The sequence below is a fragment of the Paramormyrops kingsleyae genome, chromosome 4 (assembly GCF_048594095.1).
Source record: "Paramormyrops kingsleyae isolate MSU_618 chromosome 4, PKINGS_0.4, whole genome shotgun sequence".
Lineage (NCBI taxonomy): Eukaryota > Metazoa > Chordata > Actinopteri > Osteoglossiformes > Mormyridae > Paramormyrops > Paramormyrops kingsleyae.
This window is the reverse complement of record NC_132800.1, coordinates 41589473-41733651: the sequence shown is the minus strand read 5'-3', so window position 1 is coordinate 41733651 and position 144179 is coordinate 41589473. Positions and strand designations below refer to the sequence as shown.

The window sequence follows — 144179 nt, the reverse complement described above, 5'->3', positions numbered from 1 at the left end:
GATCTCCTCCTTTGTATGGGCCTCTGGACACACCCATTTTTCATACAGCTCTCGCAGTCTGGTGAAGAGTTCTTTAGGTGACTCACCGGGTAATATCTGGGTAGATCGGAAGCGTTGCCTATATGTCTCTGGATGAATCTCAAACTTCTCCAGAATCACCGCTTTAATTTTGTCATACTCCATTGACTCAATAAAATCCATTGCAATATAAGCCGCTCTCGCCTTACCAGTAAGTAAAGGTACCAGGTTAAGCGCCCACTCTGCCTTTGGACAACGACTTGCTGTGGCAATGCGCTCGAATGTCGTAAGAAAATGTTCAATATCCTCATCATCTGTGTATTTTTGCATTTTTGGCCCTTTCCAACCTGTAAATCGTAAAGGAGCACCTTCTAAAGACTCTGCTGCCGCTGCTTGGACCCCCGCTATCGCCGCTTGGGTTGCCCCTGCTGAGCCTGGCGCTGCCACTGCACCTGGGCCTGCCGCCCCTCCTGCTGTACCAGGGACCACCGATACACCCACTGCTGGAATCGCTGCTGCTGCAGAGCCTTGGGCCAACGTTGCTGCACCTGTCACTGCTCCTGCCAGACCTTGGGCTCCTAGTGCCCACCACTGAGGGTCCGCCTGGGCTTCCCTCAATGTGCCATGTGATGGACTCACCGCTGTCGACACAGGAGCTGACAGCGACAGTCCCCTTGGCTCCTCCCTCAGCCTGGCTCTTCCCCGGCCCCTGCCACGCTCCCATGTCTCCTGCCGGACTTCATCTTGCAGCAGGCTAAATTGATGTACCATGCCTTTCCATCGCTGGTCCTGGCGCGCTTGCTCTTGCGCAGCACGCTCCTCCTGCTTCCGCTGGGCAGTCATAAGTGCCTGGAACACTTGCTGAAGCTCCCGCACAGAATTCTCCATGGCCGTCTGAGGGTTATCATCATCATCCTCTGCCTCTTCAGCTTGCGGCTTCCTTCTGCTTGCCCTCATTTGCCACCATTCAGTCTGACCGGAGCACACTGGTAGTTTCCACTGCCACCAAATGTAACAGAGTGTGCCCGAGCGGAGAAGGGAGGGTCAGTACTGAATGATGGACAGATGCATAGGGATCTTCAAACAAGACATTTCCTTTATTAATTTCCTTTTTACGTTACCAACAGGACACAACGCAGCATACCCATACCTCCTCTCCCTGCAGAGGCAAAAAAAATAAATAAAACAATCTCTTGACTGAGCCGCGCAGGACACATTTAAAATAATCACGGGTGCACGGGCAGGTGTGGTGCTGTACTGTGCGGGTGTGGGTCTCCAAAAGTGGACCCGTGCAGGACTAGATTCTGATCTTTTGTTTGATGTACATGCTTCTAACATTAGCCGTACTGCCTACTTTCACCTGCGTAATATTGCCAAGTTAAGAAACACGCTTTCCTTTCAAGATGCAGAGAAATTGGTTCATGCGTTTATTACCTCCAGGCTCGATTACTGTAATGTGTTATTCTCCGGCTGTCCAAATAGGTCATTAAATAAACTCCAGCTAGTCCAGAATGCAGCAGCCAGAGTCCTCACCAAAACTAAAAAATATGATCATATGACCCCAATTTTATCTTCGCTACACTGGCTGCCAGTTAGATTTCGTGTTGACTACAAAATACTACTCATAACTTATAAAGCTGTAAATGGTCTTGCACCGCAGCATGTGAGTGACCTCATTTGCAACTACATTCCAAATCATATGCTTAGATCGCAAGATGCAGGTGTTCTATCCATACCCAGAATTAAGAACGTTACTTTTGGGGGAAGAGCATTTGCTCATAAAGTACTACAGTTATGGAATAAACTTCCTATTAGTGTTTGGAATTCAGACACAGCCTCTGCTTTAAATCAAGGCTTAAGACATACCTCTTTAGCCAGTCTTTTGGATAGTAAAATCCCCTTTTCTAAGGTGAATGGGAAATCTGGAGGTTCATAGTCATTTGAGGTTAAAGGCGAAAGGGGGGATTGGTGCTGTCGTCCTGCCACTCTCGCCGATCACTTAAGCTGTTGAAGGTAGTTTGGCTTGACGTCAAAAGCTCTGGAAACCCTTATGTCTATGCTTCCTTCCAGGTCTCTCTTTTAGCCAGGCTGCCATAGTTACTTTAGTACTGCCAGAGGTTAGGTTAGGTGTAGGGCAATAACTCTTCTTCATCTTCTCTTTTCCGAACTGTTCCCGAGCCGACACTACACCGCTTGAACCCTCACCTGGACTCCTTGGAGATAACTACATGAAACCAACTGAGACTTTTAAAACTATACGGACTCAAATTAATGTCATTGTAAATGCAGTTTCATGCTCCCCGGTTGCCCAGAGGAGGATGGGGTCCCCTTCTGAGTCTAGGTTCCTCTCAAGGTTTCTTCCTGCTGGAGGGAGTTTTTCCTTGCCACTGTTGCCACAGGCTTGCTTGGTGGGGAGAGAGAGATAGAATACCGGTTATGTCAAAATGACAGGTTGGGTCAAAGGTCACAAAGGTCAAATAAATCAAAAAGTGACAGGTGGGGGCTGCAAGCCGGGTGACGTCATGAGGTAGTGGAAGGGGGGGCTATTTTTTTTTGGCTGTGAGCCAGTTGAGCGAGTTGAGCGTTGGGATAGGGGTTTATTTGTATATAGTTTATTTATTTATTATAATTATTATAATGTAATTATTTATTATTATTTAATTATTTATTATAATGTAATTATTATTATTTTAATTTGAGGAGAGTGCTTATGAGTGTGTTGTTTTGTCTGCATCCACCAGGTGCCGAGCAGGGGACTGAGCAGGGGGTTGTTGCGTTAAGGTCCCAAACACTGGGTCTGAGTGGGGTGGGTTACCTGATGGAGTGTGAGCGTACGCTGTACCACCGTGGTAAGGTCCGTGGCTTTGGAGAATCTGTAGAAAAGGGCTCGGAGAGAGCGATGCTGTGTGTGGTGCGGTACCGTGGTAAGGTCCCGTGGCTTTGGATAATCCGCAAAGGACTCGGAGAGAGCGATGCCGGAGAGCTGAGAGTTGTGCTGCGCGAGACTGAAAGAAATCCTGTGAGAATGAACAAGTTGGAGCTAAGAATGAGAGGAGGAGGAGTAGGGTCTGGGTCTGACGTCCAGTAAAAAACGCTTAGCAGTAGTTTGACCATCTGTGTGTGTCTGTGTGTGTGTGTGCGTGAAAGCCGACACCCCCCTGCAGCAGTAGCAGTTTGGCCTTGTGTTTTTCCTCATGCAACCTATGTACATCCCGATAGGTCAAATCCCGGTCAAACTGTAATTTGGGCCACAGATCAAGTTTGACATTTTGTATTTCAGTAAATTTTGTTAAAAGTTTTGTCTTTTCCCCCCGACTCCCCGCCACACATCAAGTTTGACATTTTGTATTTCAGTAAATTTTGTCTTTTCCCCCCGACTCCCCCCATACCGTCTGCGCAGTTAAAACGTACATCGAAATAGACAACAGATAAAACTTGACAGGCCGTATATTTCTCCTTAAAGAATCCTAAAAAGTACCCAACCGCAGATATTTTTATTACCTTGAGAAGGGTTTCCCTCCTTTGGTAAAGAGACACAAGTACCCCACACCCAGTATCATCAAGGCCTTGCCCTACTGGAAAGAGAAAACTACACGGGACCTGCATAGAGTGAGTATATTATTTCTTTTATGCGTGTTTTATGATAAACACCATACAATAAAATAACTTAAAATAATTATTTTATTTTTAGAGATTCAGCTATTTTGGGTTTGTTTTTTTTTTCTCTACGGGAGACGCTGCGGATAGAAAACTCCATATAGTGAGTATATTATTTCTTTTATACATATTATAAACGCTATACATTAAACACTATACATTATAACTTATTCTAATAATAGGTATTCCCTGTTTTCTATGTACAAGAGAGACGGCGCGGACCGGTCAAGAGAAAATCTACGCAAGACCTGAATCAGCAGGTATGGACGGAGCAACACCCCCCTCCTATACCTGAAGCGCTATTAAATGAAATAGACAACATCAACAACGCTAATAATGATGAAAATGATGCGGTTTACTTTGCTCAACACGACTCGCCACCCGCAGCGTCTGGTGAAGCGACGGCCCAAGAGCCCTGTTTGCTACCATCCTTAGAGACATTATTAATAACCTTCCTGTGCTGTTAGGGTCGGCACCGACCCATTTTTAAGTTTAACATGCATAAAAGCACCACATATATTTGTGCATACTCTTAAAACGAAAGGCTCCATATTGAACCTTTTAGATTGGTACATATATGACACTCCTTGGACATTCTCAATTAAAAGAAATGGCACCTTTTTGAAGGCAATGGTTATATTTCCTCTGGTTAGAACACCTATAGTTCTATATAGCACACCCAAGAACCTTTTTTTCGAAATATATACTGCATCAAAGCTTTTTGACTTTGTCAGGAATCTCTATTTAAACTAAATAAAAATTAAAACAAAATCAAGGTAAGGCATCCCCACACATGTAAGGTAAGATGAGACCAGTTCAGTTTATTTATATAATTCTCTAGAGGTTTATTTTATCATTATTTTTTATTGAAAACGAGAGGAATGCTGTCAAAAGAAAGGTCCACAAAGCCACACCAAAAATATTAAAACCAGTCTTTTCATGGATAAGGAAGCCTAACAAGGTAACCAAGAAGTAAGAAACAAATTGGATGATAAATAATTGTTTTGAGGGTATCTTATGGCTGATGTAAGACACGTGCTGCTTGACACCGACCCGTCTAACATAAGAGACAGGAACAGAAAGCTAACATAGGCCGAAGGTTAAGCGTGTTAAATGAAAGGCAGCGGGATAATTCCCCATAATGCCGCACTATAACAAAATCAAACGCGACGTGAAAATGTTTAATAGACCTCAATAAAAATGTCAGGGACGTCTACGACAAACGCAGATTGTTGACTAGTGCGGAAACTGCCTTTTGGATACCGAACTGTAAAAACTAGCAGCATCGCAAAAAGGGTGTTGTAAGTCTTTAAAAATATTTCATCGAATGAATTTGTTAGTGTAACATGAAAGTGTTTCAAAGATGTACAGATGTTTTAAAATGTAATATGAAAGTTTTTCAAAGTAAGATGTACAGATGTTTTAAAATGTAACATGAAAGTTTTTCAAAGTAAGATGTACAGATGTTTTAAAAAATGTAACATGAAAGTTTTTCAAAGTAAGATGTACAGATGCTTTAAAAATGTTCGGGTGTTTTATTTTCTAGACGCGTTGTACAAAAACGTTTTGTTATGTGTACGCAGCGCAAGCATGTTTGTACAAAGTTTTATGCATTCATTTTGCGAATCAGTTTTGAAATCTAATATGAACGTGGCTTTTATTTTACAAAAACAAAGTTGCAAAAAATTTGTAGGCTCTATCAAAGCAGATTTTGTTAATATAACAGTTAAACAAGTTTTTTTTTTTATTTTCTGCGGTGAGGTGCACGAGCTGCTAGCTGATGTAACGCTGCGAACAGTGGGGCTCTGACATTCTTAAGGTGCGGCTAACTATCCCCGAGACACTTTAGCCAGGATCGTGTATATTTGCGCTTAATGCTGCTGTCAATGTCAGGGTTTTGTTGACTCTTATAGGGAGCTGGCGAGCAATAACATTTTTTAGCTGGTCCTTTTCATTCAGTACATACACGCTTTAGAAGAAAACCTAATCACCATTAAAATAAATAAATAAATAAATAAATGTACAAAACTATTGAAATCTCCCAGAAGCATGTGCATATTTTTCTGGTTTGCGTGTGTGTGTGTGTGTGTGTGGGTGGGTGTGTGTGCGTGGTTGCCTAAGCCCAGTCGGCCTAGTGTTTGATAGGTGATGGAGAAGCGTACGGTCGTGGGGACAATAAACTACATGCGCCTATGCCAACATGTGTTTAAGTACTGTATAGCGACAAACATGGACGCTTTCTTTAACGTAAAACAGTTAAAGGCTCATTCGGTTTTGTTAACATTCTTAATTTTTTTAATTTCAAGTAGCCTCTAATCACCTTACATTAGTTCTGATTTACCGTAGTCACCAATTAGAGTATTTTAAAACAATGTCACCACATGTTAAAGCTATCAAGGAAACATGATTATATCAGCGGAACAAACCAGTCGCCGGTATGTATAGACAGATCATGTGTTGCTCATCAATCGACAGCATTTTGAAATCTATTTGTATTTAGACAAATATATAGGGAATAAAGCGTTGTGTTTTAAAAGCAGACATTGAGGCCGAATTTAAATTGGTCACAATTGTATTTTTTTCCGCAGCTAGAAGTGTCGGCTGAGCCTGATTTTAATTGGCATGTCGGTTTAGGATTCTTGCAGTAGAAGTTATGCAGTGAATTGCGGTACTCTGAAATTAAGTGATATGTGTATTAGAATCGTGAAGCGTCATCTTCCTTTGTTTTAGGTTCACCCCAGGCATTTTATGAATTGTAATGTAATATCAGACAGTGTGTGATGAATTTCTGAAGGAATGTTATATATGACCATTTCGTGGAAGCGTCTCATGGAAAAATGTAGTTGCAGTTTGTCAGGACTAAAGACTGGCTAATATGACATGGTGAACAAGTCCTGTGGTTAAAGAATGCTTGCCTGCTGCTTAAAACATTGTGTTGTATGCCGAATATTTCTTGCCCATAGACTACATGTTGCTATACTGTTCCTTTGTAATATTCAAGTATTATTTTTTAAATCATTTAATGAAATAGGTAAATATCTCATCATTGATGACTATGGTCCACCTGAGTGACAAGTAACCTGTCCTGGACAGAGGTTTCTTTAAGGCCTGTTGTGGGAACCCCATGGTGTAGCATTAAGAGAAAGAATACAGGGAGTGGTACAAATGAGCAGTTGTCCTGCCCCCTTTTACTCATTTTGGATGCTTAAATTACTAAATTGTGATTTTAATGCTAATCTGTATGATTCTATGGTCTGAGTGAGTCTCCAGTACTACATGAATGGTAAACTTAAAAACTCTACTTCTCTTAGCTTAATGATATTTTCTTTTACTGTGTACGATTGGTAGAAATGAAAATCGTGATTTGCCTCTCAGCTTGTGTGTGTGTTTGTGTGTGTGTGTGCATGCGGTGTATCAACAATGACAATTAATCACTAAATTCTAAACAAACCCACATATAAAACCCCCTCCCCACCCTCCCCAGACACCTATAAAGCACAGCATTCTTGCTCTCACCCCCCTCTCATTTTGTGAAAAGCATGTCTGTTGCCAAGACTACAGCTCGTGTCTTGAGTCGTACATACTATGACCCCAGCCACCCGGGGTCATACGGAGGGGCCTCCAGACTGCAGAGAGCCGTGCAGGAAGATACGGGGAAAAAAAGTAGGTACTGATGACATCAGAGAGTGGCTGTCTATGCAAGACAGTTATACTTTACATAAGCCGGCTAAAAAGAATTTCCCCAGGAACAGAGTGTTTAATACCGAGAGCCATGTATCAGCGGCAGGCCGGTTTATGCGACATGTAAGGGCTGGTGACGTACAACGACAGGTTAAAGTATCTCCTTACGGTGATTGATTTTTTTTCCTAAAAGGCCTACTTGCGTGTGTTAAGAAACAAGACAGGGGTGGTTGTAACGGAGGCCTTTGATTTTATTTTAACCGAGGAGGCGTGTCCCTCAAGTTACACACGGATGCGGGTAATGAGTTTGAAGAAAGAACTTTTCAGAAACTTTTAAAAAGTCATAAAATCACCCATTTCACCATTTAACCAAACGTTAAAAGAGAGGATGTCTAAGTCAAATTGTATTTTCTTACAGCTTGAAAAGTGCGGGTGTGCTACCATCAGATTGGAAGCATGCTAATATAACACCCTTATTCAAAAAAGGGAATAGAAGTAAAATATCTGTACTTTATATTTCTGCTCCCTGCATGGATTACCTTACATAATTTCATCTGCCAAGTATCAGCCCATTCGCTAATTAAATTCAGATCCCGTTGAAGCCTCTCTGCTGCTAGATTAGTATCTGCTACACCGCCCACCTTGGTGTCGTCTGCAAATTTAACCAGTTTACTGTATGTATTTGTGTCAATATCATTAATGTAAATTAGGAACAATAGTGGTCCTAAAATTGAACCCTGCGGTACCCCACTATGAACAGAGACCCACTGTGACATTGTGCTTCTAATAACTACTCGCTGCTTCCTGTCAGTTAGCCAGTTTTACATCCAAGTTGCCACAGTTCCTAAAATCCCTGCAACTTTAAGCTTTAGCATGAGCCGTTTGTGGGGGACAACATCAAAGACCTTCTGGAAATCTAAGTAAATCACATCATAGGCCTTTTTGTGATCAATTTCACTTGTAGCTTCCTCAAAGAACTGAAGTAGATTCGTTAAGCAGGATCTACCTCTCCTAAATCCATGTTGGCTATCCTTTATAATGTTATTTGCATCTAGGTAATCTACCATTTTCACTTGAATTATAGCTTCCATTATTTTTCCAGTAATGCTAGTTAAACTGATTGGCCTATAGTTTGCTGGATTACTTCTATCCCCTTTTTTGAATAAGGGTGTTATATTAGCATGCTTCCAATCTGATGGTAGCACACCCGCACTTTTCAAGCTGTAAGAAAATACAATTTGACTTAGACATCCTCTCTTTTAACGTTTGGTTAAATGGTGAAATGGGTGATTTTATGACTTTTTAAAAGTTTCTGAAAAGTTCTTTCTTCAAACTCATTACCCGCATCCGTGTGTAACTTGAGGGACACGCCTCCTCGGTTAAAATAAAATCAAAGGCCTCCGTTACAACCACCCCTGTCTTGTTTCTTAACACACGCAAGTAGGCCTTTTAGGAAAAAAAATCAATCACCGTAAGGAGATACTTTAACCTGTCGTTGTACGTCACCAGCCCTTACATGTCGCATAAACCGGCCTGCCGCTGATACATGGCTCTCGGTATTAAACACTCTGTTCCTGGGGAAATTCTTTTTAGCCGGCTTATGTAAAGTATAACTGTCTTGCATAGACAGCCACTCTCTGATGTCATCAGTACCTACTTTTTTTCCCCGTATCTTCCTGCACGGCTCTCTGCAGTCTGGAGGCCCCTCCGTATGACCCCGGGTGGCTGGGGTCATAGTATGTACGACTCAAGACACGAGCTGTAGTCTTGGCAACAGACATGCTTTTCACAAAATGAGAGGGGGGTGAGAGCAAGAATGCTGTGCTTTATAGGTGTCTGGGGAGGGTGGGGAGGGGGTTTTATATGTGGGTTTGTTTAGAATTTAGTGATTAATTGTCATTGTTGATACACCGCATGCACACACACACACAAACACACACACAAGCTGAGAGGCAAATCACGATTTTCATTTCTACCAATCGTACACAGTAAAAGAAAATATCATTAAGCTAAGAGAAGTAGAGTTTTTAAGTTTACCATTCATGTAGTACTGGAGACTCACTCAGACCATAGAATCATACAGATTAGCATTAAAATCACAATTTAGTAATTTAAGCATCCAAAATGAGTAAAAGGGGGCAGGACAACTGCTCATTTGTACCACTCCCTGTATTCTTTCTCTTAATGCTACACCATGGGGTTCCCACAACAGGCCTTAAAGAAACCTCTGTCCAGGACAGGTTACTTGTCACTCAGGTGGACCATAGTCATCAATGATGAGATATTTACCTATTTCATTAAATGATTTAAAAAATAATACTTGAATATTACAAAGGAACAGTATAGCAACATGTAGTCTATGGGCAAGAAATATTCGGCATACAACACAATGTTTTAAGCAGCAGGCAAGCATTCTTTAACCACAGGACTTGTTCACCATGTCATATTAGCCAGTCTTTAGTCCTGACAAACTGCAACTACATTTTTCCATGAGACGCTTCCACGAAATGGTCATATATAACATGCCTTCAGAAATTCATCACACACTGTCTGATATTACATTACAATTCATAAAATGCCTGGGGTGAACCTAAAACAAAGGAAGATGACGCTTCACGATTCTAATACACATATCACTTAATTTCAGAGTACCGCAATTCACTGCATAACTTCTACTGCAAGAATCCTAAACCGACATGCCAATTAAAATCAGGCTCAGCCGACACTTCTAGCTGCGGAAAAAAATACAATTGTGACCAATTTAAATTCGGCCTCAATGTCTGCTTTTAAAACACAACGCTTTATTCCCTATATATTTGTCTAAATACAAATAGATTTCAAAATGCTGTCGATTGATGAGCAACACATGATCTGTCTATACATACCGGCGACTGGTTTGTTCCGCTGATATAATCATGTTTCCTTGATAGCTTTAACATGTGGTGACATTGTTTTAAAATACTCTAATTGGTGACTACGGTAAATCAGAACTAATGTAAGGTGATTAGAGGCTACTTGAAATTAAAAAAATTAAGAATGTTAACAAAACCGAATGAGCCTTTAACTGTTTTACGTTAAAGAAAGCGTCCATGTTTGTCGCTATACAGTACTTAAACACATGTTGGCATAGGCGCATGTAGTTTATTGTCCCCACGACCGTACGCTTCTCCATCACCTATCAAACACTAGGCCGACTGGGCTTAGGCAACCACGCACACACACCCACCCACACACACACACACACACACGCAAACCAGAAAAATATGCACATGCTTCTGGGAGATTTCAATAGTTTTGTACATTTATTTATTTATTTATTTATTTTAATGGTGATTAGGTTTTCTTCTAAAGCGTGTATGTACTGAATGAAAAGGACCAGCTAAAAAATGTTATTGCTCGCCAGCTCCCTATAAGAGTCAACAAAACCCTGACATTGACAGCAGCATTAAGCGCAAATATACACGATCCTGGCTAAAGTGTCTCGGGGATAGTTAGCCGCACCTTAAGAATGTCAGAGCCCCACTGTTCGCAGCGTTACATCAGCTAGCAGCTCGTGCACCTCACCGCAGACTCCCTCGTACTCAGAGCCATTGTGTCCGACATATTATATGAATGAATGGATGCCTTTTTATTGTCACTATACACATGTACAATGAGAATAAAAGCAGATCCTCCAGTGAAAACATGTATGTAGAACACACAACAAACAATAAACAAATAGTGCAAAAAACTCAGTCACTACTGTTAACTTAACATACCGTCCTCAGTAAACATCTCAAATCAGGCGCCCGGATGTCTTAAGTATAGGCCACGGGATCACCTTGTAGGAAAACCATTTACTAGAAAGCCGTCTTTATTAAAAATAACTAAGGCTTTATTCTTTAAAGTTTTTAATGTGTTTTAATGCGACCGCTAAATGCAGTTTACAAGCTCCTACTGTTATAAATAAAATGCTATTAAACCAGGTGCACTCGAAGTTCCAGCTTTTTATGCTTCAGCTAAAAAACAGTTTTGGAAAACTCAGCATATAATGAATGGAAAGAATGGTTACAGATTCGTTGATACACAAAATGCTGGTGGATCGTTCTCTCACGGCGGAGACATTCTCTTGCGATGGACCTGACCCTATACACTGGGTACATGGGAACCATTGCTGAAGTAAGGATCTAATGTGTAGGTGTCGAGTCTCACGGTTAAAAGCCCCAGTTCCCTTGTGGCTCAGGGTTCAAAAGCTGCGAAAGATTGATAGATTCCACGAGAGGTGCCCACCACCCCGCAAAAATTAGTACATTTTAAAAACATGACCGTGCTGCATACATATAACAAAATGTATGTACAACTTTTATTTTGAATAATAAAATACCTGTACATGTTACATTTTAAAACTCATTTGATAAATGTACACACACATTTTTGTACAAGTTTGAAAAATAAAACACACGTGTACATGTTACATTTTAAAACCCTTGTGCAACTTTGAAAATAAAAAAAAAAACTTGTTTAACTGTTATATTAACAAAATCTGCTTTGATAGAGCCTACAAATTTTTTGCAACTTTGTTTTTGTAAAATAAAAGCCACGTTCATATTAGATTTCAAAACTGATTCGCAAAATGAATGCATAAAACTTTGTACAAACATGCTTGCGCTGCGTACACATAACAAAACGTTTTTGTACAACGCGTCTAGAAAATAAAACACCCGAACATTTTTAAAGCATCTGTACATCTTACTTTGAAAAACTTTCATGTTACATTTTTTAAAACATCTGTACATCTTACTTTGAAAAACTTTCATGTTACATTTTTTAAAACATCTGTACATCTTACTTTGAAAAACTTTCATATTACATTTTAAAACATCTGTACATCTTTGAAACACTTTCATGTTACACTAACAAATTCATTCGATGAAATATTTTTAAAGACTTACAACACCCTTTTTGCGATGCTGCTAGTTTTTACAGTTCGGTATCCAAAAGGCAGTTTCCGCACTAGTCAACAATCTGCGTTTGTCGTAGACGTCCCTGACATTTTTATTGAGGTCTATTAAACATTTTCACGTCGCGTTTGATTTTGTTATAGTGCGGCATTATGGGGAATTATCCCGCTGCCTTTCATTTAACACGCTTAACCTTCGGCCTATGTTAGCTTTCTGTTCCTGTCTCTTATGTTAGACGGGTCGGTGTCAAGCAGCACGTGTCTTACATCAGCCATAAGATACCCTCAAAACAATTATTTATCATCCAATTTGTTTCTTACTTCTTGGTTACCTTGTTAGGCTTCCTTATCCATGAAAAGACTGGTTTTAATATTTTTGGTGTGGCTTTGTGGACCTTTCTTTTGACAGCATTCCTCTCGTTTTCAATAAAAAATAATGATAAAATAAACCTCTAGAGAATTATATAAATAAACTGAACTGGTCTTATCTTACCTTACATGTGTGGGGATGCCTTACCTTGATTTTGTTTTAATTTTTATTTAGTTTAAATAGAGATTCCTGACAAAGTCAAAAAGCTTTGATGCAGTATATATTTCGAAAAAAAGGTTCTTGGGTGTGCTATATAGAACTATAGGTGTTCTAACCAGAGGAAATATAACCATTGCCTTCAAAAAGGTGCCATTTCTTTTAATTGAGAATGTCCAAGGAGTGTCATATATGTACCAATCTAAAAGGTTCAATATGGAGCCTTTTGTTTTAAGAGTATGCACAAATATATGTGGTGCTTTTATGCATGTTAAACTTAAAAATGGGTTGGTGCCGACCCTAACAGCACAGGAAGGTTATTAATAATGTCTCTAAGGATGGTAGCAAACAGGGCTCTTGGGCCGTCGCTTCACCAGACGCTGCGGGTGGCGAGTCGTGTTGAGCAAAGTAAACCGCATCATTTTCATCATTATTAGCGTTGTTGATGTTGTCTATTTCATTTAATAGCGCTTCAGGTATAGGAGGGGGGTGTTGCTCCGTCCATACCTGCTGATTCAGGTCTTGCGTAGATTTTCTCTTGACCGGTCCGCGCCGTCTCTCTTGTACATAGAAAACAGGGAATACCTATTATTAGAATAAGTTATAATGTATAGTGTTTAATGTATAGCGTTTATAATATGTATAAAAGAAATAATATACTCACTATATGGAGTTTTCTATCCGCAGCGTCTCCCGTAGAGAAAAAAAAAACAAACCCAAAATAGCTGAATCTCTAAAAATAAAATAATTATTTTAAGTTATTTTATTGTATGGTGTTTATCATAAAACACGCATAAAAGAAATAATATACTCACTCTATGCAGGTCCCGTGTAGTTTTCTCTTTCCAGTAGGGCAAGGCCTTGATGATACTGGGTGTGGGGTACTTGTGTCTCTTTACCAAAGGAGGGAAACCCTTCTCAAGGTAATAAAAATATCTGCGGTTGGGTACTTTTTAGGATTCTTTAAGGAGAAATATACGGCCTGTCAAGTTTTATCTGTTGTCTATTTCGATGTACGTTTTAACTGCGCAGACGGTATGGGGGGAGTCGGGGGGAAAAGACAAAATTTACTGAAATACAAAATGTCAAACTTGATGTGTGGCGGGGAGTCGGGGGGAAAAGACAAAACTTTTAACAAAATTTACTGAAATACAAAATGTCAAACTTGATCTGTGGCCCAAATTACAGTTTGACCGGGATTTGACCTATCGGGATGTACATAGGTTGCATGAGGAAAAACACAAGGCCAAACTGCTACTGCTGCAGGGGGGTGTCGGCTTTCACGCACACACACACACAGACACACACAGATGGTCAAACTACTGCTAAGCGTTTTTTACTGGACGTCAGACCCAGACCCTACTCCTCCTCCTCTCATTCTTAGCTCCAACTTGTTCATTCTCACAGGATTTCTTTCAGTCTCGCGCAGCACAACTCTCAGCTCTCCGGCATCGCTCTCTCCGAGTCCTTTGCGGATTATCCAAAGCCACGGGACCTTACCACGGTACCGCACCACACACAGCATCGCTCTCTCCGAGCCCTTTTCTACAGATTCTCCAAAGCCACGGACCTTACCACGGTGGTACAGCGTACGCTCACACTCCATCAGGTAACCCACCCCACTCAGACCCAGTGTTTGGGACCTTAACGCAACAACCCCCTGCTCAGTCCCCTGCTCGGCACCTGGTGGATGCAGACAAAACAACACACTCATAAGCACTCTCCTCAAATTAAAATAATAATAATTACATTATAATAAATAATTAAATAATAATAAATAATTAAATTATAATAATTATAATAAATAAATAAACTATATACAAATAAACCCCTATCCCAACGCTCAACTCGCTCAACTGGCTCACAGCCAAAAAAAAATAGCCCCCCCTCCCACTACCTCATGACGTCACCCGGCTTGCAGCCCCCACCTGTCACTTTTTGATTTATTTGACCTTTGTGACCTTTGACCCAACCTGTCATTTTGACATAACCGGTATTCTATCTCTCTCTGTGGGGTTCTGGCCAGTTAAATGTAAAGTGCTTTGTGACAATGACTGTTGTTAAAAGCGCTATATAAATAAAATTGAATTGAATTGAATGGGAGTAATGTATTAAAAAGTGTTTTCCTTTCAATATTACACAGACCCATAGACAGATTAGTTTGCATAGTATAGTAATTAGGAATTACTGTTTGTGTTTATGAAAAAGCAAGCATGTTTCTCTTGTATATGTGCAGGATTAATAGTGTATTGCTGGGTATTTCACTGTCAATATAACCTAGATGCATAGACAGATAAGTGTAGCCAATCAATACTTAATAATAATCAATAATAAAAGAAACAAAAAATTAAAACTCAGCATCACAAACTTCTATATTTAGATCAGTATAATAGTTTGGATTATGAGCAGTGTAAATCTATTTATATGAGTCATTATTTATGTGTTGATTCATAGCAATCGTGTTATAGAAGCAAATTCTTTAAACATTTCATCTGCTGCGAGACCAAGACGATATGAGCTCTTCATGACATAGCTGTTTATTAACATATGTTTTTTTTCATTTATTATAAATCTGGTATAATACACAAGGGCATATATAAATAGGAAAGAAATAGAATCGTGGTTACCTGATGTTTAAAACGTGTATTCTGAACGGAATATTTAAGATTGAAATTCCTCAAACACTGCCATCTAGCGTATTGATTTCAAATTAGATCGTGAACGTGCATTTTAAGGGGAAACATCGGGAAACTGAATTGCCCGGAACACCTGTTATCAATGGAAAGCAAAAGTACCATACCATTAGTACTGTGCTTCACGTGGTGGAAAAGTGCCCTGAGTGTGTATAATCACATAGGCCTATTGACATGCTCATGCAAGAACATGTCTCTGCAGTCCTTCTTGCATGTATCCTCACTGAATAAGCTAAAATGGCTCCTCCTTTTTTGGGCACAGGGCTGGTAATGGAGGACTTGACGCATGGGAACACCGCATGAATTCAGTGATTTATTAAAAATGCCTGTAAAGACAGGAGCCAGGCAACAGTAACTCGGAGTACTTGGTAGTAATAGGCCTATATCCCTTTCGTGCATGGTGTCCACATTTGTGGACAATTAGTTTAATTCCATTTTGGATTAATTTCTCATGAAATAGTTCTCCAAAACCATTGTGGGCAGTATCAGTATATCCATAGCAATATTGTAACAGTATAGTACAGTACAGTATAGTACTTGGCGCTTTGTATAACAAATTTTGCTGCAAGACAAATACTGGACAGGTCTAGCACGTGAAAGGCCCTTTTATCGTGTGTTTGCAACTCATGATACAAATTGAGCGCCCTCCACAATTATTGGCACCCCTCATAAAGATTTGTTAAAAGAAATCCACTTTTTGGTGAAGCAGCTTCATCTCTCACTGAAAAATTGAGAGAAATACAACCTTTCGTTAACATAAATTTATTGAAAGAAAAACAAATTCTTCATCAAAAAATAATTATCTTTAACAAAAATACATGTGCCACAATTATTGGCACCTCTGGAAATTATAGTGAACACACTGTAACTGAAACATGTTTCCCTGTAAATTGAGTCGAGTGGAGTGAACAGGAACCTTCAAGCTGTAATCCATGACTTTCTGGTTAACAGCGTTATGAACATGAGGTGACACACAGCCCAATTTCCCTTAGTCATCCATCAATATGGTAAATTTATGTTAATGGAAGGTTGGATTTCATGAAGCTGCTTCATCAAAAGGTGGATTTTTTTCAACCCTTTTTACAAATCTTTACAAGGGGTGCCAATAATTGTGGAAGTCGGGGCTTCCGGTTATGGCAAGGTACTAAACGGTCGCAATTTTTTAGCTCTGCTGCTAGTTTGCGATTAATCCTACAATACCAACCAGAACTGTATTTAAAGTCAAGCAACACGAATATAAAAAGATAGGGTAGTAAAATGTCACGCAAAAGTGTCAAGAAAGACAAGAAAAAGGCAAGAAATGAAGATGAATATTCCAAGGGTGAAGAAACTAGCGACACCATGTTAGCTGGAGGCGGCCCTGACGAAGATGATGATGATGATGAAGTAGTAATTTCGGGGGGAAATAACGAAGATATTATGAAAGCTATAATGTCTTTGAAAAGTGGCCTTTATAAGAAAATCGATGGAGTCCAAGCAACAATTATGAAGATAAGTAAGGAGATAAAGGAATACACAGGGCGTATAACACAAGCGGAGCAACGCATTTCGTATGCCGAGGATAACGTTAATGGGTTGTTATCCAGGGTGAATACGTTGGAAAATACTGTTAAAACGCTCTCAAACAGAGTGGAAGATTTGGAATGCAGAAGTCGACGGAACAACATAAGGCTGGTGGGCCTACCGGAGAAAGAAGAGAGCCAGGACACGGTGACATTTTTGGAGAAGTGCATACCGGAGGCTCTAGGATTGGAATCGCGGGAATCTCTGGTAATTGAGCGGGGCTCACAGAATCGGCATTCTGACAAACGTCGGCTCGCGAACGACACACCCGAGGACACTGATCATGAAGTTCCTGAACTTCAGAGACAAGGAGCGAGTGCTAAGACCAGCCAGAGTTAAAGTGAATGTTCTTTACAACAACAAACAAGTCCGCTTTCATCCAGACTTTTCCGCTGGTATACACAAGATGCAGCGTAAATATGATGACGTGCGAAAAAGGCTGCGAGACAAGGGAATTCATAAGCACAGAATTATCTTTCCAGCAAGGCTCCTGCTGACACACGGGGAAAGATCCTACACCTTCCAAACTCCGGCTGAAGTAGACAAATTTGTCCAGTCTCTTTGAAGGTCCAAGACGAACCTACCGATTCGATGTAAGAGACTACCACCAGGAAAATGTGACGACACTATTGGCTAATTCCTCTTATGAAACTTTCAAGCGAGAGAGCGCGACAATTCTTTTGCGTAATGTTTTCTGTTACACTTGGCTATTTATATATTTTTTTTTTTCATGACCGCATATGTTTACTCTCATGATGAAAAACAATTACAATGTACCTAGGATGGAAAAGGAAAACAGGGCCACAATACACATTCAAATATTGGACCGTCTGACATTCGCAAGGAATGTTTGACCCACGAAGAACTTTACATGGCCAATAGCAATATTGCTTGATTTATTTTTATCTATTTTTTGTTGATCCTTCAGCTCATCCCCCAGGTATGTCATTATTTGCTATGTTCCTGAATGTTCCAATATGTTAATCTTTTAATGGTGAAGTTTACAAATGTTGCGTAGTTTTGTACAGCTAAGTAAAGAAGTTGGTGGAGTAATACTTGATAATTGCAGAGTGAGCTAAAAAGAAGGAAATAATCAGAAGTGATAGACAGACGGCTCTTTGTACTGCATTGACCCGTATCGGTCATAAGTGGTTGGTATAGGGTGTGCTGTTTTCTCCCTTTTTTTTTTTTTCTTTCTTTTTTTTTTTTTCTTTCTTCTTGTTTTCATATTGTATGTGGGTGTGTTTCCATCAAATAAGTAATACATCTTTAAGGTTATATTAGACAACTAATGTCTAGTAGCTTGAATGTGAAGTTTACTTCATGGAACTGTAGGGGTTTAAACAATATTACAAAGGTTAAACAAGTGATGAACAGGTTAAAATTCTTGCAATCAAAAATAATTTTCTTGCAAGAAACTCATCTATTGATTGGGGATATTTCTAAATTAAGCAGAATATGGCAGGGTCAGGTACTGTCTGCCTCCTATACCACTCATGCTAGAGGTGTTGCAATACTAATTCATAAATCTGTTCCTTTACAAATTAAAAATATAATTAAGGATCCTGCAGATCCTGGGAGAAGACCAAAATGGTTTTATTCAAGGGAGACAGGGCTTCCATAATGTCAGACGAGCGCTCAATATTTTACATAGCCAAAGAGGAGCGAAAGACACAGCTCTACTCTCTCTTGATGCAGAAAAGGCCATAATGCCATCTATGGAATTCGAGAGAGCCACTTGGAACATAAATTAGCATTATTTGCAGACGATGTAATTTTGTTTTTAAAAAATTTAAGTAGTTCTATTCCAGCACTCCTGGATCTTATTGAAACTTTTGGAAAAATATCTGGATATAAAGTTAATCACTCCAAATCATCTATAATGTTACTTAACGAGTCGGAGAGAAAAAATAGCCTAGGTTATGCTTCTATCTTTAATTCAACGGATAATTTTACGTATCTGGGTATTAAAATTGTACGTGAGGTGAATAAGATAGCTCAGATAAATTATGACCCAATTCTGGAAGCTACTATCTCGTCAATAGAACGTTGGACATATTTACTCATCTCAATGATTGGCAGGATAAATATCCTAAAAATGAATATACTCCCTAAATTTCTTTATTTGTTCCAAAATATCCCCTTACCCCCTCCCTCGTCGTTGTTTACTAGAATTAAGAAATTTATTTGCAAAATAAACGTCCCAGACTACGTTTAACTTTGTTATACCTACCTTATGATCGAGGGGGACTTAAATGTCCGAACATTCAGTGGTATTACTGGGCAGCTCAGCTGCATACAATCATGTTTTATTTTTCTTCTGAAAGCTCTCCAGCTTGGATGGATTTGGAATCCTGTTCTGTTACACCACAAATACCACTGCACTTATACCTGTATTCGGCAGATCACAATTATCTAAGAAAAAATACAAACAACCCCATTGTATTGAACATGATCAATATTTGGTTTGATTCATGTAAATGTTTGAATATAAATTCCTCCTGGTCACGTTTCAGTCCTATTTGGGGTAATGTTAATTTTAAACCAGGAAAAAGCAATGCAGAATTTCAAATATAGGCTAAAAAATGGTTAAGGAAAATACAAGACATGTATGATGAGGGTGAAGTATTTATGTCCTTCGCAGCAATCTCAAACAAGTATGACATTCCAAAAACCCATTTTTTCAAATATCTTCAACGTAGAAGTTTTGTATACTCATCTCAAAATCATTCATTAGATATTCCTAACATTTCCCCATTAGAAGCAGCGGTCTTAGGACACTGTTATAATAAAGGTTCAATCTCTTCTTTGTATGAATTATTTGTATCTGGCTCTGGCGAATCCTCAGAACCAAAATTAAGATTATGGAAAAAAGATATAGACGATGAAATATCCCTAGAGGATTGGAATGAGGCATGTAAGAAAGCTCAGATACAAACAATCAACAGTAGCCTGAAACTTTTGCAGTACAAATGGCTGTTGCGAACATACTTAACTCCTGCTATATTGCACAAGTTTAACGATAATGTTCCTGATACTTGTATAAAGTGTAATGAGGTAAGAGGTACACTGTACCATTGTATATGGGAATGTGTGAAAGTGAAACCCTTTTGGCAAGGTATTACTGAAATGATTGACCAAATTTTATCACTGAAATTACCACTGGATCCTAAGATTTTTATTCTGGGTATATATCCTGTCAGCCCTCTCTTACAAAACAAAGAGGTCAGATTCATAGAAATGTGTATTTTACAAGCTAAACGTATTATTGCTCTTAATTGGAAAAATATGAATGAACCTAGAATTGGAAAGTGGATTAAAGAAATGGCGTCATATATGTCACTGGAAAAGATCACATATATTGTCCAAAAAAAAAAAAACGTGTTTGAAGATATCTGGAGACCTTTTAATAATTTCCTAAAGTACAAGCCAAATGTTGGTAGTCTGCTACAACAAGAACAAGCTCTGAGGGAGTAGGATAGTATCATGGTCTAAACATAGACTTGGGAAACACTCTTTAGCTGATTTAAGTATCCCTTTTTTTTTCTTCTTTCTTTCTTTTTTTTCTTTTCTCTTTCTTCTTTTTTTTTCTCCTTTCAGGGAATTGGTTGATGGGAGGGAGAACGGGGTGTAAAATGTTTGCTGTGACTACATGACTATTATTCTGTATCTGTGCAATTTGTTGTGATATGCAAACTAAAAAAGTAATAAATATATTGTTAAAAAACAAAAAAATTTTGGAAGGCGCTGTACATAAACTACTCAAGATACAACTGATGCGTTCTTTCATCTTTTATTTTCCCCAATTTGACGGGTTGTGCTTATCACTGAACTGCAGGAAAAGGGTTTTTTTTTCATGTGTTTGTTTTTAATCCGACATCGCAGTTTGATTCGATGTAAATAGAATTAGTTGTAACTGAAAACTCAGTTATAACTATATAGTGAAAACTCGATAAAGGAAAAATATTGTTTTTATCGATAATATCGGTTATCTGCCCTCGTACTTTTGATACCCGGTCAGGGCTGGCAGCCTTTCTCACCTGTTTTTTGAGGGGGGTTGGGGGCAGTGGGGGATTTGAGATAAGTCAACTTCTCTAACTTCTTGAGTTGCTGATGAGCCGTCATAAATGTTAGCGGGAGAACGGTTGGGAAAGAAAAAGCTGTGAATTGTCCATTGTCATCTGAAATCTGAAGTAGCCTACAAATCATTCAGTCCGTTGGAGCTAGCTGGCCATTGTTCAAGAGAAGGGAGGGTTCCCCACCTTCTGTACCTACACTTTTCCATACTGATGATGGGTCGTTATCAGGTTTTGGCTCTTTAGCTTTTCTGAAAAATGCTTTGCTACCTTAATCTCTTTCTATAGCTTGTACTTGGCGCTTATAAACAGGGTGTTATATCTGTGATTGAGCCAGCATCGTCCAGCATCGTTATGTGCATGTCTCTGCTAGACACGCACATAAATTATTTAGCTAGGCACGCACATAAATCTACCTGGTTTGCACCAGCCTCCGTAAACCAGAGGGCGAGTCTTTATTTGCATCAAAAAATTGAAGATTGAAAGTTATCTACAGAGCGAACTGTCCCGTTCTCTGCTTTCTGTTGTAAACAAATAATTTGTAATAATTGGTCATGTGTTATCGACCCCTTTTCGCCATTTCTCGCCCTGCGCATTCAACTGAGAATATTTCATCTTAAGGGAAAAAAAAAATCAATGAATTACTAATATTGTACATGACTAGAGGAAACTGTTCCAGAGTTACAGTAACATCCGTGGGGACATTCTAAAACGCTTAATGTGAAAAAGCTTAATGTGGTTTAATGTACCAAAATAGCGACCAATAATCACCAAATTTCGCACACACACATCTGGTCATAAAGACTTTCACCTGACAAAAAATCTAAACCTAAATGCTAAGAATATGGACTTTATACTATGTTAAGCGTTTTCCCCTCCTTTGATGCCCATTATAAGGAAAAGGCTTAATGTAACTTAAAGTACCAACACAGCCACCAAAAATCACCAAACTTCTCACACATATATCTGGTCATAAACACTTTCACCTGACAAAATATCAAAACCGAAATACAAGGAATATGGACTTTATCTTACGTTAAGCGTTTCCCCCTCCATTGACGCCCATTATAAAGAAAAGGCTTAATGTAATTTTAAGTACTAAAACAGCCACCAAAAATCACTATATTTCGCACACACAAATCTGGTCATAAACACTTTCATCTGACAAAATATCAAAACCGAAATACAAGGAATATGGACTTTATCTTACGTTAAGCGTTTTCCCCTCCATTGACGCCCATTATAAGGGATAAGATTTTCACATAATATATATATATTTAAATTTTTATTTGCAAAAACCCTCTTCTGAATACAGCAACCTCTATGTAGGAATTAAAACCCCTGGACTTGTGCCAAGCTCCAGTTGGTACCCCAATTGATGTCCATCCAATCGCCGTCCTCAACTAGTTATTGTTCAATTGCATAAGAGACGGCTAATGTAACCGACAGCCCCTGGAAACTAACACGTTGGATAAGCAGTTTTTTAGTCGGCAGAAGGGGCAAACGTTGTTGGACTACATAAGATTTATGATTAAAGAAGTGCGTTCTTAGGTAAGTAAGGTTCTAAAATTCTGTGACTGAAATTATTTGGGATATAGGCCTACCGTTTGTGATTTGTTTTTAATTGCACTTTATGTGGAATACTGTTTCCCAAGTAGTCAGTTAATGCGTCAATTCGTGCACTATGAAAAACAAAAAGTTAAGGCAACATAAAATTTAAGCCAACTTATTGCACTAGATTTTGAAAACCAACTATTGTTCTGCTAAGTAATTATTTTTCGTTCAGATAATTTATATTTCATCTCCATAGTTGTACATACTAAGATCGAATTGCTAACAAAAAAAAGTTGTTCAAACCTATTGACTTTTCTTAAGATTTATCTTTCATATGTGTAAAGACTTTAAAATTTCAGTTTAGCATGCTAAGGCTTCACCCATTGCAGTGCCCAGGGGTACAAAAACAGAACCCAAAGATGTGCTGGTTGGGCTTGAACAGTCAATCTTTGGGTCAGAGGCACAGAGGTTTAACCCACTGAGCTATACACTGCCACTTGTGGACTATGACACTGCCAAAACTCTGTGAACAACGTTTTTGTGTTAGGAACTTATTCAGCTTGTGTTCCATACACCTGAGCATGTGGCTGTGTGAGCTAATGGTGCGTTCGATTATCTCTCTCCAAGTCGGAACTCGGATGAAAACGTCACGAAAAACGTCACTTCCCGTCGGAAACACGCCCCTTTTATGATGTTGAAGTCGGACCAGATTTTGTTGCCCGAGTTGCCCCTGTGACGTAATTTCAACATGGCGACTTGGTTTGTTTGTAGTTTGTTTACCGATCGAAAAAAGAATATCGCTATGAATGTACTAAAATATTTTATAAAGCTTTTAATGTGGTTTGACTGGTTCGTGTTTCTTGTTTGTCTCTCTGAAAAATCTCAATTTCTCCATTTTCTCCATTTGGAAAACTCCAAATCTGCTAAAATATAAAGCAACAACACACAGCAACGTGTTCATGGAGGCAGCCATGTTTGTTCCGAGATGTGGATAGCTCGAACGGGAGATTGTCGGACGTGATGTCACTCAACTCGGAATTTCCGAGTTCCGAGAGAAAAACGAACGCACCATAAGCCTCTCTACTCATGGTTCAAAGGTCACCCGTTCAAGCCCAGTGTCAGCACATGTGGGGGCCCTTGAGCAAGGCCTGTGACCTCCAGCTCTCTAGGTGTCACAACTGGTAGCTACACTTCACAGTCAAGTTTGTTTTCATTCCCCACTGGGATCATCAAAATCTGTCTGCTATTATTTATTATTATCATGTTCTAAATAAACATGCTAATTGACTGTTTTGTTATCTTCATTTATAAATATTATATGGCACACATTTTTTTGAATTCTTAGCATGTTTAACTCAAATTTTTAAGTTTTCACCCATATGAAACATAAATCATCTGAACAAAAGAGAATAAGTTGGCACAACTTTTGTTGTTTGTAACTCCTAGTATGTAAAACTAATATTCATATTTTTTTATAGATGTGAAAGATTGCCAGTCAAAATGCCACATTCACTGGTTTAGCTAGAACACATTAAACATTTGTGGTAGTCGGTACAAGCAACGACTAAATGGTCAGTTGACTTTATACACTTAAGGTGAAACCACCACCTACAAATGACACACAAAATGTACTCATCCCTGTACTCTGGATCACCCTTACATTTTGATGAGTGGCGCAGGGTCCAGTTCTTAGTTTTTGTGTGGCTTAGCTTTCGCCTTTGCAAGGTGAAGTTGTACTCTGTTTCTCTTATAGGTACAGCCTTCATCTCTGCATCATATGACTGCACCTTTCTTCTGTGGCATAAAAGCTTCTTTTGTGAGAGGCCTGATCGTCTGGTTTTCACTGGCTTGCAGTCTTCAACTAGGGAGTGAATCCACAACCTAGCTTTATGGCTGTCAGCTGACCCTATTGGTGAGTTGGTGATGACTGAGCAGGCATACAAAATGGCAAAAACGCCGCAGTCATAATCATTGGCTTGTTGTGGGACATTTATGACATCTGTAACTGTCCAGTCAGATGTCCGAAAATTTTCTCCAGCTGCCGTATAAATGCACACCACAACTTTCAGGAGAGTTGAGCTTGCGGTTCTTGCCGTTTCAGAACTGTGGATTGAATTGAATATGCAAATTTCCCGTTCTGTGAAATCTGTTGCAGCAAGAACCCAGTGGGAACCAGGACCTTGCAGATCAGTATTGAAGGGCATCAGGATTGTATCGAAATTTAAGGCTCTCTGAGCGGCACAAAACTGTAAAACTGGGCCAAAGCTTGAAAGTGCAGCCATCTGATAAATAAAGGTGGGCATACACAGAACAGAGTCCAACACCTGAGCTTGATCTATGTAGCCTGTGATGGCCCACTCAATAGTTTCCCCATCGAGCCAGGTCTTTGGAGCCAGACACTGGCTTCTGGGAGCTACTGTTGACCAGTTCGGCTCATTCATTTTCATATGCAGCCAAGGAGAAAACATGTTTTTCTCTGTTTGTGTTTTTTTCAGATCTGGTTCTGCCTCTGGGATTCTCTCCATATCAGAGCACCCAGTATGAAAAATGCTGCCGTCTCCCTCAGAATTTGATTTGTGCATAGCCATATCACAATTATCAGTCTTGTCCTGTTTTATAGAGACATCAGGGAGAACTTGGGACATATCATGCAACAGGGAGCCATGCATTTTTGAAAGTAATGAATCTGGGGCCGGATTCACTGAGTAATCATAATCTTTTGTTCGTGGTTTTTTTCTTTCGGATTTGCTCTCGCTTCCTCTACCCTTTTTCCGCACCACTGAAAGGTTGTACGTCTGTTTTGTGGAGAAATGTAGCCTAGTACCCATTTCCACAGCCATAATGTGGAAATGTGACTGTATATGTATTCAGCCAGTGTAAACGTGCAGGATGCTATCACAGCGAATGCGAAGCTGAGACTGAAGCGTTACCCTTTGTTTCCACTGAGAGATGTGCCGCGTGACTCATTGCCCCACGCGTACAAGTTATCTTAGGTCGGCGTTCACGGTTTGACTTCTGAGATTCAGATCGAGTTCTAGCTAATTTTTTTCGAACTGGTTGGTTCGGCTTTTAAGAAATTCGAGTTCTAATGAGTTCGAGAACTGAGGTACCACTTTATTTATGGGGGCTCTCGATGAAACGGTGAAGATGCTGTGGTGAAGACTTTGTTTGGGTTAACAGAAGAAGCTCTTCTGTTTTGAAAGAAATAGTTGACTAATTGATGGTTGTTTTCAGTATGTAATGTTATCCACTGTATTAACAAGGAAACAAAAACCCATTACCGTTGCTTGTAAATCAGTTACTGAGAGGACAATTTGCATAGGCGTGGGAAGACGTTTGAGCTCAGGCTGGTAAAAATCTTTGGTGAATTTTACTTAAGTTTTTTTGTATCACTGGTAACTATCAATAGCCATTAACGGTAGTCTTTTTGTAGAAATAATCATAATGACGCCGTTGCAAGGTAGTTAGCATAACGCTTTGTTTTTCATTGACGAAGCAGATAAGAGGTGCTAAAGCACACTCGGTGTAGTGTAATTGGTTATTCAGTTGGAGACTACGGGGTCGGTGAGTGATGACGTCGGGGCAACAAGGTAGACGAGTGTAGCGGGGAATCAGCAGAGAGCGAATGAGAGACGCGGAGAAAATAATAAAGACACGCTACAATAACAGTCGGACTCACAAAGTGGTTTTTAATAACACGACACTCGGCACCCCTACTTCCAGTGTTTAATGGTCGTACGTTTATGGGACGAATAACTGCGAACCAAACCTGCGAATGAAAGTGTCAATTGTAAAGTGCCCAAGAAGACAGGTGCCATGCGCATATGTGTTGATCTCACCAAACTGAATGAGTCAGTGTGTCGAGAGAAGTTTATCCTGCCATCAGTGGAAGAAACACTGGGATTGCTGGCCAGAGCCAGAATTTTTAGTAAGCTGGACGCAAATATGGGGTTTTGGCAAATTCCCCTGACTGAAGCTTCAGCAAAATTAACAACCTTCATCACACCCTTCGGACGCTTTTTCTTCAAGTGGTTACCCTTCAGCATAGCATCAGCTCCTGAACACTTTCAAAACAGAATGGTGACAGAGGTCACAGAGGGGCTAGAAGGCATGGCTATATTGATGATGTGCTGGTATGGGGTCGCACACAAGAGGAGCATGACGCTCGCCTGCATGCTGTGCTGGAGAAGATCCAGAAGGCAGGCATCACCCTAAACACTGACAAGTGTGACCTGTCAAAGTCAGAGGTGAGCTTCCTGGGTCATCTAGTGCCAGTGGCTTCAGCCCAGATCCATGTAAGACAAATGATCTCATCTGTGAAGAGGATGCAGGAGCCGTCCTTTCTCGGAATGGTAAACCAGCTGGGCAGGTTTATCCCGCAGTTGACTGAGAGGGATAAACCCCTGTGTGATCTGTCGAAAAAGAACTGCTGGATGTGGGGCGTTGACCAGGTTAGAGCCTTTCAAGATCTGAAGGATGCACTGACGTCACCACCTGTGCTAGCCATGTATGATCCCAACAGAGAATGCAAAGTCTCAGCAGACGCGTCGTCATACGGGCTAGGAGGAGTGTTACTCCAAAAATGGGACGAGGAGTGGAGGCCAATAGCCTACATGTCGCAGTCTCTCACACTAACGGAGCAAAAGTGGAAAAGGAGGCATTGGGACTGACCTGAGCTTGCGAGAGGTTCCGTAACTTTCTGATTGGGAAACACTTCCAGCTGGAAACGGATCACAAGCCTCTCTTGAGTCTCCTGGGGTCTCAAGCGCTGGATGCTCTACCGCCTTGGATCCAACGCTTCAGAATGCGTCTGATGCGCTATTCATACTCTATATCTCATGTGGCAGGGAAGTGTCTGTGGACAGCAGATACGCTGTCACGAGCGCCAGTCAAGAGGGAGGAAACACCGGCTGACAAAGAGGACACTAATATCTACATAGACACAGTAATGGAGAACCTAGCTGCAAGCACTGCTTATCTGGAGGAGTTGAGAGACCAGCTGCAGAGGGACAGTGTGGGCATACGTGTGATGCAGTTGTGTACAGAAGGCTGGCCAACACATGGCATCCATGACCCTGCACTCAAGCCTTTTTCTCACAGTCCAGGATGGTCTCCTGTTGAAGGGGCAAAGACTGGTTATGCCATCAGTAATGAGAAATGATGTTCTTGCCAAGCTGCACGAAGGTCATCAGGGCATGGTCAAGTGTAGACAGCGGGCACAACAGTCGGTATGGTGGCCAGGGCTGAGCCAGCAGCTGAACGAACTGGTTCTCCACTGCCGAGCATGCTGCCAGGAGAGACAGAACCACAGGTAGCCGCTGCTGCAAACACCATACCCGGGGCAACCATGGCAGAAATGTGGAGCAGATTTGTTTATGTTAGGGAGCAAGACCTACCTGCTAGTGGTGGATTACGCATCAAGGTGTATGGAGGTCTCACTGCTTACTCCCACAAGGGCTAATGACGTGATTGATCACCTGAAGTCCATTTTTGCACGTCATGGGATCTGCAAGACCCTAGTCACAGATAATGGGCCACAGTTGGCCTTTGCCAAGTTTGCAGAGTCTTATGGGTTCCACCATGTGACTAGCAGCCCAAAATACCCCCAGGGAAATGCTGAAGCTGAACGTGCAGTACAGATGGTGAAGGGGCTCTTGAAGAAGTCAGAGGATCCCTACCTCGCTCTGCTTGCGTACAGGGCTACCCCACTACAAAATGGGTACAATCCAGCTCAGCTGCTCATGGGGAGGAGGCTTCGTACCACCGTGCCTATATTTCCTGCACTACTAGATCCTGCTCTTCCTGATGGAGCCGCGGTAATGCTGGAGGAAAGTGAGAGGAAGAAGAAGGATGCGCAACGCTACAATCTGCGACATCGTGCACAGAATCTCGGCAGACTCACTCCCGGGCAGGATATGTGGGTCACAGACCAAAGAGCGGCTGGAGCTGTCATTGGAAACTACACTACACCCCGCTCATACGTGGTGGAGGGTCCCCACGGGATCATCCGGTGAAACCGTCACCATCTCATTGCTATGCAGCCCTCACCAGAGCAGTGGTGGAGCAGCTGAGCATATCCTGGGAGGAGTTCCAGAACGACCTTCAACAGAACATCCTGCAGCAGCATTGCCGCAGCAGAACGTTTTAGAACCACCATCTACTCCTACTCTCAGAACCAGGTCGGGGAGCGCTATAGTAAGACCGACCCGGTTAGACTTATAATTTTGTTCACAGTTTCCAGGGCCTGAGAGGCATTTAAAAAAAACTAAAAAAAACAAACATGTGTTCAATATTGTGAATGAGCCATTTCATGTTTTGCACTGTTTGGATGTAAACATTCAAGCATTAGTCTCTAGGGTGAGGACAGACAGCACAGGGCTGGTATTGTATTTGTAATTTATTGTTTCAAGCTAAGGATAAAATGCTGTGTGTCTGTTGTGTGGGTCGGAGTGGTTCAGGATTCAGAGGAAGCAGACCTTCCAGCCACAGGGGCAGAATAACCCCCTAAGGTCTTGCTGAATCAATGGTAGTCTACCCATTGATTCTTAAAAGGGGAGATGTGGTGTAATTGGTTATTCAGTTGGAGACTACGGGGTCGGTGAGCGATAACATCAGGGCAACAAGGTAGACGAGAGTAGCGGGGAATCAGCAGAGAGTGAATGAGAGACGCGGAAAAAATAATAAAGACCCGCTACAATAACAGTCGGACTCACAAAGTGGTTTTTAATAACACGACACTTGGCACCCCTACTTCCAGTGTTTAATGGTCGTATGTCATAACGACTTTTATGGGACGAATAACTGCAAACCAAACCTGCGAATGAAAGTGTCAATTGTAAAGTGTACTCTTAAATCGAGCATTAAAGCCTGATTTTTAAAAAATACAAATAACCCTAGGGAAGTTACCACTTGTTAAGTTCGCAAATATTAGCCAATGAAAACGACTACTGGAATTGTCAAGTACACTGGGTACAACCCTGAATCAGTTTTGTTCCCGAAGGTACAAACAACGTTAATGTACCCCCAATGGTACAAAAAGTTCCTCAGAGTCCATTAATGTACCTACAGCTATTGACAAGTAATTGTGCCTTCAAAGGTACAAATTGATGATTTCTTTACTTTTCTGAATATACACACCCACTAGACATAAAACCTGGACTACATGTGCACCATTTGGCACCCACCACTTATGAGGTTTGTCACTCACCTTGTGCACAGACCATAAGCACACGTGGATATGTGGTTTATGAACTGGCATTTAGACTATGCTGTTTGTATTGTTTGGGTCGCCTACTCAGGCTTGTCTCACTCATTCAAATTCAAAAAACTTTATTTGTCCCCGAGGGGCAATTTAAAAGGCATAGAGGAGCAGCGCACACACATAACAGTTGTAACATTTGACACAACAGATGACACACAATAGACACACAATGAACTATGAACAATAATAAATAATAAATAAATGACTTTAAATACAGAGGCAATAAGGTGTATGATGTTGAAAGTGAAATAATGAGAAGTGAGAGAGACTCAGATCTGAGGAGGTCTGGATTGTAGGAGGAGGGGGAGGTGGGAGTGTGAGAGGTGATAATGGCGGATTTGGGGGGTGTCAGTAGTTCAAAAGAAGGACAGCTTTAGGAACAAAGGTGGCCCTCCTCCTCTGTGTCCTGCAACCGCGACATCGGAGCCGGCGTTTGGAGGGGAGCCACTCAAAGGCAGAGTTCAGCGGGTGTGAGGGGTCTTTAATGATTTTGAGTGCTAGCCTGTGTGTCTGCTGGTCACAGATGTGTGATAAGGATCTCAAGGGCAGACCAATAATCTTACAGCACATGCTGACAGTGCTCTGTCAGAGAGAATATTGTTTACCAGTACCCTCTGTGATCTGTTGGTCAGAAAGTCCAATATCCACAAGATTAACTGGTTGTCCAGATGAAAGTTGGAGGAGAGTTTAGTAGCCAGGATGTGTGGTTGCTGAGTGTTGAAAGCTGAGGAGAAGTCGGCTAACTGATGAGTTAGGCTGCTCCAGACGTTTATGCATGATGTCTATAATGAATGATTTTGCGTCGTCAACCCCTCTGTTTGTTCGATATGCAAATTGAAGCGGGTCCATATGGGGGTTAGTGGTTCTGATGATGTGGTGTTTTATGACCCTCTCCATGGCTTTCATCACTAGAGAGGTGAGAGCCACGGGCCGAAGATCATTCAGAACTTTGGTTATACTTTTTTTGGGATTGGGGATAACTGTAGAATGTGTCCAGAGGCAGGGTACTATGCCGCTGTCCAAAGAGCTCTGGAACAAGGTCTGGAATACGCCACCTAGTTGCTGAGCACAGTGCCGCAGGACTCGGCTGCAGATGTGGTCTGGGCCGGGTGCGCTTCTCTCTCTAGTCCTCATTGTCATTGTTGGCTCCTAAACCTCAGCCCCTAAGTTTATTGTCCTTTTTATTTCCATGCTGATAGATTCCTGTCAGCATATCAGGTCTGCAAGGAGAGAAACATGGGTGCTTAATAAATATTATGGCTTCAGTTTGAATATGAGTTTAGCAACTGAGAAATCACAGGATAGTCTGCTTATTGATGGTGTGGGGGAAGGAGGTAGTTGCTTTATGGGGGTGTACTGACTGATCGTGTAAATGCTCATAACCTTGAAATGATGATATCACCATATTTATTGTTGCTACTGGTTACGATCAGTACTGGTTATCAGGGTTGTGCACCATTCAGAAATTAATTGAGAATGGGCCTAAAATTCCAGAAAAGTTCTTGAATTTGAAAAAAAAGTAACATAGAAAAAATTTCACGTTGAATTTTAATTTAACGAAGTAAGATCAAAATGGAATTTGAATATAAATAATTCTGTATACTTAGTGTAGGTGCACCTTTTAATAATACAGCTTAATATTTCAATATTCATTTCACATACCATACACAGCATATACTGTATTATTATTATAAAAATGTAATTCAGAATTAAATAAAGCAAAATTTGAAGTGTCATGTATAGAATATATTATTTAACTGTACCATGGTGGAAAAACATTTCATTTAGAGTCAAACAATCTGAAAGCAAACTGACATACAAGATGAAAAATTCACACAGCAAACCTATGCTGTCAATCTTTACCCATTTTGGTGAACAATCTCCCAGAGCCATACCTGAGAATCACGGAGCTGTATGCAAGCACTGTAATACAGCAGTCTGTGGTGCCTTCAAGATAATATAGGATCTCAAGAGACATCACCAGGTAAGTTAACAGATTTACTGTTGTTCATTTTCATTACCTGATCAGTATTTAGTGTTGTCATGCTGCAGCTATCTGATATTGTAGGCATACCATAACTGCAAATGTTAAAAGGCATGATGATTCTGTATCGTTAGCTAAAAGCTGTTCAATTCTGAATTGTATGCCGCTATACCAGGATCAAAAAATTCTGAAATAGTTATTAATGCTGTGCTATACCGCGGATTGAATGATGGCGTTACAACACGTCAATATTCATAACATACCCAAGTGGGCTAATAACGTAATATGACGTGAAATATCCGCTATAATTTAATGTTCCCACTTCACATTAATATGATTAATTCAAATTGTAACGATTTAATGTGCTTTTCATGACGCATGCGTAAGCACATCACTTCCGGACCCAGCAGACAACATCCTTCATGTAGTTGGCTAGTTCGGAAACACAGTATAAATATGTCGGCGTGGTCTGAGGAGATGGAGGGTGCAAGTAATGTTATCGACGAATTGCATCCTCCACAAAGAAAAAGAATCCTTTCAGCCGTGTGGACACATTTTGGATTCAAAAAAGAAGACGGAGTTATTCTTAAGAGCGACTCGCCAATTTGTAGAGCATGCGGTAAAGCCGTACCTGCTAAATCAGGCAACACAACAAACCTTATGCACCATCTGAGAAAGCACCATCCATCGCGTTACGCCGCCATGCAAAACGTAAGTGAAATAACCCCGGGGGGCACTGGCCAGGAAGTTTTCAGTTTAAGAGGCAAACTTTTTTTTCTTTTTAAAAAGAAATATGGATAATTCGCTAAACAGCGCTAAACCTCGCCGACATTACCTCAGCTGTTTTTTATTCTCAAGGAAAACTGATCTATCGCCGGGCCGGATTTAATAATGATTAGAAAGAACATGTCGTAAGTCTGAATACGCAACTTAAATGCATAGATTGTTTTTGTATGCAATTTGTGTTGAAGCTGTTTTAGGGAATATAAAGAAAATGTTGTATTATATTATTAAAATATGTTATAGTATCACTGCAATGCTTGTACTTAGACAAAAAAAAAACACATCGCTGCCGGCTAGAACAGTCTCGTGTAATTCACAAATAAAATGCTATGTCTCGTTCTGAACCAATACACGACGCATATTGTCCGGTATCTTTTTTTTATCTGGACCGAAATACAGTGTTATCCGGATACCGCGATCGTCCGGGTCCTGGTTCGAAATTCATACACTCATTAAGATCAATCATTATCGGGAAATGTACTTAAAACGTGTGCTAAATCAGTGCATAAGACAATATTCACACGACCTATGTCACTGGCGGTTACCGTACAAGTTAAATAAGACGGTGTAGTTAATGCGACAAAACAAATTGGGATTGAGCCATGACACATTGCGAAATGTTCATACTATTGCAGCGCTACTGTCTGTATTGACTGTAATTTCTATTCACAGAGATTTTTGTGCTGTATACATTTGACTTTAAATTTACAAATTAACAAATACATATATTCTTTTTCAGAAGAAGAATTCTGACCCTGTGGTGAAGTCAGAACCCAGAGATGACCCAGTCACTCCTAACCAGACTGTTATTGATACTGCACCCACTGATCCTGAAGCCAGCTCTAAATGGGTCGTGGTTCCGATACCAACAGATAGTCGTCAAGTTGCTCTGACAGACCGCATTGTGACATACATTGTGAATGGACTCCTTCCCCTCTCTACTGTAGAAAATAAGGATTTCATCGCAATTTTGCAGTTGGCTGAACCGTTCTTCACAATGCCTTCTCGGAGAGACCTCACCCAGAACCTCATTCCTCAGCGCACTACTGCTGTTAAAAATCATTTAATTACTCAGATGCAGAATGCTTCTGATATTTGTCTGACAGTGGATTTATGGTCAAACCGATCCATGAGGTCGTTTTTTACCATGTCTGGTCATTTCATTTTAAATTTTGAATTGCAGAATGTAATGTTGAGTTGCCAGCGATTCAAAGGAAGGCATTCAGCAGATAACATCTGTGGCGTGTATGAGGATATTTTGTCAACTTATGGAATTAGGAACAAAGTATCATTCATTGTGACCGATAGTACATCAAACATGATAAAGGCATTCAACCTTTTCCCACCTATAACTGGTGTTCATGATGAAGAGGTGGAACAGGATGACACATCTGATCTTCATGTGGTGAACATTGAGGAAGAGATGATGTACTTCCCTCCAGAAAGAAGTCCATGTTTTGTCCAAACATTACATCTTGTGGTGCGTGATGCCCTGGATCAAGTTGGCTCTGTAAAATGCTTGCTAGACAAAATCCAAAAACTAGTTTCTTTCTGCTATAAATCTGCACAGGCTACTGCAAATCTAGATCACAAACTTCATTGTGGAAATGCCACCCGCTGGAATAGCCAGTTGAAGATGCTGAAGTCAGTCCTTAACATTCCCAGTGATGTCCTTGGTCAGCTGGAGTGCCCTGTTCAGCTGTCACCCACTGAATTTAAAATCATACAGGAACTATGTGTGGTGCTGGAGCCCTTTGAGGAGGTGACAGACAGGTGTCAGGCAGAGAAAGTGGTAACCTCCAGCTTGGTGATTCCATGTGTTCGAGCCTTAAGGCATGCAGTCAAAAACATGAATATGACTGGCAATAAAAACCTGGTGTCCATTCTTCAGAAAGCGGTTGATAAGCATCTTGCAAAATTTGAAGAAATGCAATGCTTTCAGATGGCTTCCACTCTTGACCCAAGATTCAAACTGGACTGGTGTATTGGTGAAGAGGTTAACACCATGAAGGATCTTCTCATGGGAAAAGTTGAGTGTCTTTCACCAAAACTCAGTGCTGGATATAATGACTGTAGTGACCAACCAAAGAAACGTCCCAAACTTTTTTCCTACATGGAGAGTCAATGTAGTTCCTCAGCTGTTGCCAGAACTTCACATGATGTCATCGTGTACCTGAGTCAGCCATGTTTGGCAGAGGATGTTGACCCTTTGGCCTACTGGAAAGGAAACCAAACCAGCTTTCCTGAGCTGGCACAACTTGCCTGCAAATACCTTGCTATACCAGCTTCCTCTGCACCTGTTGAGAGAATCTTTAGTTTGGCGGGGAATATTTTCAGCCCAGAACGTTCCAATCTGAATGATAAAACCTTTGAAGATCTTTTGTTGATTAAATGTAACAACATCGAGCAATGAATCATGCATTAGAATAAAGCATAATTGCATTTGCTATGATGTTTTGCTTTTTGCTGTGGTAAGGTTGAACTGAAAAACAACTTACTATGCTACACGTGGCAAAAATAGGAGCAATTATGTGAAATTGTTTTGACCATGTATATAATGAATATGGACAAATAAGATCAAGTTTATATATAATTATATCGCACACACAATCTTCCTCTTAGAATTATAGTAAGGTATACTTTTCCTGCGGTCACATGTACAGGCACAGCATCTACATCTTTCGTGTTGAAAGTAAATCTATTATGTAATTCATTCCTGTGTCCTGTGATTGCATTCAGTTTAAGTTGAATTGAAATTCCTGTTTTTAAGTGGCACGATTCATTACTTCTGCATTTTGCACAACCTTGATGTGAAGAGTGCAGTTCTGTGGTTTTCAATTAATTATATCTGGATGCTAAAGACAGGATCGGTATGTGCTATTAATGGTGAGCCTTGTCTGTTTTTCTAGGGCATAATGCATTTTGTTGTGCTGTTAAGGGAGATACAGGCCATTAGTTACATTGGTGCCATAGAGGGTATTCCAGAAAGTGTGTTTAGCATGCAGATATGAATTGGTAGCATAAATCTGAATAGTTTCCATTCCAGAAATGGAGGTTAGACTGAACGTCACTCAGTCACTGTGGCAACTAATGCCCTGAACTAAACTTATTTGAGCGGAGGTTGAGCTGATAGAAACATGGGTGGTCACTCACAACCACTACGATCAGTGAAATAAAGACAACTTTGCTACAGTTTTAATCATTGTGTTTATTGGCTACATATTAAAATGTTATTTTTTTTGGTTATTTCACAACAATTAAGAACCATCTTGACAACCACAAAACCCACCCTGAACTGCTATTCAAGCAGTTCAGTTTATAAACTAGACATTCTTATTAAATGATTAATGTGCTCCGTCTGGATATGACGCTTGCTCATTTGCTTCTCCAGATGGACCTTGTATATTTCTTTACCAGGCAACTAGGATGAGAACATTTTTTAATCCTGAGTCTCTAGATCTCCTACTTTCACTTGTACACGGGACATTAGGAATAAGGAATAATTATAATCACATAGGACTATTGACATGTGAGAGACCCATGCAAAGTGACTTTATTAAAATTTGCAAACCAGGGAAGAAACCTCTGTAAATTTTATTGTATGGAGCAACACTCGTTTATTGAAAAGTGGTACTTTCAATCATTCAGGCAAAAAGGGCAGGTGCTCATTGCTTGAATACTGAGCTCCAGGGTGTTACGCCCCCACCGTTCTGAAAGATGATTCACCTCCTGTCTGTATATAGACTGGTTGCCGTTTGAGATTTCAGGACTCACAAGTTTATTTGTCACATGCACAGTTATACAGGTACAATGTGCAGTGAAATGAAAAGCTAGCTTGCTACAAGATTGTGCTAAACAAAGCAAAATAATACAGATAAAAATAATAAATTAGTGGGAGAGACTACGGAATTAAATATAATATAAAGTGACTATGCAGTGAGTTACAGTGACTGCAGGAGTTTTAGGTTCGGATAGCTGTTGGCATGTCAGAGTTCCAGATCCTGATGGCCTGGGGGTAGAAGCTCCTCTTGAGCCTTTCACTGTTTTCCCTTAGGGTGTGCAGTCGCTTGCCTGAGTTGAAAAGGCTGAAGGATCCCAAATTATTGTAATTGCCCTGGTCCTGCAGTGCTTGGTGTAGATATCCTGCAGAGAGGGCAGTGCTGACCTTAAGATGTGCTCTGCTGCACACCACTATCTGCAGGGCTTTGTGATCTTGAACTGAGCAATTCCTGAACCATAATGCGGAGCTCTGTGCCAGGATGCTCTCTATAATGCCGGTGTAAAAAGTATTCAAAATAGATGGGGAGACCTTAAATTTCTTCAGCAACTAAGGTGATAAAGGCACTGTATGCTGGGTCCATGTCAGGTCCTGTGATGTGTGCACCCAGGTACCTGAGGCTACTCACTCTCTCAACAGGATCTGCTTCTGCATAAAATCCACCACTAGCTTCTTGGTCTTGCTTACATTCAGTGAGAGATTATGAGCCTGGCCTATTAGAGCCTTGTGGCCTATTAGAGTGGTGTCATCCGTATTCTCGAGGAATTTACATAGGGGTGGGCAATCTGACCATTTTATGTCATGGTTGATTGATTTTACATCATGATTGATGAAGTTCATTTTGAAAACAGTGCCTTTAGTTCGATTCAATTCAGTTCAGTTTTATTTGTATAGCGCATTTTCACAACATTACATTGTGTCAAAGCACTTTACATTATTCCTGCCCAAAGCCACCAGTGAGCAAGCCAGAGGTGACAGTGGCAAGGAAAATCTCCCTGGAAGGAAGAAACCTTGGGAGGAACTAGCGCTGGGCGATATGGCCTAAAATCTATATTGCGGTATAATTTGAAGCATGTGCGGTAACGATATATATTGTGATATATTCTTTTCTTCTGTATATATATACACACACACACACACACACACATATATACACTCACCTAAAGAATTATTAGGAACACCTGTTCAATTTCTCATTAATGCAATTATCTAATCAACCAATCACATGGCAGTTGCTTCAATGCATTTAGGGGTGTGGTCCTGGTCAATACAATCTCCTGAACTCCAAACTGAATGTCAGAATGGGAAAGAAAGGTGATTTAAGCAATTTTGAGCGTGGCATGGTTGTTGGTGCCAGACGGGCCAGTCTGAGTATTTCACAATCTGCTCAGTTACTGGGATTTTCACGCACAACCATTTCTAGGGTTTACAAAGAATGGTGTGCAAAGGGAAAAACATCCAGTATGTGGCAGTCCTGTGGGCGAAAATGCCTTGTTGATGCTAGAGGTCAGAGGAGAATGGACCGACTTGATTCAAGCTGATAGAAGAGCAACTTTGACTGAAATAACCACTCGTTACAACCGAGGTATGCAGCAAAGCATTTGTGAAGCCACAACACACACAACCTTGAGGTGGATGGGCTACAACAGCAGAAGACCCCACCGGGTATCACTCATCTCCACTACAAATAGGAAAAAGAGGCTACAATTTGCACGAGCTCACCAAAATTGGACAGTTGAAGACTGGAAAAATGTTGCCTGGTCTGATGAGTCTCGATTTCTGTTGAGACATTCAAATGGTAGAGTCAGAATTTGGCGTAAACAGAATGAGAACATGGATCCATCATGCCTTGTTACCACTGTGCAGGCTGGTGGTGGTGGTGTAATGGTGTGGGGGATGTTTTCTTGGCACACTTTAGGCCCCTTAGTGCCAATTGGGCATCGTTTAAATGCCACGGCCTACCTGAGCATTGTTTCTGACCATGTCCATCCCTTTATGACCACCATGTACCCATCCTCTGATGGCTACTTCCAGCAGGATAATGCACCATGTCACAAAGCTCGAATCATTTCAAATTGGTTTCTTGAACATGACAATGAGTTCACTGTACTAAAATGGCCCCCACAGTCACCAGATCTCAACCCAATAGAGCATCTTTGGTATGTGGTGGAACGGGAGCTTCGTGCCCTGGATGTGCATCCCACAAATCTCCATCAACTACAAGATGCTATCCTATCAATATGGGCCAACATTTCTAAAGAATGTTGATTCAAGCTGATAGTGGGGTACCGCAGGGTTCAATTTTAGGACCACTTTTGTTCCTAATTTACATAAATGATATAGACACCAATATATACAGTAAACTGGTGAAATTTGCAGATGACACCAAGGTGGGTGGTGTAGCAGATACTGAACTAGCGGCTCAGCAGCTACAGCGGGATCTTAATTTAATTAGTGACTGGGCTGACACCTGGCAGATGAAATTTAACATAGACAAATGTAAGGTACTCCATGTAGGGAGCAGAAATATAAAGTACAGGTATTTTATGGGACCTACTGAATTAAAGGTAGCTGATTATGAGAAAGACCTTGGTGTGTATGTTGATGCTTCCACGTCTCATTCTCGCCAGTGCGGGGAAGCAATAAAAAAGGCCAATAGGATGTTGGGGTATATCTCTAGGTGTGTGGAGTTTAAGTCAAGGGAGGTAATGCTAAGATTATACAATTCCTTGGTGAGACCTCACCTAGAATATTGTGTACAGGTTTGGTCACCATATCTTAAAAAGGACATAGCGGCCTTAGAAAAGGTGCAGCGTAGGGCCACAAGAATGATTCCTGGTCTTAGAGGAATGTCCTACGAGGAAAGGTTAATTGAGCTAAATCTGTTCAGCCTCAAGCAAAGGAGACTGAGGGGGGACATGATCCAGGTCTATAAGATTCTAACAGGTTTGCATGCTGTTCAACCGAATAGTTACTTCAGCATTAGTTCAAATACAAGAACTCGTGGCCATAGGTGGAAATTAGCGGGAGAACATTTCAAACTGGATTTAAGGAAGCACTTCTTTACACAGCGTGTAGTCAGAGTATAGAATAGTCTTCCTGATAACGTAGTGCAAGCTGAATCCTTGGGTTCCTTTAAATCAGAGCTAGATAAGATTTTAACAACTCTGAGCTATTAGTTAAGTTCTCCCCAAGCGAGCTCGATGGGCCGAATGGCCTCCTCTCGTTTGTATAGTTCTTATGTTCTTATGAATGCTTTCAGCACCTTGTTGAATCAATGGCACGTAGAATTAAGGCAGTTCTGAAGGCGAAAGGGGGTCAAACACCGTATTAGTATGGTGTTCCTAATAATCCTTTAGGTGAGTGTATAATATTCATAATTATCGATATCGGTCAATACAGGGAAAAATATCGTGATAATTTTTTTTGCCATATCGCCCATGTCATGTGTCAGGAGCAGGTGAGCCAGGAAGTAGGCGAGAGGAGCCAGACGAACGGGTAAACAGGGTTTTAATTGACACAAGAAGGCAGACATTCACTAACACGCAAAACAATACAATGACGGATCTGGGGAAGACTGACTGAGACTCGGACTAAATACATGAGACAAGGCAAAAGGAATAGGTAACAGGTGATGACACTCAGGTTTCGACAGGAGGTAATGAGGGGGCGTGGCACACACGAGGATCGTTCGGAGCTGAACGTGACATAACCCCCCCCCAAAGGCGCGCACACCAGGCGCGCCCAAGGGGAGGCGACGGACGAGACGAGGGGCAGGAGCTGAAAACCAAAAGCAGAACATTAAGGAGACACTGGAAACAGGACAGAGACACAGAACAGGAACAGGGACCAGAAAAACGACAAGACCCGACAAAGGACGGGGAACGCAGACAGGCAGACAGAAAAGGGCGACACGGAGGGAACACCCACAGGCGACACGAAGGGGCCAGGAGTGAACAGAGGAAGAACAGAGGGACGAGGAGCAGACACAGGCGGGACGAAAGGAGGAGGAGCAGACAGGGGAGACCAGACAGGAACGGAAGGGGGACAAAGGGGAGCCCGAGGGAGCCCAGGCGGGCGACGGGCAGCTGCCGGAGGGGCCGCAGGCGAGAGGGAGGAGGGAGCAGGAGGGGACCACGAAGGGAACAAGGAGACAAGGCGAGGGACAGACGAAGGAGACAAGAAGGGAGTCGGAGGGGCCAACGGCAAAGGGAAGGAGAAGGGGGAAGCCGCAGCCAGCGAAGGCGCTGCCACATCGGGCGGAGGCGCCGTCCACCGACGCGCTGGCGCAGGGGGACCCGCAGGTGATCGACGCGGAGTCGGAGGCGGGACCGAGGCTGGGGGACCCGCAGGCGACCGCCGGCTCGGAGCAGGAGGAACCACAGGCAGGCCTCAAGCCCCAGCCAAAGCGAGCGAGGGCAAGCCAGGGGGCAGGGCGGGCGGTACCTTGGCCCGACATCTATGTCCCCTCCCCTTGCCGGACACAGATAGGCAGGGTCCTGGGGGGTGTCGGACTTGCCGAGGCAAGGGCGAGGGAGTCTCGAGGGAGGTCCCCGAGGGGTCCCACTCAAGCTCCTCCTCAGAGGAGGAGAACAGAGCGGGGGTCCGACTGTCCGGGACCTCCTCGGGGACTTGGGCCAGTGCTGGGAGGACAGGAGAGCCGGGCTGGACGGAAGAGCCGGGCTGGACGGGCAGGACAGAAGAGCCGGCCTCAGGCGGTGCTGCGGGCAGAGCGAACGTGCGGCCAGCAGGGGGCGCCGTGGGTAGAGCAGCGGCAGCAGGCCGTAGACGGAGCAGCTGCCTCAGGGTCTCCTCCACCTGGGCTAGCTGCTAGACCGGGGAATCAGGGGCGGCGGTGGCAAACTCCCTCCGGAGCTGCTCCAGGAGCGGAGCTGCCTCTAGGGAGTCTTTCACGGCGGGTTCCCCAACCACCCGCCAGTACAGCTCCTGCAGGAGGCGAAACCTCCTCACGGTCTCCAGGCAGGGTTGTGGCTCCGGAACCCTGGGGGGTGCTGCAGCAGGCCCCTCGGGCTTGCGGCCAGTAGGGGGCGCCTCCGCGGGCACCTTCAACACCTTGGCCAGCAGGGGGCGCCTTGGCGTGCACCTCGGGCGTGCGGCCAGCAGGGGGCGCCTCAGCGGGCGCCGCCAACACGTGGCCATCAGGGGACGCCGCAGCGGGCGCCTTGGATGGTGCCGCGGGAAGTGCGGCGGCAGCAGTAGCAGGCGGTGCTGCGGGCCGAGCGGCGGCAGCAGCAGCAGCAGGCGGCGCCGCGGGCAGAACCGGAGCAGGCAGGTCCGGAGCTGCTCCTTTAAGGGCTCTAGGGACCCGGGGAATTGCATCCCAAGCCGCCCTGGCTCCCCTGTTAGCCAGGCGTGCCAGCCGGTACTGATATGCCGCCAGCAGCGGCTCCTTGTCGAAAGCGCCGGAGGCGTTGCATGCTCGTGCGAGCGTCGCAGCCGGGACGTCGTCCGAGAGTGGGGATTCCCCCTGCTCACCCGCTAGGAGTGAAGCCGGTGAGAGAAGACACCGCCCCACGACGATAGTCGGGTCGGCTTCTTCCCCGTCATCTCTTTTCCTTCCGCCGCCCCGGACCAGAAAGTAGAGGCGGGGTTGCTTCTGACCAGGTGGGAGGCTGAAGCCATCTCTCCCTTACCTGGTCGGTGAGCTGTAGGAGGAGGGAACGCACTTCCGTCATTATGCGCACCTTGGTTCGTTGGTTAACCTCTTGGAGGAGATCCCAGCTTTCCTCCGCCAGTGCGAACAGGCCGGGATCCCCGCGGATCTCCGGCAGCTCGCGCCAATACGCGACCTCATGCAGCAGGACGAGCCAGAGGTCCTCGCCCTGCTGCGGTGCGTCTTTCAGGAGATCCGTCATTCTGTCATGTGTCAGGAGCAGGTGAGCCGGGAAGTAGGCGAGAGGAGCCAGACGAACGGGTAAACAGGGTTTTAATTGACACGAGAAGGCAGACATTCACTAACACGCAGAACAATACAATGACGGATCTGGGGAAGACTGACTGAGACTCGGACTAAATACATGAGACAAGGCAAAAGGAATAGGTAACAGGTGATGACACTCAGGTTTCGACAGGAGGTAATGAGGGGGAGTGGCACACACGAGGATCGTTCGGAGCTGAACGTGACAGCCCAGTTCTATCCGAAAGTGTGATGATTTGACATGGAATGACCCATACTGTGTGTGTACTTTTTATTCATAATTTTTTTTTTTACTTTGCATATTTTTGTTTTACAAATTAACAAGTACATTTTCTTTTTCAGAAGAGAAATTCAGAACTTTTGGTGAAGTCTGAACCCAGCGATGACCCAGTCACCCCTAACTCAAGTGTTACGGATACTTCACCTGCTGAAGTTGAAGCCAGCTCTAAATAGGGTTGGGTACCGAAAACCTATATAACCGGTATGTACCGGACCGAAACAAAACGCGAATTTCGGTGCCACTTCGATGCCTGAACTGTCGATTGAAATATTTGTTCTCTGGGGCTATGATGACACAGTTATAATAAGCATAAGATTCATCAACACACACGTGACATCATCAGGAAATGAGACCATCCGAGATGCGCGTGAATGTAGCAACTAACGTTACACTTGCTCTGACGGCAGCAGGTGGTCTACCGCTATCTTAGCTTGCTAAATTAAACAACTTTTGTTAAAATGCCTAAAACTAAACGGTCGAAAGTGTGGCTATATTTCACAAGAAAGGATTCCAACACCGCAGCGTGCAGCAAATGTTTTACAGCAGTTGCGTGTAAAGGGGGAAACACGTCAAATCTAATGAAACATTTGAGGGTACACGGAATAAACTTAAAAGCAGAGGGATGCACCGTGCTTGACAGCTTGCGGACAACAGCTGGCACGATCGGTGTGGATAACCCCAGCCCCAGTCATACCAACCGTAGCAAAAAGGAGTCCACCGATTATGATGACGACAGCAACCTTTCCGCAGGTTAGTAGTAGGCTAATGTAATGTTAAATTAACATTACATAGGTGGCTTATGTTTTGTTGTTGTTTTTTGTATTTACATATATATTCATATTCAATTTTAAGCATTCAATTTTTTGTTCAATAAAAATGTATTCTTGAGTCATCCACCATCATTTTGTGGCTTTTGTAAAGTATCGGTTCAGGCACCGTTTTGGCACCGGTACCGTTTTAAAAGTATCGATTTGGCACCGGTATCGAAAAAACCCAAAACGATACCCAACCCTAGCTCTAAATGGGTTGTGGTTCCGATACCAACAGATAGTCGTCAAGTTGCTCTTACAGACAGCATTGTGACATACATTGTAAATGGACTCCTTCCCCTCTCTACTGTAGAAAATAAGGATTTAATCGCAGTTTTGCAGTTGGCTGAACCATTATTCATAATGCCTTCTCGGAGAGACCTCACCCAGAACCTCATTCCTCAGCGCACCACTTCTGTAAAATATCATTTAATTAATCAGATGCATAATGCCTACAATATTTGCCTGACAGTGGATCTATGGTCAAACCGATCCATGAGATAATTTTTTGGCATGACGGGTAATTTCATTTCAAATTTTACATTGCAGAATGTAACATTGAGTTGCCAGCGATTCAAAGGAAGACATACAGCGGAGAACATTTGTGGAATGTATGAGGATATTTTATCAACTTATGACATTAAGAACAAAGTATCATTTATTGTTACTGATAGTGCATCTAACCTGATAAAGGCATTCAACCTCTTCCCACCAATAACTAATATTGATGGTGAAGAGGAGGAACAGGATGACACATCTGATCTTCATGTGGTGAACATTGATGAGGAGATGATGTACTTCCCTCCAGAAAGAAGTCCATGCTTTGTCCATACATTGCAGCTTGTGGTTCGTGATGCCCTGGATCAAGTTGGTTCTATAAAAAAAAACGGGCTAGATAAAATCCAAAAACTTGTCTTTCTGCCATAAGTCTCCACTGGCTACTGAGACTTTAGGAGATTACAGACTTCATCCTGGAAATGCTACACGCTGTAATAGTCAATTGAAGATACTAAAGTCAGTCCTTAACATTCCCAATGATGTCCTTGCTCAGCTGGAGTGCCCTGTTCAGCTGTCACCCACTGAATTTAAAATCGTACAGGAACTATGTGTGATGCTGGAACCCTTTGAGGAGGTGACAGACAGGTGTCAGGCAGAGAAAGTGGTAACCTCCGGCTTGGTGATTCCGTATGTTCAAGCCTTAAGGCATGCAGTCAGACACATGAAGATGACTGGCAGCAACAACCTGGTGTCCATTCTTCAGAAAGCGGTTGATAAGCATCTTGCAAAATTTGAAGACATGCAAAACTTCCAAATAGCTTCCATTCTTGACCCAGGATTCAAACTGGACTGGTGTATTGGTGAAGAGGTTAACACCATGAAGGATCTTCTCATAGGAAAAGTAGAGTGTCTCAGTGCTGGCTATATTGACTGTAATGACCAAGCAAAGAGACGTCCCAAGCTCTCTTCCTACATGGAAAGCCAAAGTTGTCCCTCAGCTGACGCTAAAGCTTCACACAAAGTCAAGCATGTTTAGCAGAGAATCTCAACCCTTTGGCCTACTGGAAGAGAAACCAAACAAGCTTTCCTGAGCTAGCACAACTTGCCTGTAAATACCTTGTTATACCAGCTTCTTCTGAACCTGTTAAGAGAATCTTCAGTGCAGCTGGAAATATTTTCAAGCCAGGACAGTGCAGTCTAAATGACAAAACATTTGAAGATGTTTTGCTGATTAAATGTAACTGTACCGAACAATGAGTTATGTATTGGAATAAAGCATAATTTTATTTGCCATGGTCTTCTGACTTTTGTTATAGTGCTAAGGTTGAAGTGATATAAAACTAATTGTTCAACTCGTAAAAAATAGGCCGATCTACATTAAATTATATAAATCTTGTTGCCTTGTATACTTGAAGTTATATACAGTTTCTTTGATGTAAATACTAGGTATGCTTTACCCACTCATACATATGCAGGCTCAGTTATACATGTACCATCTTGAAAGTGCATCAATTATATAATTGTTTTGCTAGGGTAAATGACATTACTGTGTTGTGTGATTGCATTCAATATCCTCAAACTGAATTCTTCATTTTATTCCAATTCAACATCAAGCCAGCTCTATTTTTGGAAACGGCATTTTTAATTTACTGCCATTCATCACGCCTGACGAAGATATGGTGACACCAGTGCTATAACTTGCTAATGTAACGTCATGAACGTAACGAAAACAACTGAAAAGTCATATGTATTCAAATGCTTACTTTTAGTCTGACAATAAAGCTGTTCACTTTGAAGACATCAAATAATAAATTCAAGAACACATTTTAGGTTGAGGTTCTTTTGGGATTCAGTTGATGCATTCACTTTGTGTTCTGAGAACAGAAAATAGTTGAGTTCATCTCACAAAATTTTAAATATCTAATTAAAACTGAATCACTTTCAATCACCTTAAGTTTTGTATAATATCTAACAGCTGCTGTGATTTATTTTAACCACTATCATGAAGAAGACTTACTGGATGTTCTCTGTAATAATATTCGAACAGCTATGGCTGACTTTTTTTTTTAATCTACTGTTAATGGTTTTGAAGTTGACTGAAGCCACATAAATGCATCTTGGGGAGATCTTGTGTGCTGGTCAGTGGTTGGGTGAGAGACTTTGACTTTCCTTAGTGGGGACCCGCTAAAGTTAACCTGTGGGGTGATTTTTAGCTGGGAGAAGAGATGGGAAGGTGCTTTGGTTGGAATAAAGGGTATGGAAAGGGAAAACAGGACTCCCTATCAGTAGGTGTCAGTTTCTCTATTATACTTAGGCCTCTCCCACAAGAAAAATACGTGAAGACCTGTTAATACTAAGCCTGACTCATCCATTGAAGAGTATCCTTCAGGACTCCTTTGGAGTTACACACCAATATACTATAGTACTAAAAGATAGAGGCTAATCAGCATGCACTAATTAGCTCAGGCAACCCAAAAGACCCTGAAAAATAATTCACAATAAAATTTGGCATTTACTAATATCCGTGGCATACTATCTTCAATCGCTGTGGGTTTTAAAATATTAAACCTGGCTTTCTAAACATTAAGCCTAGTGAAAAAATCTGAATGTTAAATGAGAAAAATGATTTAATTTGTTCTGTACCAAGTTGAGGTCTAAAAGTAATGAGGCTACCACTAGTTGTATCTTCTATAGGGAAAATATACTCCTATAGCCACTGTAGGAATTATTAGCACAGGTAATTTTTAATATCTCCACCAATATGTTTGAAATTAATTACAGTTTAATTAATTATTATTTAATGCTGATTATTAACCAATCGTTATGCCGAATGGTCGGCTCCTCCAAACTCAATTGCGGTATCCCTGTGAGTCTGTTAATGTGAGACTTAAATGGCATTCACTAATTACCAGTATTGCTTAGTAACCTGGCTTAGAAGGCTCGTCCAGCGAGCTGTATCACCAGGTAATGTAAACGATTGGTAGCGAAGCTCCCCTCACGGCCGATGAGAGAGAGTCTCGCGATGTTTCAGGCGAGTTTGAGGTTCAGAGCATGTAGCAAGATCGCACAGAGGCAGGAACTTTATTGTGAGACACTCAATGACGGAGGCTAAAGTTGTGTAAAAAACATGCATGTATTCCTAGCTAACACTACAACTAACATAAAACAGACATTACACCTAACACAAACAACAAACATGAAATAACGGAATAAAACAAACGATGTAATTATGAAAATGCAATGACCGGATTTAAATGAGTAACCTTAAATGGAAAATACTGTTCTGCAAAGCAAGCACAGTTTGTGGAAACACGACCCTAAAGTCTTATAGCAGGTTAACAGAACAGCTTAAGTTGTTAGAATGAAAGGAAGTTGGTTTACTTGGTTGAAGAGTGGGGGGGGGGGGGTCTTGGCAATTGATGACAGAGCTGCTGAGCTGATGGCACTCAGGAAGGCGCGACGTTTGGAGCAGTGGAATGGAGCCCCTTTGGATTCTCTCTCCTGGTGAAGCTTTGTCTTGGGTGCTGTTCTCTGTTCAGCTGGGCCTTCACCGGAGGGTTTCTTGTGGGTTTCTCTTCTCCCGGGCTGATGGTCTTTCCTTAGGCTGATGGTTGTTCTCTGCGCTTGATGATCTGTTTGCCCCAGCTGATGTTGTTTTCTGCGCACCTTTGTTCTGAGGTCCAGGGTTTTATAGTCTAAAGTTCATGAATAGGGATGATCAGGAATTCGACTTCTGGCCCAATGGCTGGCCATCCATTTGGCGGGCTTTCGGAAGGGGGTCTGTATCAGTCTTTTTGGGATTTATGGCCCGACTGATTCTCCCTTTACTGATGATTTTCATTAAGCTGTTATAACTTTTGATACATCCACTTTTATGGTAATAAAAGATTTGGAATCAGGGGTGATTAACAATCAGTTTGACACCAAACATGCCATACCAGCTTCACAGGTACATGCCTCATACCATCTGTATTAATTGATTAAACAATTAACTATTTTATCTATGTGACTGATTCACATCAGTATAGGATACAGGTGTTTTGGGTTGCACCTCAACAGATGTTACACTTTGTGCAGACATTACATCAAATATTCATATTACAAACAGCACATCTTATCCATAGATAGGCGTGGCCATTAGTTTGTGTTAATATCAATATAAGTTGCACATCTGGACACAACATATCTTGGTTGGTGTGGCTTATTCTAATTGATCTTCTCCAAAATGGATAATGTACACCTTAATTCAGTTCTTTTTAATATAGTATGTTAGAACACAGAAACTTGGTAACGGTCCACCAAGATCAGATAAGGACCACAAAGGAATGTTGGAAGAGAAGGGGGGGTTGTTAACAAAGAAGACTCTCTAAAAGATAGGACACATTGGTTACACTCACTTTCCAGATTCTTCTGGTATACCATGAGAACATATATACAATGGTAGCTATACCTGTCTATTTATTTAAATTTATATGTGTTCAAGTGCAAAGGGATAAAATAGGTGATACTCCGTGAACATGGTTATAAGGGTGGCACACAAAACACTAAGATTGTCTAAGGACACATACAAACATAACCTATCTGTATATTGAGACTAGTAGTCATGAGTAGATCAATATACAGGGTATACAAAAGCCAAACTTAAATGAAATTTCCTTTAGGGTGTTCGTCTGTTGGGTGAGTGATATGTAAGGCAGAGTGTATGGGGAGGGGGTTGTGTGCCAAGTCGAGGGACACCTGTCCATTAGGTCCACTCTGCTTGTCTGTAGGTCCCTAAATCTTTGGGCAATAAAAGTTGTAGTGCTGGCCTCCCTTGTTATCTGTGTGTGTGTGTTTATGTGTGTAACCCCCCTTTGGTGCCTCTCGTACCAGGCTCGGCCTTGTCTCAGGCCACCTGGAATTTAGGCCCTGTGATATGTGCATGTGTGATCCTACACCACTAAGGGAGCTGTCACCTTCTGTCAGCCCTGATAAATACTTAATATTATGCAGTCTAGCAGCTAATTCAGTTGATTTAATTAGACATGAGAAAATTTAGTGAGATTAACTGAAATATGCTCTGTTCTCAGAACACAAAATGAATGCATCAACTTAAATATAATGTTTTTGTTTTTAGTTTTTAGTTCATTCAAAGTAACTTTTTTTCGGTGTGTATACTGTTGTTAAACTTATTCACAGTTTAATACCGTTGGAGCTGGTACTCCTGTTGGAGAGGTTCATATTTTCTTCTGTTTTCCAAACTGGTTAAGACAGTTGTAGATGACAATCAGTGCGATGCAGAATATATTTGTAATACATTTTGGAGGTGAATATGTTTTATTTTTATAGAATGCACTTACTGGTTACAGACAAATATATTATTATGTATATAATGAGATTCGAATTCCACTTCACAAAGTACCTCAAGTGTGTGTGTGTGAGTGTGTGTCTGTAAATGTACATTACTATATATGTTTGTATATTACAGTACAAACATATATTTGAAAAAAGCAAACCTTGGTAGGCTACACTGTTGTTGAAGTTCGGAGAATGACATCAAAATTCCATCAGAAAACAAACAGGAAAACTGTGAAAATTCTATTTAGTCAAGCCTAATAAGCCAGTATTAACAAGCCAAGGAGGAAGATCTGGGTTAAATGTGATTGGTGATGAGAGAGAGAGGGACAAGCAGGAATCTTGCAAGCAAGTTTTTAAGGAGAGTAAGCCACTGATTCTATTTAAATTCAAAATAAACTGGGTCTATGCTGAATAGGAAGAGTGGTTACAGAAGATGGATGGATGGATGGACTGAGTCTGCCAATGCATGGGATAGAAATGTGATTCAGCTGGGCAGACCAATAATAAAACTGAAAGTTTTTGTTTGTTGGCACCACCCTTTTCCTTAGGCTTTGTTAGGGTGGAAAATTTAATTTGGGTCATTTAATTTTTTTCCAAATAATCCTATAATAATATTTATTTAATGGTTGAAAGAAAGTGCTATATAAATAACATCATAATGATTGAAAAAGATAGAATAATCTTGGGAGTATGTTCATTTTTCAGTGCATTTATCTTGACAAAAAAAGAGCTCAGTTCTAATTTTGTTGACAAAGAGGCACACAATTCTTGTGAAAGAGGTTGTTAAGAACTGGTAGTGTTGTAGTCAAGACCGCCTAAACCGAGACCAAGACATTGCCGAGACCGGAGGGTATCAAGACCAAGACACTGCCGAGACTTGAGGGTACCAAGACCAAGACCAAGTCCAAGACCAAGACCAAGACACACTAAGGCGAGACCAAGTCCAAGACTGGTAGAGACCAAGACCAAGACCGAAAACAGACTAGGGCTAGAATCGACATCACATTACCCAGATCAACTGTAGAGAAAAAAGGCATTGCTGTAAAGTGTCATTACTCGTTAAATCAAATTCATGTTATCTTTTCAATTATATTGTCCGTATGTCCATATGTCTCTCATTTAAAATCTCCCAGATTTGTCATAGTTACGAGACCTGATGGAAAATAATATTCTCAGCAATCCTCTCCTATAACCATTTTATCAGACCTCGTCAAGGGAAAGAGATGGGATGTACCAGAAAGATGTTCATATTAAGTCTCTTATACCAGGGACAGAGGCCTCGGGTAAGCTATCAATACAGCTATGTAATGATCCTTTGCTTTGAATTGAAGAGAATGAGCCTCCAGATTGACTTGCACCTCCAAGACCGTGCTTTCTAATCAATGTAAAATACCTAATTTATTTGAATTATAACTATGCTATAGACTTCGTGGACATTTTCGGACATTTTTTTGCCGATGTATGATACGATGTGTATGATGTTTGTGGACTGTGAAGCACTGGCAGTGTCCGTGGAGAAAATGTATAAAATGTAACGTTTTTGAAATGGATGCATCTGACTGGTTGCATTTGAATTGAGGCGCGTAATAAATAATGATACTGTTCTGTGAGGATGTGCAGTTTTCACTTTTTTTCCCCATCCCATCGAGACCGCTATGTCCGAGACCAAGACAAGACCGAGACCAAATAGAGTCGAGACCAAGACAAGACCGAGACCAAATAGAGTCGAGACCAAGACAAGACCGAGACCACAAAAAATTGGTCTCGAGACCAAGACCGGTCTCGAGAACTACAACACTAAGAACTGGTACCAAATACAGTAATTAATACCTTGTGTAGTAAGTTGAAATGGAGGAATTACTAGTTGGAGGTGGGGGGATTGAGAGGAAAAGCCATGGACTTCTGATTTATTTTATTTCCAGAGAAGATGCTGTATGGAGGCATTCGCTCAAGAAAAGTGGGAATAGATTGTTCTGGTTCTGATATTAATATATCCTTCTTTGACCCTTAGGTATAATACAACTTGACTGTGATGTGAGGCTATTAGTGGTGACTTTGGCTAGCTGGTTGGAATATAGCATCTTAACAAGATTAATAAAATTAGGGCCCAAATCATATTTTCAGAGATTATCAAAAAGGAAGTTCCATTTCTTATCAAATAGGTCATTAGGCTCTGTACAGATGTAGTACTGTCGTACTTGAAGTAAAAAAGTACAGTGCATGCTGTCCTTGTTTAGGATCTTTATCGCCTGAGAAACCATGAACTATCTAGCAATCATAGAAGGCCATTCTTACTATACAGCAGGGGTCACCAACCCTGTTCCTGGGAGATAAACCACCATACAGAGCTTAGGTGCAGCCCTACTTTAGCACACCTGATGCAGATAAGTATTGCAGCCAGCTATGTTCAAACTAAGTCAGCTCTAATACTGAGGCACTACTGAGGAGTCTGATTATCTGTTTCAGGTGTGTTCAACTGAGGGTTGCACCTGAGCTTTGCAAGGTGGTAGATCTCCAGGAGCAGGGTTGGTTGCTGTACAGAATTTCCATTGTTTTCTGATGATCTCCACAGAAAGTTCTTAGTAGAATCATAATTGATTGCCGTTGTAGGTCACATCATGCTTCTTTATCGTGGTCTGGAGGGTAGCCTTTGTCTAAGTAACGAAGAAAATGAACCAGAATGCTTTAAGGGCGGATAGTGCTCTGCAGAGCAAGCAGTCTGTGTGCACACTCCGACAATATTAGCCGACAACACTAATATTCTTTCGCAGTGCTATTAATCAACTGAATTCCATAATGTATCACTAAGGCATTGGATTACATGATTAATTGGTTGGATAGATTTTGTTTTGCCATGGCAGCAAAGATTTTGGTATGGTGAGCAGCCAAGGAGATATATTAAGAGCAGAAACACTGAACTTTGCATTGCTCATAAAGTAACCTGATGTTTATGCTAAATAAATAGCCTACCCTATGCCTAACCTAGGCCACTGACAATTCTGATGAAACACATGAACTCTGTATCAAAGAAGGTAAATATATGTGTAGCTAGACAGTTCAACACTTACACAATATTTCGCTAACTAAACCGTCCCTGTAATGTTGCTGGCCTTCAAGATTTCCTGGTAGACATACTTCTGAAGTGTTAGCTTGGTTAATGAATATATCGGGGTATCTTGTCATAACATTTGTCAGTTAAGTTAAAATCTAACGTTAATGGATTGCTGTCTTAGAATTAACAAACTTCCTTATAGTAAAGAACCATATATAGCTTGCTAAAGTAACGTTAAGGAATAGATCTGTGACTATATAGCTAACGTTGTTGATTTCCAAAGCCTACTTGATTTTTTAATCTAAATTTCTTATCGTGTCTTTGACTGCTTACTGTTACTCCTTTTACTTTCTTTTGCCACACTGTCATTTTTACTGCTGCATCAAGGACCACTTCCCGAATGTAACAGGGGATTCTGTCACATTTGTACATTATTGATTGTACACAATCAAAGATAATTGCAAAGAATCGCTCGAGAAAATTTGCACACAGTTCTGTTGACGAGCAGAATTTTTGACAGGAGTGGGGCAGACAAAAAAATCACATCAGTCAACTACATTAAACAGATCAAAGAAATAAAAAATACAGGCGGTCATGCAGAGCACCAAGGCCACGGCAGCTTGTGAACATGTGATTTTCAAAGGGGCATCAAGGACTGAAATTCCTGCCTTTTGTAGAGAGTAAAGTGAGGTGGATATTGTATGTAAACGTCCATCAATAAGTCTAAACGAGTATCTAACAATCCCAGTGATGAGCTAACCGCACGAATTGTAGTAAGTACTGCAACGTTATCGTTCTGGGATGCAGGCTGTGATGTTGGTTCCTCATAATCAAACTGCGTTTTAGGATGACGAAAAATGTAAATAATTACGTCCAAATTGGTATTCTGATATATTTTTTTAATTTCCCAGGGTCACATGACACGCTAAATATTATTTTTAAATTACTTAAGGAGAATGTAGCTTGTAGTGTAACTTGCTGGATATGCATCCGTGTATTTTAAATTGTAAATAATACGTGTTCTACCCATGGGTGTCATTAGGTCCGATTCACTGTGGAAGGCATGTCATGTCATGTCCTGTCTCAGTGTTGCGGTCCGGGTTAATGTTGTGTAATATCACTGTACCCAACATGTATATATGATATGATAAAATCCATTTATATTTGATATAAACAAACCTAATCTAAACAAATTGTCTGAATCCATGGGGATTATTCCACTAAACAAAATGTTCTATGCTTAGCACTGTTCTATCTACAGCCCTGGTGGATGACAGGCATTGTCTCTTACTGAAGAGTAAATAGCTTGTCCAGCATTGCCATTATGTTAAGGACCTTAGTGCTGTTTGTCTTGTTTGTGTTACATTCACCTACTCAGACTTGTCCCACTCATTGTCACTGTTGGCTCCTAAACCTCAGGCCCTAAGTTGATTGTGCTTTTTATTTCCATGCTGATAGATTCCTCTCAGCAAATCAGGTCTTCAATGAGAGAACCATGAGTGCTTAATAAATATTATGGCTTTAGTTTGAATATTAGTTTAGCAACTGAGAAATCCCAGGATAGTCTGCTTATTGATGAGGGGCAGGGGGGTGGGGCTACATTACCGGACGTGTTCCAACTGCCTGTATTTCTTGTTCTTACTAGATGTGATTCTGTTGGCATGATTGGTACTGGTTAGCAAAGTTGTGCACCATTAATAATGGAATTGAGAATGGCCCTGAAATTCCCCTTCATTTCATGAGTTTGAATTAATTTGTATTGTGGTTAAAAAAAGGATTCAGAATTCCAGTTTGAATTTAAGGAAGTAGAATTTAATTGGAATTTGAATTCACATAAATTCTCCTAGTGTAGGTGCATCTTTTAACAAAACATATTAATATTTTATTAATTTCACATAAACATTATCATAAAAAGCATATACTGTATCATTGTAATAATGTGGTGTTACTTATAATAATACAACATTTAAAGTGTTACCTATAGAATAAATTAACTGTGCTTTTGTGTACCTTGGTGGAAGAGTGCTATGTTTCCCAGAATGCTCTTTCTTATGCCAAAATCTGCAAAATGAAACCAGACTATCTGAAAACATTCCTGCTAACAAGATGTAAAATTAGCAGAAAACCTGAGAAGCTGTCCATCCTTGCCCATTATGGTGAGCCACCTCCCACAGCCTCACCTGGAAATCACAGAGCCGTTTATAAGCAATGCAATGCAGCTGCCTGAAGTTCCATCAAGGACACTTCAAATTTCAAAGGACATCAACAGGTAAGTTAAGACTTATTGTACTTCATTTTCATTTTGTGGTTACATGTCCATGGGCCCTTGAACAAGGCCCTTAACCCCCAGCTCCGGGGGCATTGTATCCTGGCTGACACTGTGCTGTGACCCCTATTGTTGCACTCAGCTGCATATGGGTCTACGTGTCTCATGGATAGTAAGATGGGTTAGGCAAAGCGAAGCATTTCAATTAGGGTGACCAGATAATCCATGTCAGGGAGGACACTTTGAGCTACTTTGGGTTTTACAAACTAATTTCAAACTGAAAGGCTCATGTGCTTGGCTAATTAGTTCAGCTCTTCTTCTAGTGACACATGCACGATTATAGGAGACTGACCAATTAGCACACAGTAAGAACTCAGTGCTCAAGTGAAATCCAGGTCCTTTTAATTGAAATGGTAGTTTACAAATCCTGTCCTAGCTCAGAGTGTCCTCCCTGACATGGATTATCTGGTCACCCTAATTTCAATATACCAGGGGTCGGCAACCCTAGGCACGCGTGCCACAACTGGCACGCAGACGATGATCACAATAGAGACCTGCACTCCCGCGGGAGTACCGCGGGACCCAACGCACCTAGTCCGGCGCGGGACAAGATTTGATGGGTGAATGCGGGTGCGGGCGGTAAGGTCCTCATGTATGTGCGGGTTGCGGGAGAATAGAATTAATCGCGGGACTCCCTCAAAATGGAATAATTTAATTTATTAAAAACAAGTACTCTATTATTTATCTAGGCTACTGCACAAAAGCAACAAGAACCACTAAATTAAAGGCTAACGCTCTGAAGCAGTATTAGGCCAAATGCTTTTCTATTTGACCACTTGAGAAATCAACGTTTATTATTATTTTGTTTCATTGCAATATTATTAGCCTATTTCTAACTGTTCTGAGTGTATTTCTATGTTCTGAAAGGCTCCTCGTTCGTGTCCATGTTCATCATTCCATTTAATCAAACTCAAATAAAACGAAACATATTTGTTTATTTTCCGTTTCTTTTTTATATACACTCAAAAGGGAAGCAAGTGAAACAAATAACAGAGTAGCGGGAAGAAGTGGTAAAAATAAAACTACTTATATGTTTACCTGCGGGATTTTGCGGGCGGGAGCGGGACAAAACTTGAATACTGCGGGCGGGAGCTGGAGAAAATAATATATATTTTTTTGCAGGAGCGGGACTGAAAAATTCGTCCCGCGCAGGTCTCTAGATCACAACCCTAATTATTAAACACACACAAAATTTTCAGACTTCTATGATGTTGAAATGTCATTGGCTGTTGCTTGGCGCGCCTGCTGCTTTGGTTTGACTACTCGATGGTAGCCCCCCCCCCCCCCCTCCGTCGTTAACATGGCACGCGGACTAACAAGAAAATATATACTGTAATTGGCACTCCATGTCAAAAAGGTTGCCGACCCCTGCAATATACCATACTCGTTCTTGTGCAAATGGCAAAGGTAATTTAATTTGCTATGTCACGGTTTTAATGAATGCATGTTATCACACACGCGCGCACGCACGCACACACACATGTTGGTGTACCTATCTAAATGAGGACCGTCCATTCATTACTATGAGGAAAAACCCTAATCCCAATCACGACACCCTTAACCTCTACCCATCTCTAACCTTAACCATAAGTAACCAACCCAAATACAAGACTTTTGGCATTTTTACTTTTTTTGATTGCATTCACAGATTTTTATAAAACTGAGGTTATCCAAATGGGGACCTCAAAAGAGTTCCCCCAAAAGTAGAGAAATTTCAGGTTTTATTACAATTTGGGGACAATGTGGTCCTCAAATGTGATCTATGAAAATTCACACACACACACACACACACACACACAGGTTAATGCATTATTTTCACATGAAATATTTAACATTTTCAGTTCACATTTAATGTTTTAAACTGACAGTATGCTATATTTTTAAAACGCATGCGCAGGCGCAACACTTCCGGCTACAGTGAATAACATCCTTTGTTTAGCTGGCTAGTTAGCTTAGCTATACAGTCCAAAGATGTCGGCCTGGTCTGAGGAGACGGAGGGTGCAAGTGACGTTATCGAGGAATTGCACCCTCCACAAAAAAGAATCCTATCAGCTGTGTGGACATATTTTGGATTCAGAAAAAGAGACGGAGTTATTGTTAAGAGCGACTCGCCGATTTGTAGAGCATGTGGTAAAGCCGTACCGGCCAAAACAGGCAACACATCAAACCTTAGGCACCATCTGAGGAAACACCATCCGTCACTTTATGCCGCTATGCTAAACGTAAGTCAAATATCCCGGGGACACTGGTCAGAAGGTCTTCAGTTTAAGCGGGCAAGTTGAGTTTTCCTTTTTCTTCAATATATGCATAATTTGCTATCAGACGGTGTTAGAACTCGCATACCGGGGCGGGGAAGCGGAGAAATTCGCCGAGTTTGGTGCTGGCCACCTTCACCTCTCCTGATTATTTAAAAAAATTAATTCTGTGGAAAACGATCGATTGGCGGACTGGATTCAGCAATGATAAAAAAAAAAAACACGTCGCGCGCTGGGTAGAAGTCTCACGGGCCGGTACTTTCAGATTAGTTGCTATCCGTCTAATCTTTTACGTGATCTCTGGCATTAAATCGCAATATTTTGTGTCCCGTTTGCAACCAGTACGGTACGCAATTTGCCCTTTTTTTAGTATCCGGACAGCGCTATTGACTGGAAACCCCTCGCTCGAAATATTTTGTTTTCGGTGACATGGGGGAAGGCGCGCAGTGGCGTCCATTATTTCTTCAAACTGAAAAATCAACCCTGACATTGAGAATCCTGTGCTAATACAAGAGATATGCTAACATTCACACGAACTATGTTAACACTTGATGTGTCTGGTGAGCAAAGGACGAGACTTATTTCATGCGACTAACCAAATTAATAAGAATTAATTGGATTCTTCATGTTTGTTTGTGGGGCTAGGAGCTCTTCCTCTTAAGGCGGCAGCATAGGCGTTATAACTTGCCGACAGATGCGGCGGGGTTGGCGGTAGAAAAAATTACGCAATTTGACCTGTGTTTTCGAATCTACACTGCGCAATCTACTACCTTCCCCCTCTCGGCAAATTTTGTCATCGGATTATTACACCCTGAAAGTGGCAACCCTATCTCTAATAATCCATAGGTTATTATTCACAGGAACCACGTCACTGACGCTTGCTGTGTAAGTTAAAGGCAAAGTATATTTCCTGCGACTAATTAATACGGGTTAAATAAATGTATGTAGTGAGTTTTCATTCATGTTTATGTGCTGGGCAGTGGGTATTATTGCATGGCGGCACACTGCTTGTGATCACAGGGTCAGAGGTTTGAATCCCAGGGTACGCTAAGTAATGTCACTAATGGACAGCAGAGGAAGTTGTTAACCCCCGATCATTCCTGGGCCTGTTTGATCCTGCCTTGTCAATTTTACATCGCTTTGAATAAAAGAATGGTATACAGGGGATTTAGGGGGACGTGTTTAAACCGTAATATATCAAAAATTGTTATTGGGATATACGGTTATCATACCATAATTTCTTCTTAAAATAAACAATAGGACTGCAACAGTAATTGTGTATTTTACACGCATATACAAATACTTTTCTAAATTTATAAAATACTTTCTTTTTCAGATGAAACATCCTGAACTTTTGGTGAAGTCTGAACCCAGCGATGACCCAGTCACCCCTAACCCAAGTGTTACGGATACCTCGCCAGCTGAATCTGAAGCCAGCTCTAAATGGGTTGTGGTTCCAGTACCAATGGATACTCGTCAAGTTGCTCTTACAGACAGCATTGTAACATACATTGTAAATGGACTCCTTCCCCTCTCTACTGTAGAAAATAAGGATTTCATTGCAGTTTTGCAGTTGGCTGAACCATTCTTCACAATGCCTTCTCGGAGAGACCTCACCCAGAACCTCATTCCTCAGCGCACCATTGCTGTTAAACTTAATTTAATTAATCTGATACAAAGCACATCCGATATTTGCCTGACTGTGGATCTGTGGTCAAATCGTTCCATGAGGTCATTTTTTGGCATGACTGGTCATTTCATTTCAAATTTTACATTGCACAATGTAATGTTGAGTTGCCAGCGATTCCGAGGAAGGCATTCAGCAGATAACATTTGTGCAGTGTATGAGGATATTTTATCAACTTATGACATTAAGAACAAAGTATCATTCATTGTGACCGATAGTGCATCAAACATGATAAAGGCATCCAACCTTTTCCCACCCATAACTGTTGTTGATGGTGAAGAAGAGGAACAGGATGACACATCTGATCTTCATGTGGTGAACATTGATGAGGAGATGATGTACTTCCCTCCAGAAAGAAGTCCATGCTTTGTCTACACATTGCAACTTGTGGTTCGTGATGCCCTGGATCAAGTTGGTTCTGTAAAAAACTTGCTAGGCAAAATTCAAAAACTCGTGACTTTCTGCTATAAGTCTCCACTGGCTTTTGAGACTTTAGGAGATTACAGAATTCATCCTGGAAATGCTACACGCTGGAATAGTCAATTGAAGATACTAAAGTCAGTCCTTAATATTCGCAGTGATGTCCTTGGTCAGCTGGAGTGCCCTGTTCAGCTGTCACCCACTGAATTTAAAATCATACAGGAACTATGTGTTGTGCTGGAGCCCTTTGAGGAGGTGACAGACAGGTGTCAGGCAGAGAAAGTGGTAACCTCCAGCTTGGTGATTCCGTGTGTTCGAGGCTTAAGATATGCAGTAAAAAACATGAAGATGACTGGCAACAACAACTTGGTGTCCATTCTCCAGAGCTTGGTTGAGAAGCATCTTGCAAAATTTGAAGAAATACAATGCTTTCAGATGGCTTCCATTCTTGACCCAAGATTCAAACTGGACTGGTGTATTGGTGAAGAGGTTAACACCATGAAGGATCTTCTCATGGGAAAAGTTGAGTGTCTCTCCCCAAAACTCAGTGCTGGATATAATGACTGTAGTGACCAACCAAAGAAACGTCCCAAACTTTTTTCCTACATGGAAAGCCAAAGCAGTTCCTCAGCTGTTGCCAAAGCTTCACATGATGTCATTGTGTACCTGAGTCAACCATGTTTGGCAGAGGATGTTGACCCTTTGGCCTACTGGAAAGGAAACCAAACCGGCTTTCCTGAGCTAGCACAACTTGCCTGCAAATACCTTGCTATACCAGCTTCCTCTGCACCTGTTGAAAGAATCTTCAGTGCAGCGGGAAATATTTTCAGACCGGAACGTTCCAATCTGAATGATAAAACCTTTGAAGATCTTTTGCTGATAAAATGTAACAGTACTGAATAATGAATTGTTTATTGGAATAAAGCATAATTGTATTTGCCATGATGTTTTGCTTTTTGTTATAATGCAATAATACAATTTATACTCAAGAAAATAAATGAGCTACTATGTGAAATAATTCTTTGTGGCCCCGCATGCTTTGTGTGCACTGATGGAATTGGCTAAAAGTTATACACAATTTTTCTTACAACCATTCCAATTCCAATTTACCCACATAAACAACCTCTGAACATATATCTGCTGTCTTGAAAGTCAATCTGTTATTTAATTCTTTATGTTTTGCTTGATTAAATGACATTCCTGTGCTGTGTGATTGCACTGAATTTCTTTAAACTGAAATGAATTAGTTTTTTCCTGTTATGTGTTCTGTCAGCGTATCAGGTCTGCAGGGAGAACTATGGGTGCTTAATGAACATAATGGCTTTGGGCTTGAATGTAACTTTAGTAACTGTCCCACGCTAGTCTGCTTGCTTGTGGTGGTGGTGTTTGGGTTCCAATGGCCCCTGTAAAGGGTCATCTCTTTGAAATCGTAAAGCATGTGATTTTGTTGGCATTGGTTATGATCAGTACTGGTTAATAAGGTTGTCCACCATTCACTATTTAATTGAGAATTGCTCTGAAAATACAATCATGTTTCTGAATTTGAATTGTGGTTGAAAACAGGATGCAGATTGCTAATAATAGGAAAATCAAGCTTACTGAAGCAGTGAAGCTTTAAATCCAAATGTATCAGAAAAGCATTCAACATTTGAAGCTTTGTAGAACACGGTGCATGCTAGTGACCCCTAATGGTAAAAAAATAGTAATAGCAGAGGCCAATAAATGTTTGTGTTACTGGTCGTATTTTGTATATGACTGATTTCTGTAGAAAACATGTAATGGTAATCCTTGCCTTACAGTGCTTTGACATATGTAAGAACAGATATTTTTGCTTGTGTAACTGAGTGTTTGTGTGATAGTTGGACATGGGTGGGGGGGGGTTAAAGATTTTTGTTCAAGAAGAGTATTTACTCAACAATCTTGGGGCTCAGTGTGTTCCTTTTCTTACTAATATTACTAAAAAATACGTTCACATGGAACTGAGGGTGCAGCGATATGTAAAACTGTAGTGCTAAATTGCAGAGTAGGATAGACATTTCTTGTGATGCCCGGTACTTCAGGCTCAGTGGGTTAACATCAGTTTTTAAGCTGACCAGGACAGCCCCCACTGGCTCCCTTTATTTGAAAAATCACCTCATATTGAATCAGTTTCAAAACTGTCATATCCATCTGCTCTTGAACCTGAGATAATCTTTCCTTGGCAGCTGAGATAGTTCTAAAATATGCCACAGTCCTTCTCACCCTTGCTTTGGTCAAATGAAACCCAGGGGTTTGCTCAAATGTATTTTTAACAAAAAGGCTTGTGCAATATAAGTTGTGTGGTGGAGCTTTACTGTGTTGGCACAGGTAATCATTTTGGCAGCTGCAATAGTGACAAGACACCTCACCTTACCCTGGATACCCTAATCCTCTATAAGGGATGTTTGTATTGCAGCCAAATTTGCAGCAGTGTGAGGTTCTGGGAATTTTCCCACACCTAGCAGCACTATAGCCAATTCATGGGACTCAGTGATGTAATGGCAGGTTACTGCAAGATATGCATCCATATGAAGTCCACATATTTGCTCTCAGGTTCACATCTGATGCCTTCTGCACTTCCTCCTAGGTTTTTTGTGTTTACTTGCTACCATTTCCTTTACAGCAGATATTGTAGATAGAGTGTAGGTAGACTGAAGTTTAGCGGATGTGTGTGTGTTTCATGCTTTGCATGAACATGACTATGCATTGATGAGGTGTTATTATTGTACACCAGTTGTGTTGAGAGCAGATCAGACACTGGACTTCACATGAGAAAATAATATTCATGTACTGTTATATGCGAGGAATTAGGCCTGGGCGATATCGATATTGCATCACACATGCGCAATAATCACCAGGGCTTCAGATGACAGACGAAGCATTTGGCCGGACGCCAGCTTTTCGGTGCTATACGGACATTTATTTACGCCCACAATTTGTGACGCAGTTTAGTAGTATGGCTAAAATATTAATGAGGCTTTGTATGATGCCCAAAAGTCATTATTAGTACAAATACAGTATATCCTTATGTTTAATAAATGTGTCAGACTTTGAACTGCAAAAAGTACCACTACACCGCCGATGTCTCCACCGAGGTTACATGTGTGTGGAGTTTGCATGTTCTTCCCTTGTCATCGTGGGGTTTCCTCTAGGTACTCCAGTTTCCCCCCCACAGTCCAAAGACATGCTGAGGCTAATTGGCATTACTAAAAAAGTGTGCATGTATGAGTATGGTGTGCAATTGTGCCCTGCAATGGGCTGGCCCCCTATCCAGGGTTGTTCCCTGCCTCATGCCCATTGCTTCCAGGATAGGCTCCAGACCCCCCACAACCCAGTAGGATAAGCAGGTTGGATAATGGATGATGGATATCCACAAGAGCTCCTCTTTTAAAAGATGTTGTGGCTGTTCTTCTTCACCCAGACTTCAGTGCATATTGCACTGAGGTATACCAAACCATAGTAAACCAAAACAGTATTATGTGGTGTGCTCCACTAATCAAGTTTAAGAAACATAAAGTTTATACAGATTACTAAGTTTTGGGTATCACAAAATGCATCTCATTTATAGTTAAGCCATACTACTAATCTTCAGGCACGTGCAGAGGGGGGGGGCAGAGGGTGCTTGAGCACCCGCCCCTTTCCTCCAGGATGCCTCAAGTGCCCTTTTCTTGGGTTTTTTTTTCGTTGTTGTTGTTGTTGTCTTTTTGTTGTTTTTTTTTTTTTAATGTGTATGTGCATATGGAGCCCTGTCTTTGCCCCTCAACAATAAAATGTAACTATTAATCTCAATTTTGCTAAATAAAAGGATCTGGCTTGCATCAGTCACATGACTGCCATTAACCAATGCTCGCCCTTGAGGGCAGAGCGCACTCGTTACAAGCCGGGTACGAGCTCGCAAAGTGCATGCGCATTTTCTGCAGGCTGGGTGGTGCGGAGCTGGAGGAGAAGCAGGCAAATTAATTGGAAGGTGCAGACTGCAACAAAACAGTAAATAGGGTGTACAGCGCACACTATAGTCTATAACAAGAAATGAATTGAAATAAATGAACGTGCTGTTTGTGCAACAGCCCGACAAACATTACCTGTCCTTTTATGAACTGCACAAGTAGTGGTGGTCATTAACTGCTAGCTAACTGGGTAAGGGTGTTACAAGGGGGTCTGTAGCTCTGTCCACCGTTTTAGGGAACATGTTTTGTTTTAAAGTAAGTTACAGGACTTTTCCCTTCTTTTCTGGAGGGCTTTTATTTCACTAAAAACGATCTAATATGGATATTCACATAATTCCATATTAGATTCGTCATGAATGTGAGTTGTTGTTATTCAGCCTGTTCTATCTTTTTTAACTTTGAGCACCCGCCCCTTTAAACGTCTCTGCACGGCCCTGCTAATCTTCTTACCAAATTACCAAAGCCCTATGAGGAATGATGACTTTACAATGATGAAGCTATTTTTATGACATACCTTAGTTGGAGATAGCACAGCAAAATGTTCCCGAATTTTGAGAACGAGTCCTTTTCTTGTATTGTTATGTTGGTATCTGTTCTTTTTTGACAATTGACATAAAGCGGGGCTTTGGTGTTCTGGAAGTGCCTGAAGTCCACCATGATCATAGACGTTTTGGATGCATTGAATTGGAGGGCACTGTCAGTGCACCAGGGGACTGCTCTGTCTGCCTCAAGCTGATATTATACTTAATATTTAAATATGTATTACACATAAACATCTTAATATACATAGCATATACTGTGTCATTGTTATAAAAATGTCATGATATTCAGAATCAAAGAATGTAACATTTGAAGTTTCACCTATATAATAAGTTATTTAACTGTTATTTTGTGTACCATGATGGAAGGGCATTTCATTTCCCAGAATGCTATTGCTTATGCCAAAATCGGCAAAATAGAACCAAGCAGTCTGAAAGCAGACTCACCCACAAGACGGAAAATTCACACGGCAAACCTGCGAAGCTGTCCATCCTTGCCCATTTTGGTGAGCCACCTCCCACAGTCACACCTGGAACTCACAGAACTGTATGTAAGCAATGCAATGCGGCTGACTGGATACCAACAATGCTTCAAATTTCAATGGACATCTACAGGTAAGTTAACAGACTTACTGTAGTTTATTATAATTTTATGATAGTATTTAGTGTCATCACTCAGCATGCTTCAGGTATCTGATATCTTAGGCCTGCAGAAAGTGAACATGTTTACTGTTGTGTGGTTGTGCTGGTTTTGTTCTCTTTGTACTTTCAGTTTAAAAGTAATTTCTGTAGAAATAAAGAAATGTTTATTATATTTTATGCAGTATAATAAAACATACTGTCTATTATGGGTGCAAGAGTGTGACGCTATACCAGGGGTGGGCATTCTCATCCGCAAAGGGCTGGTGTGGATGCAGGTTTTTGGGATATGCTGTAGGTCAGCTGTTCAAACCTAGGTATGGAGGGAAATCCCGGACATTTTTCAAAAGGAATTGCAAATTGCATTTTCCATATGTGGACGCATAAAGTGTGACATAATTCAAATGCAATTGGGACATGGGAAATGCAATTGCTTTTTCATTTGAAATGTGGCAGTGTTCGTTCGTGAAAGCGAAAAAGCAAACGGTAATGCAAAATTTGCAATTGCATTTGAATTATGTCACACTTTATGCGTCCACATATGGAAAATGCAATTTGCAATTCCTTTTGAAAAATGTCCGGGATTTCCCTCCATACTATGATGACCTACCGGGATGCAAATAACGGCCGTATCAGAAAAACCAAAACTTCAAACAAAAAAAAAACATGTTATATACTGTAAGACAAAATGTCCAATTTGATGTGTGGCCCATAAAGTTGACCGGGATGACCTACAGGGATGTAAATAACAGCTAGGTGCATGAGAAAAACCCAAACTTCAAACAAGAAAAAAAAAAGGGACACCCTCATTCCCTACCACTTTCACACACAGGCAAACTGCTGCTGCTGCTGCTGCAGGGGGGTCAAACACTTCCCATTCACCCTTCCCTCACAGACACAACGCCAAACTGCTGCTGCTAAGCGTTTATTGGAGGATAGCGTCAGACCCACCTCCTCCTCCTCAGCTTCAACTTTCTCATTTTCACACAGTTTCTTTCAGACTCGCGCAACACAGGGATAAGCTCCAACATCGTTCTCACAATCTCCGAGTATTTTGCAGAATCTCCAAAGTCCTTATCCGCAACATTTACACGCTCCGAACCGACTGGGACCTTACCACAGTACCGCAGCACAGGCAGACCCAGCGTACGCTCACAGTCCATCAGGTAACGAACCCGCTCAGCTCCGTGCTCGGCACCGTCAGCCATCACCCTCATAGCACGGGGCTATTCCGACAAATCACACTCATCAGCACACAATTCACTGCTGAAACTTCATTTCACTCTCCAAACTAGTCAAAATAAAATAAATAATTAAATAATGATCATTTTAAAATAAAAATAAATAAATTATGAAATAATAATGATAATACATAATTAAATAATAAAACCCCATCTCCCAACATATGGAAATTATTAACAACGTCACGAGTCGTTGCGTCACCTGGCTCCACCCCAACCCCGCCCCCCCGTGAACGTTTGACCCGTAACCTTTTGACCTTTAGATCATAAATCTTTTTGAGGTAGGCGACCTGCGTGAAGTTGGCCCCCCATATGTTTCAGATTTCAACCAAACTGGTCTCAATCGTATGTGCCGCGTTTGTGCCGTTAAAATTTTTGTTTGTGCTGTTTTAGTTTCTGAGATATAAATGTGTGTTTACATTGTGACGTCATTAGCGTGAAGTTGGCCCCCCATTTGCGTCAGATTTCCACCAGACCGATTGCAATCGTGTGTGCTGCGTTTGTGCTGGTTTGTGTCGTTAAAACTATCCTTTGTGCTGCTTTAGTTTCCGAGATATTAATGTTTGTTTACATGGTCACGTGACACCAGCGTGAAGTTAGCCCCCCATTTGCGTCAGATTTCCACCAAACCGATCGCAATCGTATGTACTGCGTTTGTGCTGGTTTGTGCCGTTAAAACTGTCCTTTGTGCTGCTTTAGTTTCCGAGATATTAATGTTGTTTACATGGTCACGTGACACCAGCGTGAAGTTAGCCCCCCATTTGTGTCTGATTTCCACCAAACCGATCGCAATCGTATGTACTGCGTTTGTGCTGGTTTGTGCCGTTAAAACTGTCTTTTGTGCTGCTTTAGTTTCTGAGATATTAATGTTTGAAATGTTGTCCCCCCCTCCCATTTGCGTCTGATTTCGACCAAACCGATCGCAATAGTTTGTGCCGTTTGAAAGTTGTCTATTGTTATTTTTCTGAGTTATATCTCTTAGTTTATGCCTTTACGTGATCGCCGTATAGTGCTCAGGCTTGTGTTTCGCATGTTAACGGAAATGTTATATATTTTCTTGTTAGTCCGCGTGCCATGTTAACGGGGGGGCGGGGCTACCATCGAGTAGTCACGATACGTGCTTCCACGTCAGAGTCTCCAAAAGTCTCCAATAACACTAGAAAAAGTCGCTAGATTTGTCGCTAGTCGCTTTTTTGAAAACGAGTCGCCAGAGAGGTCTAAAAACTCGCTAAATATAGCGACAAAGTCGCTAAGTTGGCAACACTGATTTAAAAATTTTCAGCCGTCTTCTATGATGTTGAAATGTCATTGGCTGTTGCTTGGCGCGCCTGCTGCTTTGGCACTCCATGTCAAAAAGGTTTCCGACCCCTGAAATATACCAATGAGGAGATCGGGCAAAGATTTGAGCGGAAAACTGTAATTTCCGAGTGCCCCTGAACGCATCCCGACGCAGCAGTACCTTGTGCGTGCTGATTACTGACAGCTCTGGCAGTGGCACGCGTTCCTACATAGGCCTAATCCAAAACACACCCGCGGTATTGATAACAGCAGGAGTTCAGCAGGTATTTATAACATATTACACTGTATTACCTTCCTGGTGAGAGATGGTCACACACTTAAAAATAAAATAATTAAAATTATAAATTTTAATTAAAATTATAAATTTTAATTAAAATTATAATTAAATAAATTTAAAAATAGCAGCAGCATGAAAGCGTTGCGCACTTCTGCTCCATGTCTCGTTTAAATTAGCCACGAGCACTGCTCGTGCTGATAAAGGTCGTCTTTTAGACAGCGTCTTTGAACGTATGTATGTTTTAGTGCATATGCTGAATTATAGTGTTGTTTTATTATTTTAGCACAGCTAGCCCTTGCTTGAAGTCTGTGTGGTAAGTGTACATGTGGAGAACCAGTCATTAGTTTTCTACTGCATGTAAGCAGACTCTGCATGTCATATTAAAGCTTTGAATCAACTTCACTATACTGTAATGTGAGAGTTTAATTAGCTGCCTAGATTCATTAATTTAATTAATCTATTTTAATAAATGAATAAGTAAATAATAATAATAAAAATCCTTCATTTATCATATTTATATGGACCCCTCTGAGAAACCCTTGCTCACCCTTTGACCACCTCTTAAATAAAATTCTAGCTCCGCCACTGTTTCCTTCCCCAATTCATCAACCCATTCCAGTTAGATTTTGTCTATTCATGTGTCGTTTATGGACATAATCGGATTATATATTTTAGAAATTTGACCTTAAGGTGAAATTAACTCTAATGTTGGTGTAGATGGCTGATAAGGGAAACAAGGACTTTGAGACTGAATAAAAATGTCAGAAACCTGAAAATATCAAAACAAGTGAGATTGTGGCAGGTTACATTTTTCAGAGCAACAGTGTTGTCAATATAGAGATCATTACATTTAGCAAGGCCCAGTTTCTACCATTTCATGAAAAAGTGATAGAAGTGAGTTGCAGGGAAAAGATGACTACTGACAGTACTTTGCATTGAAAGATGATTAACTTTATACTCTTGACGAACTTGGGACCATATTTTAAGGGTAGATGTCACAACTAGACATGAAGTATATTGTGAGAGTGAAATGGGAAATTTTGTTGTTATTAAACCTGGGATTGATGTGGATTTACAAGTACTTGCCTCTGTCTAACACCATTCTGTCTCTGGGGACAGAAAGCAATAAACATGTTTTGTAAGACTGCTGCCCAGGAGTAGCCCATCAGAAAGGGCAGAGCCTGTCCTCAGTGTGCTTGTTGTCTTTCAAGGAGCTCTTTACATATTCTGGGATTTTTGCCTTCCTATAGAAAAGAAGTAATCATATTTTCTGTTGGTAGAAAGAATGAAGGCGAACAGGGAGACACTGAAATAGATATAAAGACTTGGGTAAAACATTCATTTTGATTGTGCCTACAAGAGATACACACAACATATTCCTCTTTTGGCAGTCCATTTTTATCTTATTAATTAGAGGAGTAAAAATTGTTTTATATAAATCAGTGAAAGTAGGTGTAATATCAATACGCGGGTATTGAAACCCAGATTTAGACATAGGGTATGGCAAGAAGGTTTAGGGTATTGTTCTGTAGGGCTAGGCTGTTAACAGGAAACCATTCCCTCTTGGAAAAATGTAATTTATATCCTGCTAAGCTGCCAAATTCACTCAGTATATTATTATTTCAAAAACATTTGCAACTGGATCAGAGATATACGATAATAAATCATCATAATTCAAAGAAACTCTATGTTGTATGCCCATTCTTTGAATTGATTGTAAGGCTTGATATGCACTCACCTAAAAGATTATTAGGAACACCTGTTCAATTTCTCATTAATACAATTATCTAATCAACCAATCACATGGCAGTTGCTTCAATGCACTTAGGGGTGTGGTCCTGGTCAAGACAATCTCCTGAACTCCAAACTGAATGTCAGAATGGGAAAGAAAGGTGATTTAAGCAATTTTGAGCGTGGCATGGTTGTTGGTGCCAGACGGGCCAGTCTGAGTATTTCACAATCTGCTCAGTTACTGGGATTTTCACGCACACCAATTTCTAGGGTTTACAAAGAATGGTGTGCAAAGGGAAAAACATCCAGTATGCGGCAGTCCTGTGGGCGAAAATGCCTTGTTGATGCTAGAGGTCAGAGGAGAATGGACCGACTGATTCAAGCAGACAGAAGAGCAACTTTGACTGAAATAACCACTCGTTACAACTGAGGTATACAGCAAAGCATTTGTGAAGCCACAACACGCACAACCTTGAGGCGGATGGGCTACAACAGCAGAAGACCCCACCGGGTATCACTCATCTCCACTACAAATAGGAAAAAGAGGCTACAATTTGCACGAGCTCACCAAAATTGGACAGTTGAAGACTGGAAAAATGTTGCCTGGTCTGATGAGTCTCGATTTCTGTTGAGACATTCAAATGGTAGAGTCAGAATTTGGCGTAAACAGAATGAGAACATGGATCCATCATGCCTTGTTACCACTGTGCAGGCTGGTGGTGGTGGTGTAATGGTGTGGTTGATGTTTTCTTGGCCTACTTTAGACCCCTTAGTGCCAATTGGGCATCGTTTAAATGCCACGGCCTACCTGAGCATGTCCATCCCTTTATGACCACCATGTACCCATCCTCTGATGGCTACTTCCAGCAGGATAATGCACCATGTCACAAAGCTCGAATCATTTCAAATTGGTTTCTTGAACATGACAATGAGTTCACTGTACTAAAATGACCCCCAAAGTCACCAGATCTCAACCCAATAGAGCATCTTTGGGATGTGGTGGAACGGGAGCTTCGTGCCCTGGATGTGCATCCCACAAATCTCCATCAACTGCAAGATGCTATCCTATCAATATGGGCCAACATTTCTAAAGAATGCTTTCAGCACCTTGTTGAAACAATGCCACGTAGAATTAAGGCAGTTCTGAAGGCTAAAGGGGGTCAAACACCGTATTAATATGGTGTTCCTAATAATCCTTTAGGTGAGTGTAGCTTGATAGAGAATGGCTTTATGATCAAAACAAAAAGAAGAGGACTTAGTAGGTATTCCTGTGCGGTTCCTCAGGACAGCGGGAAAAGTTGAGTGAAATTTGTTTGTGACAACTGATGCTTTAGGAGAGGGGTTTAACAGTTAAATATAGGAAATAATTTTTGGACCAAAACTGAAACTGAATCATTTTACCACAGCAAGTTCCATTCAATCGACTGCATCAAATCCTTTCTCCACACCCAGGGATATCACTACTTCCGAGACATCCGCTGGTGTAGGGGGAGTGGTGGTGAGAATGAATGTCATTGAGTAGTCTACGAATATTAGTAAAGGAATGTCAACCTAAAGTGAAACCAGTTTGGTTAGGTGAGATTATGTTTGGCATAATGGATTCCATTCCGGAAGCTAAGAGTTTTGCTATCATTTTTACACCTACATTTACTATTGAAATTGGTTTGTAGGGACTACATTCACAAGTTTTAAAATTAATGTAGCCTAATAGATGCTTCTGTCAGAGTTTGTGGGAGTTTTGTCTGTTTCAGTGAATGTTTTAATATTTTTAGAAGAGATTGTTTTATAAAACTCCACAGCATAGCCATCTAGTCCTGGGGTTTTACTGTTTTGCATAGCTCTGATGGAGTCTAATATCTCCTTTATTTGAAAAGGGTATTCTAATCCTTCTTTTTATATAGGGTCAGTTGTGGGGGTGTTTAGATTTGTTTTTTAAATAAGCATATTTGAACTTATTTGTGTATAGCTCTGAATAATATTCCTTAAATGTGTCACATTTCTCGGGGGTCCACTGTCAGTTGTTGGGATGTATTACGAATTTGAAGGATCAGCTGAGGTATCTACTTATATTTTAACTGGTGGACTAGGATACATCCTGCTTTTTTCTCCATGTTCATAAAAATAACCTTTTGACCAAAGTAGGTAATGTTGAGTTCTTTCTACTGATAACCAATGGTACTGAGCTTTAAGTTCTAGCACTGATTTATAACTCTTGCTAAGAATTTACTGAATGCTGACTGTCTAAAATTGCTATTGAATTTATTGTTGCTGTTTTCGTTTCTTTGATTTATCATAAGCTGAAGTTTAAGAAATTATTTCTCCTCTAATTACATCTTTAAACATTACACATAGAATAGACGGAGAGATGGAATCAGATGTATTAGTCAGCAGAAAATTATCTGTGGCCTCTGATATAAATGTACAAATGGTCTGTCTGCAAGCACAGAACCTCCACAGTGGATGGTCAGTACAGTTCAATGAGAAACAGAGATCAAGAAGAACAGGTGTATAGTATAATTCTGCTATTGTGAAATATTCTATTTTTGTTACTGATGGTAAAGAGCTTTTTGTCTATAAAAAATCTATCCTCAAATAAGAAAGACAAATATGAGAAAAATAAGAATACGGTTTCTGTTGTGGGAAGGAATGTCCATGTCTCTAAACAGCCAATTTGTGTCATATTGTCTATACTCGGGAGACCCTCTCAGCCCTGCTCTTCAAAACTAAGGAAATTATGGATTTGATCAACTGGTCTCTCAATGCAATTGACACCATCTTCTCGCAGAGGAGCGCAGGTTCGGGGGAACCTGACTGTCCTGCAGGAACGTACGCAGCTGGCTACACGATGGACGGATGGGAGAAGTGGAGGGTCGTGTGTCTGGCAGCTCTTTCCGTGGAGGACATCGAAGATATCTACCTATTCGGAACCTTGATAACGGGTCTTATGCTGATTGGATTAGGCATCGCCCTGGTTTATCGGAAATTGAAGAAAACGGTGACAGCCGCTCAAAACCCCTCTAGGCTGGCCAAATTGATTGACGGTCTTGGCAGAGCTGTTGGCGCTCAGACTATGGCTATAGATCGCAAACTGGATAACATCACAGTGTCTAATGACCGTAGATCTGATTACATCACCGTGACTATGGACCGCAGACTGGATAACATCACGGAGGAGCTCAAGGCTTTGCGCAGGATTTTAGACGACGGGGACCAGCGTGGACATTAGAGGAGCTGCGAAATTGCAGCTTCTCGCACGAAAACCCAAACAACCCTATTCTATCTTATTTTGGCTCCCCCCTAATCAGCACGGGCCTTGGCCAAGGCCTCTGCTGAGCTCAACAACTCCCCCCTGAAGAACAAGGCAGCGAGACTCTCTTGCATTCCTCTCCCCCAACCACAAGGACACCCTACCCCCATCCCACGCCTTCGCCGCTTCATACCCCCAGCATGAACGAGCGGGTCCTTGTACAGCGCCGTCTGGCTGCAGGAACGGATGGCTGTTTGTCTATGCTGGACTACCTCCACCTCCCCATTCCCCACCCCTGTTGCAAGTCTCGACTTTGGTGTTGTGAGCTGTGGTGACTATGTGCTTATTGCTGAGGTGTTTTTTTTCTCTGTTCCTATATTGTACTCCCTACTGGAGTACAGTCTGGGGGCTGTTTTTTTTATTCACCTCCACTCTCCTCGCGTAATCTTGTTTCTCTGAGTTTTCCTATAGTCCCCTGTCTTCCTGACCTGTCTACCCCCTACGTGTGTTGTATATGTATGGTCGGGTTGATGGCCAATATTTCGCTGGTACTTGTGACTAGTGACAAGGTGTATTGCAACAGCAATAAAGGGTTTCATCAATCAATCAATCAATTAGTGGAGGGAATTTGGGCAATTTTACTGGTAGATGATGTTTTAAATGATCTAAAACTGGATCTATGGCACGATTTGTCACCACTAAAAAATGACATAATTAGGGCTGTCAAAATTAACGGGTTAACGCGGATTAATCTATCATCATGATTAATCTGAATAAAAATTTTAACGCAATTAACCCATCTGCAGCGCAGAATGACTCAAAATCCCTGAAATGTCTCTGTCAACCTATTTCGGGCAGTTTTGGTGCGTTCCATTTGTCCTGGGAACTCGTATTCCGAGTGTGATTCCGAGTTTTGAAGCTGGAAGTGACAGCATGCGCGCTCCCGTTTCTCGGCAATCCGAGAAATATCTCGGAGCAGCACAGAGGATCCCGATGGCTGCGCCTTTTATCAACAGAAGGGAAAGTTGTAGTTTTATATTGTTTAAGCACTACTTCTCATTTGTGGCTCATTAAATCGGGCGCACACACTGTACCGTCTGTGGACGTGTTGCTACAGAGTTTTATACGTAAAGCACCGCGCGTAATGTGTTACCAACTGATATTGTTAACAATGGCAATTAAACGGGCTAGAGTTGGATTTTCATGATTAGTCGGATTATTTGTCAGATTTACGGTAGTTCGGGCTAATTGTAAGTGAACGAGGATAAAGACCATTTAAACTGAGGTTTCTTAAATCTGAGAAGTTGTCCGGCTAAGCAAAAAAATTCTTGCTTTTTGATATGGGTCCATGGTATTGCACTTCTGTGGCAGATGGAATGCATCCGACTCATGTTTAAGATGTTCAATAAACATGTTATGTGCATATACGTATATTCCCCTTTTTCTTGAGTCTGTCTGCTCATGCAAAATTAAATGTGATTAATATAGATTAAAAATGAATGATATTTCATCGTGATTAATCGGAATTAATCCACAGCAACCCTGTGATTAATCTGATTAAAAATTTTAATCGTTTGACAGCACTAGACATAATATATGCTTTAATCAGCATTATCCCAGTTGGGTGCATACACGCAAGCTAAAATTACTGGAGTATGAAAAAGGCAGCCTGAAAAAATTATGTTTCTTCCTTGTAAGTATTCTCAATTCTATTCTGAATGGTGCACAACCTTGCTAACCAGGACTGATAACGCCAATAGAATCACGTTTAGTAAGAACAAGAAATATGGTCATTTCATCATTTCAAAAGTACGAGCCTTCACTGGGGCAGTCAGAAAATGCCCATGATGTAGCCCTACTCCCCTGCCCCTCATCAATATGCAGACTATCCTGGGATTTCTCAGTTGCTAAACTCATATTCAAACTGAAGCCATTATATGTTTATTAGGCACCTATGATTCTCTTTACAGACCTGATACGCTGACAGGAATTTATCAGCATGAAAATAATTCATAAACTGGAATTTCAACAGAATTGGTCACACTCCACAGGAAGGTGAGTTGGAATGGCAGTGGGGTCTATTCTGCCATCAGGCGCTTAAGCATGCGTAAATCCCAGACTTAAGTCAATGGGAGAACACGTTTAAGTGAAAAGGGTGCAGTTACCCGCTTTTTTGACATGAGTGCATGGGAGAATCGACCCCAGGAAGAATGTCATTCATTTAAGTTTAAATAAATTTTATTTAGTCACGCAACACAGGAATGTCACTTAATAAAGTGAAACATAAATAATTATATAATAGATTTCCTTTTGAGATGGTAGATGTATGGTCTGAGGTTATATATGTACAGTGGGTAATGGGTACTTAATTTAGCATGATTTTAAAAGAAAAATGCATATAACCTGTAGCTTAATCTATCAATACACCTCTGGAAAAAATTGAGAGCACTCCATATTTTTAAAAAATCTGCATTTTAAAATCCTGGTTTAATCCTGGTTCTGCTGGCAGAAGGCTATATTGAGTGGCAGGTTACTTCTAAGCTCAAAGTTATAAGACTGCAGTACACAAGAACAAAATGAAGCAGGAGACACTGGGAATGACCAGGCAGAGGGCAGAAACAACTTTCTAATACCAGAGACCATCAACTTATCTGACAGTGCGTCTTAAATCGGAGGATGATATCAAGTGACCTTTAAAACTAATGGGAAGCATTAAGTGGTATGAAGTGCACTTCTAGGGTGGTTTGTATCAGACTCCTACAAGCAGGACTGAAGCCCTATAAATCAAGGAAGAAGCCCTTCATCATTGAAAAATGGAGAAGAACCAGGCTGCAGTTGGCAAAAAACGTGTATTTTACATGGATGCTTAACCATAAATTGAGAAATGAAACTGAAAATTGCTCTTACAAGTCTATTTCCAGAGCTGTACATTAAAAGTACACATGGCAAAAAGAATTACTTTAGTTCATGTAGTTACTTCTATTTATTTTCTTATGAGTAGAAAAATAAGTTTTTTGAGTTCAACCTTAGCACTATAACAAAAAGCAAAACATCATGGCAAAAGCAATTATGGTTTATTCCAATATACCAATCATTGTTCAATGTTGTTACATTTAATTAACAAAAGATCTTCAAAGGTTTTATCATTTATATTGCAGTGTCCTGGCCTGAAAATACTTCCTGCTGCACTGAAGATTCTCTCAACAGGTGCCGAGGAAGCTGGTATAGCAAGGTATTGGCAGGCAAGTTGTGCTAGCTCTGGAAAGCTGGTTTGGTTTCCTTTCCAGTAGGCCAAAGGGTCAACATCCTCTGCCAAACATGGCTGATTTAGGTATACGATGACATCATGTAAAGCTTTGGCGTCAGCTGAGGGACAACTTTGGCTTTCCATGTAGGAAAAAAGTTTGGGACGTTTCTTTGGTTGGGCACTATAGTCAGTATAGCCAACTCTGAGACACTCAACTTTTCCCATGAGACGATCCTTTATGGTGATAACCTCTTCACCAATACACCAGTCCAGTTTGAATCTTGGGTCAAGAGTGGAAGCCATCTGAAAGCATTGCATTTCTTCAAATTTTGCAAGATGCTTATCAACCGCTTTCTGAAGAATGGACACCAGGTTGTTGCTGCCAGTCATCTTCATGTTTCTGACAGCATGCCTTAAGGCTCGAACACACGGAATCACCAAGCCGGAGGTTACCACTTTCTCTGCCTGACACCTGTCTGTCACCTCCTCAAAGGGCTCCAGCACCACACATAGTTCCTGTACGATTTTAAATTCAGTGGGTGACAGCTGAACAGGGCACTCCAGCTGAGCAAGGACATCACTGGGAATGTTAAGGACTGACTTTAGTATCTTCAACTGACTATTCCAGCGTGTAGCATTTCCAGGATGAAGTCTGTAATCTCCTAAAATCTCAGTAGCCAGTGGAGACTTATGGCAGAAAGACACAAGTTTTTGGATTTTGCCTAGCAAGTTTTTTACAGAACCAACTTGATTCAGGGCATCCCGAACCACAAGTTGCACTGTGTAGACAAAGCATGGACTTCTTTCTGGAGGGAAGTACATTATTTCCTCCTCAGTGTTCACCACATGAAGATCAGATGTGTCATCCTGTTCCTCTTCTTCACCATCAACAACAGTTACAGATGGGAAGAGGGTAAATGCCTTTATGATGTTAGATGCACTATCGGTCACAATGAATGATACCTTATTCTTAATTTCATAAGTTGATAAAATATCCTCATACACTGCGCAAATGCTATCTGTTGAATGCCTTCCTTTGAATCGCTGGCAACTCAACATTACATTCTGCAATGTAAAATTAGAAATGAAATTACCAGTCATGGCAAAAAATGATCTCATGGATCGGTTTGACCATATATCCAGTGTTAGGCAAATACAAGTGTTCTGCATCTGATTAATTAAATGATTTTTAACAGCAGCAGTGCGCTGAGGAATGAGGTTCTGGGTGAGGTCTCTCCGAGAAGGTATTGTGAACAATGGTTCAGCCAACTGCAAAACTGTGATGAAATCCTTATTTTCTACAGTGGAAAGGGGAAGGAGTCCATTTACTATATATGTCACAATGCTGTCTGTCAGAGCAACTTGACGACTATCCGTTGATACTGGAACCACAACCCATTTAGAGCTGGCTTCAACTTCAGGGTCAGCAGGTAAAGTATCCATAACCCTTGGGTTAGGGGTGACTGGGTCATCATTGGGTTCCAACTTCACTAAAAGGTCAGGATGTTTCATCTGAAAAAGAAAGTATTTTTTAAATTTAGAAAAATGTGTATAGTGTCTAAATATTTTTATATAGTGTGTAAAATACACAATTACTGTTGCAGCCCTACTGTATATATTAAGAAAAAAAATTCTGGTATGAATACTGTATTATTCTTAAATTTCGAAAAAATGTACAGGGTGCATGTTGGTTAGACAATTACAAAAGAAAGTAGGGCTGCAATGATATGAAGAATTGACAGTAAGGTTCTTATATCCCCCCCCCCCCACACGGCTGTCACTTTCAAATCCCCCCAACAGCGCCCTACCCCTGGTACCCGACAATAATATTTTCATAACGGCGGTGGATCCAGATTAAATTTTATTTCGGTCCCGACACAAAAAAACGAGAAAACTGCTTCCGAATTGGCTGAAAACAGGACACCGCATTTTATTTAGCAATACAAGACGGTGCCCTAAAACACCAACGGAGGGCAATTTTACTCAAAATACCTTACTAAAGTAAGGTTTATCTACATACAGTTTGCAAAAGAAATAAAATAACTCGAATTACGCGCTTGAGATAAAGACCTGCTAGCCAATGACTCCGGGTTATTTCACTTACGTTTTGCATTTCTGCGTAATGTGTCGGATGATGCTCTCGTAGATGGTGGATTAGGTTAGATGTGTTGCTTGTTTTAGCCGGTACGACTTTACTACATGCTCTACAAATTGGCCAGTCGCGCTGAACAATTACTCCTTTTTTTTTTCTAAATCCAAAATATCTCCATACGGCTGAACGGATTCTTTTTTGTGGAGGGTGCAATTCGCTGTTAGCAATATTTGCACCGTTTGCCTCCTCAAACCACGCGGACATTTTTAATGGTACTGCTAGCCAGCCAGCCAAGCAAAGGATGTAGTCCAGTGAGGCCGGAAGTGATGCTCCTGCGCATGTGTTTTGAAAAATAATTTTAGAAATTAAACCTGAATTAATGTGATTTGGGAATAATAATTCGCTATTAACGTAAATGTGTGTGTCACGGATATTAACGTTGTGACGCCATCATTTATTTCGCAATATATAACAAGCACTAATGACATAACTATTTCAGATATTCTTTGACGGTATAGCGCAGGGGAGGGCAATCTTATCCGCAAAGCCAATTGGCCGGTGTATATGCCGGTTTTCGCTGCAACTCCCAAATTAGATTACTAATTAGAGGACTGATTGGCTGAAGAGTCGTCACACCTAGGTATGGAGGGAAATCCCGGACATTTTTCAAAAGGAATTGCAAATTGCATTTGCAATTGCATTTTCCATATGTGGACGCATAAAGTGTGACATAATTCAAATGCAATTGCAAATTTTGCATCAACGTTTGCTTATTCGCTTTCGCGAACGAACGCTGACTGCCACATTTCAAATGAAAAAGCAAAGTCCATTTGCAATTGCATTTCCCATGTCTTACAAGGGAAATCCCGGACATTTTTCAAAAGGAATTGCAAATTGCATTTGCAATTGCGTTTTCCATATGTGGACGCATAAAGTGTGACAATTCAAATGCAATTGCAAATTTTGCATTACCGTTTGCTTTTTCGCTTTCACGAACGAACACTGCCACATTTCAAATGAAAAAGCAATTGCATTTCCCATGTCCCAATTGCATTTGAATTATGTCACACTTTATGCGTCCACATATGGAAAATGCAATTTGCAATTCCTTTTGAAAAATGTCCGGGATTTCCCTCCATAGTCCTAATGTCTCTAAGGATGGCGGTAAACAGGGCTCTTCGACCGTTGCTTCACCATCGTGTCGAGTGTTGGAGCACGCCGTCTCCACCGGGTCCGTGGATGAGAAGAGATTCACAGCTGACACGGGGAGAAGTTGCAAATCACCGGTTTATTCTCTTAACTGATTATAATCAGGGAGCGGCCGTCTGACATACATTCAGCATGTACAGGAGGAGGCTCTGCCATATGTATCAGCTGTATCCCTTTTAAAGCCCTTTGGGCATCTCCCCCCCTTTCTCGGTACCTTCCGTCTACGTGACAACCACATGTTTGACACTTGCCCTCGTTAGCCGGCTCGTAGTTGTCCTTCTGGAAGGCTAAAAGATAAGTAGGGGCCGCTGATATTCTCTGTCGCCCCCCCTATCTGTTCCGATTAGGTAGCCTTGCCTTGCCGGCGCGCCAGTCAGTTCTCGTTTTGATTAGTTACAGCCTTATAGAATCATTCCCTTTATTTTATTGATTATTCCCTCATGAGCAAAGTAGTTTTATTAGTGTTGTTGATGTTGTCTATTTCATCTAATAAGGCTTCGGGTATAAGAGGGGGTGTTGCTCCGTCCATACCTGCTAATTCAGGTCTTTCGAAGATTTTCTCTTGACCGGTCCGCGCCGTCTCTCGTAGAAGAAAAAAAACAGAGAATACCAATTATTAGAATAAGTTATTTTAATGTATAGCGTTTATCATAAAACATGTATAAAAGAAATAATATACTCACTCTGTGACTCTATGGAAGTCCCGTGTAGTTTTCTTTTTTTTCTTCTTTTTCCAGTGGGGTACTTGTGTTTCTTTACCAAAGGAGGAAAACGGTGACCGCTCAGCTTAATAAAAATATCTGCGGCTGGTTTTTTACTTTTATTTAATGAGAAATATACAGCTTGTCAAGTTTTAGGATACCGAGGATTATCTTATTTTCTTAATTATGTCTATTTGATGTACGTCGCGGTGTTTTTCTTTTAACTCATATTTGTACTTATGCGCAGACGATACACTCGACCTGGGATGTCCTACGGGGATGTAACGGCTGTATCAGAAAAACCAAAACTTCAAACAAAAAAAACATGTTATATACTGTAAGACAAAATGTCCAATTTGATGTGTGGCCCATAAAGTTGACCGGGATGACCTACAGGGATGTAAATAACAACTAGGTGCATGAGGAAAAACCCAAACTTCAAACAAGAAAAAAAAAAAAAAAGGGACACCCTCATTCCCTACCACTTTCACACGCACACACAGACAAACTGCTGCTGCTGCAGGGGGGTCTAACACTTCCCATTCACCCTTCCCTCACAGACACAAGGCCAAACTCCTGCTGCTAAGCATTTATTGGAGGATAGCGTCAGACCCACCTCCTTCTCCTCAGCTTCAACTTTCTCATTTTCACACAGTTTCTTTCAGACTCGCGCAACACAGGGATAAGCTCCAACATCGCTCTCACAATCTCCGAGTCCTTTGCAGAATCTCCAAAGTGCTTATCCGCAACATTTACACGCTCCGAACCGACCGGGACCTTACCACAGTACCGCAGCACAGGCAGACCCAGCGTACGCTCACAGTCCATCAGGTAACCAACCCGCTCAGCTACGCGCTCAGCTCCGTGCTCGGCACCGTCAGCCATCACCCTCATAGCACGGGGCTATTCCAACAAATCACACTCATCAGCACACAATTCACTGCTGAAACTTCATTTCACTCTACAAACTAGTCAAAATAAAATAAATAATAAAATAATAATAAAAATAAACAAATAATTAAATAATAATAATAATACATAATTAAATAATAAAACCCCATCTCCCAACATATGGAAATTATTAACAACGTCACTAGTCGTTGCGTCACCTGGCTCCACCCCAAGCATGCCCCAACCCCGCCCCCCACCCCCCAGTGAACTTTTGACCCGTAACCTTTTGACCTTTAGGTCATAAATCTTTTTGGTAGAAGTGGCATTCTCCATCTCTCTTTTACCATTTCCAGCGGGGTGGCACTGGGGGTGGCAAGAGCTCTGTTGGGGGTGGCAATTGCCACCTCTGCCACCCTGGAAGGAAATATCTCATGAAACCTGTTATGAAGCTCTTAGCAAAATAAATAGAATTGCATGCATCATTTGCCTGTCTGGGCCTAATTCAGTTTAAAATTGTCCAACGTGTGTACTAACCAAAACAAGACTTTATATTCCAATTTGAATTTAAGGAACTAAAATTAAAATTGATTTTGAATTCAAATAAATTCATATCCCTAGTGTAGGTGCAGCTTTTAACAATACACCTTAATATTTTTAAATGAATTCCACATAAAAATTACCTTGAAACCATATACCGTATCGTTGTTATAAAAAGGTGATGTTATTTAGAATGAAATAATGCAAAATTTGAAGTGTTACATATAGAATGAATTATTTAATTGACCTGTTTTGTACCAATGTATATTGTTTTCCAGAATGCTCTTCCTCATCCAAAAATATACAAAATGGAGCCAAACAATCTGAATTCATACTGAACGCAATCTGACTCTCATATAAAATTCACACAGCAAACCTGCGAAGCTGTCCATCCTTGCCCATTTTGGTGAGCCACCTCCCACAGCCACACCTGGAAATGACAGAGCTGTATATAAGCAATGCAGTACAGGTGTCTCAGGGTCCAGCAAGAACAGTTCAAATTTCAAAGGACATGTACAGGTAAGTTAACGGATTTATTGTAATTCATTTTCATTTTATAATAGTCAGCATTTAATGCTATCATGCAACAGGTATCTGATGTCATAGGCTGGAGGAGGGGTTTCACAGTGGGTGGGCTGTAACACATTTGCCAATCTGGGGAGGGGGATTCTCAGAGAATTGTTGGACATTTGCATTATAGTCTGTTACCAAAAGCAGCATTTGGTACTACTGCCTACAATTACTGAATATGTTAAAATGCTTGGTATTTCTGTATGTTTTTAACTAAACACTTTTCATTTACACTAACCTGAATTGTTCCTGTTTCGATCCCTTTGCTTTTTTTCTAATACTGTTGTGTGGCTGTGCAGGTTTTATTCTCTCTTTTTTGTGCTTTTGATTTAAGAGTAATTTTTGTAGAAATAAAGAAATAAATGTTTATTTTATTTTATGCAGTAAAATGCTGTCTATTGGGGTGCAGTGGTATGATGGTATATTTTTTAAATAAGATCTGAAATAGTTACATCATTAATGCTGTTATACATCCCGGTTGAAATGATGATGTCTCAACACTACACATTACTAGTGAAATAGAATAGAATACCTTTCTTCTCATCGTACAATGTACAACGAAATTTGGTATGCCACTCCAATAATAAAATAAAGATAATAATCATAACAATTAAATGCAATAACACACACACACACACACACATATAAAAATCTGTGTTGTATATATATTTGCTTTAAGAAAAGTACAACACATTTGAAAAAGACTGACGAGCAATGTGCACGGGTGCATAACTAGGTAGTATTGCAATAATTCGGCAGTAACAACAGGTGAAAGAGTGTGACAGTAGTCCAAAAGACAAAGGCACAAAATAGACATGGAATTTAGATAATAATGTATTTTCACATGAATATCCGTAACATTTAATGTTCGAAATTCGCATTAATTTCTTTAATTCCTAAACTGAGAATTCGTAACAATTTTCATAACGCATGCGCAGGTGCAACACTTCCGGCTACAGTGGATAACATCCTTTGTTTAGCTGGCTAGCTAGTTGTACAGGCGAAAGATGTCGGCCTGGTCTGAGGAGACGGAGGGTCCAAATGACGTTGTCGGTGAATTGCACCCTCCAGAACACAGAATCCGTTCAGCCGTGTGGACACATTTTGGATTCAGAAAAAAAGACGGAGTTATTATTAAGAGCGACTGGCCAATTTGTAGAGCATGTGGCAGAGCCATACCGACCAAAGCAGGTAGCACATCAAACCTTATACACCATCTGAGAGAGCGACATCCGTCACGTTACGCCGCAATGCAAAACGTAAGTGAAATAACCCGAGGAGCCCGGGCTGGGAATTCTTCAGTTTTAGCAGGCAACTTGAATTTAAAAGTGCAGTAAAAATGATCTTATGAACAGAGTGCGTTAATACTTGCAGACCGAGAGGTGGGGGATAGGCGGCGGCGTCGGTAAAATTTTACGTCCGCTGATTAGTGTTTTTATCCTCCGTGGAAATCGATGGATTGGCGGGACGAATTTAAGAATGAAAAACACGCCGCAGGCTGGTACTTTGAGTAAAGTTGCTACCCGTCCCATATTTCGCAGGATCAGCATTTATTAAAGACGAAACGCTGATTTCAATTGTGAACTAATACAGGACGCAATTTGTTCTGTATTTTCGAATCCAGACCGAAATAAAATGTATCTAGAAGTCGCAGTCATCGGGAACCTGGGGGCGATGCTCCTTATTTCTTCAAATTGAAAGTGGCAACGACAATTTTAAGGAGTATTAAAGGGTTTTGTTTGCCACATGCAAAGTATACAGTCAGAACATAACCTGCAGTGAACTGTAAGGTCTCCGCCATATGAACAGTGACAGCTGAAAGACATTTAAAGTAGCCATGTGATAATAAATAGACGTAAAAAATAATAATAGTTCTACTGAAAAATTGTCATACTAAAAACCAAAATTAAAAAAGTTTTACTGTATAATAAATAAATAGGGCTGAGATCACCACAGATTTAATAAAGGGCGAGGCTCATAGATCAGAGGGGATAGGCTGACATTCATTGAACCATGTCAGTGAGGCTTGCTGTGCAAATTTAAAAAGACAAGACTTTTTGTGAGTAAACAAATTAATATGAATTAAATGAGTTTATACAGAGAGAGGGTGTGAAGTGTGGCATATTAAAAAACAAAAACAGTTTTGGCATATACAATGGTACCTCGGTTCTCGAACTTAATCCGTTCCGGACTCCAGATCAAATCCTAAAAAGTTCAAGTTCTGATCGAATTTTTCCCATAAGAAATAATGGAAAACCAATTAATTGGTTCCCGGCCCCCCAAATTACACCTAAATATGTTTTTTTTTTAGCATTTAAACACAAAATGAACAGGGCAAAACAAGAAGAGCATTTTTTTCTTAACGCCCCCTCGTTAACCTCCTGTGGGATCCCCATGTGATCAGCAGTTTCTGGTTGTTGTCACTACCTCTGTATTTATGGTGCGTTCGTTTTTCTCTCGAAACTCGGAAATTCCGAGTTGAGTGACATCACGTCCGACAATCTCCCGTTCGAGCTACCCACATCTCGGAACAAACATGGCTGCCTCCATGAACACGTTGCTGTGTGTTGTTGCTTTATATTTTAGCAGATTTGGAGTTTTCCAAATGGAGAAAATGGAGAAATGGAGATTTTTCCGAGAGACAAACAAGAAACATGAACTAGTCAAACCACATTAAAAGCTTTATAAAATATTTTAGTACGTTCATAGCGATATTCTTTTTTCGAACGGTACAAACAAACCAAGTCACCATGTTGAAATTACGTCACAGGGGCAACTCGGACAACAAAATCTTGTCCAACTTCAACGTCATAAAAGAGGCGTGTTTCCGACGGGAAGTGACGTTTTTCGTGACGTTTTCATCCGAGTTCCGACTTGGAGAGAAATAATCGAACGCACCATAAGTCTGCATTTCAGTTTGTTTCCCCAGTCCGGTCATTGGGTGTGTTCGACTTGCTTACAGCGCTGGCTTAAAGTAATGCATTCTGATCCTGACTCAATGCATTATGGTTAGCTGCATTGCGGCCTCTCACCCAGCTGCACAAACTGGAACTGCCTCCGTGACGACACACCTTTGCCCTTATTGGCTGGAGAGTTTAGCATAACATTTGTATCCCAGGCAGTTCCGATGCATAATCTGATATTTCTCCCGAATATCACGTAAAGCAGTGAGAACTGATTTTCAGTTAATTTACCTCTTAAAATAGTTTAATAGTTAATAGATTAAATAAATGACATAAATGCTCTAGTAGTACACGTACGTTGGTTTATTTATTATTAGTTACTGTAATGTTGCGCTGCTTTATTTGGTTAATCGTCCAGTCTGTGAAGACGGCATTCAAGTAAGAATTGCATTGTAGTATGACTCATTTCCTGGCGCGTACAATTTATATTAGGTAAGCGTTCACGGTTCGACTTCTGATATTCAGATTGAGTTCTAGGTCAAACTGGTTTGTTCGACTTTCAAGAAATTCGAGTTCTAATGAGTTCGAGAACCGAGGTACCACTGTACTTTAATCGTGCCGTGAATTTTTCATGCCATTTCAGCTGTACTGTCCATATTAAGTGCAATGAATTTTCATATAGGAATATTTGTACTTTACACTGGTTTTCACTATATTTACAAAATAAGAAATACATATTTTCTTTTTCAGATGAAACATCCTGAACTTTTGGTGAAGTCAGAACCCATTGATGACCCAGTCACCCCTAACCAAACTGTTATAGATACTATGCCAGCTGAAGCTGAAACCAGCTCTAAATGGGAACCAATGGATAGTCGTCAAGTTGCTCTTACAGACAGCATTGTGACATACATTGTAAATGGACTCCTTCCCCTCTCTACTGTAGAAAATAAGGATTTCATCGCAGTTTTGCAGTTGGCTGAACCATTATTCATAATGCCTTCTCGGAGAGACCTCACCGAGAACCTCATTCCTCAGCGCACCACTTCTGTAAAATATCATTTAATTAATCAGATGCATAATGCCTACAATATTTGCCTGACAGTGGATCTATGGTCAAACCGATCCATGAGATCATTTTTTGGCATGACGGGTAATTTCATGTCAAATTTTACATTGCAGAATGTAACATTGAGTTGCCAGCGATTCAAAGGAAGACTTACAGCGGAGAACATTTGTGGAATGTATGAGGATATTTTATCAACTTATGACATTAAGAACAAAGTATCATTCATTGTTACTGATAGTGCATCTAACCTGATAAAGGCATTCAACCTCTTCCCACCAATAACTAATATTGATGGTGAAGAGGAGGAACAGGATGACACATCTGATCTTCATGTGGTGAACATTGATGAGGAGATAATGTACTTCCCTCCAGAAAGAAGTCCATGCTTTGTCCACACATTGCAACTTGTGGTTCGTGATGCCCTGGATCAAGTTGGTTCTGTGAAAAACTTGCTAGACAAAATCCAAAAACTTGTGTCTTTCTGCCATAAGTCTCCAGTCGCTACTGAGATTTTAGGAGATCACAAGATTTATCCTGGGAATGCTGCCCGTTGGAATAGCCAGTTGAAGATGCTGAAGTCGGTCCTTAACATTCCCAGTTATGTCCTTGCTCAGCTACAGTGCTCTGTCCAGCTATCGTCCACTGAATTTAAAATCATACAGGAATTATGTGTGGTGCTGGAGCCCTTTGAGGAAGTGACAGATAGGTGTCAGGTAGAGAAAGTAGTAACCTCCAGCTTGGTGATTCCATGTGTTCGAGGTTTAAGGCATGCAGTCAAAAACATGAAGATGACTGGCAACAACAACTTGGTGTCCATTCTCCAGAGCTTGGTTGAGAAGCATCTTGCAAAATTTGAAGACATTCAGTGCTTTCAGATGGCTTCCACTCTTGACCCAAGATTCAAACTGGACTGGTGTACTGGTGAAGAAGTAAACACCATAAAGGATCTCCTCATAGGAAAAGTTGAGTGTCTCTCTCCAAAATTCAGTGCTGGCTATAGTGACTGGACTGCCCAACCAGTGAAACGTCCCAAACTCTTTTCCTACATGGAGAGCCAAACTAGTCCATCAGATATCGCTAAAGCTACTCGTGATGTCATTGTATACTTGAGTCAACCATGTTTAGCAGAGGATGCTGACCCTTTGGCCTACTGGAAAGGAAACCAAACCAGCTTTCCTGAGCTAGCACAACTTGCCTGCAAATACCTTGCTATACCAGCTTCCTTTGCACCTGTTGAGAGAATCTTCAGTGCAGCAGGAAGTATTTTCAAGTCAGAGCGCTGCAATCTAAATGATAAAACCTTTGAAGATCTTTTGTTGATTAAATGTAATAGTACTGAACAATGAATTGTTTATTGGAATAAAGCATAATTGTATTTGCCACGATGTTTTGCTTTTTGTTATAGGTTGAACTGATAGACAAAACGTAATGTTCTATATATAAGGAAATAAATATGAGCAACTATGGAAAAAAAAGAGCAAGAATTTTTTTTTTTGCCATGTATACTTTTAATGTTTATTGGTGGAATAAGCTAAAAGTTATAGACAAATTTTCTCTTACAGTCAAGCAAATTTAAAGGCCACTTTACCCACTCATACCCTCAATACATACAGCTACTACCTTGAAAGATGCAACATCTGTTGTATAATTATGTTTTGTTAGATTAAGTAACATTCCTATTTTGTGTGATTGCATTTCATTTCTTTGAATTTAATACAGTGATACTGAGAAGAGAAAATTTAACACAAATTTAATTCATTCCAGACACCTGGACACCTGTATTGAAGTGAGCTGATGGCATACTGGAAGTGGTAGGTGGAGAGGAGGAGTGATGGAGGGGTTATTGTTTGGAATGGGAGACGCGTCTCCATCCATATAAGTTTTAATATGTTGTTATCTGTTATGTTTTGCTGTGTCCTGAGTTTTCGGTCGAGCTGCGGTTAGATTTTTCTCTTCTGAGGTCTGGATTGGTAGAGTTGAACATACAAATTTTAGCAAGGATGGTCAATTTCCAAGATTGCAGTCGCGGTACAAGTCAAAATAAATTCAACAGATCCATTCAGAGTTCATCGACTTAAGAGGTGTTCGAGTTCCAAGGTTCTACTCTAATTACAATTCAAGTTCCTTTGGGTGTGGCTAATTCAGTTCAAATAACAGTTTTTAAATTGAGTGGTATACAGTTTGTGAAATCTGAATTTTGCTCAATTTTAACATGAAGTTTGGTGGTGTTTAGGTAGTTATAAATGGATGCTAAAGACAGGACTGGTATGTGCTTTTAACTCTTAGCCTTTTCAGTTTCCCTGGGGCAAACAGCCTTGGATTGGGCTATTCACAGTGTCTTGCACTGGCATAAAGACTGGTACCACTGTTAACTGACATCACAAAGCAAGGGGGGGAATTTTGTACTGAATTCGAAAAATGGCTATAGTACATTATTGGGCTGGTTGTTGTGTGATGTTGGTACTAATATCACATGTTATGCACATACATTTCTTTTATCGCTAAAAAATAGGCTTTTTCTTTCAATTCTGTACAGACATTATGAATGAATGAAAATTGCATTTATATAGTGTTTAACTATTGTTATAGCTCGACTACGCCACTTAATCAGACTACTGTCCTTGTTCCAGTATACATACATGGGAGGGGAATTGATTTATTGACCATAGTATTTCCGACTCCATGACAATATTTTGCAAAATGGCTCCTTCCAGCTTGTTAGTATTGGTCTTTTCCCAACAAACAACAACACCAACAAATTTATTTTTGTATAGCGCATTATCACAACATCACATTGTCCCAAAGCGCTTTACAGCATCCCCACCCAAAGCCCCCAGTGAGTAAGCCATAGGCGACAGTGGCAAGGAAAAACTCCCTAGAAGGAAGAAACCTTGGGAGGGACCAGACTCAAAGGGGGAGCCCATCCTCCAGGGGCCGGCAGGGAGAGTCAAATACAGTTAAATCTGAGACACAAACGGGGAGCAGGGGGGAGATGGCAAGCCGGTGCCACCGCTCCCTCCAACCACCAGGCAGCCAGAAGGCAGGGAGCGGGTCATACAAGGAAGATGACACAGGCAGAATGGCGAGCTGGATGCATGGACGTCATTGCTAGAGGCGATGTCACATGTAGCAGGGTGTGCTGGACATCTTGATAGATTGAGGTCTCCAGGCAGCTCCCTCCAGGAGAAGTAGGGGAAATACATGCAATTAGTCAAAGTAAGGGAAACTATAGGCAGTGCTAAAAGGTAGATGAGTGCAATATGAAGTGCAATGCTCCGGCAGATATGGCTATGGCAGCATAAGTAGGAGGCAGAGGCAGGAGGAAATGCAGGCATGGGGAGTCCCTGAAATGTCAGCACTCTAATCCCACAAGCAATTGTGAAGCTAGAGTGACAGCACTGTCAATTCAGTTTTTCCAAAGCCAATGGCACCGATTCCCACCCAGCTCTACACCTCACACTATACACTCACCTAAAGGATTATTAGGAACACCATACTAATACGGTGTTTGACCCCCTTTCGCCTTCAGAACTACCTTAATTCTACGTGGCATTGATTCAACAAGGTGCTAAAAGCATTCTTTAGAAATGTTGGCCCATATTGATAGGATAGCATCTTTCAGTTGATGGAGATTTGTGGGATGCACATCCAGGGCACGAAGCTCCCGTTCCACCACATCCCAAAGATGCTCTATTGGTTTGAAATCTGGTGACTGTGAGGGCCATTTTAGTACAGTGAACTCATTGTCATGTTCAAGAAACCAATTTGAAATGATTCGAGCTTTGTGACATGGTGCATTATCCTGCTGGAAGTAGCCATCAGAGGATGGGTACATGGTGGTCATAAAGGGATGGACATGGTCAGAAACAATGCTCAGGTAGGCCGTGGCATTTAAACGATGCCCAATTGGCACTAAGGGGCCTAAAGTGTGCCAAGAAAACATCCCCCACACCATTACACCACCACCACCAGCCTGCACAGTGGTAACAAGGCATGATGGATCCATGTTCTCATTCTGTTTACGCCAAATTCTGACTCTACCATTTGAATGTCTCAACAGAAATCGAGACTCATCAGACCAGGCAACATTTTTCCAGTCTTCAACTGTCCAATTTTGGTGAGCTCGTGCAAATTGTAGCCTCTTTTTCCTATTTGTAGTGGAGATGAGTGGTACCCGGTGGGGTCTTCTGCTGTTGTAGCCCATCCGCCTCAAGGTTGTGCGTGTTGTGGCTTCACAAATGCTTTGCTGCATACCTCGGTTTTCGCCCACAGGACTGCCGCATATTGGATGTTTTTCCCTTTGCACACCATTCTTTGTAAACCTTAGAAATGGTTGTGCGTGAAAATCCCAGTAACTGAGCAGATTGTGAAATACTCAGACCGGCCCGTCTGGCACCAACAACCATGCCACGCTCAAAATTGCTTAAATCACCTTTCTTTCCCATTCTGACATTCAGTTTGGAGTTCAGGAGATTGTCTTGACCAGGACCACACCCCTAAATGCATTGAAGCAACTGCCATGTGATTGGTTGATTAGATAATTGCATTAATGAGAAATTGAACAGGTGTTCCTAATAATCCTTTAATTGAGTGTAGGTTTAACTGGGCTATAGGTTTAACTAGATTGACCTATTACGTCTCAGATGTAACAAAAATAATAATGGATGGCTGGATAAATGAAGTGGCACAAGCTTTAATTGCAATCTGTTTGCAAGAACAGATACAACAAGACCAAGATAGCAGAGCAAGAAATAAAGATTTTTGTATGATATTCTATGACAGCAGGATATTGGAATTTTTTCAAATATTGCAATGTGATTTTTTTTTTTGTCATAAATATTGGGGTATTTATGAAACAAAAAAGGTGTTCAACATAAATTTCCCACAAATCCATCTAGGAGTAATTTAAACAGCAAGGATGAAAATGATTATGATTGTCTTTGAGAACACATGCAACGCTCAAGCAAAAACAGTGGTAGTTCTTTAAACTGAACATATACTAGATAATCTTAAAAATGAATAATCATTAAAATCGCAAAATTTAAGTTTTTTTTTCCTATGACACAGTAAAAATATTTTAGCGAGACTGCTATAATATCCATACCATACTGAAAGTAAGAAAAAGCCTGATCTTAATCTAGCTGTCTAGTGATATAAGAATTGGATGTGCATAACATGCGATGTTAGGTTTTAATATCACACATTGTCCAGTCCTATAATATAAAGGATGAAAATTATTATGATTGTCTCTGAGTAAGCATGCAGAGTTCATTCAGAAGCAGGGGAGATAAACTTTAAACTGATCTTTAAACATATACTAGATAATCTTGAAAAGGAATAATCATTAAAATTGCAAAACTTGTAAAAATTGAAAAGTTTTGTTTTCCTATGACAGAGTAAAAATGTTTTGGCAATATTTAACTCCCTGCACTATAATATCCATACCAAACTGAAGGTAAGAAAAATCCTGATCTTAATCTAGCTGGCTCGTGATGTAAGAATTGGATGTGCATAACATGCGATGTTGGTATTAATGTCGCACGTCGTCCAGTCCTACTACAGCCATTATTCCAATTCAGTACAAAATACCCCACCTCACTTTTGTGATGTCATTCGGCACCGGTACCAGTTTCTACGGCAGTGTAAAACCATCATCTTGAACTACCGTACTTTTGGTACCTTCTTGAAGTACCAAAAGTACAGTACCTGGTGTGTTGGGAAAGCACCCTTTAGTTGACCGCTGGCATTGGACAGCTTTACAGTGCTGTACATTTCATACGTGCTGTACGTCCTCTGCTATGCTTCAAGCTTCTTCTGGATTAAAGCCCAGAGGGGGAACCTGCAGAGCACCTCGGCCAGTTTGAGTCTGATTGAACGTATACATGCAGGAGTAAATCGATTCCCAATCATGTTATGTGGGTGTCCTAGGCTGACTTTCAGAAATTTAATTTAGTACTTTAAGGGCCAGTTTCCCAAACAAGGATTAAGCCTAGTCTTGGACTAAATTGCAGTATCAATGGAGATTCACCATTGAAACTCAAAGCTAGTCTAGGCTTAGGCTTAATCCTTGACTGGGAAACTGGCCATAAAAGTCTGGTTTGAGTCGGACTAACACAATACAGTGAACATAAGAACATAAGAACTATACAAACGAGAGGAGGCCATTCGGCCCATCAAGCTCGCTTGGGGAGAACTTAACTAATAGCTCAGAGTTGTTAAAATTTTATCAAGCTCTGATTTAAAGGAACCCGAGGATTCAGCTTGCACTACGTTATCAGGAAGACTATTCCATACTCTGACTACACGCTGTGTAAAGAAGTGCTTCCTTAAATCCAGTTTGAAATGTTCTCCCGCTAATTTCCACCTATGGCCACGAGTTCTAGTATTTAGACTAATATTGAAATAGTAATTTGGCTGAACAGCATCCAGACCTGTTAGAATCTTATAGACCTGAATCATATCCCCCCTTAGTCTCCTATGCTCAAGGCTAAACAGATTCAGTTTCGCTATCCTCTCCTCATAAGACATTCCTCTAAGACCAGGAATCATTCTCGTAGCTCTTCGTTGCACCTTTTCTAAGGCAGCAATGTCCTTCTTGAGGTATGGTGACCAAACCTGCACACAGTATTCTAGGTGGGGTCTTACCAAGGAATTATATAAGTGTAACATCACCTCCCTTGACTTAAACTCCACACACCTAGAGATATAACCCAACATTCTGTTGGCCTTTTTTATTGCTTCCCCACACTGGCGAGAGTGGGACATGGAAGCATCAACATACATACCGAGATCTTTCTCGTAATCAGCTACCTTTATTTCAGTGGAACCCATAAAATATCTGTACTTTATATTTCTGCTCCCTGCATGGATTACTTTACATTTATCTGTGTTAAATTTCATCTGCCAAGTATCAGCCAATTCGCTAATTAAATCCAGATCCCGTTGAAGCCTCTCTGCTGCTAGATCAGTATCTGCTACACCGCCCACCTTGGTGTCGTCTGCAAATTTAACCAGTTTACTGTATGTATTTGTGTCAATATCATTAATGTAAATTAGGAACAATAGTGGTCCTAAAATTGAACCCTGCGGTACCCCACTATGAACGGAGGCCCACTGTGACATTGTGCCTCTAATAACTACTCTCTGCTTCGAGACAATGTGTCCTGCCCCGATCGTCTGCTCCTTCCGTGTGCCACGCCCCTCATTAACCTTGTGTATAATCCCCATGTGATCAGCTGTTTCTGGTTGTTGTCACTAGTCCTCTGTATTTAGTCCATGTTTCAGTTTGTTTCCCCAGTCTGGTTATTGTATTGTCCGTCTGCGTTTTGCCTGCCTTACATGTAATTAAACCCCATATTCCCCGATACCCTGACATCTGCGCCTTTGTCTCCGTTCCGTCCCTGCTCAGCACGACAATATTATTATTATTAAATGTATTAATGGTTTATTATTAATATTAAATTAATAAGAAATCTTTGTTTTTAAATGTATTTTATTATATAATAATATAATTACTGTTATTGTCTAAATGTATTTTTCAGGGTTCGTACGGGTGCTGGAAATCCTGGAAAATGCTTGATTTTTAATATAGTGTTTTCAAGGTTAGAAAAGTGCTTGGATTTTGGACAATGTGCTTGAATCTGCTTGAATTTGAAATTGCATTGCTTTCATAATAATTCGTTATCTTACGGAGTAGTTTTCCTTTTAGCTAAAAATGCATTTTGCACGTAACGAAAATAACTCCGCTCGAGTCCGCGCTTGTGGCTGTAGTGGTGTAATCGTGCATTCCATTTGCCTCGGGATCCGATTTTCGGATTCCGATATTACGTCACATCCGCTAAAAACTCGGGAAAACCGAGTCGGATATAGTAGCAATACCATGGATCCATATGGAAAAAGCAAGATTTTTTGCTTAGCCGGACAACTTGTCGGATTTAAGGTACCTCAGTTTAAATGGCCTTTATCTTCGTTCACTTACAATTAGCCCGAACTACCTTAAATCCGACAAATAATCCGACTAATCATGAAATCCAATTCTAGAACGGTTAATTGGTAGCCATTGTTACCAATATCACTTGATAACACATTACGCGCGGTGCTTCACGTATAAAACTCCGTAGCAACACGTCCACAGATAAATTGGACGATATAGTGTGTGCGACCGATTTAATGAGCCACAAATGAGAAGTAGTGCTTAAACAGGATAAAGCTACAACTTTCCCTTCTGTTGATAAAGGGCGCAGCCATCTTCGATTCTGAACTCGGGATCCTCTGCGTTATCCGAGATATTTCTCGGATCTCCGAGAAATGGGAGCGCGCATGTCATCACTTCCGGCTTCGAAACTCGGAAGCCGAGTTCCTAGGGCAAATGGAATGCACGATAACAGTCTAAAGGGCACTTCCTTGCCAATTTGTTATTGATCGTGTAATTCACGCGAAAGTATTCAACAATTTAAGTTGAAATGTCATATTGTGTTTTTTTTTAATAGCACAATGGATTTAAATGTGAAAAAGTACATACAGTATATATAAACGTAATTTACCGCGGTTGTTAGGTGCTGGAAAAGCATAAAAATGCACCTTGAAAGTGCTTGAAAAGTGCTGGAATTTGAAGTTGGAAAAGGTGTAAGAACCCTGATTTTTACTGTGTATATATATGTATTCAGCTAGTGTAAACATGCATGATGCAATCACAGCGAATGCAAGGCTGAAGCGTTACCCTTCGTTTCTGCTGAGAGACGTGCCGTGACTCATTTCCCTGCGCGTCCAAGTTATCTTAGATCGGCGTTCACGGTTCGACTTCTGAGATTCAGATCGAGTTCTAGATCATTTTTTTTTAACTGGTTGGTTTGACTTTTAGTGAGTTCGAGAACTGAGGTACTACTGTAATTTAATTTTCTTAGTGTGTATGTAAATTTACTGGGTGTGGCACTCACCTGGATGATGTGACAGCAGCCATTCTGCACCAGTGCACTCACCACACAGTAGCTAAGGTGATGAAGGGGCAAGCGAGAATTCACCAGTTACATACAGTATAGGGGGTGTTCAGGTCACCGGATTAGAAAGAGCCAAAGTGGACAGTTTATCCAGGGCTTCAGGGTACCACCTCTACTCCCTTTGAAGGATACCCAATGATTTTTTATGATCTCAGATAGTCAGGACTTTGGCTTTGGCTACAATTTACAATTTGGTGATCACCATTTCTACCACACTGTGTCCCCTCATTGCATTGGGACCCACACAAACCACAGGATGGGCTAACCTGTTGGCCAGATCAACACCTCTGCTAGCACCAACCCAGCTTTCTCAGTTGACCTCCCATCCAAGTATTAGCCAGGTGCAAACTTGCTTAGCTTGAGGGGATTACATAGTCTGAACTGCAGGTGGCATGGCTACTGCTAATTTGAAATTATAGCACAGAGAGTTTAAGCTTTGCTAAAACATTGAACTGTCATAGAAAAAAGTCTGGCAGTTTTACTGATCATTCCTTTTCAAGATTTTAAAATTGAGTTGAAATTATACCTCCACTGCTTTTGCATGAGTGCTGCATGCATTGTCCGAGACAATTATAATAATTTTCATCCTTGCTGTTTAAATCACTCCCACATGGGTTTGTGAGAAACTTTTTTGCATTGTAAATACCCCGACTTTTTTTCAAGACAGTGGTTGTATTATGTTTCAGAGGCAGGTTATTTGCATAACCAATTGACAAAGAAAGTGTTTCCACACATACAAAGAAATCAAAACAAATAAGTCTATAAATTTAGTTATATGTTACCTCAACACAATTATTTGTGTTAATAGACTTCTGAAGTAAGTTTACGTCACCTACCGCTGTGTCTTTATCTTATTTTATGAAGATAAGTTTTGGACCAGTGCAGTGCTAATGAATCCTTTTCTGGATAAGGGATTTGAGGGCATGTTTAGACAGGGGGATTCCCATACAGCACAGTACATGAACCAGGCCCACACTGTGATCGCCCACTTCCTACATTTTCTGCTCTGCTCAGCTGCCTCACAGTTCTGCCGCTGTTATTTTTGGCCACCGCGGGACACTTTTTTCTGGTTATCATGAGCTTTGTTTGCTCAGCTCAGGGAAGCCTGTAATTTATAGGGGTATGTATTCTCTTGATTTTGTGTATTTGACGGGCGACTCCGGTTAGTTTATTTGGTTGACTTTCAGCAGCTCTAAATAAGGAGAATGGGAATAGGGAAAAATATGGATCTGAAATCTTATTTTGAACACATTAACATAAAACCAATGTCATAATTAAAGACCAATACTTTCAGAAAAAAAACAAGATAAGATTCCTAATACTGTGGATTCAACAATGTACCCCATTTGTAAAAAATAATGCTACTGTCTTTTATAGTTAAATACAACAATACTGTGTGTGATGCGACCCATTTTCATGTCTTTGGTGGTCTGGCTCTCAGTCAGCTCTTCATCATCAGGAAGGCTAGAGAACTATTTGCGTGTGTTTGTGGTCAAAATGGACGGCTTGACAATGGCCATTTCAGTGTGCTTTCTAGGACGCTCAGGGTTGGGGTTTCAAGTAGATGCATGTTTATGAGGGAAAAGTGTCTGTGTCTGTTTATTCGGCAATGTATAGAAATGCAGGTTTGAAGTATAAACATATAAACTTAAGTTTTGCATTTTCCAGTAGTCTAGAAGGGCACGTACTCCATTAACCTTGGTTACATAAAACTGGCATTCTTCAGGAAATAGTCCACTGAAAATGTACACGAGTTGCTACAAGAGTTTACAGAGGCAACCGGGAAGACTTCTGACACTATGGTTACTTGATGTCTGATATTATGTCATTTGTTCATCGTTTCTTAAAGTGAAACCTCCCACCTGAGCAACGACACGTTCTTGCCTCATGATATGATAGACTGGGCTCTCGTCACTGCAGCAAAAGAGAGGGCTGCTTTTTCAAAATAGCATCTTCCATTAGTGTCGCCTGAGAAGATCTGTTTGCTCATGTCCCTATGACCCATATACTGCTGCGGGATGGGGGCGGGGCTTGTGGCTGTATGGACAGGCCAAAGCCTCCCCCTCTTGTGTAATTTAGTTTGATGTTTATGTGGCCTGTTCTGGAGGGGGCCCTTAATGCCCCCCTCACGCCAGATAGATAATGCTTACCTGTTGCTATTAATTTCTGTGCTGTGCCCCTCCCCCCACACATAATGGTCAGACTGTCACCGGGAGTTTTATGGTTATGTGCCTCTGCTCTATATGAAGACCACTCCCCCCGATCCATTTTTAAAAATTTGATGTTACCATAGAGGCTGAGGAGTAACATCTGGTGCCGAGCCCCAGGAAAAGGTTTTGGCATTGCTGGATCTGTTGACGCTTCCCTTTTTGGCCTGAGTAGAGCGACACGTTCTGTGGTCAGTCAGATGACTTGTAGCATGTGAAACCATCGTGGGCAGGGCAAGATAAGGTGCATAAGTGGCAGTGATGTCAGAGAAAAGCACACATTAGGGAATAACTTGGTATTGTGTGCTAAAATGTTAGCATACGCCAATGTCACAGTATTCAGGTGGGCTTTGGGAGTGCCGGTTGTTATATTTTGTGTATTATATTCACGTCTTCGGTCTTACTGAATCTAATCACGGACGCAGGCACAGCATTCTTTTTCACAACGCCACTCTTTACTTCACTTCCCAGTCCTTAACATATTCCCCCACACCTTATCTGTTCAACATGTGGTTCCTCTTAAAGTAACAGCATACAATTCAGTATATGACACCGGTCAAGCCATCTTCCGGCGGAGGTGGCAGTATAATTTGCTGGGGGGGGGGGTTGGGGATAGGGTTAGTCTTACGATATGATCACTTGCTTGACATAGTATATTAGCGTCTTGGTTGAAGTGTCTGATACATTTGGTTTTATAAAAGGCTTGTGATTACGCCTCCAGGTCGAGCGGATCATGGACAAGCGGAAGAGCAAGAAGGGCAGGGTGGAGTACCTGGTACGCTGGCGGGGCTACAGCTACGAGGGCGACACGTGGCAGCCGGAGATGCACCTGTCCAACTGCATGGAGTTCATCCACGAGTTCAACCGGCTGCAGGGTGAGCTACAGCAGGACGGGCCCCCCCCCCACTCTGGGCCTGGTGCCGCTAATAATGCCCGCAAGCAGATCTGCAGGCCGCAGCCCAGCGATGGCCCCAGGGCTGCCTCTTCCAGTCTCGCTGCTGTCCCCTCTGTTCTGAAGCAGCAACAGCAGCTTCTGTTGCCTGCCTCCGGCGACTTGAACGGTAAATCGGATGCACAGCATCTCCCGCCTGCTGCGAAGTACCACCGCCTGGCTGAGACAGCCCCGGGAATGGTCGGAATGCACGGTGTGGGCACCGGCTGCCGGAGCATGGACCTCACAAGGTCTGGCATCAAGATCTTGGTGCCCAAGAGCCCTATGAAGAGCCGTGCTGCTGGCGAGATGTCGCCCAGCGAGGCTGCCCACAGCCTCCAGCAGGCAGGCCAGGAGCCCGACTCTGTGCCCCCAGAGGTATCCCTGCTAGAAAAGCCTGTGGGGGCCCTGCTGGGGCCCAGGGATGAGAGAGCCCGCATGGGCACACGGCCACGGACCCAAACCATGCTCCCCCCACCTCAGGTCCCCATCACAACCGCTGCAGTGAAGTCCCTCAATGGCAAAGGTAGGGCTTCCTCTGCCACTGTCAGCTGGGTAGATTCTGCGCCTCGCCATGACAACTCGGGCCATTTCCCACATTCTTGCTATGATAATTGGGAAGTTCATGTGACAAATACAGTATAGTAAGCAATTAGAGCTGGGCAGATATGGTCATGTGACTTTTTCTGCCAGCAGTAACAGCTGGGTGGGTGAGGTCATGTGATCTATTCACATAGCAGGGAAGGTCATGTGACCTACTGTATTTGAATGACAGTTAAGAGCTGATGTTGAAGTCTCACATGTGTGCTGGTTCTCTAAGCAAACTTCTAGAATGTTCACTATGCCTGTGTCCATATCCACTTGGGTTCCTGCACCAGTCACACTTTCCCAGGCCTTCCCCATCTTTTCCCAGTGACACCCCCCTTTTGCTGCCCACAGGTTCGTCCTCCTTCATGGAAGCTTTAGCAGCTAATGGCTCAGTGAGCCAACAGAGCACCCCCATGGGGTCGTTGGGTGTGGCGCCCAAGCGGCGCTTTGAGGAGCGCTCGGCCTTCGACAGACGGCTGCGCTTCAGCGTACGGCAGACGGAGAGTGCCTACCGCTACCGCGACATCGTGGTGAAGAAGCAGGTTGGCTTCACGCACATCCTGCTTTCCACCAAGTCCTCAGAGAACAACTCGCTGAACCCCAATGTGAGTCCCCCTTGTCCATGACACGCCACAGTTTTTAGTATCATCCAAAGACACACATTTAGTCTAATTGGTGTGTAATTCGTGCCGATTGTGTGTTTGATTGTCGTTGTGTTGACGTCCTGTGATGGGTGTCCTCACCCTTGTGTCCTGTGCTTTCTGGGATACTCATGGGTTCATAACGACCCTGTATTGGGTAAGTGGCTGTAAAATGGATAGATTTTCTAACCTCAAACTGTTACGTAATAACAAATCTAATGGAGGGGTAAGATTACTTAGGGTGTTTCTCAATACCAAGAACGCAAAGATTGTACTTATGGTCACTATAACTTGCCTTCCAAGAACAAATTTGGGATCCAATGAATCATGGGGTTGTTCTTGTTTTAGGGCTTTCACTAACGACTCTTTTTCTACGGATTAATCTGTGGAGTATTTTAACGATTGGTTGATTAATCTAAACAATTAATTTTCCTCCAGAAAATCAACTCAACCGTTTAATTTTATTTTATTTTGACAACAGCAAACCGTATGTTATTGCAGTGCTGTAGATAACGGTCACCGGCTTTTCGACACTATACGCACATTATTTTCTCCCACAATTCCTTAAGTAGATTGTCTGCCTAAAATAGTAATGAGATGCATATTGTGACGCGAAAAAGTTAACAATTTGTATAAATCTTTATGCTTATTAAGTGGTATTATGGAATTAGTATTATGAAAATTCTAACATAGCAGTTAGTCAAATTTATGGCTTTAATAATGACTGTATTTAGCATCTAGAAGGACAAAATATATTTAAAAGTCTTTTGCCTTTTCTGGTGGTCCGTCTTCCAGAATGATGCCTGTGTGTTTTCTCTTCAGGTGCTCATATATAGCAATACTTCTATGGTATACCATCGAAACTTTGCACAGTGCAAAACCACAAACCACCCTTTTGTTTTGTGATAATTTAAACTTTTTTTGTTTCGAGGCAAGAATAAAATCCGGTGGTTTTTACTTCTGTTCTTGAATATTGTAACTGGTCTTAGACAATGGAAGATCCTGTAAAACAGGTACATGAGAACACAATTAAGTACAGTGAAGTAGGCATATTGAGAAAGACCCTCAGTGTTTCATAAAATGATTTCCATGTTAGTATATGGGTAACCTTAATAATGAGTATTAATATAGACTAATGTATTGTGTGCTCAAAGATGCCTAGTTGCTATGAATATTCTGATGATGATTATGATGGCGGTGCAGGTGATGCGGGAGCTGCAAGGCGCCATGAGCTCAGCGGCGGTGGACGACAGCAAACTGGTGCTGCTCAGCGCAGTGGGCAGTGCTTTCTGCTTTGGCCTGGACTTCGTCTACTTCATCCGGAAGCTCACAGACGACAGGAAGAGAGAAAGCTCCAAGATGGCCGAGTCCATCCGGTGAGGAATACTGGGGAGGTCAGGCCCCACCCCGTTCTCTAGTCAGACGGACATATATAATAGGAAGGGGGTGATTTGGGAAAGCAATGCCTTTTGTCAGGTTTCTGGGACCTGCTGTGTGTGTGTGTGTGTGTGTGTGTGTGTGTGTTAGAGTTGTATGTCTTGAGACCGGTCTTGGTCTCGAGATCGGTCTCGAGACCACTTTTACGCTGTCTTGGTCTTGTCACAGTCTCGATGGTCTATTTTCTTGGTCTTGTCTTGGTCTCGGATCCCTCGGTCTTGTCTTGGTCTCGCTGTCTTGTCTTGTCTTGTCTCAGATCGACACGCAACGTAACAATCGATAGTGCAACATTATTATTATTTCGCCTTTAGCGCCCTTCAAATGCAACCAATCGATAACATACATGCATTTTGTTGTGATTCAGACATTGGCGCTCATCCAATCAAAATACACGTTATACGCGCAAAATAATTGTAGCGATAGTTAAATGTTTAGATGCAGCATCACAGTGAGTAGTAAACCTCGTCAGTTAAAGTACAGAAAAAAATGTCAGCGAATTCTTCTGTCATAAAGTTTGCGTTCATAGAACACAGAGAGTTTTTCTGCAGCACAGGTAAAAAAAAAAAAAAAAGCATTCGGCAAAATGCAGATTTTGCAGAGTTTCCTTGACCGAGACAGCCGGGACTACCTCAACCTTCACCAGGCACCTGGAGCTTAAACACTTCTGAAAGGTAAGCTAGCCAGTAGCCATCTACCCATCTTCAAACTCTTTTACGTACCTTTCCAACCTCAGATGATCAGATCACGTATATGTATTATTGTTATTTATCATGAGTTCTTCTCACACGCGCCGTATAAATTATTTAGGGACAGATTTTTTTTGCAAGATTCTCTGCAGACTTAACTGCTGAAGAGTGTAACTACTTAAAGGTAGGCTAGCTAGCTGTATCATGTAGTGGCAATCGGCTACTTAAACATTAACAGTTTTCACTAACTATAGATATTTTGGCGAATTCACTGAGAGTGTAACTTCAGACTTTATTGAGTAGTTTTTTGTCTTTGACTTCTTGTCAATACAGCTATGTCTGATAGCTGGCTGACATAAGGAGGCTTAATGCAATATGTGAGCGGAGTGGAGCGGTGAGAATTTCCGCTCCTCGCTCACGAGGCTGCTGGCTCCGCCGTTCCTGTGCTCTAATTCACACTACGCCGCTCCGCTCAACACCGCTCCCCAAAATTTCCTCCCGCTCCAGTCAAATCGCTCCAGTCTCGCTTCAATTTGACAAATAATCTGCATGCCTAACAAATGTCACCTTAAACCGAAGCATTATATCATAAAGAAATATGAGCAACGGCAACATTGCCACTCAGATAATATTTATTTTTAAGCAACATATAGGCAACAACGGACACGTTTGGCAATGGCATTCCACACAAAAATAGGCTTAAAAATAAATGAATCAGTGGGTTTAATAGTCTAAAGAATATACAGGCTAAGCATCCACGTTTTAAATTCCTCAATTTTTTTCTGTTGATGCTGCTTTCTGTTTTCAGCTCTCTATAAAATAAAGTTTCAATAACAGCGTTAAGTTAAATTTTAAAAATCCTATTAGACCTACTTTGAATGACAAAACGAATTTGATTACCGATGCTTACTTTATAGGCTTTTATACTTTAATTTGCTTTATAGACTTGATATACTACAACTATATATAAAACTCGTTTTGCTCTGGCTTCCGCCTGTTTGCGTAGCACACTCATATTTCCCATCCTTTAGACAGTTGTTGGAGGTGTTAGCTGTTTTGTCAGATGACTTTGGGACCAGTCAGTACCCGTCATGTCAGTCCTCAACAGCACACAAAAGTTAAGGGAGTCTCGGTCTCGGTCTTGGTCTCGTCTCGACTTTGTCTTGGTCTTGACTCGGTCTGTCTTGGTCTTGGTCTTGGTCTTGTCTTGGTCTCGATACCCTCTGGTCTTGGTAGTGTCTTGGTCTTGGTTTAGGCGGTCTTGACTACAAGTCTAGTGTGTGTACATGGTTCCTGTTCACGTTTTCTATATTCTATGGCTCCTGGTCATGTTCTTTGTGTTCTCTGGCTCCAGGTGACGTTATCTATGTTCTGCGACCCTGGTCATGTTCTCTGTGTTCTCTGGCTCCTGAAGACATTCTCCGTTTTCTGTGACCCTGGTCATATTCTCCGTGTTCTGCAGCCCCAGTCACGTTCTTTGTATTCCACAACCTTGGTCACGTTCTCCATGTTCTGTGACCTTGGTCATGTTCTCCATGTTCTCTGGCTCCTGAAGATGTTCTCCATGTTCTGCAACTGATGGTCACATTCTCTGTCTTCTATGGATCATCATGTTCCTCCAGGTTCTCTGGCACACATCTAGAATTTGATGGGAGTGATTGGACCTCCTGATGCTTGTCTGCCTTGTCTGTGGCGTCAAGTTAACTGAGAACATCTCATAATGCAGAAAGAGTCTGGATGTGAAGTTGAAGTTGAAGTTTATTGTCATGTGTACCAAGTACAGCGTACAGAGCACAATGAAATTCTTACTTGAAACCCCCCCCCCCACACAGACAGAACATAAGACAAGATACACACAAGACATAGAAGACAAAGACAAAGTGGTGTAGCAGCAATAATAATAATAAATAGTCTAAGTTGCATAGTTTGAGTGTGCATAATATACAGTGACAGTGCATAGTGTGAAGTAAGTTGCACAGTAAGGGATTTTACCACAATTACTGATTGTTGAATAGCCTGATGGCACTGGGGTAGAAACTGTTCCTGAATCGAGTCGTGCGTGTGAGAATTGTCCTGAGTCTCTTGCCTGATGGCAGGAAAGTAAAAAGTGCCAATGCAGGGTGGCTGGGGTCTTTCAGGATGTTCTTGGTTTTCCTGAGACAGCGCATGCTATAGATGTCCGTTATTGCAGGGAGTGGTGTGCCTGTGATCTTCTGAGCTGTTTTCACCACCCTCTGCAAAGCTTTCTTGTCTTGAGCAGTGCAGCTGCCGTACCAGGACGCAATACTCCCTGTGAGGATGGACTCCACAGTGCACCTGTAAAAGCTGGTGAGGACAGAGGTGGACACCCCAGCCTTCTTTAGGCGTCTGAGGAAGTGAAGTCGTTGATGGGCTTTTTTGGTGACCGCTGCTGTATGGTCTGAGGACTTGAGGTTGGCACTGAGGGTGACCCCAAGGAGCCTGAAGCTGCTGACCCTTTCCACGGCACCTCCTCCGATGTAGATAGGGGGATGAGCTGCATCCTGCCTCCTAAAATCCAAAACCATCTCCTTGGTTTTGCTGATATTGAGAGAGAGGTTGTTCTCCTGGCACCACTCTGCCAAGAGTCTCACCTCCTCTCTGTAGTCCGTCTCGTCGTTGTTGCTGATCAGGCCGACAACGGTGGTATCATCAGCAAACTTGATGATAGTGTTGGAGCTGTGTCTGGACACACAGTCGTGTGTAAACAGGGAGTACAGTATTGTTGATCTTGACTGCTGCTGTTTTTGCTTTTTGTAACCAGCAGCAGTTTGGAAACCATTCTTACATTTATATATATTTTACTTAGCGAACACTTTTGTCCAAATACAGAACATTACAAACAACGGCTGTGAAGGGGTCATCGAGGCATAGCTGCAGCTAGATTGAGCTTCCGCTGAATATCCAGGTACAAGTGTAAGCAGAATTTGACCAAGAGCAACACAAAATCTTTCCAGTAAAGAACCTAATAAGACAACTAGTCAATAAACAGAAAGAGCAACATTAAGAGCATTCTGGGAAAATGGAGAGTGTCTTCCTATATGATGGTACTACTCCATGGTGCAGTGGTGCAGGAAAAGTTATAAAAGCAGGATGGATGCCCATAATGAGCATGGGCAGTGTTTTGCTGGCAGATCACCGTGGCAACGGTCAGTTGACACTCATCATGGTCTCCTCTTCATGCCCAGGACTTTCGTGAACACCTTCATCCAGTTCAAGAAGCCCATTGTGGTAGCGGTGAATGGGCCGGTGGTGGGCCTGGCTGCTGCCATCCTGCCACTGTGTGACGTTGTCTGGGCCAACGAGAAGGCCTGGTTCCAAACACCCTACAGCACCTTCGGCCAGACGCCTGATGCCTGCTCCTCCATCACCTTCCCTTGCATCATGGGCTTGGCCTCCGTGAGTGGCCCCTCAGCTGATTGTCCTCCCATTATTTAATCCATAAACTTGCCTAAATGTGGTCATTGTGATACTGTAAACCTGCAACTTCCTTCAGTATTAATAAAATGCCTGTCCATCCATCCATTCATCCATCCCTTATATAAATACGTTTCTCCTCTCCCAATCTTTCTCTTTCCCCTCTTTAATGATTCTTCTGCTTGTCTTGCAACATTACACAGCTCAATTCAGACAAAAACTCAACCTCAAAGTCTCTCATGTTACATTTGTAAATGGACATTCCGTTTTACAGTTGTATGCAATGGTTGTTTAGGTTCATCTAGTTGTTGTCTGGCCACTTCAGCATAGACGTTAACGTTTGGAAGTTTGTAAAATGCATAGTTTCTGGCAGACACACGCGTTCATCTGCTCTCTCACTGCCAGCATTTCTGAGTATGTCTGTAATCTCTCTCCTCCTGGCCAGCTCTCCACTTTCCTCTTTCTGCTCCGGCTTGAGAGCTCAACCTGTTCAGTGGAATCTCTGAATACTTTTTTCCCCTGATGCAGTGGATATTTGAATAAACAGACATATCAATATAAAATGCAATGTGTATTTTAAAAGTTTGGGAAATTCCACAGTATCAGGTGGCATAGTTCTAGCATGAATTTGCAAGTTTAGTTTTGTTAGATCCATGTCACACTGTTTTTTTCCCCAAGTTTCAGATCAGATAATGATTTTCGGTGAGGTAACCAGTGACATGTAACCAGAAAGTTATTGAACTATTTACATCACAAACACCATTCCTTTGATCTGCATCCTGTGATGTCACTGGTTACCAGTGCCCTTCGGTTGCAAGATCCCTCAAATGGTTATGTCATATTTTGCATACAAAAATGCAAAAATGACATTGCTGCAGTTTACGCACAGTTAGATAGTGCTCTCAGTGATGATGAATAGGCCTCACATGGAGATAGCCTGGTGAATGCAAGAATGTTGGATCAGAATGAAATACAGCCCTGCTCGTTCAATCTCTTTTCCTACCTAATGATTACAACTTGAGCCACTAGGTGGCAGTAGCACTACACCAAAACAAATCACCTTCACGGTGCCCCTCTCTCTGCAAAGGGCTGACTGTGACTTAGGTGTTGTTAATGATAACAGGCATAATATTGGACAGACGTAGGTCCTGCGTGCTGACAGTGTCCCTACCCCTCCCCCCAGGCCAGCGAGATGCTGCTGAGTGGCCACAAGCTGACAGCCCAGGAGGCCTGCACCAAGGGCCTGGTGTCCCAGGTCTTCTGGCCAGGGACATTCATGCAGGAGGTCATGGTGCGCATTAAGGAGCTAGTCTCTTGTAATTCCTTCGTAAGTCATTAATCGTTCAATTTGTTTTTGTATTCTTTTGTGACTCTTGCTTTTCCTCACAGCCTCACAAAGATTGTGCTCATGTTTTTCTTCTTTTGTCCAATGTCTGTTTTCTAATTATTAATTGCTTAAATGCCACAAAAAATCTCCCTTATGTAACTAGATACAGCTCCAGTGGAGAGCAGAAATTATATTAACTAAAGTGAACATAACTTAAGCAGAATGTCTTGTCAGTTTTATGAAACAACATTAATGTCAGGGTGACCTTTGCTGGTCTGTATCCCCTGATCAGCCCATGACTCCTCACCATTAATAGTGAGAGATATTTTAATGCTTTCAATTCACTTTTTATATAGAAAAGGGGAATTTATGAATTGCATAATCCACTTTAAGGTGTTCTCTAAGGTTTTGATTTTTATAGCTTTTATTTGTCATACATTTAGGCATTTTTCACCAGTCAGTGTATCTTGCTGAAAGGTAACAGCACGTGTGCATCATAGAAGCATCCATGCTCCTTAGACAGGAAATGGCTTCCTCTGGGTCATTGCTGTAAAGACAGAGGCTAACCACCTTCCTGTAGCGCGCGCACGCACACACACACACACACACACACACACACACACACAAATACACACACTAAATATTCTTCCATATTTTGAGCATATTGTTCATATATCTTTTTAAAGCAACACCATTCCGAATACAAGTGAAATTGGCCTCGCTTTGACATTAATGAATATACACTCACCTAAAGGATTATTAGGAACACCATACTAATACGGTGTTTGACCCCCTTTCGCCTTCAGAACTGCCTTAATTCTACGTGGCATTGATTCAACAAGGTGCTGAAAGCATTCTTTAGAAATGTTGGCCCATATTGATAGGATAGCATCTTGCAGTTGATGGAGATTTGTGGGATGCACATCCAGGGCACGAAGCTCCCGTTCCACCACATCCCAAAGATGCTCTATTGGGTTGAGATCTGGTGACTGTGGGGGCCATTTTAGTACAGTGAACTCATTGTCATGTTCAAGAAACCAATTTGAAATGATTCGAGCTTTGTGACATGGTGCATTATCCTGCTGGAAGTAGCCATCAGAGGATGGGTACATGGTGGTCATAAAGGGATGGACATGCTCAGGTAGGCCGTGGCATTTAAACGATGCCCAATTGGCACTAAGGGGCCTAAAGTAGGCCAAGAAAACATCCCCCACACCATTACACCACCACCACCAGCCTGCACAGTAATAACAAGGCATGATGGATCCATGTTCTCATTCTGTTTACGCCAAATTCTGACTCTACCATTTGAATGTCTCAACAGAAATCGAGACTCATCAGACCAGGCAACATTTTTCCAGTCTTCAACTGTCCAATTTTGGTGAGCTCGTGCAAATTGTAGCCTCTTTTTCCTATTTGTAGTGGAGATGAGTGGTACCCGGTGGGGTCTTCTGCTGTTGTGCGTGTTGTGGCTTCACAAATGCTTTGCTGCATACCTCGGTTGTAACGAGTGGTTATTTCAGTCAAAGTTGCTCTTCTATCAGCTTGAATCAGTCGGCCCATTCTCCTCTGACCTCTAGAATCAACAAGGCATTTTCCCTTTGCACACCATTCTTTGTAAACCCTAGAAATGGTTGTGCGTGAAAATCCCAGTAACTGAGCAGATTGTGAAATACTCAGACCGGCCCGTCTGGCACCAACAACCATGCCACGCTCAAAATTGCTTAAATCACCTTTCTTTCCCATTCTGACATTCAGTTTGGAGTTCAGGAGATTGTCTTGACCAGGACCACACCCCTAAATGCATTGAAGCAACTGCCATGTGATTGGTTGATTAGATAATTGCATTAATGAGAAATTGAACAGGTGTTCCTAATAATCCTTTAGGTGAGTGTATATTTTTCTTAAATCAAGCTCAAGGCAGTTTCGGTATTAATTTGCCATCTCTTCTGCCTCTACCTCTGTCTCTCTGTGCCTCGGCTCGCAGGTCCTGCAGGAGTCCAAAGCACTGGTGCGCAGCAGCACCAAGGCCGCCCTGGAACAGGCCAATGAGCATGAGTGTGAGGCCCTCGAGAGGGTGTGGGGCTCGCCACAAGGCCTGGACTCCATCCTCAAATACTTGCAGAAGAAGGTCAACGATCTCTAGCCGTGGTGACTCTGCGCTCCGATGGGATTAACCCTGTGTCTCGGAATTCTGTGTGCGTGTTTCTGTGGAAATAACTGGATCTGTATCACTGGAAAGGAGAGGTGGGACCCCGCCCCCACCTCCCCTGAGCCATGTGTGGAAAAGACAAGGAAGAAGGGGTCCCTTACAAGTGTTAAGCTGAATGAAGTACATCTAAGGAAACTCTGACCCCCACCTTCCTAGCATCTTTTGCCTCTTAAGTGCCCTTCATCCACATACAAAATATTGGACCTGCAACTCCAGCACTGTTAAGCTCACCATTTTGGGATATCTTTGGGAGGATGAACTGCAGTGCAAACAAGACATGTCTTGCCTAGTATTTAAGCCTGAAGGTTGGGCTGCTTTTAATTTTGTATGAGCGAACAAGCCTTACTAATTAAGTACGCACCTTGGTGCGGTCATCTGTAGGTGCAGGTGAGACACCATGATGATTGGAAGGGCCACTGTTGTGGGGGTGGGACAGTCCTGCCTTTCTATCAATTTTCCAGTTTTTGCCATCTGTAGCCTCTGGATGTCCAGAAGACCTCCCACTTCATTGTGCAGGACTCCACCTGGCAATATTAGTTTCAAACTTTTTTTTTAACAACCCCCCCCCCCCCCAGGGCTGATATATTGCTCCAGATCTACTCTCCACACAGAGACACACACTGACCCCAAATAAAAGTGTACCTTGCAGCTAAATAAGAAGGATGTGCCTGTTTTCCTGTGCACAACTTATCAAAGTCGGTGAAATTTTGGACACTCTAAGTATCTCTATTTTTTTTATATTTCTTAACATTGCCACTTAACCCCCCCCCCGCACAGTTCCCTGTTTTATTACCCATCATCCCCCAACAAACTCCTTCATGCCCCACCAAGGAAGTGCACACTGCAGTTTGAATACCTCTGGTTTAACTCACATGTGATGGAGAGGTGTTCAGTACAGCCGCTGAACCTTGGGACATAGAGCATCCGGGAGTGAATCTATACCTCTCTCTGTTACAAAAGCTTTAAATAGAGAATCAAATTGACACTGCAGCCAGCATAGTGATGCTGTGTTTGGCACTTTCGCCACACACCTCTGGGACCAGAGTCTCCACTAGGGTTGTGTGTGTGGAGTTTGCATGCTCTCCCCGTGTTGTCGTGGGGTTTACTCCAGCTACTCTGGTTTCCCCTTGTTGAATGCTGAAGCTAATTGCAGTTACCAAATTGCCCATGTGTGCCCTGTGATGGGTTGACACACCATACTGGGTTGTTCCCTGCCTTGCACCCATAGCCTTCAGTATAGGCTCCGGATCCCATGCGACCCTGAGTAGGACAAGTGGTTTCAGGAAATGGATGGAAGTTGGTGCTGGTAAGTGTGTGGCAAGATCTGTGCTGTTCAAGATGGATGTGGAATCTCCATTATCTCCCAATCCAGCCAAGATACTTGTGAATTAACAGCATTCGTACTCCAAGTGCTGTGTGAAAATTCAGTACATGTTTTGTGGTGACAGGGATGGGATTGTAGAAAACAAGGGCGTAGATTTTAGTATGTACGGTAGAGAGATGTCCCTACCAATATTGTGGTAATAACGTGTCTGTATGTGTGAGTATGTTTGTAGGGTGGTGGGGGGTTCAGGGATGATTTGGTCCCTACCGATGTTGAAACCAAGCCTATGCTCTTGCTAGAGAATAAACCTGTTTACCTTTAAATTACTCCTGATGATATGCTGAGGTTTTGTTCATATCCAATCTATTTTTGTACTGTCACCTATGCTGGGAATTCCCCTTTAAATAGCCCACCCTACAGGCTGGGCAGTTACAGTGTATCTGCCTTCAGCCTCGCCTCCTGGTGCAGTTTTCTTGGGGACCTGTTTCTAATGAACTACAAATATACTGTACAATCTGCGAAGATATTACAGATTAATATGAAATATTCAGCTGTGAAACGCAAACCAGTTCAAATAAACATTTCCTACATCATGACGGATTCTCTTTGTTAATTTATTGAAACCATTCACTGTGCAACACAAAAACCTGCAACTGGAAAAAGACCAGGTTGTCATACCAGTCCTTCCACTCGCAGTACATTTAGAAACAATGTTACAGCACAGATGCTTTTACACTAGTTTAGATTATTACACAATCTGTATTAAATGGTAGAAACTGTCATAATAAGGGCCGAAACGAAAGCGTTTCCTCTCAGTACAGCTTCAGACCTCTAGAGGAGGTAAATATACACTGTTTTTATGTCCGTACAGGAACGCCATCTCTGGTCCATTACACCAGTGTTTCCCAACACAGTCCTTGGGGACCCCCAGACAGTCCATGTTTTTGCTTTCTCCCAGCTCCCATCTGGGGGTTCCCGAGGACCAGGTTGGGAAACACTACATTACAGTACCTGAACTGGATTTTTCTGTAACATTCTTCTGAGTACAGCTCAGATAACCTGGGAGAAGTCAAGTGTCTTCAAGTCTTCAAGTGTCTTCCAGGCCCTCTGCTCACCTGACTGCTCTCTTAATCGTGCAGAACTTGACAGACCAATGAGACGTGTCACGGAGGGCAACCGTCGTTCGCCCCGGTGCCCATGTGCAGCCAGTAGTCCTGGTTCCCGAAGACCACAAAACCGTAGAAATTCTCACCGCCCTTGTGGAAGCCATGCTCCTCCATCCCCCAGGACACGGGGCTGTCGGCAAAGCCATGCACCACCAACGACAGCCAGGATGTGAGCTTGGGCTGCTCAAAGTAACTCCTGATAGTGAGAACACAGCAACAGTCGCATATAGTGTCAGTGGGCGTGGCTAAACCTGGGCGGGCCTAAATGGCGGCTGTGTGACGACGGCTTCTCAGCTTACCGCAGCTTCTCCAGCAGCGACTGTATGTCCTCGGGCAGCAAGAGGCCAGTGATGGAGCACAGCAAGGCCTGGCTTAAGGTGTTGTGTTGTTCTGGACATGAGTATGTTGACATGAAGCTGGTTGCATCATTGTTGCTGCAAGCATTCAGTTTCCCAATGACTGTCAGTGGTTTGGAGGGTCTGATTTTTCCAGACACCAGCTTGTTGTTTGCTATAGAGTTGTCATATAAATTTTGCCCTTTTGGACTGGACCTCACTGATATACGTGGACAGTTTTCATGGTTTATATAATACAATAAATACATAATACTAAAAAAATTAATGATCTTTCTTCCAGAAATATTATTATTACTATAATTACTATATCATTATATATTATTATTGAACATAACATATATATATTATTGAACAAATATACATATATATATATATTATTGAACATAAATATATATATGTTTTATTATTATTATTATTATTATTATTATTATTACCAAAACATTAAGACCAACCACCCAGTCTAGACCAATCCAGAAATTTTTCTAATTTTTTAGGGCCTCTATTATCATCCTAACCCCCCCCCCCCTCTTACGGTGCCCCTGCCCCCCATATATAGCAAATACACAAGCAGATAATGTTGACTATCTTAAAAAAAAATGGTGTGTTGTGCTCAAGGTCAGAAGGGGTGACTTCCCTATAGATGGAACTGTCAATATTCAATAGTCATTTATTTAAAATGTTTTAAATAACTATGTAGCGACAGCAGCGACTGAAACTGGGTTACACACAGTGAGGCATGACCTGACTCACCAGTCGATTTCCATGGTGACGGCCCCCAGCCACTCCAGGAACTGGTGCGGCTCACAGTAGCCCTCCCCCCGAATGTCACAGCTACACAGGACAGGATAGGGCAGGCTGCTCAGCTTCTGGGTGCTAATGGATGCCTGGAGCTCCCTGCAGTGGTACTGGGAGAGGCAGGAAGGCAGCATACCACCCTCATTGGCCTCTAAAAACACACAAAGTAACAGCCAATCAGGATGTGGCAAAATCCTGCCGCTGAGAATTTTGTGATATGAGGGTGTCTGTATAAAATACCAGGACAGCTGTGGCTAAACCTGCATCCTCTTGACAACAAACAGCCTACTTACCAGTGCTGTGTCTGGCCAGCAAGAAGTCCATTTTAACTGGCACTTTTTCTTTAAGTGCCCACAACACTCGGTTGTACCGTTTCGAACCCGGAAGCATAGATTTGTCTGTGAGGTCTACAGTCACCACTACAAATAAAGAAATTCAGAGGAATAAGAATAAATCAGCTATACAAAACACCACAATTCTTTTGTATAGTGATGTATCAAGCGTACCCATCAGGAACTCACCATATCTCATGGGCTGTTTGTGGGTGTACTGTGACTCCTTTCCCTCCAAACCCAGTTGTTCATACGTGTCTTTATTCACAGACAGAATCATCTGGCCTGAGAAAATTCAGATGCAAGCATGCTGTAAGAGCTGTATGCATTAAAATGCACATATGCACTACCAGTCAAAAGTTTTTGCATGCACTTAGATTTTCTACATTTGCATGTTACTCACTTAACATTTACTAACAATATACTCAATATTATTTGCTAACAAATAAATGTGCAGTATGTTCACTGTTTGAGTGCCTTTATTAGCAAAAAAAATATCATTTCTTTGATTCACCAAAATAACTTCCTCTATCATTTAAAACAGCAGAGAAAAACCAAAAAATTCTTTTTACAAGGGACATTAAATACTGCCGTTTCATGGGATGAGACTAGTTAACTAGTGCATTTAAAGTTGAAGGACTGCCTAGAATCTGACTATGCCATCACCACACAACCACTTAATAGTATGTCACACTGTTACTCTTTCCATGTCATAAGTGTTACTTGTTTTATTTTACTTATATTTTCATTTATTGTTGTTCATTCAACTTTCCAATGCTTAAGAAGAATAAAAAAGCGGCTTATGAAATAATTGGAAAAATGTTTAAAACCTATGGTGTGCAAAAGCATTTGACTGGTAATGTACACGTTCAAAATGGTGCAGCAGGGCCCAGTTGTTCAAAAATTTTTATCTAGATCAAAGTAATGTGGATTTTTAAATCCCTTGTTTTGCGATCCAGGATTTGGTAATCCATTTTACTTTTATGCTGGTTTTTCAAAGCAACACTGGATTGGATCACTGTTATCCAAACAGAATTTTCAGGATTACCAAATTCAGTTTACTAGTGCATTAAATGGAACCAACAGTGTAGCCTACTGTCTATGTCAAGAACAACAGTGGCCACAAATAGCCATTATGCGTTTTAATTTGAACAAACAGAAAACACCACAGTAAACCAGAGAAACAACCAATGCTGTCTCAAAATGAGGGACATGTGGTCAGGGATGCAATTGTAAGACATTATTTCTGACTGGTGAATTGAATAATAGTAATTATTGTCATTTTTATTAAAATACAATGGACAATAGAGCTTTTTGTTTTGAGCTTTGAGATTTTGTTTGAGTACAGATATCTCACAGGGATTTTTCTTCCCTTGACTATACCGAAAGGCTTCATGTCTTATTTTCTACTTTATTTTCACCGCCACTGTCCTAGTTCAACAATTGTACAAAATATAAATAAATCATCAAACATTGCTTTTGTGATCAATTTTCAAGTTTTGTGCCAGAAATTCACCCTTGAATTGGGATCAGGATTATCCTGATTTTTTGGATCAAATGTATCCCAATTCAAACTCAAACTTTTGAACAACACAAAGTGAAGGTTTGATCCAGATTAAAACCGAGATTGAATTAGGTGATCTGATCTGATTTCAGAATCCCTCTTTTCCCTTTGAACAACCCGTTTTTAAGATTCAATCCAATCCGTTATCTGAAATCCCATTGGATTACTTTTGAACAACTGGGCCCGGGAGATAATTTCTCATACCAGTTGGGAGGATGGCAACAACATCATCTTGGTCGATTCTCCTGTTGTACGACAGGGCGTAGAAACGACCTACATCAAACAGCAGAGTGCAAGTTAAACCACCGAGAATATCGATCACTATCTGTACAGGTGTCTTGTCGTAAACAAACCTCGTGAGAAAAAATTACATTTTTAATGTCCTTTTACCTTTCTTTACAGTTTTCTCTAAACATTCTTCTTCCAACAACTCATGCACAGGTAAATCCTTAACCAGATAATATTTTGTGAAACGGCTGATGGCGTCGTTCAGTTCCGAGGGAAGGATTCCGCACTCGGGTATGAAAACAGATACCTGTAGAAATCGGTGATGTTAAAATCTGACAAAAAAATCCGTAATTGCTCTTACGACGTGTATGGTCGCGATAAGTACCTGAAAATATACTAAACGACCCACGGTTAACTAAGATCGTTGCTCTTAAATTTTGTAGGATTACTTATCACTTAATTTCCGACAGTAAAGAGAAGTCTAAAGTGTTTCACTGGCACTCACCTTGTAGTTGAAATAGTGCTTGAGCACGTGTAAGTCGTGTCTGGATTTTTCATTCATAAAATTGGATTTCTCAAATACCAATATATTTCTCGGGGACTGCTGTAATTCAGGATGCATTGCCACTTACGATGCTATTGTAACAAAGTAAAAACTGGTAATTTGGAGCAATATTTTACTCGACCGCTCTACGTAATACCTCATGTGAAAATGTTTACTTTCAGTCTGTTCGTCTAGATAACGACCAATCGCAGCCATCTACGAAGTCCCGCCCATTACGCCATATCCCGCTATAACGGAAGTGGCGTCATTTAATCATAGTCGTAAAACATAGGAAATATATTAAGATGGTACTTATACAACACAATTTCGTTGTCAATATGTTTATAATGAATGTTTTCAGTTTTTTCATTTTGTTATGCTTATGTTGAGTTACGGAATGCAAAAAGTAGTAACACTGGTTTTCTCAGTATTAAATTTAATAAAATTAAAAATATTATTAGAAATTTAACTGGTTAATTTTACAGAGGTATTTAATCATATAGTAATTCCTATTTAGAGATTCTTCCCACAATGAAAGATGTGGACGTGGTGAGGTAATAACATATCCATAACAAAGTAAACATATGCCTGTTCTTATTGGTCCAGCTGCATTTGTCTTCTCGGCGTGGAGTTAGTCTTAATTACCAACTTATCGAAACGGACCTTCCAGACAGTCCTTAAAAAAAACACACACACACACACATATATGTGTGTACATATATATACATATACACACACACACACACACACACATTTTAAATCTTTGCATATGGTCAACCTGTTACAACAGCAAATTTAAGACACCGTTTTAGGATTTTCAAATATTTCCATATATAACATGAAAAGAGAGTCAGATTACAATTTAAATTATTTAAACGAAACCATGCACAGTCCTTGCCATTTCGAGTTTCCTCTGCATGTATAATGCTAAGACTAAAACATAAATGTAAATACTTTTGTTAAGCAAGGCGACTGAAGAGACCGGACCAGTCCCAAGAGCGATAGGCTCCCGGTCACAAGGCTAAACAGTGTATTTCCTCATTATTTGCTGCGCTACCGTGACGCAGTACAAAAGTTAATGTTGATGCTTGGCGGCGGATACCATGCAGGAATGCAGAAATTTGGAGAGGAGTAAGCTGAAGGGGGCTGGGGACATGCTTCCTAAACTGGACGCGCAACTGGAGGAAGTTTTCTCACACTTGGTCCTGGAGCAAGAGGACGAAGATAAGAATGACAAGAGGAGGACGAAGTCTTTGCCCCTTTCCCCCGAGGGCTGCAAGAAGAGGGTTCAGTTCGCGGACGCGTTTGGATTAAACTTGGCGATTGTGAAGCACTTCAGCCTTACCGAGGAGTACCTGGGTCCGAGTCATCCTGCACAACACGAACGGGCAAGTCTGGATGATCTGTGCCACACGCTCAATTCCGAGCTGGGCAGTGAGCGTTTTGTACCATACTTTAAGATGCCTGTAGAGACGGAGCGCTTTGACGCACTGCTCCAGCGCTGTCGGGTGGCTCTAGAAAAAGTCACCGTCTATAATTTTGACATCCGAGGGTCAATCAGAGCCCTGACCTCGGACTGCTGCAGAAAAGAGGTGGGTGTGAGGTACACTTTCACCGACTGGCGCTCTTTTTTGGACGTGCAGGCGACCCTCGCAGCGGGACATGGGGACGCCGAAACTGGGGAGCGCTATGGGTTTACCGTGCACGCACCCCCGCTTCTGGATGTCGGATCCTCAGTGCACTTCGCAGTCTACTGCAGGACTGACCAGGCCGACTTCTGGGATAACAACGAGGGCCGCAATTACAGCCTGGTGCATCAGCGCAAAGTAAACAGGGGCGATACGGAATCCAGCGCAGTCTAACCGCAACTCTTTCATTCCAGTAATTGCCAGGACTTAAAGGATCTGCATTAGCCCAGCCTTGGAGAGGTGTGATCACTCACTAAGTCACGTTTTCCACCCGAGTGGAAATTATTGCTTTGACATTGTTCTGTACCGACACCTTGTAGCCTAAATATTATAGGATGAAATTAACAGAGTATCCGATTTTAATTTAATAGACTTTACAATTAATTAGGTCGAACAAATGTCTCTGTATTATAATACAATATTAAGATAAATATTGACAGTACTAGTTGTCTATGCACAGTGTGGTAGATGTAGTATGACCTTGCACTTTTATTACAATCTATTTCATGAACGATTTTATCGGGAAGAGTTATGATGTCAATAAACAGTGGGAATGAAGTATGAACTTTGTGTAAAATCCATGTATTGGAGATTTTGGAGATTCGTACAAATTAATAGCACATTGTAATTGCACTAAATACTAATACCGATTAATAAATTCATTGAATAAGGTGAGGGAGGCAGGGTTGCCACTAGAGGTGTAACGATACGCGTAATTTTATTAACAGCGCAACGGTGAAACGCGATCCAGAAACGTTCCAGTCAGAGCCATACTGTATAAGGGGGGGAGGGACGTGGCCAGGTGACAATGGCTCATTCATACACGTGAAAGTTGCTACATATTCAATGAAAGGAGCCAGAAATAGTGACATGAGTTCGGTTTTTCTTATTTATTTATCCAACTGAATGTTGCAACTACACCATTTAGTCATCTTCATTTAGCCAAGACTTTGTTGATCAGATATCTTGGATCAAAACAAACTGCCAGCATTGCTTACTATGTACTTTTATTATGTGTCTGCAATTATTCCAAGCTGCATTTTGCAATGTCTATACTTTGATGTCAAATTACAAACTTAACACAAATCTGACATATTTACAAAGTACACTAAGATAAGGATGAGTTTAATGCCAAAACAAATATATAAGAAATAATTTATTTGCCATGAATTAATTTTATGATATTGAATGAAATGTGTGATCATGCCCCAATCAGTGAAAGTGTGTTCCCTACCCATAGACTCCAGAGGGTTATATTTGAAAAAAATAAAAGAGAATAAAGTGTGTAAAATATAATGTTTTCAGTGCTACTACGCTCAACAAGGCAGCCCAAACGACGTGACAGGCAACGTGCTGACTGCCCCGCCCACCTCCAAACACTACTCCAGTCAGTCAGGCATTTGCTGTACTAGCTTGTTGCAAAATGGCTAGTAACGTTAATGCAAGTATCAGACCAGAAATAGAGGATCCTCCTATAACCAACAGGTCTGGAGTTTGGGAGCACTTTGGTTTCCCTGTAAGTTATGAGGGTGATGGCAAGAGAGTGGTGGATAAAATGTGGACACACTCATCTTTCTGGAAAAAAAAACTTAAAAATTGATTGAAACTGAGTTCCATATAAAAACAAAAGTGTTCTTTTCTTTCTATTAGTTTATAACTACTACAAAATTAAATTAATTTTTTTTATCAGGAGCTTTTTGGTTTTGGTTATAAAGGAGGTTTTGTTTTATTTGCTGCTAAAAAGAAACCTCAGAAGATGGGTGAAGAATAGCTTCATCATTGTTTAAAGTAAAAGAAAAAAACAACATCATACTTTTTTGATGTTTTAATAAATAAAAAAGTGAAAAAAATCAAAGAAATTATCTGGCATTTTTTTTTATTTTTGCTGTATCGAAAACATACCGAACCGTGACACCACGGTGTCGTATTGAACCGAACCGTGATTTTTGTGAACCGTTACACCCCTAGTTGCCACAAATCTCTGAGTCCAGGGTTCGAGTGTGTGGAGTTTCCTCCAGGTTCGATGTCCAAAAACATGCCAAAGTGAAGTCACCAAATTATCCCTAGGTGTGAATGTGTGTGTAGACCATCCCTCCACCAGGAAAAAAACGTGACCATTTTCTCTGAGCTGTAAAGGTTCCCATTTCCTCGAGCATGGAAATTTACCTGTTTTTTTTACAGGGAGGGGAGGGGCTGCTCCCAGTGAAGACTCCAGGACTCCAGGATATATATACATATATATCCTAAACCTGAAAAACCATCAGCTTTAAGAAAAAGATTAATAGTTAAGATCAATATTTATATTCAGATAAGTGGATTATTTTACTTATTTTCTGATCAAAAAAATTACTCTGCATTTTGAAGAGTCAGTCATGGGTAAACATATTTGACCAAAAAAATAATTTGCATTAAACTTGATTCAGTTTGCCCAAAATCGTATGACTTCCATATTTGTGTATATGTGCTGCTCAGTTAAGGCAAAATTCCTAGCAAGCCTTGAAAAGACATCCCCAATAAAGCCTTTTTGTACTGACATTGGATTTCATCCCAGCAAGGGCACTGCTAACTAAACAGAAACCTAATTTTCCTGACTTGGAACATGCTGTTGTTAGCAGAGATCCTATATTAATCCAGCACAATTTTATGTCGTTAAACAATAATTTGCATCCTGTTAAGTACAAAGTGGATCTACATGCTGACGACAATCTTCAAGTAATCAAATAAGATGAACAGAGGAATGGGCATAAAAGCTTAGGACACCTAGCTATTTTTACTTTATATTTTGTATTAATCATTTTTATATGAATATTTTTGGGAATCATCCGAGTTTCCATTATTTCTAATGGAAAAATTCACTTTGATATACGAGTGGCTTTGGATTACGAGCACGTTTCCGGAACGAATTATGAGGTTTTACTGTATTTTATTACAACCCCAATACCAAAAAAGTTCTAAATAAAAACAGAATGCAATGATATGGAAATTTCATAAACCCATATTTTATTCATAACAAAATATAGAAAACATATGTTTAACCTCTTGAGTCCCGGGCTTTTGTTTGATGGGCATATTTTATTTCCTTTAGCTATTTGGGATTAGTTGGACCTCATAATCATAAAAACCAAACATTATTTTTTTGAACAATTAATAGTTTTAAACTAAAAATGATGTCCTTATATGAGGACGTAGGGTCTCAGGAGGTTAAACTGAGAAAATGTACCATTTTAAGGAAAATCTAAGGCAATTAATTTAGAATGTCACGGCAGCAACATGTTTAAAAAAAGTTGGGACAAGGTAATGTTTACCACTGTGTGGCATCACAGGATTCTAGTTGTTCAATTGTCCTAGGTCTTCTGTGTCATAATTTTCATTTTGTGATGCGCCAAATGTTCTCAATGGGTGAAAGATCTGGACTGCTGGCAGGCCAGGTCAGAACCTGGACCCTTCTTCTACGAATTCATTATGTTGTAATTGATGCAGTGTGTGGTTTGGCATCGTCATGTTGGAAAATGCAAGGTCTTCCCTGAAAGAGATGTCATCTGGATGGGAGTATATGTTGCTCTACAACCTGGATATACCTTTCAGCATTGATGGTGCCTTTCCAGATATGCAAGCTGCCCATGCCCTATGTACTAATGCACCCCCATACCATCAGAGATGCTGGCTTTTGATCTGAGCGCAAATAACATGCTGGGTTGGTCATTCTCCTCTTTAGTCCGGATAATATGGCATCCCTGGTTTACAAAAAGAATTTCAAATTTAGATTCATCTGACCACAGAACTTTTCACTTAGCCACAATCCATTTTAAATGAGCTTTGGCCCAGAGAAGACATTGGTGATTCTGGATCATGTTCAAATACGGCTTCTTCTTTGAATGATAGTTTTAAGTGGCATCTTCGGATGGCATGGCGAATTGTGTTCACTGACAATGTTTTTTTAGAAATACCCATTTAGTGATTTCCATTGCAGAATCATGCCTATTTGTGAGGCAGTGCTGCCTGAGGCCCCAATGATCACGGGCATCCACTATGGTTTTTTGGCCTTTTTTTTTCCTGAAATTGCTTCACTATTTGTCGACGAAGTATTAGGGGGATTGGTGATCCTCTGCCCATCTTTACTTCTGAGAGACACCGCAACTCTAAGATGCCCTTTTTATACCCAATCATGTTACTGACCTGTTGCCAATTGACCTAATTATTTGCAAATTGTTCCTCCGGCTGTTGGGTTTTTGTACCACTAACTTTTCCAGCCTCCTATTGCCCCCGTTCCAACTTTTTTGAGATGTGTTTGTCATGAAATTCAAAATGAGTCAATATTTTTCATGAAATATTCATGAAATGTCTCACATTTGATATGTTTTATATGTTATGTTGTGAATAAAATGAGTTTATGACTCTGTACCAACGTCCTCCCCTCCTCACATCCTGAGCTCCGAGATACACCCTCCCTCTAACACACCACGGAGCTGTGTATGCGCTACACTGGCACGCCACTTCTGTTCCGGACAGCATTGGGAATATGCCAGTTCCACGAAGTCACTGTGATTCAGTCCCATAGTCCTCATGCTTAAACAGCTTAATGCAATTTTATACATAAACCCAATCACACAAGAATGTATTCGAAGTGCATACTTTAATTTCAGCAGCTTTTCAAATTGCAAAAAAATATATAAAATATAGTAGAATACAGTAATCTTGCAGGAAAAACTCAGGCTAACAGTGAAGAATTTCAGAGTGAGACCATACAATTTTACAGCTCTCTTTTACACTGATGTACCACCCCCACCTGTGCCCTGACAGGGAAGGATGGAGGGGGGCTTAAGCTTTTGACTCAGATGGGCTCCTGCACCACCTTCTCCACAACAGACTTCTGGGTTGAGTACATCTGGCCAACAGTCACCTGAGGATGGAAGAAAAATCTGAAAAACAGCCAATGAGATGCAAACACGGGAGGGACATGGACCAATAGAACACAGAGATGGGAGAGACGCAGGCCAGAGATACAGGCTTCTGGAGGAAGACCACAGCGTGGTGCAGTATTATGGTCCATCACAGGATGGAGTGTTTGGTTGGGATTTAGACAATAGGGAGCTCCTTCATCTCACTGACATGCTTCAGCAGCTTATTATGTGGGTAATATTTACCATCTTCTAATTTGTTAAATTGTTCACCTTGCTCAGCTGTTGTGTCATTAAATGAAGCAAACTGGTTTTCCTGCATGGATATACAGACGTGGACAAATTTGTTGGGTACCCTTACAACTCATTCAACAATGCTTAATTTCTCCTGCAAAATGATTCAATTAAAAGCAATTGCGTAACACATGCCTTTAGCATGTGACAGAGTAAACAATAAAATTGTGGATAGAAATGATTTATTGTTTATTTTACAAAGATATGCTAAATACATATAAAATACAGATTTTGGTACCCCTAAAGAGACAACTTATCCTTGCATTATAGTCATGTTTCAAATAATTGTTGAACCTTAATTTATCACAGCCTTTCATCAGCCATTCAGCATATTTAAAGGGAAAGAACACACTAATGTGTTGTTTGGTGTCATTGTGTGCACCACACTGAACATGGACCACAGAAAGCAAAGGAAAGAGCTGTCGGAGGAGCTCAGAAGATTATAGATAATCATTTTAAAGGCTATAAGACCATCTGCGTCCTTGAAACAGTGGGGGGGGGGGCGTTTACTGAGTAAATTATCAGTAACTGAGGAAAGGTCTCAGTCACTGCTGTCTGGGACCCCACCTTGCTATGAAGGCTGCAATGAGTGACAGGCTCTGGCTCCACGTTGAACACCTGCTGGAGAGAGGTGATGCTGCTGCCCTGTTCCCGTGGAGACAGGACTTTCCGTTCATTTCCGTTTGTCTCCCTGGAAGGCAACTGGCAGTGTGTCCATGGTCCAGAACAGCATGGGTCCATGTGGCCACCCCCAGGGTCCGGGACACCTCCCAGCTGTCAGAGCACCACAAATCCACGCCTCTTCCCTAGCAGGTGTTCGACACGGAGCCAGTCCCTCATCGCTCTCGGCGTAACCATCCCAAGACCGCCCCCAACCCCCTAAGCCTTCACAGCATTGTTTCAAAGCCAGCGGTCACAACCAGCTCCTAGCTGACCAGAGGACATCCTACAGAACCATTACAGGACTGCACCGTGCGCATAACGAAGGAGCGCGACTCTGAAATCTAACGAAGAGGCATTTATGAGCGGGAAGCACAACGATAACACCAGAGGGATACATAAAACCAAACGCACGCTGAGTCAGCAGAGGCAGACATTAAGGCCCGTCCCAGGGTGGATGCTCTATAAATTTACACAGCAGTCGCCGCTGGTGCTGACCAATGCCCCCTGGCAGGGTCCCTGTGGACGTCCTGACGCAGCCAGGGAAATGGGGGCCACGATGGGGCTGAGAGGTGAAACGGGCAAATGCGCTCTCCCACACTCCCACACACACAAAAAGACTCCTTAGAGTTATGTACATAGGATTCATAACTACAATTTTTGTGAACTTGCTCATGCCTTAAAGCAGACATGCACACACAGGGAAGCTGACACATTTGGCTGAGGCTCAGGGAATGAGACAGACCTGAATCTCCCTGGGCGGGTCCTCCTGCGACGCCCGATTACTGACACGACAACAATGCCATCATGCTGCTTTTTATAGGGGCGGACAGAACTGCTCGCCCCTGAGTAAACTGTAGAATTAAAAAAAAATAAAAAATAAATGTCCTTGAGTTAAAACAAGATTCCTCATCCCTCAGCAGAAGAACCACCCTTGTGATTGGAGAGATGATACTGCAGAGACTCTGAACAGTAGATCTTTGGAGCACCACCACCAGCCCCCTCCCCGCCTCCTGAGTGGCCAAATTGATAAGGGTGACAGGGACCACTGGCGGCTGCTTTGAAGCCAGCAGCCACCTGTCCAAAGCGCCCTTGCATCCCCCCCACAGCCAGCCAAGAGCGACCAATGTCCCCCAGTTCCCCCTCCCCCACCACCACCTTTCTGCTGGCATGAGCAGCAGGAGCTGGAAGGGCAGCACACCAAGGAGACCGTCACGATCAGACTGCAATTCAGACAGACACCCCCTTGTGGTTGAGCCATCCAAAGACCATTGTCCACCACACAACAGCCGATGAACAACCCCAGTGCATCTACTGCCATAGTACATACTACATCGCAGGGTATAATTCAAACCCCAAAAGGCAACATTCACAGGCTAAGAATTTACAGCACACTACCAGAGTGAGGCTGGATCCATGCGGAAGACAGCCAAATGGGGGCGCCAGTCTGTTGCAGAAGAGCAGCGATTCAGGCCCCGCAGGCCTCGTGGTGAGGCGTCCACGTCCACGGACAGACCTGGTCTTGTTCTCTCTGGCAGGGCTTCAGGGCTGCCACTCCCATCACCACTGCAACCTGGCCTCTCACCTCATGGTGACATTTCACACACGTCTAGAAATGTCAGCTTAATACACAACCCACAGGCATGGGATTTTGCAAAATGCATGCAGTACCCATATACTCCTCCAGGTGGGGTTGAAAGTACACAAGTCCACTTCTGGGGGTGGGGGGGGGGGGGCGATGGGGGGCGCTGTGACGCAGTGGGATTTGCACATCAATCTTAGTCAGGTTTTCCACACAGAGGTCATCTCGGCTACAGATTAGCGTCAGTCAGACATTCAGATTCTCTGCATGCCTCTCACTACGGCCGACGCAGAGTAATCTCCCTGTCGGGGGGGGTGGGGGTGGGGATTGGACCTCCTAAGCGGCACCAGGCTGCAGAGCAGTCACCCTCACTCAGCCTAAAATACCCCCGGCACCCAGGAACAGAACTAGAATATGTGAAAGGAGTCTAAAGTGACGGCTCAAAAGCAAAAGGTTTGGTGCACTTCCTTCTAGGGGGAGAACTGGGACATGGGGGTGGAGGGGGCAGTGAGGTCCCCCTGTCCAGCAGAGAGAAGAAGAAAAGAATGTGTCAGACTGACGCAGAGTGGGAGGGGAGCCAGCAGCCAATCAGGGCTCCCGGCTCAGAGCAGGCCTGCACCACACGCCCATGTGTGTGTGTTTGGGGGGGGTAGGTGCCATTTTCTCTGACTGCTGACTGAGACTCTCCCTGCCAGCACTGTAAGAATCTGCCGTCCCTCTTGGGCTGGGGGAGCTGAGCAAGAAATGTGGGCGAACGCAGACGGGCATCTGACCTGACTCGGAGTGGGGGGGATTCCGGAGCACACTGCGGATGCGAGCGATGGCCGCGCGGCGAAACGGCTGCGTTTTTCAGCATTTCCACTAGGGGGCAACGGCAGCTCATGCACACCAAAAGGGCCATTTGTGCAAAGGGCACATAAGTTAAATGTGCTGGCGTGCAGCTCGTTCTCGCAGCAAGGGGGGGCACGAACGTCAGGAGTGGAGTCCTCCACACCCCCGCACGTGCATGCGGTGAGGCCAGAACGCAAATGCGGGACCGTCTCTCTTGTTCATCTGCAGTCAGATAAACTGGTAGGTCCAACAGGAATAAAACACCCAGCAGCACTTTGTAATGTCACACGGAGGGGGGAGGGACAAAAAAAAAAAAAAAGACATGCAGAGCACCACCTGCAGGACACACACAGCACAACATCCTAAACTTCCTCACTGCTTCCAGTGAACCCCATCCTCTGCATCACAAAAAGGCTGCTTCCCATAGGTCAGCAGGGGGCCCCATTCAACGTACATGTAAGTACACTGGCAGGCTGGAGGGAGACCAACTGCGCTGATCTGGGTGGGGGCTTCAGCGTGCCACAGGGCCTCGGCAGCTTCATACAGCTGCTCCTCAGGCACACAGAGCACGGAGCACAGCGGCAAACCCAACAGTGATGTCATATGGGGAGAGGGGGGCGTGAGTAAGCTTTTACCAGAATGCCGCAGGCAGGCGGGCAGGTGGGGGCCATTTCGGGAGCCGGTGTCTCCCCTGCCCCACCCACCCGCACGGTGCAACGATGACTCACGCCACAGGCTCATCCGGGGGTTCCCTCGCCTGTGGGATCGACAGAAAGAGACAAGTGGGGGAGCCAGGTAAGCCAGTCACCACCAAGGTGACAGAGACGTCACCCTCTATTCCTACAAACCAATGCTGCGCTGGACAGCTGCAGGTCAGCCTGAAGTCACCATGCCCGAAGCACCCAGGAAGACACAGACACACCTGCGTCGGGCACAAGGTGCCACTTACACGCACCTCAAACAGCCATAATGGCAAAGGAAACCAAGGCACACCAGATTCCAAGTCGCCCAGTTCCATACACACACTGGTGGTGCCCTCTGGTGGTCAGGACCATACTGCACATCGCTAACAGCAGTCCTTGGCCACGCCCAGCTTTGCTGGCACAGATGAGTGGGTGGGCTGCCTGGGGTCCAGCCATTAAGATTTTAATCAGTCCCAAAGAGCCTGTGGGATCCTCCTGCATGACTCCCCTGTACAAATGACACCAAGCCACCACACACATGGCTCCTCTGATCTTTCCACGCTAGCGTTTAGCGTTAACAGGGCCCCGCGGATGGGAGGTGTGCTACACCAGACCACCTGGCATGTGATTTACACCTCCTGGTCTGTAGAGACCACCACCACTCACCACATTACATTCACGACCAACACAACACATAAAGTCAGGATCAGTTTAGAGTTTTGTGGGTGCCTTGGGGGGGGTAGTGGGGTAAAGCTGGGGCATCACGTTAGAACTCTTGCAGGAACAGCACACACATGAAACGTGTTGACATATGAGCTGTGCATCAACGCGTTTTGCAAACCTCCAGCAAAAGCACTCAGAAACGACAAGACGACACGCTGTTAAACACGCCTCACCATAGAGGGTGCCAGCGTTTAGAGTGTAGATACAGTGAAAAACTGGTTGAGCGCTCAGCTGAAGGCCACTGAGGCTATGCCAGTGTGTGCTCTGGAAGCCAGACAGCCAAACAGGACGTGCCTTTCAGGGATGGGGCAAGAGAGGACCTTTAGGGAAAAGGACTATACAACAGGCTGGTTTTATGGTTTGGAACCAAAGGGGAATCCAGTTACTGGCAAAATAAAAATCACTCAGCAATATAAACAAACCCAGCAATATGGTGCGTAAGGCTCCCGTACCTGCAGGGATGTTTGCGGTAAAACAGATAACAATGCCAGTGCATTCTGGGAAAAAGGAACCATGATTAACTGAAATCTTTTCCCATTTTCAGTGTGCTGGAAGTTGAGCAGACAGGCAAATGAAGAGCAACGTCATAGGTTCAGAGAAGCGATTCTCCCACTTCAGAAAGCGTACCTCAATGTGCAGAGGAGCTCATTATCAAGTAACTTTCCTCCTAGGATGTATCCTTGGAGATCACCAGGGCGTACCTGTCCAATAAGCCACATGCATGTGGGACGTTCATAGATGGCAGTTTGCAGACTCAGATGCATACAGGGAACGACAAGAGCATTCTGCAGATGGTGGGGGGGGAAGGGGCACCATGCAGCCTGTCAACACCGCTTACAAATATAGACACAGCATCCCCCCCCTCTACCCAGACAGAGTGAAAGTTTCAGCAAATGTGTAGATGGGATTTTGCTGGATGGATCACAGCAGGAATGTGAGAAAGCAGAAGGGAACAGACCCTGATGGGGGAGCTAGTGTCTGAAAACAGGTCCAGGCAATGTCACGTCTGACAGATGACCCTGCAGACGCAAGGCGTGCTCACCCTGGCGGGATACAGAGCATGCGCCTCCCACGGCACCACGGGAAACGGCGCGAGGCGTGACTCTGAGCTTCCTGTCACACAGGGGGAGCACAGAAAGGGGCGGAGCATCGGTCACCAGACCATTCCAAATGAGAGGAGAAAAACTAAGTCCGCAGATCAGGCAAGCGATCTATCCCCCCAACCACAGACATGTCCAGGAAAACTTGATGGTTTGGAGGATGCAACTAATTATATCTCCACATACAAAGGGTTTGAATATAAAGTACTGTAGTTAATGGATTTGTATGCACAACCACCCTGTGGCCAACCCCCCTCACCCCCACTTATCTGTGATACTGCGCTGCCAGGCACACAGCCCCATCCCCAAGTTACACCCATCCAGTGACCCCACCGAGCCTCTATATGACCAGTCTCCAAATAAAAATCACATATAAAACATGTAACCTTACACTGTACAAGTACACAGCACATGAAACATATATTTTATTATCTTTTCCATGCTGTAACCTGCACCACATCTGCCTATACATTCCTCTCGCGACTAGCAGGGGGCAGCGTCACAGCACAGTCGTGTCTCAGTTACAGGATCAAAGAGGCGTTGGAAGAGGGGGGATTCACGGCTGCCTCCACCAAGCAGGATTAGCCGTAATCCCCGCACCGCCTGCCTGACTCCTCCGGCGTCGATGCCAAACGGGGTCTGTCACAGTGTCACTTGCGTGCCGGGCTGCCGGCGGGGCTAATGTGGACACGGTGTCCCCAATGGGGGAGGTTCACGCGCCTCAGAGGCGGGAGGCTTCTGTCACGCCTAACACTGTGGCGAGCAGCAGCGCGCGAGGATCACGCATCCAGTCGGCAGCGAGGAGGGAGACTAGCAGATTTAAAGAAGGAATGCAACCCAGTACCCCCTCGAATATAAAGAGCCACGTTCCCCTGTTCTGCTCAAGGCCTGTGGCTGGGGGTGGGGACTATTCTCACCTCACATATTAAACAGTTTTTTTAAAAAAAGGCAAAACTGAATAATGGAAAAAACTAAATAAAACAGGAGGTGTCCAGTGATTACATGTAAGGGGGTCTGGGGGAGATTGAGTCTGGGTGTGTTCAGTTATAATTAGGGGGAAGGGGCTGGTGAAGACGGAGGACAGCACACAGGGTCACTGACAGTAACCGGGAGCGCCAATGCTGCCGGAGTCCCAGGAGCCGGACAGAGAGGCCTGTGGGAGTCCCCGCCACAGCGTCTTCACAGAGTGGGCCCTCCAACCCGGGAGCGGGATGAACTCCAACAGGACAGGTGGGAGGGAGTGACTCACGCTGGCCACCCTGCCTGTGGCCCACCTGTATGCACCGGCAGATCTCGGGGGGGGGGGGGGTACTCAGAGCCCCAGGACCACCCTCCCCCCACCCCCACCCCCACACACACACAAACACAAACGCACACGGTCCCTTGCCATGATACCCTCGGCTGGATCACAAAGACAGCCATATACACAGTACAGTGCAGAGTACCACCACATCTGCCCCCAGAGCCACAGCCCTAAAGTATACCTAGAGATCTAAACCAGACCGGGGGGGGGGCATGGCATCTGGCGGCGCCTTGGGGGGTCCGAGGCTTCACTGGGGGCCATTTCCCCAGTGCCTTCATCATTAAGATGGGTTCCCAGCAGTGCCCCCCCACCCGATCAATACAGAGATTAGTCCACTACAGGCTGACAGATGTTCGTCTGTACACTGTGGGGGGGGATAATCCTGGGGGCTTCTAAAAATACCCCTGCGCTGACTGTCAGATGAATGACATGTGGCATGGTTGAATTAAGTAGCTGCGCTTGTTCCCCAGGTTACCTGCAGAAATCTGTCAGGTTATATGTAAACGGACATCCTGACACACAGCTTTAAATGTGACTAACTGTCCGAGAGGGGGCAACAAGCTGTGAGTTCAGTGGCCCCCAAAATCCCCCCAAAATCTCAGACCAGAGGCCGGCCTACACAGCAGCCCAACTCACATACGTCACACTTAGCTTTAACCCTGGGGGCACACGATCCATTCAAACAGGGGAGCTTTCTCTCCACAGATTTTACGAGCTTCACTGCTCTGGGAATTCGGTTTCATGTTCAGCCCAGAAGGAAATATGCGGTGTTGCGCCTGTCAGACACGGGACTTTGAGCCAGCAGACACCAGAACAGGGATACGCACTGACACCACTACAAAATCTCATTTAACGTGTAAATCTGGAGAGGCATGGAAAACAAAGCAGAATTTTTTGAGGCCGTAATAAACTAGCTGGCTCGTAATAAAGGTTTTTTGGCTCAGAAGAGAATGTATAAGCATGTGTTAAAGCAGCATTTCAAGTATCATTTATTTATCATTCGTTCAGGTGAATTGGAATTCTTCAGCTTTCACAAAGTCTATCGTGCTCTCTATCAAGACATAAAAACAAACAAACAAACAGTTGAGAGTGAAGCCTGGGGTTGGAGAAATGGGCATTAACCCAAATTAAGGGCCTTGGTGAAGGGCCCAACAGACATGTGACTATTTTGAAAGGTCCAGGACGTGAACCGACACCCTTCCAAACACAGGCACACTGCCTAACCCACCAAGCCACACACCATAACCGTTGCTGTCCTGCACCTGATGTGTTGCGCCTAGAAACAATGATCCAAGAGCAGTATCACCTCTGATGGCCCATGAGCCGGGCCTATACTCAGAATGGCCAGCTGTTTCCATGCCTAGCAAGGGAGAAGGGAGCTGGGATGCGGCCGGAAGGGGGGGGGGGGGGGGGCAGCGTACCTGCCGCTTGATGAGCGCCAGGCTCTCTCGGGCCTGGCCCAGGAGCATGTCCAGGGTCCTAGGGTTATCCACATGCTGGTTCTCCCTGAAGCCATGCTTCACTCTGCGCAGTGCGTATGTCCTGAAAGGGAGAGCAATGAAAAAGAAGAAAAGAGGAGCCCCTTCCCTCCGCGGCGGACAAGGCGGGATGGCAGAATGCTCCTGATGCGCCAAACAGATGGCCGAATTCGGGAGATTTACGCACCGTTCGGATCGGATTGGTCGAATGGAAGCAGCTCAGCCGGGGGAACAGATGGAGAACAAAAGGGGTTTTAAACGCATAAATCTGAACGGTTTGATTTGGTGGGGGTGGCTTCTGAAAGTAGCCTTACGGACACACGCTCTCTTGCCTCCAGCTCACTGCAAGGCACATAACAACTGGGCAAGGGGTTGGCCATCGCCACACACCCCTGTCAGTACACAGCGCGGTCTGAGTGAGCACTGGCACATCGCCGCCCCCAGTGCCTAGATCACACTTTCCCCACCACCCACATTCATTTTTGGCCCTGCGTCACACAGCGAGAGAGGCGTTAGAAGCACAGATGTCCAGAGCGCCCCCCACAGGCCGGCACAGGCTTTGAAGTGATGCTCACAGCGCCAGCATCCATTTAAAGTCATAATGGCTGTGAGCTGGAGTCTGTGACGTAGGGCCCAGCAGGTGGCGCTGCTGAGTTCCTGGCCCCTGTGACTCACGGCCCCTAAGGGCGGTGACATTTGCAGCCCAGCGTCTTCCAAAGAGACTCCATGGATAATTGATGCTCTTTAAACCCACAGGGTGCAAAAGGACCCCCTCTCGTTACCACCACTGGCACAGCCAGTTGCTGGCTGCTCTTTCATCTGAGCCGGCGACTCTGTGGGACTAACAGGCAGGCAGCAGAGCAGCAGCGACCGGAACGGCACTGTGCCATGAAAGACAACCCTCAGCCAGCTCATACCAGAAAACCGCGGCACAGGTACACGACGGTCTGAAACCACCAATCAGAGCGTCTGAAACCAGCCAGCGGAGGTCAGGAGTGTCACACACCTGGAATCTGCTTCCCTACATCAGAATGACTTACCAACTGCTATTAAATTTATAAAGAAGCAGTCAGGCTTTTATTAATTGGTCACCCATTTTGCTCACATTGAGAGGCTTAATCCAATAAGACTGTTACCCCTAATATTACCGTATTGGCCCGAATATAAGACGCAGTTTTTGTTCTAAAAATACCCTCTTAAAAAGGGGGGGGGGGTCGTCTTATATTCACGGCCGTCTTATTTGTGTTTTGACTTAGCCTAAATGAATCGGCCACCGTCCCTCACAACAATGCCACAACACTTAAATAATGCTTGTTCTCACGAGCTATATTTATTTTTTAGAATGCTATTCATGTCACCAGGCAACAGAGTTTTCAGGAAATAAAGAGTGAAGTGTCTTATTTAATAGCACTGCGCTAACACAGGCCCAATCCCAAACTATACCCTCGACACTCCGCCTTCATTTCGAGTCACACTCCCGCCGAGTCACCCTCACAACACGCCCTATACACTTAAACTGAAGGAAATTGTCACAAGAAAGATTTGAGACAGACTTGCCCTCGCAGCGCCTTTTTACAGTCTTCATTACCGGAAAGAGCAAATGCATTACGTAGTGATTTGACGAAATGGATCCATCAAGAAGCTGTATTGTATTTTCTTTAATGACATATCAGTTATTTTAAAAAAGCACAGTTTATCTAATGCGAGAAGACGACGGCTACGTCGTCTTATTGCACTGAGCAATTTTAAGTATGTACATGTGTCATATTGACGATTGTACAATTTCTACCATAGCTAACTTAGTTTACACGCATAAAACATTACTTCTGTACCAAATACCAGATCCAGATATGTAGAGGAAAAAACAGGCAAATATGAAACATAAATTGTTATTGCTGGTGTGATGTTGATCGAGTTTGCGTACAAATGTTTCTTCGCGTGGTTTCTAGTTTGAAAAGTACACAAAATCTCTCGTAATCGGATCACGATAAAATCTACCTGTACTGACCAGTTATAAATAACTGCTTTCCTAATTTTTTTTCTGCAGCGATGAATTATAACATGTAACATAGACTTTCTATGTGTATTTCACTGTGCTGTTAGAATCCAATTATTAAATTATCGCGCTGTTCTGTTTCCTGTGCGCTAGGAATTATGGGATATGGAAGTGGTAGTGAAAATGTGAAATCGCGCGAGCCACCATCGTTGCCGACTCGCTAAAGGAGGGCATAATCGACCACTCCCCCTTAGCCCTTGCTGCTTTGAGACACACTTCAACATGGCGACGGGTCTCGGGAACGCGCAAACAAAGGCGGAGTGGTGAGGCGGAGTGTGTAGGGACCGGTTTGGGATTGGGCCACAGACTCATGCACCAGGCTCATCACACTTTCTGTGTATTCTTTCAGTTTCAGGCTGGGTGAATTTTATAATTTTTCACTTTTCTGTAAAATTATTCCATACGTTATAGATAGTTATGCATTGACATATTGAACTTTATGAAATGTTTTTTTTTGTTCTAACAAATTGTAAACAGCGTTATCAAATAAACAAGTTTTCTATACAAGACAAAATCTGGTCTTCAAAAAACTTTTTCCCAAAAATGAACTTGGAAATTGGGGGGGGGGTCGTCTTATATTCAGGTCGTCTTATATTCGGGCCAATACGGTACATGGAAGGCCATGTGTGCTCCGTTCAACCCCCTACTACATGCTACAGTCTGGTCAGACACCCATTCAGCACTGAGCATCTATCAGTTCATTGCTAGAAGGTATACAATTTCGCAGCACATCTATGTGTAATAACTGAAAAACGATTTTGTATATTTTCAATTTAGCTTGTACTTCTAACAGGGCCTTTATGCATTTGTGTTATTTATTGTAGTTTATTAATTTGAATATATATACAAAGTACAAGACAAGAGATTTTAAATTTGGCCTTGCCTGAACATCAGTACCTCATAACCTTGGTCCAGAAGCCAACTAGTTTGTTATTTCACATGGAATTTCACTCGGAATGTCACATGGAGTGTCACATGCAAAGGGAAAAGATATGCCTTGATGAATATTTCATCTGAGGACATTTTAGCCAACCATGGACAGCGTGCATGTGTGTGCGCGCACGTTTGTTGAGAGACACAGAGAAGAACCTTCTCATCACTCTCAGATCTGGACTTGTGAAGATGTCTGAGCTTGTGCTCAGCTGATGCAAGGCCTTCCACCGTGATCAAACCAACAAACTCATACTCCAACTGCCAAAAAAAAATGTAAAGAGAAAATAAGACAAGAAGGTGTAGATGAAGGGTTGCCCGGAAATTATGTTCCGTGGACAATGTCTGAGTGGCAGGGTTATTGCAGGTAACTCTGGACCCATCTGTGAATAAGCGAGGGCAGCTTCTTCACATAACCTGTACAGGTTGGGTTTGGATTCTTAGTACCCTGATTGTTGAGAGCGATGTCCATTTTATAGCTTAAATTCTGAATTGCTAGAACTTGCCCTTCTAGCATAACATAGCAGCATGAGAGGTAGAAGCAATAAAAGGCATTTCGCTCTATTCAGGGAGCATGCGCACAAAAAAAAAGAAAAAAAAAAAGTGTCACCCCCGCCACTACCTTCCTGAAGGCCCTGGCCATGAACTTGAACCACCCTCCCCAACCGGTATCATCTGAATGTGTAGCCAGTAATTCAAAGTGTCAGCTGACTCAGCGATTCAAACATAAAATGATTATAATTTAACGAATTTAAGGAAGCATATATGATTGCCTATGAACAACTGACTAACAAGTGACTATTGAATAACCTTTAGGTTGGCAGGAGAGTAGAATCAAGCATATGAGACATGAAGAAATCCCCTGAAAAAATTCCCCAATAAATCCCGTTATTTATTACCATTTCAACTGTATCGGCAAGTCAAACGTAAATCCGTATTTAAACAATTACAGTAGCTATATACTAAGCTCATGAAAGCGCAATTTATATCGCATTTGATAAGATTAGTTTCCAACCCGGTCAGCTCTCTAATCACTGCCTCACCAGTTTGAGTAACCAGTTTAAGTAATCAATCATCCAAATTCAACTGGAGCCGAACTCACAAATAAAGTGTCCATTATTCTAAAATAGTATTAAACACATACTGCACTTACCTTAACATTATGATTCATTACTGACAAAGTAGAATGAAGGTTATTTATAACAATCAGTTTAATCACGATTTTAGCATGCCATATAGTTTGTTTAATTAAATTAGAGGACAAAAAAAGATTTACATGTAATTCCATTCTATACGTGCAGGAGTAAAACCAAAACATGACGGGAGCCCAATGCTGTGGACCAACACTATAAAGTGCATGTAGCTAACAAGCTAGCTAGCGTGTCAACCGCGGAAACTGCCGTCAGAAATCTGCAAGGCGACCATAAAATGAGAGAATTAGTTACCTAAAATTATACGAGGGAAACTTCTTGCTCTCCTTCATAAGCATCCTATAAAGAGAAATCACATGCGAACGACTACAAGACGCCATGTTTCTTAAAGAGACACAGCTTTCATTTTCAGAACCCCTTCAACTGAGTAGAGTTTATATTTGCCTGTGCTAAATTGTAAAGGTATCTCTTTGAAATAATTTATTTTGCTGGACATACTCTTTATATAGAACTGTACATGATTACAATAATTAATCATATTTGTTTTGTTAATTATATTAGCTTAACAACTTCTCATTACTACGAAGCTGTTAAGGCATATACAAAGACAGCATTATTGTTACTCATTCACCGGCGCCGTGAGCAAGTTGTGTTTGTTATCGTTACACGCGAGTGTCATTTGGGCCGTCGTGAACACTGTCTCACATAGCATATATATTACACATGGCCTGTCTGCACGCAGCAATTTAATTTAGTAGTCACTTTTTGGAAATCAGAATAATTGCCAGTTATAACGGGTCGAATAATAATAATAATAATAATAATAATAATAATAATAATAATAAATATTACGCAAGTTCAAGGTCAGTTTCTCCAATATTCTGCCACGTTTAACACATGTAATATAGTAATCAAGTAGTCTGCTTACAGTGTTCATTTAGGGCCTTTTAAACATGACAACATATGGAAAGAATTAAAACTGCTAGCTATCTGAGGCTAATGCTGCATGCACAGAAACCATGACGGGTTTCTCTTAATGACAAATATAGACTCATCAAAGATTATGTTACACCTCCAAAAATGAGCCACGAGATGCAGCAGCGGAACTACAATAAGACAATAAGCACTTTGATACAATGCAATGCGGTAAAAATCCCCTGTATAAACTGATGGCAGGGTCAGCTCTTCTAGCCCTGCCCCCAAGTGCCTTTTCCCTAGTATGGTCAGCAGCTCCCACTGGCCACCCCATTCCCCTCGTATTTTGTCTCCCTGGGCTGCTGTGTGGCTTAATGCACAGCGTGGAGGCTGGCAGCTCTTCAGTTGAGGGGTTGAGGCCAGCCTGAACTGTTTTGCAATTTTATTTCAGTTTGTTCCTGGTTTGATGTTTCTCTGTCTTTGATTTTGTTCTTGTTTGGTTTGTCGCACTTCCTATAAAAGCTCGGTGTAGTTTATGCCACAAAAGCAGTAAATGTAGCTTTTTGTTAACTTCTGTTTTTAAGAAAAAAATATATTGTTATATTTGAATGTCACGGTCGGGCAGAAGGTGATCCGGGAAGCAGGGATACGGAGCCAGGAAGTAGGGCAAACGGGGTTTATTAAGGGAGAATCAACAGGACCGTGAAGAACGACGAGTAACATTAATGACAAGTCTGGGGAAGACTGACTCAGACGAGGACTAAATACAACAGACAAGCTACGGGTAACGAGCCACAGGTGAGAACAATCAGGGAGAAACAGGAGGTAATGAGGTAGGCGTGGCACACATTAGGAGCGGACGGAGCGGGGCGTGACATAACCCCCCCCCAAAGGCGCGCACAAGAGAGGAGGCGACAGACGAGACGAGACCGGGGAACAGGACCTGGAAGACAAAAACCAAAACCCATCAACAAAGGACCGGGAACAGGACAGAGACACAGAACAGGAACAAGGACGAAAAGAAAGACAAGACACGACAAAGAACAGGAAACGCAGACAGGCAAACAGAGAAGGGAGACACAGAGGGAACACCCACAGGTGACACGAAGGGGCCAGGAGCAGTGGCGGAGCTAGACTTTTAAAACAGGGGTGGCAAAGGGGTGGCAAGGTATTATTTTGGGGGGTCAATATGCAAAGTGTTCAGTTACACTAAAAATAAATTATTTTCCACAAAATGTATACAGATTAATTAAAGTTTTTATTTTCCAAAATGTACACAATTATATATGTATTAAGTATACAGCAAAAATAGAATAAGTATTCAAAGTGCTCCTTGGACTAATCAAGTCCAGTAGTAAACAAAAACTGAGGTAAACTTGGACCTGTCAAAACAAGGCAGGACAAGGCAGTTGTACACATTCAAATATGTACCACAAGAATAATAATAGAACAGTATGTATGTATGAGAGTGTATGTGCGAGTGTGTGTGTGTAGGCTATATGAGTGAGCTTGTGTATGTGCGAGTGAAAGAGTGTGTGAGACAGCTCGCGATGACTGGTCGGAAAACAACGTGTAGTCTGACATGTTTCTTGTCCACGACGTGACAAAATTTTTAGGAGTCAAAATCGTGTAATCTGACACAGCGACTATCGTAACAGACAAAAAAAATCGATTCGAATCGTAAATCGAGTTTTTTATTTAAAAATCGCCCAGCTCTAATTAATGCTAAGCACTACAGTGCAATGTCTCCCTTACTTCCCGTTAAAACAGTACTTCGTTTAATTTAATACCAATAAAAGCCGTACATACCAGCAAAAACGCTCTACATCGATCCCGCGTGTGCTGCCGCGATGTTTTGGAGCCGTTTGGAGCACGAAATACCTGCGTGTCAGTTTAACCAATGAAAAGTGTAGCAGCAACAGCACGCTGCACGCTTGTGCGTGCTGCGTAAGGATGCATTCACGTTCGCTGGGAGATTTGAGAAATGTTCGTAAAAATCAAACAGTGTAATGTTTTCAGCGCGGTGGCAACAGGGGTGGCAAGGACTTCGTCTGGGGTGGCAATTGCCAACCCCGAGCCGGAGGACCCGCAGGCAGCCACCGAGCCACAGCCAGGGGCCGAATAGGCGAGCCAGGGAGCAGGGTGGGCGGGACCCGGGCCCGATGCCTGTGTCCCCGTCCCTTACGGGAAACTGACTGGCGGGGTCCTTGGGGGTGTCGGCCTCGCTGAGGCAAGGGTGAGGGAGTCAAGAGGGAGGTCCCTGAGGGTGGAGGCTCAGGCAAAGCAGGGGGCGTGGCTGCAGGTGGTGCAGCCGGAGCCGCGGGCGTGGCCGCAAGCAGTGCAGCCGCGGGCGGTGCAGCTGGAGCCACGACCAGGACTGGCTGGACGGGAGAGCCGGGCTGGATGGGAGAGGCGGCCTCAGGCAGGGCCGCGGGCGTGTGGCCAGCAGGGGGCGCCTCGGCGGGCGCCGCCATCACTTGGCCAGCAGGGGGCACCTTGGCAGGCACCTTGGGCGTGTGGCCAGCAGGGGGCGCCTCGGCAGGCGCCGCAGTCACGTGGCCAACAGGATGCGCCTCGGCAGGTACCTCGGGCGTGCGACCGGCAGGGGGCACCTCGGCAGGTACCTCGGGCGTGCGACCAGCAGGGGGCGCCTCGGCAGGCACCGCCCTCACATGGCCAGTAGGGGGCGCCTCAGCGGGCGCCTCGGGCGTGCGGCCAGTAGGGGGTGCCTCGGCAGGCACCTCAGTCATGTGGCCAGCAGGGGCACCACGGGCAGAGCGGCTTCCTCCGCTGCAGGCGGAGGCAAAGCCAGGCCCTCGGGCGGAGCTGCAGCGGGCACCCTCAGTTCCTGGCCAGCAGGGGGCGCCTCGACGGGCGCCGCCATCACGCGGCCAGCAGGGGGCGCCTCGGCGGGCACCTCGGGCGTTGCTGCAGGCAGAGCGGCGGCAGCTGCAGGGACCACAGGCTGGGCAGGCGGGTCAGGCAGGACAGGCGGTGCTGCTGGCAGAGCGGCGGCAGCAGCAGCAGCAGGCGGTGCTGCTGGCAAGTCCGGAGCAGACAGGTCCGGAGCAGGCAGGTCTGGGACTGCCCCTTTAAGGGAGAAACAGGAGGTAATGAGGTGGGCGTGGCACACATTAGGAGCGGACGGAGCGGAGCGTGACATTGAAGTTGTTTTGCATTGAAATTGTTTAAATGCTGCCTTTGGTTTAGAGAGAAGGAAAATTATTTGGAGTTATTTGGAGTATGTTCCATTTACCCATGTTCAGTTTAGCAGTATGGCTCAACTTTTTTTTTTTAGATGGTTCAAGGTTGTAAAATTCTAAAAAAGGAAAAAAAAATGTGAATAAACTGTAGTATCAAATCGGAATATTCATAGAATCGCAATACTTACAGAACTGCAATACATATCAAATCGGCACCTAGGTATCGTGATAATATATCGGGAGGTTACTGGTGATGCCCATCCCTAGTACATTTGCTCTATTTTACTGCTAGGCACAGTTTAGCAATAGAATATATGCAAATGAACAATGACATAATAAAAAATAACAAGAATTTCCTCTTTCTCAAAAAGTTACTGATATCTAGCTGTATGGTTAGATGAACACCACTTCAGTTCCCAAAACTCTCCTCTGGGGCACCCCAGCCATTCTATATATTTGTTCAATTTCACCACCAGCATAGTTAATCAATCGATAAATCTTATTTAGTTAAATAACTAAATGAGATACCAATTAGCCAAAAATGACATGGGTGTGTTACATGGTTACTGCAAACACTGGGAAGACTTTTGAATGGCTCAGCTGACACACTTTGACAGACATAAAATCATAGTTTTACACCAACATGAAGATCATTTAATCATCATTTTGTTGGACTGCCTAAGACAGAGTTGCCCAATTCCTGTCCTGGGGGGCCAGGATCCACAGTTTTCAGATTTCCCTGCTAAGATACATCTTAATCAGTGAATTGCCAGGTTAAATGTTTATGTCTGAGTAGGGAAATATAGAAACTGTGTTGCAAACTGAAACAGAATTAAGGAACTCTGACCAAAGAGTTTTACACAGTATTGTACTTATTCAGGCATGTATAGGGAGACATCATTATGATATCTCAGATGTTGCTTCAAACACTGTACAGTTGATCTATTAGAAAGTCTGTATTCATCATGTCAGTGGTGACATTTCATTTTGCATCAGCTTCTCGATATGCTGTCGACCATGTAGGAATCAGACATAGGCTCATACACGTCTCACATGTAGATGGAAAATATTGCCCTTTTGGCATTTAAAAAAAAACACAGAAATCAATAACCTGCTTATGGCATACGATCATGACGGTGGAGCGTCGAGCCCCGAGTGGTATCAGAGCCCGGCCGAGTCCAAGACCTAGTTTGTGGAGCTTTGGGGCCACAAGAGAACCTAAGCATGGGGCATGATAAATGGACCTGTATCGTGCTGAGGTGCAGAATCAATTTGCAAGTTGCCAGTGAAGAAAGTTCACTACAATCTACAAAGGTTTTTTTTTTGTTAGAACTGGGCTTGTATTACCACCAAAAAGTCTCTAGGGGGCTCTGGGTGGTGTTATGGTATTTTCATTGAACACGCCCACTTTAGAGCCATTCACTCGTCTCACTTTTGAAGGAAAGATTTGTATCCATCAGCCACATAGATCCACATTGGGTTGTCTTGTAGTGTAATGTACCATGTGTCCATTTTCACTGGATAATTAATAAGAGGTTGCAGTTTGGGACTGGCACCCCATCCAGGGTATCTCCTGCTTTGTTTTTTAAGCTTACAGGACAGACCCCAGGCTCATCATGATCCTGGATAATCAGTTAAGTAAGATGGATGGCATTTGGCGTTTTCCATCCATTCATCCATTTTTGTAATTTCTTCTGAAATACAGAGTATCGCCGACACTGAATCCTATCTCACTGGATAGGGATATTTTTTTTAAATTTCCTTCTTGATTTCTTGTTTTACTTTTTCTTCTGCATCTCTCTCTCTCTGGGGGAACATTACTGATTGTCTTGCTGTTAGTAATCAATCGAGTCTGGCATCCCCGCTACAGAAGGCTGGGGAGGATGTCCGCTACTGGGTATTGTGGGACATCAGGGGGCATCCCTACCTGCTCATCTAGCTGAGCCTCTGCAGTGACCAAATATTTTTGTTACAAAGTGGGAATGATACATATTTGTTGGTCATGGGGGGTATACGTTGTGTGTTTTATGAAAAATGTAATATATATCACTTGAATAGAAAGAAAAGAAAATACATTCAACAAGCTGTCATGAATCATAACAGCTTTTCAGAAAAGCATGTAATTATGTTGAGGGAAGTGATCTGTTCATTTCCTATGACCAGGGAACTGTTTCCCACTCTCGCGGGGAGCCCTCTTTACTGGTTTCCTGTGGTGATGAGTGATTAGACATCTTCTCTGGCATTTTTGTTGTAGCCTCCCCAGTCTGACCTGTCAGTTCTGTGCTAAATGGCATTTGCCATGACACCTTTAACCCAAGCAAACGAGAGTAACGGCCTTTGTTTTTTAACAAGTTTAAAACAAGAAATTTTGGAAAACCTCAGTTTTATTTACTCTTGGCATATAGGCGGAGTCAAACCACAATTTCCTCTCTCTGTATGTGTGCTGCTTCCTCCCTCTTGCCTGGTCTTTGCCGTGGTGGGCTGGCTGGCTGGTATTGCAGATTACCCAGCAGGCTGTGCTTTGCTCCTTATTAATACTAAACCCCATGTCCGTTCCAGTACTTTGGGTCTTAGTTTTTCCCCCACATTTTTCCCGAGTTGATCTGCAGGTAGGGGCAATATGGTTTCCAGCCGCTTCAGCTTCTGTTCCTCCCATGGCACCCGGCTCCCTTCCATGCTGCAGTCAGCCCCTGCTGAGGGGCCCCATCCCCCAGCACTTTGGCAACAGAAAACCTGCTGGCTTCTTACCCCACATAATCCTGGGTCTCGATTCTCTATAGTGGGGGGGGGGGGGTGGATATAAACATGTTCGGGTTTGTTGTATCTGCAGCCCCACACAAAAGTCACTTTGCCTCTCCCCACTGATCCACCCCGCCTAACCTCCTCCAGTGTAGTTTTTGGCCAGTAGTGGGCGGCACGTAAATGTGTAGTTTGAATAGTGGCTATCAGTAAGCACAGCTGTTTGGGAGGTAGGGTATGCTGTCCTCTCATGCATAAATCACCAGCGATCCCATACAGGTGGCAGGATCCACTCTGCTTCCCGTTAATGATGTCAGTTAATCCATTACCGGACACTGCTTGGGTGAAGGTCTTTTACGAGGACTACTTCTGCCAAAATGGATTATCCATCCATCCATCTTGCAGAACCGCTTATCCTGTGTGGCTTTGCAGCCAGGCTTTGCAGGGAAAGACCCTGGATGGGATGCCAGTCCCCTGAGAAATGCTAATCCATCTAAGCTGGATGTTTTTACACTGCAGAAAACAACCAGAGTAACTTGAGAAAACCCACAATCCGATGCATATTTCACAAGGGTTTTGTATTTATAGATGGAGTTTATGGAGTTTGTGTGCCGGTATGACTGGCTGTGGTGGAAAGTTCCAGCATCGGTGGCGCATCCATGTGGGGGATTAGGGGCTGGTTGCCTTTGAGTCCAGTGCCTCACTCATCTCTGACATGTCTTTGGCATTGGATGAAACATCAGGGAGATGCTGGTCGCAGGCTGTGCTCCCACAATCCACTGCAGTGTCCAGGCCCAGTGGCGCATTTAAAGAGCTGACACCCACAATTTGGATCCGTTGCTGTCAGAAATACCTTTGTGGCCCGTTCCTCTCCTCCTGGTTCCCACTGCTTTCCATCCTCACCCCCTCCACTCGTCCAACTGCAGTCCTTCGTCGGTGGGGCCTGGCGACACAGCCCCCATGATGCGGACAGGTACCGTTACCACTGTTTTCTATCTCTCCACCCACCATGTAAACAAAGCCATACTGGAGGGGCAGCAAGCAGTTTTACCGCAGAGAAAAAATCCTCATGGGGTATGCTGTATAAAATCCCCACATGACCAGATGGCTGTAATGTGAGGTACCAGAGGAGGTGCCGTGGAGCTTCTAAAGGACAGGATATTCCCAGGGCCGCTCAGAGACACCACGGGATGATACTCTCCTGTTAGTCTATCGACCACGTGCGAGAGGAAGCGTATTGTTTCAGTGATTCAGAAATAAGGACTCCATACAGGTTCTTTACACATTACATTTTCATGTCCCTTAAATGACTCATGCAGGTTTTGCAGAGGGAATGAGTCATCCAGGGTTTCCCCAGCACTATGGTGTCGGGGGTCTTTGTGATCCTGGCATCGGGGGTCTTCCCGGCGTTGGCGGTCTTTGATCGCGATCAAAGGCGGTGCTGCCATGTCCCCACGCCTGGGCCCCGCCCCGGCAGCCTGTGGCCCACGGGACTGGCACTCCACTGACAAGCTTTAATTAACCACACAGAGTGGCCGTCTTCGCTGATGTATAGTTGTGTCCCCATGACCTTTACACAATTAAAGCTACATTACTGCTGATACGCCCTTGCAGTGATTCCTGGGTTCAGTCTGGATGCCATTTAGAACAATCTTAAGGACTCTGTGTGTGTGTGTGTGTCAGAGTGTATGTGTGTTTGTTGTAAAGGCGTGTTTTCCAGACAGTGCCGAAAAGCAGGTGAGCCTCGCAGACTCTGATTTCTGGCTCCTGCCCAGCCTGCTACACGCACCCCCGCCCTCCCTCTCCCTGGGGACCTGATGGCACTCACTGGCAGGGTGGCCAAGCAGCTCACCAAATGTTAATGCGCCCCCCGTCCAGATCCTCCCGCCCTTTTGGATGAAGTCTCAGATGAACCCTAGAAGTCACCGGGTGAATTGAGTGAGCCCCCCCCAGTACACACCTGCAAACGCCTCTTACTCCCCGCCCCATGTCCATCTCCCACATGGGCCGGGAGTTCCTCCCCTGTGGGTGGAGATGGGGCGTCATTGAATCTGTAAGGTCCTCACATTGCATGCCCAGCATCCATGAAGGGATAAAGCTGCCTTTAGTAATATGCACTGATTTATATTAGCATGCAGTGTGTTTTTGGTGAGGGAGGGGTCAGGATGGCTATAATAAAGTGCTCCTCTGCAGTGATAAGGTGGCAGACATGAGAGAAATTCCACATCGTCCTCAGAAAACCACACCTAAATACGGGGTAGGGACTGCAACGGTGCCACAAGCCCCGCATAGATACCCCCTGGGATGTAGGGGGTTCCAAACAGAGCGAGGGCAGCCTTTCATCCCTCTCGAACCCCAGGCCCAGTGCTTTGACATCTGCTCCTCCAATGGACTCACAGGTTCCGTCCAGGATTGGTGGCCAATCAGGGGGCAGTGTTTTGGCAGGGCCGTTTGGACCTCGTGAATGAAAGTGGACTCTGTAACGGTACCGAGGAGCAGCACCATTCAACGGTTGGGACGGAGCAGTCCTGCCGCTCGGGATTAAAGCGCCGCGCTGGCGCTCTGCTCCCATCTGCTCAGGAAGCCCCCCCCGGCCCCGCTGGGCTCTCAGCCCGCCCCCCTGGCCCGGCCCGCCCCCATTCAGAACACTGCGCTGCCGCACCAGCGTGGGCGAGTGGGCCTTCCTCTCTATGCTCAGGTCTCAGCCCAACCATGCTCTCTCCATGCCTCTAAAAACCACCTTTTAAATTTACTTATTTTTATTAGTATCTGCCTATTTATCTAGCTTTTTCGTCTGATATTTTACCAGTGAAATTTGCAAATTTTTATATTCTTCACCGTAGTGTTGTACTTATTTCATATTCCCCCAATAACTTTTTATCATCGTAATATGTTATACTTTTTAAAATATTTTATATCGAAATTGTTACATATGAAGTTGTGTATAGTCTACAGCGAGGGGCGGGTTTGTTTTCTCTGGGGCCCCATTCAAAAAGTCACCCCCAATGTAGTGACAGTTTATGGCCAGTAGGGGCCACAGAATAATGCGCGGTGTGAGTGGGAGTAAACACCTCCCTTGGCCAGAGGACACACAAGCACGCTGTGGTTTTTCGGTTCTGCGATGTGTGTGAATGTGATGATTGCCCGCTGTGTGTGTGCCCTGTGATGGGCTGGTAATCTGTCCAGAGTGGCCCCTATGGGCTGGGATAGGCTTCAGGCCCCCTTTTGACCCTGGCCAGTGTAAGCAGTTAGGATGCATTTTGGCGTGAGTGCAGTCATGTCATTGTAGTCATGTCTGCTGTGAACATTCTGGCCCAATTTCCTTCACAAGCTGCCCTGTGAGTGTATGTGAGTCACTGTCCATCAGTGCCACGCCACCAGACGAACGATGACAGGAAGGACAGCGCTGGCTTTGGGGACTCTGACTGCGGCCTGTCACAGAGAAGCGCTTTCCTCCTGCCGATTGGCCGGTATGGTGTGTATGTGCGCACATACTCGCAGAGCATTATGGGAATGACATAGTCCGTGTCCTGCAGAGGGTCCTGGTGCCATGGATTAAGCACCCACGGGTGCCACAGGTGGCTTTGAAAATGTCTGGCTTCCTTTGAGCTGAGTCAGCGTCAGAGCTGTGACTCGGTGCTTTGTTTGGGGGGGGGGGCGCATTGTTTGGGCCAAGGAGAACTTCATCAACAAACCCCGATGAGTGCATCATAAGCTGTTCTGTCCAGTGGAGCGCTTTGTGACTCTTGCCTAGAGCTGGACATGTCATCCCAAGATCATTATTAGTATTATTCTAGAATTTTCCAAGTCAAACGAGTGCCATGGCAAATGGGAGCTTTTAACTCATAAAATATTATATGTTCTCAAGCTCGTAAGAACAGAGGATGTTTGCCAAGAGCATAT

The 144179-nt window shown here is 42.6% G+C and overlaps 5 protein-coding genes and 3 long non-coding RNA genes across 15 annotated transcripts; 4 read left to right on the top strand and 4 right to left on the bottom strand.

Annotated features, from left to right (window-relative positions):
* Nucleotides 1-11674: 11674 nt before the first annotated feature.
* LOC140588856 (uncharacterized) lies at nucleotides 11675-14535 on the bottom strand. Its single transcript, XR_011990066.1, has 2 exons — nucleotides 13486-14535; nucleotides 11675-13381 (listed from the first exon to the last, which is right to left on the bottom strand). It is a non-coding gene; the product is annotated as an uncharacterized lncRNA (long non-coding RNA).
* Nucleotides 14536-32357: 17822 nt separating this feature from the next.
* LOC111858953 (E3 SUMO-protein ligase ZBED1-like) lies at nucleotides 32358-35934 on the top strand. The gene is made up of 2 exons (XM_023841195.2): nucleotides 32358-32663; nucleotides 33475-35934. The coding sequence occupies exons 1-2, from the start codon at nucleotides 32409-32411 to the stop codon at nucleotides 35146-35148; spliced, it is 1929 nt and encodes a 642-aa protein (XP_023696963.2). The 5' UTR covers nucleotides 32358-32408; the 3' UTR covers nucleotides 35149-35934.
* Nucleotides 35935-56666: 20732 nt separating this feature from the next.
* Nucleotides 56667-60134, top strand: LOC111858951 (uncharacterized). The gene is made up of 2 exons (XR_011990064.1): nucleotides 56667-56976; nucleotides 58346-60134. It is a non-coding gene; the product is annotated as an uncharacterized lncRNA (long non-coding RNA).
* A 2663-nt stretch (nucleotides 60135-62797) lies between these two features.
* Nucleotides 62798-65480, bottom strand: LOC140588855 (uncharacterized). The gene is made up of 2 exons (XR_011990065.1): nucleotides 65377-65480; nucleotides 62798-64150 (listed from the first exon to the last, which is right to left on the bottom strand). It is a non-coding gene; the product is annotated as an uncharacterized lncRNA (long non-coding RNA).
* A 16784-nt stretch (nucleotides 65481-82264) lies between these two features.
* On the top strand, nucleotides 82265-109653 carry LOC111858972 (chromodomain Y-like protein). 6 transcript variants are annotated; one of them, XM_072711355.1, is made up of 10 exons: nucleotides 82265-82560; nucleotides 84955-86235; nucleotides 87038-87084; nucleotides 97198-97933; nucleotides 98347-98600; nucleotides 99840-100012; nucleotides 103966-104176; nucleotides 105378-105521; nucleotides 106846-106902; nucleotides 107509-109653. In XM_072711355.1, the coding sequence occupies exons 4-10, from the start codon at nucleotides 97210-97212 to the stop codon at nucleotides 107665-107667; spliced, it is 1722 nt and encodes a 573-aa protein (XP_072567456.1). In that variant the 5' UTR covers nucleotides 82265-82560; nucleotides 84955-86235; nucleotides 87038-87084; nucleotides 97198-97209; the 3' UTR covers nucleotides 107668-109653. The 6 variants fall into 6 exon arrangements, with proteins under 6 accessions (XP_072567456.1, XP_072567455.1, XP_072567458.1 ...); XM_072711354.1 differs by having other exon boundaries at nucleotides 84955-86470; XM_072711357.1 differs by lacking the exon at nucleotides 106846-106902 and having other exon boundaries at nucleotides 84955-86470.
* rpp40 (ribonuclease P/MRP 40 subunit) lies at nucleotides 109651-114249 on the bottom strand. The gene is made up of 8 exons (XM_023841194.2): nucleotides 114004-114249; nucleotides 113661-113805; nucleotides 113475-113543; nucleotides 111896-111991; nucleotides 111668-111793; nucleotides 111330-111525; nucleotides 110523-110657; nucleotides 109651-110419 (listed from the first exon to the last, which is right to left on the bottom strand). The coding sequence occupies exons 1-8, from the start codon at nucleotides 114118-114120 to the stop codon at nucleotides 110221-110223; spliced, it is 1083 nt and encodes a 360-aa protein (XP_023696962.1). The 5' UTR covers nucleotides 114121-114249; the 3' UTR covers nucleotides 109651-110220.
* Nucleotides 114250-114599: 350 nt separating this feature from the next.
* LOC111858956 (protein phosphatase 1 regulatory subunit 3D-like) lies at nucleotides 114600-116288 on the top strand. 2 transcript variants are annotated; one of them, XM_023841199.2, is made up of 2 exons: nucleotides 114604-115430; nucleotides 115686-116288. In XM_023841199.2, the coding sequence occupies exons 1-2, from the start codon at nucleotides 115146-115148 to the stop codon at nucleotides 115902-115904; spliced, it is 504 nt and encodes a 167-aa protein (XP_023696967.1). In that variant the 5' UTR covers nucleotides 114604-115145; the 3' UTR covers nucleotides 115905-116288. The 2 variants fall into 2 exon arrangements, with proteins under 2 accessions (XP_023696966.1, XP_023696967.1); XM_023841198.2 differs by having other exon boundaries at nucleotides 114600-116288.
* A 4056-nt stretch (nucleotides 116289-120344) lies between these two features.
* Nucleotides 120345-133833, bottom strand: LOC111858969 (LYR motif containing 4). 2 transcript variants are annotated; one of them, XM_023841228.2, is made up of 3 exons: nucleotides 133714-133833; nucleotides 129226-129346; nucleotides 120345-120630 (listed from the first exon to the last, which is right to left on the bottom strand). In XM_023841228.2, exons 1-3 carry the CDS (start codon nucleotides 133797-133799, stop codon nucleotides 120562-120564), a joined length of 276 nt encoding a protein of 91 aa, XP_023696996.1. In that variant the 5' UTR covers nucleotides 133800-133833; the 3' UTR covers nucleotides 120345-120561. The 2 variants fall into 2 exon arrangements, with proteins under 2 accessions (XP_023696996.1, XP_072567459.1); XM_072711358.1 differs by lacking the exon at nucleotides 120345-120630 and adding an exon at nucleotides 120638-122436.
* Nucleotides 133834-144179: the final 10346 nt, after the last annotated feature.

Excerpts from the sequence above, each read along its gene's own strand:
- LOC111858953 (XM_023841195.2), top strand. The coding sequence starts at position 32,409 with ATGTCGGCGTGGTCTGAGGAGATGGAGGGTGCAAGTAATGTTATCGAC. Across the intron at positions 32,664-33,474 it reads GTTACGCCGCCATGCAAAAC|AAGAAGAATTCTGACCCTGT; the intron begins GTAAGTGAAATA and ends ATTCTTTTTCAG.
- LOC111858956 (XM_023841198.2), top strand. The coding sequence starts at position 115,146 with ATGCAGGAATGCAGAAATTTGGAGAGGAGTAAGCTGAAGGGGGCTGGG.
- rpp40 (XM_023841194.2), bottom strand. The coding sequence starts at position 114,120 with ATGCATCCTGAATTACAGCAGTCCCCGAGAAATATATTGGTATTTGAG. Across the intron at positions 111,794-111,895 it reads CAAACAGCCCATGAGATATG|TGGTGACTGTAGACCTCACA; the intron begins GTGAGTTCCTGA and ends CTTTATTTGTAG. Across the intron at positions 110,420-110,522 it reads TCGCTGCTGGAGAAGCTGCG|GAGTTACTTTGAGCAGCCCA; the intron begins GTAAGCTGAGAA and ends TCTCACTATCAG.
- LOC111858969 (XM_072711358.1), bottom strand. The coding sequence starts at position 133,799 with ATGGCGTCTTGTAGTCGTTCGCATGTGATTTCTCTTTATAGGATGCTT. Across the intron at positions 129,347-133,713 it reads TTTCCCTCGTATAATTTTAG|GACATACGCACTGCGCAGAG; the intron begins GTAACTAATTCT and ends TCTCCCTTTCAG. Across the intron at positions 122,437-129,225 it reads TGGCGCTCATCAAGCGGCAG|TTTACTCAGGGGCGAGCAGT; the intron begins GTACGCTGCCCC and ends TTAATTCTACAG.
- LOC111858972 (XM_023841233.2), top strand. The coding sequence starts at position 82,309 with ATGTCGGCCTGGTCTGAGGAGACGGAGGGTCCAAATGACGTTGTCGGT. Across the intron at positions 82,561-84,954 it reads GTTACGCCGCAATGCAAAAC|ATGAAACATCCTGAACTTTT; the intron begins GTAAGTGAAATA and ends TTTCTTTTTCAG.